We start from the raw sequence: 123,828 nt of genomic DNA on the forward strand, positions 1-123,828 counted from the left end.
GCCAGAAGGAGAAATCAGTGCAAAGCATGGTGGAACGTGGTGTGGAGAACATGTTTATTTTAAACGTCCATGGGATAAAGAACATCTAGCAAAAGCCTATTGCTAACAGACTTAGTAAAAGACTGAAGCTTTCCCCCGGAGATCAGAAACAAGATGAGGATGTCCAGCTGTCTGCCCTTGCCGCTCTTTCAGCAGCCTGGACTGACTCAGGCTGGTGCCAGGAGCCAGACTCTCCATCCAGATCTCCCATATGGATGCAGGGGCCCAAGTACTTCAGCCAGCACCCACTGCCATCCCAGGTGCATTAGCAGGAAGCTGGATTGGAAGCAGAGGAGCCAGGACTCAAACCGGCACTCTAATATGAAATGCCGGCATCACAGTGGCAGCTTAACCCACCGCACTGCAGCACCAGCCCCTTTTACCACCTCTCTAGGGTTGTCCTGGAGGCGCCAGCCAGGGAAATGAAGAAATAAGATGAAATAACAGGGGCCTTGCGGCGCCGGCACACCGGGTTCTAGTCCCGGTTGGGGCGCCGGACTCTATCCTGGTTGCCCCTCTTCCAGGCCAGCTCTCTGCTATGGCCTGGGAAGGCAGTGGAGGATGGCCCAAGTGCTTGGGCCCTGCACCCGCATGGGAGACCAGGAGAAGCACCTGGCTCCTGGCTTCGGATCAGCGAGATGCGCCATCCGCAGCGGCCATTGGAGGGTGAACCAACGGCAAAAAGGAAGACCTTTCTCTCTGTCTCTCTCTCTCACTATCCACTCTGCCTGTCAAAAAAAAAAAAAAAAAGAAATAACAGGGGCCAAAATAAATATTTTTTAATAAATTTTTTAAAAATTTATTCATTTTATTTGAAAGTCAGAGTTACACAAAGAGAGTGGAGGAAGAGAGAGAGAGAGAGAGAGATCTTCCATCTGATGGTTCACTTCCCAGGAGCTGCACTGATCTGAAGCCAGGAGCCAGGAGCCTCCTCTGAGTCTCCCACGCGGGTGCAGGGGCCCAAGGACTTGGGCCATCTTCTACTGCTTTCCCAGGCCAGAGCAGAGAGCTAGATCGGAAGAGGAGCAGCTGGGACTCGAACCGGCACCCATATGGGATGCCAGCGCTTCAGGCCAGGGTGTTAACCCACTCTGCCACAGCGCCGGCACTTTATTGATTTGTTTGTTTGTTTGTTTGTTTTTTAAGATTTATTTCAGAGGGCCCTGCACCCGCGTGGGAGACCCAGAGGAGGCTCCAGGCTCCTGGCTCCTGGCTCCTGGCTTCAGATCGGTGCAGCTCCAGCCATTGCGGCTAATTGGGGAGTGAACCAACATATGGAAGACCTTTCTCTCTGTCTCTCTCTCTGCCTCTCCTCTCTCTGTGTAACTCTGATTTTCAAATAAATAAATAAATCTTCAAAAACTGGTGGGGAGCCAGCATCATGGTGTAGCAGGTAAAGCCACTGCCTGCTGCACTGGCATCCTATATGGGCAATGGTTGGAGTCCCGGCTGCTCCACTCCCAATCTAGCTCCCTGCTAATGTGCCTGGAAAAGCAGTGGAAGATGGCCCAAGTCCTTGGGCCCCTGCACTCAAATGGGAGACCTGAAAGAAGCTCCTGGCTCCTGGCTTTGAATTAGCCCTGCTCAGGCCATTGCAGCCATTCAGGGAGTGAGCCAGTGGATGGAAGATTTCTCTGTGTCTCCTCCCCTCTCTCTTTCTCTGTAACTCCACCTTTCAAGTAAATAAGTAAATCTTTTTAAAAAAATAAATGTAACAAAAGATACACAGAATGGAAAGGAAGAAGTAACACTCTATGTTTACAGATAGTGTGGTCTTTTTTTCATTTTTTAAAATAATTTTAATTGTTAAAAAATTATTTATTTAGGGGGCTGGCGCTGTGGTGCAGCAGGTTGGGACCCTGGCCTAAGGCACCAGCATCTTATGTGGTCGCCGGTTCTAGTCCTGGCTGCTCCTCTTCCAATCCAGCTCTCTGCTTTGGCCTGGGAAAGCAGTGGAGGATGGCCCAGGTCCTTGGGCCCCTGCACTAGCGTGGGAGACCAGGAGGAGGCTCCTGGCTCCTGGCTTCAGATCGGCACAGCTCCAGCCATTGTGGCCATTTGGGGAGTGAACCAGCAGATAGAAGACCTCTCTCTCTACCTCTCTCTGTAACTCTTTCAAATAAATAAATAGGAAAAAATATTTATTTATTTATTTGAAGGGAGAGAGAAAGAAAAATTGTTCTTTCATCTACTGGTTTACTTGCCAAATGGCTGCAACAGCCAGAACTGGTCCAGGCTAAAGCCCAGAACTGCATCCTGGTTTCCCATGTGAATGGCAGGGCCCCAAATACTTGAGCCATCTTCTGCAGCTTTCCCAGGCACCTTAGCAGACAGCTGGACTGGAAGTGGAGCAGCCAGGACTTGACCCGGCCTTCTTAGGGGATGCCTGCATCACAGGCTGCAGCTAAGCTCACCGCACTGCAATGCCAGCCCCTGACATGGTCTTCTGTAGAGAAAATCCTAGGGAATCCACAAAAGAACCATTAAAAATAAGTTCTGCAAGGTTACTGAACATTCAGGATCCAAGATCAGTATAAAAAGTAATTGCACTTGTACACAATAGCAATAAACAATCTGAAAACGAAAGTAGGAAAATAACTGCAAGGGTGGGCACTGTGGCTCAGTGAGCTTAGCTGCCCCCTGGGATGCCTGCATCCTGTATCAGAGTGCCGGTGGAGTCTCAGCTACACTGCACTTCCAGTCCAGCTTTTGCTAATGCCCCTGGGAAGCAGCAGATGACTGCCCTAGAACTTGGGTTCCTGCCACCCCCTAGGAGACCTGGATGGAGCCCCCAGTTCCTGGCTGCTGCAGGCAGTTGGGGAGTGGAACCAAGAGATGGAAGACCTTTCTTTCTCTTTGTGTGTGTCTCTCTCTGTCACTTTGCCTTTCAAATAAATGAATCTTTAAAAAAAAAATTCCATGTACAATAAAACATGTAAATTCCATGGCCAAAAAAACCAAAAATACTTATGAATACATTTAACAAAAAAAGTACAATATTGTACACTAAAAATTATGAAGTACCCCTGAACAAAATTAAAGACCTAAATGAAAAGTCATCTGTGTTTATGGATTGGAGCTTAACAATAGTAAGATGACAATCCTCCCCAGATTGATCTATGGAGTCAGTGTAATCTCTATGAAAATCCTAGACATCTTTTTTGCAGAAATTGACATGGAAATGCAAGCCAGAAAAGCCAAATAATCCTGAGATGACTCACTCTTCCATACTTTCAAAACTCATGACTAATACTATAACAACAATGTTGGTGTGGTACTGCCATAAGGACAGACACACAGACGAATGGAATAGAGCACAGATTGATTGATTGATTTTATTTCCTTTTTTTTTTTTTAAGTTTCATTTTATTTATTTGAAAGACAGAGTTACAGAGAGAAGTAGAGACAGAGAGAGAGGTCCTCTGTCTGATGGTTTACCCCCCAGGTGGCCGCAACGGCCGGAGCTAAACTGATCCGAAGCCAGGAGCCAGGAGCCTCCTCCAGGTCCCCAGAGAGCTGGATCAGAAGAGGAGCAGCCAGGACCAGAACTAGCACCCATATGGGAAGCCGGCACTTCAGGCCAGGGCCCCAACCCGCTGTGCCACAGCTCTGGCCCCAATTGATTGACTTTCTAAAGGCCAAGACTATTCAATGGCAAAAAAAAAATCATCTTTTTAACAATTGATGGTGGAACAACTAAATATCCACATGCAAAGGAAGTTGGACCCATGCCTCATATACCATACACCAAAATTGATTCAAGGGGCCAGCACCATGGTGCAGTAGGTTAATCCTCTGCCTGTGGGGTCAGCATCCCATATGGATGCCAGTTCAAGTTCTGGCTACTCCACTTCCCATCCAGCTCTCTGCTATGGCCTGAGAAAGCAGTAGAAGATGGCCCAAGTGCTTGGGCCCCTGCACCCGCATGGGAGACCTGGAAAAAGCTATATGAAAGAGTTACAGAGAGAGGGAGAGACATAGAGATATATCTTTTTTAAAAAATAAATACTGCTATATACCACTGCATGGATGAAGCTTGAAAACTTATGCTAAGTGGAGAAAGAAAGTCACATATTGCATGATGCCTTTTATATGAAATATCCAAAATACGCAAAGAAGTTAGACTAGCAGATGCCAGCAGCCATTAGAGAGAGGCAAAATCAGGAATATTTGCCAAGGGGTATGAATTTCTTTTAGGGATGATGAAAATGCCCTGAAATTATTTTTTTTTTAATTTTTTTTTTTGACAGGCAGAGTGGACAGTGAGAGAGAGAGACAGAGAGAAAGGTCTTCCTTTGCCGTTGGTTCACCCTCCAATGGCCGCCGCGGCTGGCGCGCTGCGGCCGGCACACCGCACTGATCCGATGGCAGGAGCCAGGTGCTTCTCCCATGGGGTGCAGGGCCCAAGGACTTGGGCCATCCTCCACTGCACTCCCTGGCCACAGCAGAGAGCTGGCCTGGAAGAGGGGCAACCGGGATAGAATTGGTGCCCTGACCGCAAGGGCAGCACCCGCATGGAAGAAGGCTCCTGCCTTCGGATCAGCGAGATGCGCTGGCCGCAGCAGCCATTGGAGGGTGAACCAACGGCAAAAAGGAAGACCTTTCTCTCTGTCTCTCTCTCACTATCCACTCCGCCTGTCAAAAAGAAAAAAAACAAAACAAACAAACAAAAAAAAAACACAGCATGCACTCCTGAGGAAACCCCTGAGGAGGGGGCCGGGGCTGTGTGGTGCAGCGGGTTAAGCCATTTCATGGGATGTGTGCATCCCTTCCAGCCTGCTGGTTCAAGACAGCAGCTCCTCCGCTTCCAGTCCAGCTTCCTGCTGATGCACCTGGGAAGACAGCAGATGGTGACTCCCTGCCCCCACTACGGGAGTTTGGGGAGTGAACCAGTGGATGGGAGATTTCTCCATCTTCTCTGCTTTTCATAGAAATAAAATAAAGCCCCTGAGGATGATAAAGGAAAGAGGCAGAGGCTAGGTACAGAATGTAGCCTGACCCCTGAGGGACAGGCCCTGGCAGGTCCAGGATACAAGGGACAGTGTTGTCACTGGCTTGTCCAGCAGGCCAGCGGCTGTGAGGAGACAGGGATGTAGTGACTGCCACTCTACCCGGAAGTGCTGACCCGCGGAAGGAACACTCTGAATGCATGAACGAGTAATTCTAACTAGGGAATCAAGAAAGGCTTCAAGGCTGTAGTGCTCGTATCACACCCTGAAGGATGTGCAGGATTTTGACGGAGAGACTGGGGTGGGGACAGCAGGAGCACACAGTAACTGGACTGGAATGCACAGTACATCAGCTGGGAAACGTAATCAGGATCGAACGGTACAGCAGGGTGTTGATCCACTTCTGAATCTGTACACCGGCTCACTGGTAGCAACATGGGGAAATTTTTGGTAACAAAAACAGATGGGGAGTTGCTCAAGCAACGAAAGTAGGAGTGGAGAGAACGGACTGAACACAGAAATTAAAACCAGAGCAACGGGGCCAGAGTCGTGGAGTAGTGGCTGGGGCTGCCACTTGCGAAGCCGAAGCCAGCATCCCATATTGATGCCGGGTTGAGTCCTGGCTGCTCCACTTCTGATCCAACTCCCTGCTAGCGGCCTAGGAAAGCAGTGGAGGATAGTCCAATTGCTTGGGCCCCTGCACCCACGTGGGAGACCCAGACAAAGCTCCTGGTTCCTGGTTTCAGCCTGGCCCTCTGGGGAGTGGACCAGAAGATGGAAAATCTCTTTGTAACTTTCAAATAAATCTAAAATAAATAAAACCAAAGCAAGGCCCCCCAAAAATTCACCTTCTAACATCCACCAATTTATTTTTTAGATTTATTTATTTGAAAGATAGAATTACAGAGAGAGGTAGAGAGAGAGAGAGAGAGAGAGGTCTTCCATCCGATGGTTCACTCCCCAGATGGCCACAACAGCTAGTGCTGCACCAGGCCAAAGATAGAACCCAGGAGCTTTTTCTGGGTCTCCTACATGGGTGGCAGGGACCTAAGCATTTGGGCCATTTTCTGTTGTTTAAATGGAGCAGCTGGGACACAAACCCACACCCATAAATGCCCGCACGGCAGGAGGGGGCCTTATTGGCTAAGCAGCAACAGGGATCTTTTAGAGCTAGCCATTTAGTGCCCCCTGGTGGATTTTACCAGCATCGAGCCACTCCAGAGATCACTTGTTATTCTAGTTGTACCCTTAGGAAGATTGACCTCAAATGCTTAACCAATCACACCATAATACAATAAATACCAAGTGCTTAGCACTGCTAAGAGAATTCAGAATACAGCTTTAAAAGTGTGCTAAAGCTTCCTAGATAGTCAAGCCATTTCTTTAAGATTTTTGAATGAAATCACAAGCAGATCAGAGGCGGTCATGAGCAAAACACCCTGAACACTAGAAATGATGGCCAAGTATGCAGAGGGGAGGAGGCCAGCAGCATCCCTCATGAGTGCCTGGTTCAAGGACAAGTTCAGCTTCCAACTCGATTCCTGTCAATGTACACCCTGAGGTAGCAGATGATGGTCCAGGTACTTGGGTCCCCACCGCCTACATAAGAGAACTGGATTGAGTTCCCAGCTCCTGGCTTCAGCCTGGCCCAGTCCTGGTCTTTCAATTTTTCTTTCTTTTTTTTTTAATATTTACTTGAAAAGCAGAGTTACAGAGTGGCAGAGGGATAGAGTCTTCCACCTGCTGGTTCACTCCCCAGATGGCCACAACAGTTGGAGCTGTGCCAATCCAAAGGTAGGAGCTCTCTCCGGGTCTCCCACATGGGTGCAGGGACCCAAGCACTTGGACCATCTTCTACTGTTTTTCTGGGCCATAGTAGAGAGCTGGATTGGAAGTGGAGTGGCCAAGACTCAAACTGGCATCCATATGGGATACTAGCACTGCAGGCAGCGGCTTTACCCACTATACCATAGTGCAAGCCCTTCAAAGACTTTTTTTTAAAAAGTATGCAACGATGGGGCCAGTGCTGTGGTATAGTGGGCTAAGCCTCCTGCAGTGCAGACACCCCATATGGGCAAGGGTTCTAGTCCTGGCTGCTCCTTTTCCAAACCAGCTCTCTGCTACAGCCTGGGATAGCGGTGGAGGATGGCCTAAGTGTTTGGGCCCCTGCACCCAAGTGGGAGAGCCAGAGGAAGCCCCTAGATCCTGACTGGCACAGCTCTGGTCATTGTGGCCATTTGGCAAGTAAAGCAGTGGATGAAAAATCTGTAACTCTACCTCTCAAAAAAATATTAAAAAAAAAAAAAAAAAAAAAAGACTACTAAGATGGCCAAATTGTCAAGAAAACCTACAGATCCAAAAGCAACGAAAGCCAGTTGTGAGGTTGACATGGCACAGCAGGTTAAGCCCCTACCTGTGATGCCTGTTGCTCTACTCCCTGCTAATGCACCCGGGAAAGCAGCAGATGGTGGCCAAGTCCTCGGGCCCCTGCCATCTACATCTGAGACCTGGAAGAAACTCCTGCCTTCTGCCTGGCCCACCCCTGGAGTTGCAGCCATTTGAGGAGTGAACCAGCAGATCTTTCCCTCTGTAACTGCCTTTCAAACAAAACCTTAAAGCCAGTTGTGAGGCCATAATTAACACAATCCCCCAAAGGTAGTGTATTAGAAGTGGTCACTGCAAGGATGGACAGAATGCTGTTTCCAATCTTGTCAGCTGTTCAGGCTTTCCTATTTCTTGAGCACATCTAGATAAGCCAGAAAGGTTACCCAGATCCTAGTCTATCAATCTATAGCTGCTGACTAGAGATTGCATAGTTTACTTGCCCATAAATTTTATCAGGAGCACACACAGAAGCACCATAAGTTTATTCTAATCAGGCCATTATTTACTATGCAGAAAACCCATCATCCTCAACTAAACACATGTTCTTGCATGTTGTAACTGAACTCCTGCTCCTGAATTTACAAGTGGGAACTTACCCTCCCTAACAGCAGTACCTCCACAAAGTACAACTCAGCCATCTGCAAGCTAAGCCAATAGGAAGATAAATAATCTTTACACCTAAAATGCCAAACAATTTTTATTTTCAAAAACAACTTTATTCATGACACATATTAAAAAAAAATTCCCACCCCCTGGAAATGAGCTAAAAAAATAAACAAAATCCACCTCCCACCTCCCTGTTCCCACTTCCTCCCATTCCCTCCAAATAAAAGGGAAAAAAAGGCAAAGGAAAAAAACAAAACAAAACAAAAAAAAACAGAAAAACAAAAAAACACCCCAAAACCCCCCAAAACAAGGTAGTGCATTTCCCCAGGGGAGAGGGGAATTTACACTGGAGCCGCTGGGAGCGGAACGGAGATCTTCCGGCTACAGAAACCTGCAAAGAAAGACACTCAAAACAGAAAAAGAAACACAAAAGGAAACAAAACAGATCACCAGGCAATCTGCAGGGGCCGGGAGCCGGAAAAAGAAGGGTGGGGTGGGCGGCAGAGCTGGCAGGACAGGAGCAGGCAGGAGGGGACTGTGAGAGGCAGGAGGAGATGGAGGGAAGGTCACAAGCGGAACAGTTTGGTGTCCTTCCAGAGCCCTGGGTAAAAAGACCCTCCCACCACCCTTGCCCACCTACCCTTGAGCAGCCCCCAAGGGGGTGGAGTGGGGCAGGGAAACACGGGGAGCAGCTTGCGCAGTTGAGACGTGTCCATGGCGAATCCCCAGAGTGAATGAGCAGCCCCTGCCCCACTCCCTGGGCCTTCCCCTACTCCCCAAAGCAGGCCCCTCCTCAGCAGTTAGTTATAGGATTCTCCCCCCTTCCACAGTATATCTTTTTTTTTTTAAAAATATTTTTTTTTCCATCAAGGTCATCTTCTGTTTTTCTTTTTTTTTTTTTAATTCTTTTTTTTTTCCTTCTTTCCTCTTTTTTTCCTCTCTCTCCTCCTAATACACACTTTTTTTAGTAAGGGGAATACCATGATGTCGCTCTAGCCCGGCCCCTGGAAGAAAGAAGGAGAGTTAGGTGTTAACACGACCACTAGACAGCTCAGTGCAAGTCCCTCCCCACGGGCCCGTGCCCCAGTTACTGTGAGGGGAAGGGGGAAAGCAGCTTCCAGTGTCCTATAACTGACCCCATATCCCAGAGACAGTTCCACCTGGTGAAGGGGGAGGGGCAGGGGATTCAGAGTTCTCTGCCAGCAGTGGCAATGCAGAAGTGCATCTGAGATACAGAAGCTAGGACAGGAAAAGGACCTGCTGTTTATCCAGGTTCCAGTTCTCCAACAGCTCTTAACCCTAGGCCCTCACCAACAGATCCTCCCAAACTCCTAGGAGCAGATAATAGGTAGATCTTATGAAAAGCCAAGGTTATATCATATGCCTTACCTGCCTATTTAAACATTACGAGACAGAAAGTAAAGCAAAGCAACATGGGCACCACGCCAGGCCCCGAGAGAAAGTTAAAACTTCGGAGAGTGGCTCAGTTAGAGAGTAAATATCCCAAAATCCTCCGTGGCCATCAGGGAGGATCAAGAGCCTCTGATATTCTTCCAAGGGAGGTCCAAGCTTCAATCCCGCCCCTAATTGTGGGAAAAGTAGCAATCTCCTCACAGGGCTCTCACTGCCCTGAGGCCCTGTTCTTCTTGACTTTCTGTGCAAACATTTCACTGCCACCAACTCAGGAGAAAAAAGGGCTGGGAGAGGCAGCATCTCTCAGAACAGGTGGAGAGATGCAGCCCTTGTCACTCCCACTCCAGAAAAAGATGACGAGATTGGCCGCCTGGCCTGGCCTGCAACTACCTTCCTCACCCTGCACAGGCAGGAGACCAAGTCCCTGGAGACCAAGGGCAGGGGACGGGAGGGAGGTTCCTCAGATCAGGAGAGAAGGAAGCCTACAGGGCTCATGGGAGGCGGGGGAGAGGAGCAGCCCATCTATCCTGACCTGTAGATGCGACCCCGGGGCCTGCTGTTAAAACCACTGTAGAATCTAGAGCGGGAACTGTTGTAGTTGGTGGTCCTGGCACGGTAGCGGGCCCGTGGGAAACCCCGGTCTGTTGTGCTGATGCCTGGTCTGTTGGTTCGTTTTGGAATCACCTGAGAGTAAGGGATATGCAACAGAAAGCCTCAGAATCGATGTGGCGAGTTTACATAGAATGCCAATAGCAAGAGCAGGGGGCTTACCTTGATTTGTCTTCCTCTAAACAGGGACTCATCTAAGGCCAGGGAAGTTCTCACTGACTCTTTGTCTGAGAACTCTATATACGCAAACCTGAAAAAAGTGATGTCACTTTATTTTCTTCTCTAGGTTGCAAACAGCTCCTAGGTCAAACCCACCCTTCAGACATGCTTTGTTTGGGTACACTGTATTTACATTTGAAGTTATCTGTCAATTTTTAAATGGAAGATTTGAATCAAAATTTCCCAGCTACTCTTGGGAAATAGGCCAGATAAGGTCTGGATTTACATGTGGCGGTAACCAAGGAAAAGCTGCCCCTCCCCTTCTAGTTTTTGAGATCCCACCCACACGGGCCTTCCCCTTCATCTGTCTAGCCTCTGAAGGCATTTATGGGAACCCCCTGACACACCAACACTTGCGCCTACCTCAGAAATCAAAGGCCACCTGTTCTGGGGTAGGCATTGTGGCCCAGTAGGTTAAACACCACTTGGGATGCCAGCATCCCATACTGGAATGTTAGTTCAAGTCTTCGCTACTCCACTTCCAATCCAACTCCCTACTAATGCACCAGACAACGTCTCAGCAAATGATGGCTCAAGAACTTTAGTCCCTGCCACACATGTGGGAAACCCAGATGCAATTCCTTGATCCTAGCTTTGGCTTTACCCAGCTCCGGCCACTGCAGCCATTTGAGGAATGAACCAGCAGATGGCAGATGGATCAGTCTCTGTGTGTGTGTGTGTGTGTGTTCCTGTCACTGCCTTTCAAATAAACAAATGCATTTTTTTTAAAAAAAAGTCACAGAACATTTTCAAAAAACAATAAATTGTGCTTTATATTGAACAGTAAAATTTCTTGCTGTTGAGAGGGTCTCTTTTTCTCCACCTAAAGACTTATCTGAAAGGCAGAGTGAGACAGACAGCGCTTCCATCTGCTGGTTCACTCTCCAAATGACCACAACAGCCAAGGCTAAGTCAGGCCAAAGCCAGGAGCTTGAACGCCATTTGGGTTTCGCACATGGGTGGCAGCTGCCCAAGCACTTGGGCCATCTTCCATTGTCTTCCTAGGCCCCTGAGCAGGAAGCTGGATCGGAAGTGGAGCAGCCAGGATCGGAATGGACACTTCGATATGGGATGCTGGTGGTGTCACAAGCCGCAGCTACAACACTGACCTCTAATTGGCTTCTAAACTATGACAACCTCCTCTTCCCCCTACTTACCCTTTGGGATGGCCACTGAACTTGTCACAGAGTATCGTCACACGGTTGACTGAACCACAGCCATGAAAGTGAGCTTCCAGCTCTTCTGCGGTTGCACCATAGTCCACCTGAGGGAAGGGGGCACATTTCACAGGTACTGGGCAAACTCCTGTCTCCACAGGTACCCCACTCATACTGACCTCGGTCATCTATATACACCAAGGCACATTACGTCTGGTCCTGTAAGAAACTAATGCTTCTTCCTCCCAACCCCACGGCCTTTGCTGAAGGCTCCTTCCATTACCTTCTGCATCCTTCCCAATCTACTCCCACACCCCAGACCATCACTTATCCCAGAGATGTGCCTTTCCAGATTAAATGACTCCCCAAAGTAAGAACCATGCCCCATCTCCAACCAGAGTCCCAACGCATACATTGCCAACATAGATGGAACGGGCGTCAGCCTCCATCCTCTCCTCAATAGACATGATCACTGGGCCAGCTGTGAGGAAGAAAGTGACAAAGTCTAAACCGTGCGTCCTCACTGGTCTAACACATGCACTTCCCACCACCGGCACCACCACTAAGAAGCCCATCAGTGAAGACAAAGGTTTCGGTCTGTTTGGTTCCCTGCAGGTCTCACTATCTACCACACAGTAGGTGCGCATTAAAGATTTGACAAATTAAGAAATGAATACAACCTTAAGAATCTTAGATAACAGGAGAGGAGTCTCCCCACCAAGTCAAGTCCCTAGTGAACAGCTGCCGTTGAAATGCCTTGCACAGCAAGCAAATCAAATGGGCAGAGACTTGACTTTTCCATTGAAAAGCGGAAGACCCCTGCAGCTGAGCAGTTTCTGAGAGGGGCTAACTGAAAAGGTAGGTCTGAAGGTCAAATGCCAGCTGGAAACCTCCAGAAAGACAGGGGCAGACTAAGAACAAAGAACACCACATTTACAGTGAGGACAAAGGGAGGCACAGACTACCACCACCAAAACACAGGTTTCGTCTCCCAAAGGTCAAGAGAACACAATGGACTCTGACCGCAGCACCTGCCTACAAACTGCTCAGCCAGGCAGCTTCGGGGTCCCACGCCTCTGCAGCCGCGTTCTCCGTGCTCCCCACGACCCCTCCAACCCGGCGACCCCAGGCTGCACGTGCACGCGCCAGCTGACTCACCATTGCCTGGAGGTGGGCTCATATTCATCTGCTTCTCTACCTCGTTCTGCAGTTCTTTTAGCTTCTCCGCTTCCTCCTCCATCTCCCTGACTCGGGCTTTGATCGCTTCCAGCTCCTACAACGAGTGGGGAAGGTATGCAGAAGACCTTAAGGGGAATTACCGCAGGGGCTGTGCCGGCGCTCGCTCGGCGCGTGGCTTCAGCCGTACTCGGCCATTTCCTCTGCCTCACGCGAGGATCACGATGAAGAAAACCAAACTACCTTCTCTAGGAACACCAGGCACCCATGACGCCCGAATCGACCCGGCCCGGTCCTTTGACACGACCGAGGACCCGTCCCCGGGCCAGCCCCAGCCACGTTATTCCCCGCCCAACCCCACCCCCCGCCTGCCTCCCGCTCGCCGGAGCTCTGGGCCTCCCGCGATCCGGCCCGCCGGCCTGCTCGCTCGCCCTCCTTCCCTCACCGGGTCCTCAATGGCGCTGTCCCCCGGGTCACCCTCGACCAGTCCCGGCTCCTCCTCCTCCTCCTGGTTGCCGGGGGCTCCCGAGCCAGGCCCAGGGCCCGGAGTTCCCGGGGGTGCGCGGGGCCGGGGCGGCTCCTCTTCGGGCTCGGGCTCTGGCAGCAGCTCCCCAGGCTCCAGTTCCTCAGACTCCAGGCCGTTCCCGTAGTCCCCTGCGCCCCCCGGGGCCCCCTCCCCGGCCTCCCCACCGGCCCCGGGCACAAGATGGCGCCGCCGCCCCGGCCCGGAGCCCCGACCGCCCGCAGCCCCCGCTGCTGCTGCCGCCGCCGCCGCCGCCGCCATCGCCGCTCAGACTGGGGCCCGCCGCCCGGCGATTGGAGAACTGCGCCGGCCACGCCGAGGGTTCATTAGTCAAGCATCCTGCCCGTCACCACGAGCTAGGACTCCATTGGGGAAGATTACTTGACAATCAAATAAGACCCCACCTCCAAGGCGGGGCTCTGCGCCAAATCTTCAAATCTTGGTAGGAGAAATGTCTGTCAATCAACACACGTCCCACCTCCTCTGGAGTCCTTAGGTAACAATACCATCAAGCTGTGACGACATTCCTGCTTCTCCCCCGCCTACGGGCGGGCCCACGAAGTATAGGACGCTCTGTGATTGGCCCCTGGCTAGGCGACTGGAAAGGACCAATCTTTTAATCGCCTTACTGCATTGGCCCAGTCTCAGATACCGATTGACTCGCGAGATTCGAAGGGCAGACGCCCGTTCCGTGACAGATGAACCTTGCCCCGAAACGTATTGATGGGCTTTAAGCTAAGGAAACCCGGGGTCACGTGACTAATCTGGCCTTAGGGGGCCGCCATCTTGATACTGCTGGCCGGCTGATGAGCTGTTGGAAAGCTGGGGGCTGAAACGGCGGCGATTTCTGGAAACTGGTCTCCTGACCAGAAAAACGCCAGGAAGGATGTTGCTGCGGAAACGGAGGTTCTGAACAGAGCGCTCCACGAGGGAGCTGACTTTTGTCATTCATAGTATTAGCACCACTCTCCACCAGATGCCCAAAACCAGAAATTAGGGAAGAATTTTCACTCCACAGCTACAAGTCACGAGTAGTTCTTGCTTGACCCGTTTCTTCCCTTGCCTCAACTGTTAGCCCCGTTGCCTACCTTGCTCTCTTGGCTTCCAGGGTCGCTCCTCTGTTATCTGCACCGCCAGCACAGTGGTCTGGGTGTGTTGGCCAGATAGTCTCAAAAACTCTTAAGTGTTGCCTAAGGCAGCCCAGGACCTGACTCCTTTGTGAATGTTGTCTCCGCTTTCCTCATTCCAGTGCGTGTGCCTGCATCTAGTTTGCCTGCGTAACTGCAGTCTCTCTTCAGCCACGCTGCCAAGCTTTCCTTTCCCTGTCAAGACAAGCAGGCCTTCCTCACTGTGAGCCTACGGCTTTATGTTCTAATTATGATGTGAGACTCCTCTGTTGTCTGCACTGCCAGCACAGTGATCTGCCTGTGTTGGCCAGATAGTCTCAAAAACTCTTTAGCGTGGCCTAAGGCGGCCCAGGACCTAACTATGATGTGAACCCCTGCTGATGAGTCACTGGATCTTGTTTATCTTCGCACCTCCACCTTGTATGCTTAGCACATAGTGTCACATGGTGTGTTTGTTGACTGATAGATGCATTGATTGGATATCTTGTTATCACCATCTTCAGCACTTTCCACCCTCCAGCTCTCCTTCAGACCCTAAAGGAGTCCCCTCTCCAGGTTTCCACCACAACCGCTGCCCCCGTAACATAAATGAGACTTGGTCCTGGAAGGCACGACTGACAGCTGTGTTAGCGGCGACCCTACACATTTATTAAGAAAGGAATGGCAGTGCTAAACTTGCAAGAGAACATTTTTGTAGACACACCAAAGTAGGTTTGAGAGCCAGATTCACAGGAGCCCAACCAATAAGTAAAACAAGCACAGTTAAGGCAAAGGGATTTAAACAAGAGATCCTATTAACAAACCAGTCAAAGGTGCCTCATTATACCCAAGTCTTCCCATCTCTCCCACTTTATCTTGCAATTCCTTACCTCAGATACCGGGAAGCTGGAACAGAGTCATAGTTGAAAATTTTTTTCAGCAAATTCATAATCCATTTCAGCTTCAGTGATCTGGGAGAACTAAAGTTGAGTACTGAAAGCAAGCTCTAAATAATTCAGATCTGGGACTGGTATAGCAGATTAAAGTGTCTCCGGCAATGCCAACATCTTATGTATGTGCCAGTTCAAGTCCTGGATGCTCCACTACCAATCCAGCTCCCTACTAATGTGCCTGGGAAAGCAGCAGAGGATGGCCTAAGTGCTTGGACCCCTGCACTCACGTGGGAGACCCAGGTGGAGTTCCAGGTTCCTGGTTTCAGCCCAGCTCAGTCCTGGCTGTTGTGGCCATTTGAAGTGTGAACCAGCGGATAGAAGATGATTCTCTGTCTCTACCTCTCTCCCTGGAACTCTGTCTTTCAAATAAGAAAATCTTTTTTAAAAAAATAAAATAAATGATTCAGATCCCTGGAAGAAAGGTCTTCTATATGGATCCTAACTTAACTATATTTGAGTGTTTTGTTTGTAACTAATTTCATCAAGGCAATTCAAGGAAATGTGATTTTAAAAAATGTCTTTGAACCTGACTTTTGTTGAGCACTTGATTTTCTAACAGGCACTGTTCATTATATCTCACTGAATCTCATAAAACATGATCAAGTAATATTTACAACCATAACCTTTTTGAGGAAAGAAGAAAAGGGTTTAAAGAAGTAAAATAATTTGCCCAAGTCATCGAGCTAACTAGAAGTATGCAGGGAATTCAAGGGCAGTTGTCAAAGTTAGATCAAAATTAAGGTCTGCTTTAACACACCAAAATTACACAAATTATCTATATATGACACTGACTACTGGAATAAGACTAAATTCCAACAAGAGACAAAAGTTTAAGTGTCCTATATCCAAAGATCATAACCTATTGAAAGGTTTATAGTGTGATAAACATACAAAAATAACTTTTGTCAGGCCAAAGAAATAGAATGTAAAATTATATACAAAGTATAACTACAACTATGTACATCTGATTTTTAAAAAGAACAACTGGAGCATGGGGAGAAAAAAATAAAAATCAATGCAATCTATTTTATTTTTTGGTAATATATACCAAAAGCATTTAAAATGTTGGGATTCTTAACCCAATAATCCTATTTGTTATAATCCCTTCTAAATAATCTGTTCTAGATAAGTAAGGGGAGGGCCAGCGCTGTGTTGTAGCGGGTGAAGCTGCCTCCTGGGGTGCTGGTTGAGTCCTGGCTGCCCCACTTCCCATCCAGCTCTCTGCTATGATCTGGGAAAGCAGTAATAGATGGCCCAAGTCTTTGTGCCCCTGCACCCCATAAAGACCCAGAGGAAGCTCCTAGCTCCTGGCTTCAGATCCACACTGCTCCAGCTATTGCGGTCATCTGGGAAGTGAACCAGTAATTGGAAGACCTCTCTACCTCTACTTCTATCTTTGTGTAACTCTTTCAAATAAAAAAAAAAAAATCTTAAAAAAAAAAAAGTCTCCAACCCAGCTTCCTGCTAATGTGCCTGGGAAGACAGCAGAAGATGGCCCTGGGCCCCTGCCATCCATTTGGGAGACCTGGATCGAGTTTCTTGCTTCTGGCTTCAGTCTGTCCCAGCTCTGGCTGTTTGCATCCATTTGCAGAGAAACCAGCAGATGGAAGATTTACCTTACTCTGTTGCTCTGCCTTTCAAATAAACAACCAATTAAAAAAATAAAATAAAATAAAGTAATCTAAAAAGTGAATAGGGGCCGGCATTGTGGTACAGTGGGTTAACGCCCTGGCCTGAAGTGCTTGGCATCCCATATGGGCGCCGGTTTGAGACCAGGCTGCTCCACTTCTGATCCAGCTCTCTGCTATGGCCTGGGAAAGCAGTAATAGATGGCCCAAGTCCTTGGGCCCCTGCACCCTCGTGGGAGACCAGAGGAGGTTCCTGGCTCCTGGCTTCTGATCAGCGCAGCTCCGGCCATTGCAGCCAATTTGGGAGTGAACTATCAGATGGAAGACCTCTCTCTCTCTCTCTCTCTCTCTCTGCCTCTCCTCTCTCTGTGTAACGCTTTCTAATAAATAAATAAATCTTAAAAAAAAAAAAACTTAAAATATAAAAAGTGAATAAACATTTTTGTTAAAGATGTTTTTCAAAGTGAAAAAAATATAAACAAATGTACAAGTGAGCTTTCAAATTATGATACATGTGAAATTTTATGCAGTTATGCTTTCAAAATGTTTTAAAGGAAGAATGCTTGCAATATAATAGCAAGCATAATTGGTGGCATACAGAATTCTATATACAATATGACCATAAAATAAAAGCACGCATAAAACACTGGAAAGAAATATGCCAAGCTATTAACAGGAGTTCTTTCTGGGTAGTAGGATTATGGTTTTCTTCTCTACACTTATGTTAAAAAACCATTCCAGCTTTCAGACTTCCCTTAGCAGTCATGATTACTTTTATCAAAGAAGCAAACATGCTTAAAAGGATGTTTGAATGGTGTCTTATAAAGTCAGATCCTTTCTGTATATAAAGATAATTGAAAATTAATCTTGATGTGAATGGAATGGGAGAGGGAGCAGGAGATGGGAGGGGTGTGGGTGGGAAGGAAGTTATGGGGGGAAAAAAGCCATTGTAATCCATAAACTGTACTTTGGAAATTTATATTTACTAAATAAAAGTTAAAAAAATAAAGTCAGATCCTACTACATGGTAAAAGGCAGGGATATCATTTTAATTATATTTGTATTCTCTTATCACTCCATAAACACTAACTGAATGGTCTTTTTTTTTTTAAAAAGACTTATTTATTTATTTATTTGAAAGGCAGAGTTACAGAGGCAAGGCAGAGGCAGAGAGAGGTCTTCCATCCGCTGATTCACTCCCCAGTTGGCCAGAACAGCCAGAGCTGAGCTGATCCAAAGCCAGGAGCCTGGAGCTTCTTCCGGGCTTCCCACACAGGTGCAGGGACCCAAGAACTTGAGCCATCTTCTACTGTTTCCCAGGCCATAGCAGAGAGCTGGATCAGAACTGGAGCATCCAGGATTTGAACCGGTGCCCAAATGGGCTGCCAGTACTGCAGGTGGCGGTTTACCCAATATGCCACAGAGCCGGCCCTTGAATGGTCTTATTTAATATCTTGCCTACCTTGTAGACAATACAAAAGAGAAGATTTCTCCTCTGAGAACAAACTCTTTAAATCATTTCCTTGTCTACTTGAAAGGCAGGGCGACAGAGAGCACTTCCAGCAGCTGATCCACTTCCCAAATGCCCACAAGCAGTGAGGTCTGAGCCAGGCCCTAGTGAGGCCAAAGCTAGGAGCCTGGAACTATATCCAGGTCTCTCAAGCGGCTGGCAGGGACCCAAGTACTGAGCCATCATCTGTTGCCTCCCCGGGTTCATGAGCAGGAAGCTGATTCACCAGCAGAGCAGCCAGGCCCCCAGCTGTTACTCCCATATGTGATGTGGGTGTCCCTAGCAGTGACTTAACCCAGTGCACAACAACGGCACCTGAGAATGACTTTTGAAACAAATTGGTGTGGGATTGTCTGAGATTCACCATTACAAGTATAAACAGAGAACCATGAAGTTTGAGAAAAGCTGAAACTCATATGATACTGCACCCCAGAAGTGGGCAAAATACAAAGTTGAGAAAGGGGAAATTAAGCAGTAGAAATGTCTGAGGCACCTCCAGTTCTGTCCAGAGGGACATTTTCTCAGTAGACAACAGACATAGTTGGGGTCTTTAAAACTCCTGCTTTGCAATGTTTATAGACTACAATAATTCTCTGATCTAGATCTACACCATGTAACATGGTAGTCTTTGGTTATAAATGGCTGTTGGGCACTCAGGAGGAGAAAGAGAAAGTGAAATAATATATTAATAACTGTTTAGTATTAATTAAATTTTGAAATAGGAAGTTTTTTAATATAATGGGCTAAGTAAATTATTAACATTAATCTTGGAATGGGGGTTTAGTGATTAAGAATAGTTTCACCTGTGGCCCACATCAAGTGTCCAGGTTCAATTCCTGGCCCCTGACCCCAGCTTCCTGCCAGTGCAGAGTCTGGGAGGCAGCTGTGATGGTTCAGGTCGTTGGGTTCCTGCCCCTGATGTGCGAGATCTGGATTGAGTTTGCCAGGCCTAACCCCAACCACTGCAGGCATTTGGAGCGTGAACCAGCATATGAGCTTTCTCTTTCTGTTTCTGTCTCTCAACACAATTAAAAATAATATAGGATTAGTTTTCCCTGTTCTTTTTGCTTTTTTAATGGAGTTAACTAGGAAATGGAAAGCTTCATGGCGGCTTGCAGTATATTTCTGTTGGAGCCTTTTCTCTTTACTTACCTCAGTTTTGGAGCAGATCCCAATTATCTTCTACTGTAGCTCCCTCAGTCTGCCCTGGCATGGCAGTAGGGTAGCCATTTAAATGCAAAGGAGGCTCAGCTGGGTTGCTTCATTGCCAATCTGCTTGAGTAACTTTTTAAAAGCTTTATTCCTCAAAAACTTGTTTTAACAAATTGTACCAGAAATATGTATTCATGATCCAAAAAAATCAGAAGATATTGACAACAAAAAGAACAAAATCAAATCTCCCTTAAAATCTACCACCGAGAAACAATCACTGATGATACGTGAGCATACAGCATTCCTGAAATTTTGAATTGCAAATATAGAGAAAGGCACAGAGAAACATATATTTTAGCAAAATGGGCTTGAATTATTTTTTACAAAAATATCACTTTGTGACAATATTTTTCCTATTTTATTTTTCATAGTTTTACTCAAAAGTGACCCAAATGGGTGGATGTTGTGGCCCAGCAGGTTAAGATGCTGCTCGGGGTGGCTGCATCTCATATTGGAATGCCTGGGATCAAGCCCACCTCTGCCCCCCCTTTTGATCCAGCTTCCTGCTAATGTGCTTGGGAGGCAGCAGATCCTGACCCAAGTATTTGGGTCCCTGACATTCACATGAGAGACTGGGATGGAGCTCCTGCTCCTGGCTTTAGCTCAGAGGGTAAAGCCACCAACTAGGATGCCAGCATCTCATATGGATCAAGTCCTAGCTGCTCCTCTTCTGATCCAGCTCTCTCCTATGGCCTGGGAAGGCAGTGGATGATGGCCCAAGTGCTCAGGCCCCTGCACCAGCATGGGAGACCCAGAAGAAGCTCCTGGTTTCAGCCTGGTCCAGCACTGGCTATTGCAGCCATTTGGAGAATGAACCAGTGGATGGAAGACTTCTCTCTCTGAAACTCTACCTCTTAAATAATTTTTTAAAATTATTTTTAAAATAATTTAAATTAGGCTGGCGCCGCGGCTCACTAGGCTAATCCTCCGCCTTGCGGCGCCGGCACACCGGGTTCTAGTCCCGGTTGGGGCACCGATCCTGTCCAGGTTGCCCCTCTTCCAGGCCAGCTCTCTGCTGTGGCCAGGGAGTGCAGTGGAGGATGACCCAAGTGCTTGGGCCCTGCACCCCATGGGAGACCAGGAGAAGCACCTGGCTCCTGCCATCGGATCAGCGCGGTGCGCCGGCCGCAGCGCGCCAACCGCGGCGGCCATTGGAGGGTGAACCAACAGCAAAAAGGAAGACCTTTCTCTCTGTCTCTCTCTCTCACTGTCCACTCTGCCTGTAAAAATAATAATAATAATAATAATTTAAATTATTTTTAAATAATAATTTAAATAATTTTTTTAATTTTTAAATTTTCAAATTTTTAAAAAATCTTTTTAAAAGATTTATTGATTTATTTGAAAGTCAGAGTTACACATAGAGAGGAGAGGCAGAGAGAGGGGGGCCTTCCATCCACTGGTTCACTCCCCAATTGACCACAACGGCCAGAGTTGCGCTGATCTGAAGCCAGGAGCCAGAAGCCTCCTCCAGGTCTCCCACGCGGGTGCAGGGGCCCAAGGCCTTGGGCCATCTTCCATTGCTTTTCCCGGCAGAGAGGGATATGGGATGCCGGCGCTTCAGGCCAGGGTGTTAACCCACTGCACCACAGCGCTGGCCCCAATAAATAAATCTTTAAAAAATTAAAATAGGGGCTGGCACTGTGGCACAGAGGTAAAGCCACCACCTGCAGTGCCAGCATCCCATATGGGCGCTGGTTTGTGTCCCAGCTGCTCCACTTCCAATCCAACTCTCCGCTATGGCCTGGGAAAGCAGTGGAAGATGGCTCAAGGCCTTGGGCCCCTGCACCTACATGGGAAACCTGGAAGCAGTTCTTTGCTCCTGGCTTTGGATTGGCGCAGCTGCGGCTGTTGTGGCCAACTGGGGAGTGAACCAGTGGATAGAAGACTGCTCTCTTTCTGCCTCTCCTTCTCTCTCTGTGTAACTCTTTCAACTAAAATAAATACATCTTTAAAAAATTAAAATAAAACCTTTCCTGTGTCCATATCTAAGGCAGCCTTCAAGTTTTCAAAGGAGCTGTTATTAAGTAAAAACACAGGATACCTACAATCCATCCATTTGCTAGCAGTTCTAACTACCTGTTGCCCAACTTTCTCAAAAGTGCCATTTGGAGAAACAGCCTTGGTGCAGAATGGTCTGCGGGAAACAAAACCCCCTGTCCCATTAGACAGTAAAGTCCAGTCCCACGTTCACGCAGAGAGAGGAGCTCAGGGCAGCATATTTGAGTTACACGTGAAGCACCCCAAGGAACAGGCGAGGACCCTCAATCCCAGGGCGGTGCAGATCTCAGCCTCACCTTGTTATCTGGTGCTACGGAGGGGTCGCCCATCACACCACTCAGTGTCTTAGCAAAGCTGCCACACTCTGCGCCCCTCATGAGTAACAGACAGGCTCTTATAAAGCCCAAGAGCAGCGTGAATCTCACAGTGTTCTCACCTCTGCTTTTGCTGCCAAGCCCAGAGCTGAAACTATAGCCTTGCTTTAGTATCTGGGAATCCTACACATAGAAAGCTTTACAGTGCACTAATTTTCCTTTTCCTGTCATCAACTATTAACACTCCAATTTCCCCTCGACTGTCTGTTGTTTTTGTTTTTTTGTGTAGCACTGTAAGGTAATACAAATGTTTGCTGGAAATAAGCAAAAAGCAATCAATCATTAAATTAACCTTACTGTGGTGGAGATAAATGCCCATCATTCCTGAAGATCTTAACTCCTGCCCTCTAATTCCCCTTCCCTAGAAGTTCAGCAAACCACTCTCTGAAACGTGGCTTCCCGGGGCTGGCACTGTGGTGCCATAGGTTGAGCGTCCGCCTGCGGCACTGGCATCCCATGTGAGCACAGTTCGAGTCTCAGCTGTTCCACTTCCGATCCAGCTCTCCGCGTGGCCCGGGAGTGCAGTGGAGGATGGCCCAGTCCTTGGGCCCCTGCACCCGCATGGGAAACCTGGAAGAATCTCCTGGCTCCTGGCTTCGGATTGGTGCAGCTCCGGCCATTGTGGCCATTTGGGGAGTGAAACAGTGGATGATGGAAGACCTCTTTCTCTCTCTCTTTCTCTGTCTCTCCCTCTGTAACTCTGCCTCTCAAATAGATAAATAAATCTTTTAAAAAGAAATACATCTTCTCTGCAGATTTTTCTACAGGGAAGAATAGAAAGGCAATTATATTTCTAACAATGTAACACATAAACCCAAATATACTGATTTATTGTACTACATTGTAGAAAGACTAGCCATTCCCATTTGAAATTTAAAATTAGGATCACTATTCCTGTCAGACATGATTTGTATCTGGTCCTCAGAGTATACAGGGATGGATGGAATGTTCTTGGAGATTCCATCTTGGAGATTTAGCAGTTTGCATCCAAATGACTGGAGCCATTTCTTAGGCGACCAGGAAAGGCAGCAGAAGTCTGGAGTAGGCATCATGAGATCAGGGAAAACTGGTCATCCCCACACACATTTCTGAGGTTGAACCACAACTGGGGACTTGATTATTATCACACAAAGATTCTGGGTAGACTTTCTTTGTTTTGCTTTGTGCTTGTGGCAGGCCCGAAGCACCATCTATACGGACCCCACCCCCGAAGCATGCTTGGGTTGGGACAGACAGAGCTCTTGTCTGGGCATTTGGCCAGGGTAGGGGTGGGGTGAGGAGGATGGGGGCTCAACTCTGATTTGTTGCCTTTTTTTTTTTTTTTTTTTTTAATTTTCTCAACACTTTCCCAATTCTCAGTTACTCTAGTTCCTGCCCTTCCAGGGTCAGGAGGAGATGACTGGATTCAGGAATGTTCAGGCCCCAGGCTGTGTCGTTAGAAGTCACAAACCCTGTTCAGTCCTTTTCTCATTAAACTTCTGGGCTTTATTTATTTATTTTTTAATACGACCATTACATATTACACAAAAATAAAAGTCAAATGAACTTGGTATTTATAAATTATTAAATAAAAATACAGGAATATATCTTTATATTTATAGAGCTTTTTCTCTTCTTCTAAACTAACCAAATCTGTTCTCCTGCCGTCTGATGATTTAAAAAAGTAAAATAGTGTGTGTGTGCCCTAGAGTAAGTGGAGAGTGGGATCAGTCATCGCAGCACCCAGCGCCCTGCTCGCGTTCCTTCCCTGGTCTACGCAAAATCCCTATTTGTCCCTCCGGGCTCTGGAGAGCAAGAAAAACCCTCTTTACCTTTTTCATCTTTGAAAAAATGGCAATTACATTGATTTCCCTTATTAAAAAAAAAAAAAAAGAAATGGATTTAAAAATGGGGAGCCATACTCAGCCTTCTTGGCCAAGAGCGAATCCCAAGCAACGATATGGCTCTAGACGAGTCCCTGGTTTTCCCTGACAGAAGTCTCTGGGGTTCCCATTGCCCTCACGCTAGGATGGGCAGGACGGGTCAAAACTGCCTGCTGTGGCCCCACTCGGCCCCTGCTTCTGGGAATCCAGACCGAGCCCTTGGCCCTCTGAGGAAGCAGCCGCTCCGTCCACCTGCACGTGAGGGCCTCAGAGCAGGGCATTTTGGGTAACTTGACTGTGGTCCCTGCTGCTGCTGCTTGCTACAAGGCCCCCAGTGATGCGAAGGGGCTAGGCGTCCTGCAGTGGGGCAGGAGGGTCTTCCCCAAACCTGGGGGAGCACAGACTCTGATCTGGAACCCATGGTCTAGCCAGTGGTTTCCAACTTTTTTCTTTTCTTTCAGCAGCAAACCCCTTAATGCAAGTAAAATCTTACCCTGAACCCCGATATGTAAGACAGCTACAAGGGGAGCTGTTCTGTTTGAGGGCAAATTGCACAGCCTGCTCAGCCCCCCCACCTCCTTGCTCTCCTCCCGGACTCCTGAGGCAACCTCTAGGACACTTCAAGACTCTGCCAAGCAGTGTGAAAACCACCGGCCTAGTCTGTCCTGAGCAAGTCAGAGACCCCACCCCCACCCCACCCCACCCGCTCGCCACAGACCAGCTCTGAGCTTCTGGGACCAGCAGACTCACAACAGATCAAGTGGCACGTGCAGTCGACCACCTCCCCTAGAAATACCATTAAAAAGTGCAGCCCTCAAAATCAAAAGTCTGGAGTAAACACCTGAGGCCAATTTGGTCCCACATTCTAGCAGGTACAACTCTTTTGCCACATTCTGGGACCAAGTGAGACTCTCCAAGATGAGTCAACCGTGGTCTAGCTAAGCCCATCAGAGCTCAGGGTCACGGGCAGGGCTCTGATAACACTGTGTCTGAAGCCAGCATGGAGAGCAGCAATTCTAGCACCACCGAAAGCCCAGCAGTGAGGTCTGGCTCAGGGCATGCAGCTGGAGTGAATAGTTTCTTTCCCAAAAAGCCAAAAAATAAAAAACAAAAACAAAAAAACAAACAAACAAAAACCCCTATCATCTGAATCTGTTCCCGAGGACTGGGACGTCTGAAGTGAGCATCCTCAGATCTGAGCTGCAGACAAGTAACACCCATGCAAACAGCCTGGCTTCCAGGAAAACAAACGCTTCTCGGTCCTGGTGGCTGCCCTAGAACCCACACACCTGGCCCTGCTCAAGCAGCAGCCACAGAGCCCACCACACAGACAAGGCCAGTCACCGAGTCCCTGTCACCCTCAAACCCACGGGGTTCAGAGCTGGAATGGCCCCCTTGAGGCGTCAGCAGTCCTGGGGAGACACAGCATGGGACTCAGACTGTATTCCAGATCAGCGTTTCTGTCCAAATCCTCAGAAAGAAAAATCAGAGCCCCAATTTGGAGTTGAAATTTGGGTTTGGGGTCCCGGAGACAGGGACCACTACAGGCACTACTGTGTCCCAGAGAGAGGGGACAGTAGCGGGCAGGTCCAGCTACTGAAGCCCTCCCCTCCGCCAGGCTCCACAGCCTTGCCCTTTGCTCAGAGTCCAGTGCGATGCACAACCGAGGGGGATGATGAAAGAACAAGGCGGGCTGCAGAACTGCTCTTTCCTCCCCAGCCCGGCCAAGGACTTTCTGCAGAGACCAGTCAGAGCCCTCCCTCTGGATACAGTGTTTCTTCTCCCTTAGCCTTGAGACATCAGAACAAGAGGAGGGGGGAAAGGAGGACCCGGAGGAGGGACTGAGAATTGCTTCCCCTCCGCCTGCCCCTTTCTTGCAAGAGGGAATGTTTTCTTCTTGAAGAATCCCACCACCATCAGAGGACACAAGCAAGCCCAGCGTGCACATGCGCACACGTGCACATGCACACACATGTCCAAGCAGCCCGGGATCCCAGCCACCTCTACCGGACACCTGAGAACCCGAAGCTTCCATTCCAAAGGGATGTGCCTGCTATGTTCCCCAAATGCCACTCATCGGATGGAGACACAACTCCTTAGATGAGTCTACTTTGCTCAGGGCTGCAAGCCAAGCTCCAGGTACCTGCCAGTGTGCACACCTCTAGTATAATCCCTCCCAGCTCCCCTACCCTGGAATCACTCCATCTCCTGGCCCATGACCATCCCCAAACCTTCCCCCAGTCTCCAGCTCACTCTTCCACCTGCCCAGCCTCCTCAGCTCCCTCACGCACCATCCTGCCCCTGCCCATCCTACGTCGATCCATTCACCCCACTTCCTCCAAGGGTGTTTCTCGGTCCTGTTCCTGCTCTCTTGGCCCCCAGCCACACCTGGCCCCACCTGGCCCCAGACATTCTCATTTGCTAGCAAAAAAGGCCCCTACAGTTACCAGGGCCCCCAGTGCCACGGCCCCCGTCAGCACTGTCCTCACTGATGCCCAGGTCCCCTCCCGCAGACGCCGCGCCTCCTCCAGGGCCCGATCCCCGTACAGAGCTGTGAACTCCGCCTGTGGGAGAGAAGGGAAGTAGGAGAGAAAGAAGGAGAAAGGGGTGTCAGGAGAGGAAAGAGTAGAGAGAAAAAGAGAGGAAGGGTTCCAGTTCCATCCACTGGGAGCACTACCCCACACCCAGCTCCTCTCTGGCCAAAGCTCTGCCGACTGCAAGCCTCTCTGATCCACCCAAGAGCACCCCACCCCCACCCCCACCCCACTCCAGCCCAGCCCCGAGCGCCCGGCTCACTCGCCTTCGCTGCCTCGAGCAAACCCCCATCTTTTCCGTGGTGAAAAATTCTGCTTGGACCTGGCATCCTGTGCCAAAGCTTGCCTGACCGTCCGTCCCAGACCCTCCCCACCTCCCACGACGTGGGTTCGGGACCTGACACCTCCTCCCTGCAGGCACTCCTTGGGTACTGTACATTCCCTTCTCTGCTGGGGACCCAGAGCCACCCCTGCCCAGCGATTACTGCATAGCAGCCCTGGAGTGTAGAATTGTAATGTCCACTGTGAGGGCGTATCTCCGTCTGATCACACCCACCTGTGGAGACTCAGCCCCCATGCCTCCTTCCTGGCCCAGCTGCCCCAGCCTCCAGTTGGAGCCCCCATCTGCCCCCCGGGAGAACAGCTTTGCCAAGGAGTGTGCACAATAGCAATGGAGAAGCTCCTTACCCAGCCCCCGGTGCTGTGGATCCAGTCGGCCAGCTGCGTCTCCAGGTAGGTCACCATCCACTCCTGCACTTGTACCACCAGGGGCTCCATCTCCTTGTTGACGCTCTCAGCACACAGTGCAGCCCCAAAGGCAAAGAAGGCCACCACGCGGCCCCAGTTGGGACCCCTTTGGAAAAGTTCGTCACAGACCTGGGTGAAGCTCTGCTGGGCTGAGCCCGGGGTCACATGCAACTGAGCAGCCAGATCAGAGAAGTTTTGCCGGAAGCGGGTCTCGAACTCATCTCCGGCTGCCCGCATGGCTTGGTGCAGCGGGTTAGCTGCCGGGCCCTCTCCGGGGCCAGCCCCACAGACATAACCCTTCTGCCTCAGCTTGTAGCCTACAAAGTCGGCCACCAGAGCCCGTGTGTCTGGGGCTGAGGCTGGGGTCGCCATCCGGGCGGCTGTAAGAGGCAAGGATGAAAGACCGGCATGAATATCAGGAATATGTAGACAGAGGCTCAGAAGGGACATCTCAGGCCTGGCCAACTCAGTGAGACCAGGACGGGGACGAAGCAAATGCTCAGAGACCACTGGGGACGGGGGCGGGTAGGGAGAGACAAGAGCAAGGGGCATTAAGTCATGGTGCCGGGCCAGGGCTCCAGGGACTGCTGGCCAGTACATTCATAAGGGCCAAATTACACATAAAGCAAGTCCATCCGACTTTAAAAATACTTTAGATTCTTTTCATAAGACAACACCAGTTCTATGTCACCCCCCCAACATCACCCCCCAGCACACACACAGCCCGCCAGTACAGACCTTCCTGGCTAGGGTAAAGGGCTCAGGACCTCCCCAGAAGCAAGATGTGAGGATGTTGGCAGAGGCACAAGATGGGGAGGAAGGCAGGAGAGGCAAAGGGCTGCCCGGGACAGGGCACGGAAAGGGAAACTCACCCAGCCTGGATGGCAGCGCTTAGGACCCAGCACCGGTGGCAAGGAGCCCCCAGCTGGGGCCTTTCATCCTCCCAGCCAGCGTGGCGCCCTGGAAAGGGGAGGGGGAGATCAGAAGCCGGCAGGGAAGGCCAGGGACCGCGGTCTGGCCTGGGAAGGGCAGGTGCTGCAGCTCCTGGGACTGGGCCCCGGCCTCCAGCGCGCTCTACCAGCTGTGTGGCCGAATCCATGTTTAATGACTGTCCTCCCGGGAAACCCAGGGCCAAGGGCTTCCTGCCGACACCAGCTCCAGTCCTGGCTCCCCCCAGGGCAGCCCAAAGGCCCAGCTCCTCCCTTACCCCCACCCTCAGCCTGTCTCCAACCCCGCCCGCCTGCCTGCCAGGTTGGGGATCTCACGGGTCAGGCCGCGGCCGGGATCCGGGCCGTTTCCTGGTGCAGGAGCTGGGAGGGAGGGAGAGAGGGAGGAAGGGAGGGAAGGAAGGAGGGAGGAGAAAGGGGGGTGGCAGGAAGGAGGGCCCGGCGCCGGGTGATGATGGGGCCCAGAGATGCGTCCAGAGAGAGGGGCGGGGCCGGGACGCAGGCCTGGGAAGGGCCACAGCTAGGGAAGAGAGAGGGCCGCTGAAAGGCAGAAAGGGGCCGGACAGAGCAGGCACCGTGGGCCTAGCTGGGCTCCTGAGCCCCGTGAACTGCCCAATGCAGTGCCCTGCGCCTGGGGACATCGCAGAGCGAATCCAGCATTTGCAGAAGGTCTGTGCCGTTCCAGGTACTTGTGGAACTTTTCCAGCCTGCATTGTGTGCCTGGGAAGGAAGAGCAGCCCCCACCACGCTGGGAACTGCCTGGCTGCAGTGTGCCTCACCTTGGTGAGCTGGCAGACATCACGGGGACACCAGACCTTTCCCACTCCTCTCCAGCCCCACGACCTTGAACCAGTGCTCTTTGTGGGCTGGGGCTTCCGGGAGCCTGGACACGGATAGCCAGTGGTTCCTGCAGGTACTCTCTCTGCATCTTCTCCTTCTGTACTCCGATGGATTTTCTATCGGTTATTTTATTTTTTTACCCAACACATGATCTCACATTCTTCACTATGAGAAACATCACACAATAAAGAAGTACAGAGTATTAAAACACGAGTTCTCAACTATGTGAATATAGACACACGTACACCCACCGCACAACTCCACCTCTCTCCTTGCAGGCTGACAATGCTAAAAGGCATGTTTATCATTTGTGTGTGTGTGTGTGTGTTACACATGCCCATATGTGTATATAGAACCTGTAGCCATCTCACCAGAGCTAATTCACATAAGGGCACCATACACACCTTGACCCAGCCCTTCCTTGGTCTCCTTGGAGCTGACAATTCCTTAAACTCTTCTTGTGCTTGCTGAGAGCCCCGACCAAAGGCCAGAAAGAAGTAACTCAGTTCCTCTCTCTCTCTCTCTTTTTTTTTTTTTTTTTATCTTTTGACAGGCAGAGTGGACAGTGAGAGACAGAGAGAAAGGTCTTCCTTTGCCATTGGTTCACCCTCCAATGGCTGCCATGGCCAGCGCGCTACGGCCAGCAGGCTGCGGCCGGCGCACTGTGCTGATCCGAAGTCAGGAGCCAGCTGCTTCTGGTCTCCCATGCGGGTGCAGGGCCCAAGCACTTGGGCCATCCTCCACTGCCTTCCCGGGCCATAGCAGAGAGCTGGCCTGGAAAAGGGGCAACCGGGATAGAATCCAGCGCCCCAACCGGGACTAGAACCCGGTGTGCTGGCGCCACAGGCAGAGGATTAGCCTATTGAGCCATGGCGCCAGTCAGTTTCTCTCTTTTTTCTATTCCTTTTGCTTCTACTTCCAGTCCAAGCCTTGGTATTCGCATCTGCCTTTATGGTCACTAGAGAAGCAAATTTTTTTCTGTAGCCATAGTGATAACAACACATTTTGAGAACTTATTAGGTGCTAAGTGCTTTCCTTACATGTATAGCATTTTATCCTCACCCCAGTCCATATGCAGCTGCACGCCCAGTGTATGGGTAAGGAAACAGAGGCTTAGAGAGGTTAATTTGCCCAGAGCTGCCAACTGCTCTGCGAACCTGGTATTCAAGCTAATTCTGTCTGACCTGAAAGTCTGTCTGTGTTACTTTAAGATCACCTCTTCCCTTCAGGTTGCCAAGGTTCTCGTAGTCTGAATCCACAACCTTTCCGAGTGCACCCTCAGCTGCCGCCTCTGTTCCAGAGGCACAGCTTCTCTACTCCTTTACAGCTGTCTCTTTTCAACCACCCTCATTTCCTCTTTGCTCTTGGGCCAATCATTCTGGTAAGGTTGCCGCCTTCTTTAAAGAAAGACCTAGTCTAGGCTTTTATTTCAAACCTAGCTTTTTCCAAGAAATTTACTTGAACCAAAAAACCATTTTGTTATTTCAAGTAAATATCCTAAAAGATGCAAACATGTACATCTACTTCTTTTTTAAAAAAAGATTTTATTTATTTATTTGAAGGCAGAGTTACAGATAATGAGAGAGACAGAGAGAAAGGTCTTCCTTCCATTTGTTCACTCCCCAAATGGCCATTACGGCAGGAGCTGCACCGATCCGAAGCCAGGAGCCAGGTGCTTCCTCCAGGTCTCCCATGCGGGTGCAGGGCCCAAGCACTTGGGCCATCCTCCACTGCCTTCTCAGGCCACAGCAGAGAGCTGGACTGGAAGAGGAGCAACCAGGACTAAAACTGGCACCCATATGGGATGCTGGTGCCGCAGGCAGAGGATTAACCTAGTGCGCCACAGCGCCAGTCCCCTTCTTCTTCTTCTTCTTTTTTTTTTTTTTAATAAAGATTTATTTATTTACTTGGAAGTCAAAGAGAGAGAGAGAGAGAGGTCTTCCATCCTCTGGTTTACTCCCCAGTTGGCCACAATGGCCGGAGCTGCGCCGATTTGAAGCCAGGAGCCAGGAGCTTCTTCCAGGTCTCCCAAGTGGGTGCAGGGGCCCAAGGACCTTGGGTCATTCTCCACTGCTTTCCAAGGCTATAGCAGAGAGCTGGATCGGTAGAGGAGCAGCCAGGACTCAAACTGGCGCCCATATGGGATGCTGGCACTGCAGGTGGCGGCTTTACCCGCTACACCACAGTGCTGGCCCCAGAATTTATCTCTAATCTCCTTAAGAGCAGGAGCTGAATTTTATTCACTTTTGTGTCCTCATGACCCAATAGGCTCTTAGTAAATGTTGATGTAATGACTCAATCAATGTCTCTGGCCAGTTATTGAGCAGGTTCAACCAGACATTTGAAGATTACTGCAGCGGCTATTTAAGAAGAAACGACTGGTTTGGAATAAAAGTTCGGTGTGTATTTAGCAGCCGGGAGAACACAGCTGTGGGACCAATGCAACTTACACCAAAGATACTTACCTCAAGGATTGTCTCTCGCTACACCGCAGAGCTAAGAGATGGCACCTTAACCTGTGGACAAGGCAACAGGGTCTTTTTGGAAAACCTGAGAACCCAGCCTTGAACCTGATCCATTTTACTTCAATGACACATCTGTGTTACCAGAGAACATTTTAAACTGCTTGACTATAACATAAACTAACATATGATTTTGTAAGATATTTATTTATTTGATAAAGCAGAGCTACACAGAGGGAGAGGCAGAGAGACCTTGTATCTGCTGGTTCACTATCCAAATGGCCATAACTGTCGGGGCTGGGCCAAGAGCCCAAAGTCCCCTCCAGGTCTCCCATGTGAATGCAGGGGTCCACGCACTAGGCCATCTCCAATGCTTTCCCAGGTGCATTAGCAGGGAGCTGGATCAGGAGTGGAGCAGCCTGGACTGGAACCTGCACCCACTTTACCCACTACACCCCAACACCAGCCCCATAAACTAGCATATGATTATTTTATATGTAAGTTATGAGAATATGTTCATGATTTTTTACATATGTTTAAAATAAGAAAACTCAATGTCACTTTAAAGATAACTACTGGTTAAACAGCATTCCTGGTGTAAAAATGCAGGCAGGAGTGAAATGTACAATAATAAATGGGACAGTGTATGTTTGTTTTCAATTTAGTCACTTGTGACTTTATAATAATTTATCCCGCTGCTTTAACTTCTGAATTTCCATCTCTAAAGCTATCTATTTTAATACTCTGGAGATGTTAAATGTGATTATTGAATGTCTTTTAAAATATTTTTGTTTATTTGAGAGGTAGAGTTGCAGACAGAGAGGGAGAGACAGAGAGAGAGGTCTTGCATCCGCTGGTTCACTCCCTAAGTGGCCGCAAAGGCCAGAGCTGTGCCACTCCAAAGCCAGGAGCCAGGAGCTTCTTCTGGGTCTCCCACGTGGGTGCAGGAGCCCAAGCACTGGGGCCATCTTCCACTGCTTTCCCAGGCCATAGCAGAGAGCTGGATCAGAAGAGGAGCAGCTGGGATGCAAACTGGCGCCTATAAGGGATGCCAGTGCTACAGGCGGAAGCTTAGCCTACCTTGCCACAGCACTGGCCCTGATTATCAAATGTCTTAATCTCATATAACCAAGTGGCTAAGGGTGGACTTTAAAGCTGGACTTCTAGGCTGGTGCCATGGCTTAACAGCCTAATCCTCCGCCTTGCGGCGCCGGCACACCGGGTTCTAGTCCCGGTCAGGGCACCGGATTCTATCCTGGTTGCCCCTCTTCCAGGCCAGCTCTCTGTTATGGCCCGGGAAGGCAGTGGAGGATGGCCCAAGCCCTTGGGCCCTGCACCCCATGGGAGACCAGGAGAAGCACCTGGCTCCTGGCTTCAGATCAGCGCAATGCGCCGGCCGCAGCGGCCATTGGAGGGTGAACCAGCGGCAAAAAGGAAGACCTTTCTCTCTGTCTCTCTCTCTCACTTCCACTCTGCCTGTCAAAAAAAAAAAAAAAAAATTTAAAGCTGGACTTCTGAGGTCCTAATCCCAGCTCCCTAATTAATTACCCTCTTTCCCCCAATGCTCTCATGTGTAAAACAGGCATGTTACTCCTCTCTATTCCTGTGATGTTGGAATATTACATAAGTTAGTATTTATAAAAGAACAGCACATTGTCAGTGATGTGTAAGGTCAGAAAAAAGTGAACACAAAGCTGGCGCTGCGGCTCAATAGGCTAATCCTCCGCCTTGCGGCGCTGGCACACCAGGTTCTAGCCCCGGTAGGGGCTCCGGATTCTGTCCTGGTTGCCCCTCTTCCAGGCCAGCTCTCTGCTGTGGCCAGGGAGTGCAGTGGAGGATGGCCCAAGTGCTTGGGCCCTGCACCCCATGGGAGACCAGGAGAAGCACCTGGCTCCTGCCATCGGATCAGCACGGTGCGCTGGCAGCGCACCGGCCGCGGCAGCCATTGGAAGGTGAACCAACGGCAAAGGAAGACCTTTCTCTCTGTCTCTCTCTCACTGATCACTCTGCCTGTCAAAAAAAAAAAAAAAAGAAAAGAAAAAAGTGAACACATCTCTCTTTTTTTTTTATTTTAATGAATGTAGACAAAAATGAAAGAGGAAACTGTTGACTCTGTGCCCTCCTGGAAGCTTCCACCAGAACTGGAACCCTGCAACCTCCAGGGCAAGAAAGCTGTGTGTGTTCATTCATTCATTCATTTGAGGACCTGCCTCCTACTAAAGTGACCACCAATCAGGCCCAGCCCCTGCCCTCAAAGTGCTGACTTACCTGAGTAGAGAGCAGAACGCAACACACTTTTTTTTTTTTTTTTTTTCTACAGAGGACAAGCCTGAGGGCCAGCGAAGTGCCTTGCGCAAGGTCATTCGGCTAAATAGCACAGCACCTGGGCCTAGAGACCCGTCCTCCACAACGCTCGGCGAAGGCCGCTGTTCCCGGGAGGTGGTCGGCCTCCGACCCTCTGAAGCCCCGCTTGAAGGGACTCTATCTACCTTTCAGGATCGTTCTTCAGACTACTCGTCGCCAACCCCCTCCCAAACCTGGAGTTTGCGTTTAAGAAAAGGCAGCGGAGACCCCTAATGAAGTCACACACTGGGTATTTTGAAGCTTCACTTGAAAGAAAATGCAAGGTTAGTCGGTTCCTCCCCGCGTCCCCTCTTCCTGTGCCGGAGAAGTCGAGGACACTAAAAAAGAAGAAGGCTGGCGGCTTCACTCGGGGCTTAAAGGGTGGAGGGCCCGCCCCCTGGTGCGGCAGCGAAGACGATGCGGAGCCACCTGTCAGAGGGCTGCGGGCGGGGGCCAGGGCGGCGAGGGCCGCGGGACCGGGGTGCACGTCCGCGAGCGCAGGCTCAGAGCAGACGCTCGCGGGCGGCAGCATGGGATAGTGTAGGACCCTGGGAAGGAAAGGGGGTCACGCAGGCGGGGCAGAGCCACGCGAGGCGCAGAGCCCTGGAGGTGACATCAAGGAGAGGGCGCAACGGCGAAGGGCCACCGAGGCGTCCAGGGCGGGGATGCCATGTCCCGCGAGCGGCCGCCCCGCACCGACATTCCCCGCAACCTGAGCTTCATTGCCGCGCTGACCGAGCGAGCCTATTACCGCAGTCAACGGCCCAGCCTCGAGGAGGAGCCCGTGGAAGAGCAAGGCGAGAGCGGGACGCGGCTCGGGGCCCGATCCCGCGCTCACGCTCCAAGCCGGGGCCGCCGGGCCCGTTCGGCGCCCGCCGGAGGAAGCGGTGTCCGGGTGCCCCGCAGCTGTAGCCCCGACACCCGCAAGAGAGTGCGCTTTGCCGACGCGCTGGGGCTGGAGCTGGCTGCAGTGCGCCGCTTCCGCCCCGGAGAGCTGCCCCGGGTGCCCCGCCACGTGCAGGTCCAGCTGCAGAGGGACGCCCTCCGCCACTTCGCGCCGTGCCAGCCCCGCGCCCGCGGCCTCCAGGTAGGCGGCGAGGGCACGCCCCCTCCGCGGGACCTGCCCAGCCGGACGCTGCGGGGGCGCGGGAGCGGATTTGAACGGGAACTCACACCTCCATCCCCAGCCCTGGGTGTGCGCGCGCGCGCGCGCTCGTCTCTCGGGGGCAGCAGAGGGAGTGGCTCTCGGCGGCTCTGTGGGCTGGGCCCCCGCGGCCGGCCTCTGATTGGCGCACGGTCGCCGTAACCCCGCCCCTTCTCTCTCCTCCCTCTGTCCCCAGGAGGCGCGCGCGGCCCTGGATCCGGCCAGCGAGCCCGGCTTCGCCACCCGCTTGCAGGCGCAGCGCATCTGCCTGGAACGCGCCGAGGCGGGCCCGCTGGGCGTGGCCGGGAGCGCGCGCGTGCTGGACCTGGCCTACGAGAAGCGCGTGAGCGTGCGCTGGAGCGCCGACGGCTGGCGGAGCCAACGCGAGGCGCCCGCCGCCTACGCCGGCCCGGCCCCGCCCCCGCCGCGCGCGGACCGCTTCGCCTTCCGGCTCCCCGCGCCGCCCATTGGGGGCGCCCTGCTCTTCGCCCTGCGCTACCGAGTCACGGGTCTCGAGTTCTGGGACAACAACGGCGGCCGGGACTATGCTCTGCGGGGGCCTGAGCACCCGGGAAGTGGCGGAACCCCAGAGCTTCAGGGCTGGATCCACTTTATCTGATAGTGACCAGGCGCCCGCGGCCGACGGCAGAGAAAACCTAAGGCACCTGGGGGCGGGGGAGACCAAGATTGGCGGGGAGCGGTCCCGGAAAGCCGAGTGGGCGAGGGCGGAGGGGCGGGCTGGGTGGGAAGCGCTGCTGCAAGTGAGACGGAAGCAACCCAAGGCATGGGAGAAAAGGCCCCGCAGCGATTAGGAAAAGAGCAACAGAACGGGGGCGATGGTGGCGTTCTGTTCCGTGGGTGGGCACCGGCAGAGTGACCACGCCCGGGAGGCCCAGGCAGTCAGAGGCTAGGGACCTTCCTCGCGACGGAGGAGGTATTTGGTGCGAGGTCGCCCACCCAGGACGAAGTCATCTGAGTTGCCCGCTTGTTCCCTTTACCGCTGCTGCCACCCCAAGGACCCTCAGTGCTGCCCGTCCTAGCTTTAACTCCGCCAGAATTGCCTTGCTTAGTTCCGGGAACTTGGCCATTGCTTCCCCGTCTCTGCCATTGTGACAGGATTCCCCTGTCACCCCTGCCAGTACCTGGCTTCAGTCTCCACGGACTGGCTGGGGAGCGATGACAAGTGGTTGTCAGAGCTCCTTCGGCCTCCAGGCAGCTTTGAGGATTACCATGGAGGCAAAAGCAACGCCAAGCCCAATGTTGAGGCGCCTAAGGAGCTGGTACACTCAGGGGCTTCCAGAAAAACGCCAGCATAACCCTTCTGGGGTGCCTTCTCTTCACCTCTAAGCACTTTACAGACCGTGCCTAGGGAATCACTGTTCTGGCTTATTCTTTGTGCCTCAGAAGAAAAGGAAGTCACTGACCAGCCTATAACTTTGGGACCGTTGCTTCCCACTTTTGGGCTCCACTTTCCTCTCTGGGAAATTGGGTTCGGGTTAAGTCATCTCTTTAAGGTTCGACATCTTAATGATCCGTGCATGGCAGAGGGTGGACCGGAAGCCACATTCTGCAGCCTAGTGCTTCAGGTCAGAACACACAGCACCTCAGGCATCTCGTGGAAGCTGAGGATGGGCCTGGCAGTCTGTAGCAGAGCCCAGGAGGCGTCCCATAGCCAGCCTGCAGCCTCATGGGATCCAGAGCTCCTCCCAGCCTCCACTCATCTTCTGCTTTTTGCTTTTTTTTTTTTTTTTTTGCTTTTTGCTCTTGCTCTCACAGACTTCCAGCCGGGGTGCTCTGAGACTTTCCAGGAGGTGCAGCTGTGTTGGGGAAAATGATGCTTGGGAGCCCCAAAGATGAAAGGAACCAGTGTTGGGGCCTCTCTTAAGGATAAAAAAAGTATGGTTGTATAAGGAATGGAAAGCATCAAATCAAGAATCAGAGTAACTTGAAAATTCAGTGGCACCAGAAGGTGGCAGTCTGCTCCACACCCAACCACGGGACTGGGAAAGCCGTGTTGTTGTTTCTTTTTTTGTTTGTTTTAAATCCATTCCCATCCATACCTTAATTCTCTCCTCCTGGTTAACCTTAACAGGGGAGTCCTTCATTTGCTGGTTGCTGGTTTTCCTTTCTCTTACTCTCTTCTTAACCTCTACTTTTGTCCACCTTGCATTGTTCTTCTACCTTGCCATCACTTTTTTTTCTTTTAACAAAAATGGTGTTTCCTGTTTACCTTTGTGTTCTTTATTTCCGTTTGCCTACGCTTCACCCTTGTTGATCTCTGCTATTCCTTCTCCCTCCAGAAGGGGTGGGGAACCTACTTCCTTGTCTCCGAGACCATGGTTGAGCCACCTTCCTTCCTCAGGCTCCTTCTTGCCGGTCTTCTAGAAGGGAGAAGAGGGAAGAGAAGCAGTTGCTGATGCTAATGATGAACAAGGAATGCCTAGGTAACCAGCTCCCCACGCCCCTTTGTTGCTAATTTCTCAAAGGAAAATTTCTGGATCCCCTGTTCCTCATCACTAAGGGGAAGCATGCCCACATGGCCACACGTGCGTTCACAGTCGAGTGTGGGGCTTGTTACCAGGCCCTTCCTGTCCACAGTCTTCACCCTTCAAAGAAAGATGGCCGAAAGAGAGGACCCCCTGGGCCATTCCTAGAATAAATGCCTATTTAAACATAGTTCTTAGCTTGTGAAAAAAGAAGCAGAATTTGTGCGTCTTGTGGATCACCTTCAGGTCAAAGTTGCTGCAAAGTGAAGACAGAAACTGTACTGGAAGTCAGCAGGCAATGTGCTGTGTAGTCACCAGTGAAAACCCAAGGAAGGATAATAGAGGGAGATGTGGGTGCAGCTCAGCAGTGCGATAATTGCCTAACATGTGTGCGTCATTGTTAGGTGGTATTAACAGCAGTAATAGCTCACATTCTTGACTTTCTACTTAGCTGCTACAATCTGTTTTGCATGCTTGCTCAAAACGACCACGTCTGTGAGTTGAGCATTATCACTGTCCCTATTTTTAAAGATGAGGAAACAAGCTCAGAGACGCTCAGTAATATGGTCAAGATCACACAGCTAGCAAAGGGGAGAGCTAGAATTGTTAACCCTGGCGATCTCTAGCTGCTGTGTGCAGTCATGATGTTCTGTAATGCTCTATGTCATTTCTCTTTAGGAAAAGGCCACAGTTTCTGATTATGCTCTGCCTTCCCATCCTCTTGGTCTCCCAAACTGGCTTGGAAAAGGCAAAGCACCAAGGCTCCCAGGCTTCCTCTTCTTCCTGGTGCTTGCTACTGTTCCTGTGCCAGTCTCTTGGCCTTGCTGGATCAGCAAGGGATCTGCAAGAGAACTTGGAGACCTATTTAAACTCCAGCCTTTCCATATTTTGGGCATCTCTCCTGGCCGTAGCCAACCCTCCATAGCTGTTGATGTACCATCTCCTTCCTCTGTCCCCACTATCACTGAACAGGCTAATTCACTAAGATTTGCACTGTAAGGGTCCCCAGCTAGGACAATTGCTAGATGGTCTGTGCTTGGGCCTTCTCCGGGATCCCTGCTGTTCCTGAGTGGGCAAATGCATTCTCAGGCAGGAACCAAGGATAATTCTGTCCCCTAAGCTCTGTCTCTGTGAGAAGTACATGGTCCACTCAACCCCATCTCAGCTTTACCAAAGAACACCCCAGTCTTCTAATTCTTCAGTTAAGGAGCTGCCACAGGATGTGGGGATAAGCTGGGAGTTTCCCCTGTAGTTGGCCCATGAGCTGCCTTCTTACTACAAATCATGGGTGCCTCCCTTTTTGAAACAGGGACTTACCCAACTGTCAGTACCACCAAGCCTTGTAAGAGTGGGATGAAACTAGTATTTCTTGAGCATTTTCTGTTTGAGATTTCCTGGAGGGACTCCTACCCTGATGCCATTGGTGTGCACTCCTTTTCCAGGACATGAACACCGAGATGTCTCCAAGCCCTGGGCTTTTGCTAACCTTGGGTTGAACTGGTATAGCCGGGTCCCAAACCCCAGCATCTGCATGTCAACCAAGATGAGGCAGTTCACCTTACCCTTCCTGCACTGCTGTTTCCACAACTTCCCCACGTTACAGCCTCAGTAGGCAAAGCAGAGAGTCTATAGACAGGTGCAGCCAGTGGTTTCTCCCAGCTGGTTTGGCCTGACCTGACATGGGAAATGCTAGAGGTGTAGAGATCCAGTTAAGTGTTATGCATTAGGCATCATGGTGGAGACCTTCCTCTAAAGGCCGGTGACTTTAAACGTGAGCAATTTTGGGTATAACATGTTGGCCGTGGTCTGGAAAGTGCCATAAGAGAAAGCGTTACCATGGGCAGGGACTGGGCTCCTTGAGGCAACCCAGCAGGAACATGGTCACCCTTTGCTCCCATCCAGGCCCCAGATGTCTTCCTACACCTTCCTGTCCTATAGCCTGCCTCCTCTGCCTCTTCCTGTTTATGAATGTAGCGCATCATTTCTCTTCATAACAAGCCCGAATGCCTCAGTTTTCCAATCTGGACTTCAATGCCTTCTAATTCCTGGGTTTCTCTGGAGATCCTCTGGATCCTCACAGTTTGCATGGCATGGAATCAGAGACCTGGAAAGGCTTGTCATTAGGAATTACCTGGGCAGGCTCTGGTGCAGAGTGAAGACACAGGTGCAGGGGTGAGAAGTGACTCCATCAGGGTCAGAAAATTGTAGTGCAGCTCAAGACGGGCTCAAACCCAGGCTTCCTGATCACATCTCATCCCCAGGCTGAGCGGTCCCTGTACAGTCGGGCTCAAGCCTTCTCATGACAAAGGATGACATCAGACATATGTCATTTCCTGCTACTAGTTTCCATTCCCTTCCTCCTACAAACATAAAGAAAAACAAAAGGAACTGACATTTTTCTCTGTGATTCCAGTCTTGGCACTACTGGTGATGCTGCTGAAGAGCAATGGCCTTGCTAAAAAGACTGAGCAGCCCACCCATTGAGTAGCTGACCCGGGAAGCGCTGTGTGAACCCATGGAAAACCACTTTTCACCAGGTGCTGCCAGGGCCTCCCCAACTCCTTCACAGGGCAGCGCTGTGCCCTGGGCCCCAAACCCACTGCTACTCTTATGTGTCACTTGAACTTCCTCATGCAGCTGCCCTCCCTTCTGGATATACAACCTTATATTTGAAATAAAGTTGAAATATGAAAACAAATTACATCATAAAACACTCAGAAGTATTCTTTGTTTGGGGCTGAGGGTGGCAAGAAGTCCAGAGGCAAGATTCCCTTCCTAAACCCTCCTTTTTCTTTTTTTCTTTTTTTTTTTTTTCTTCTCACTTTTATTCCTTGAGAGACAGTCCCTGTCCATTAGTTCACTCCCCAAATCTCCGCAACAGACAAGGTTGGTGCAGGCTGAAGCCAGGAACTGAGAACCCAATCCCTGTCTCCCACATGGAGGGTGAGGACCTAGCTACTTGAGCCATCCACTGCTGTTTCCCACGGTGCTCATTAGCAAAGCCAGGACCTGAACCTAGCACTCCAGTATGGGATGTGGTCTTCCCAAGCAGCGTCGACCACTAAGGCAAATGCTAACCTGGTCATTTCCTAATAGTCCTGCTCCGGGGCTGCTGACATATTGCAGCAGGTTAATCTACTGCCTGGGATGCCAACATCCCATATGAGCACCAGTCTGAGTCCCGCCTACTCCACTTCTAATCCAGCTCCCTGCTAATACACCTGGGAAAGCAGCCAAAGATGGCCCAAGTGTTTGGGCCTGTGCCACCCCCATGGAAGACTTGGATGGAGTTCCAGATTCCTGTCTCTAGTCTGGGCCAGCCCAGGCCATTGAAGCCATTTGGAGAGTGAACCAGCAGATGGAAGATCTCTCTTTTTCTCTCTCTCTTTTTTTTTTTTTTCTCTTCTCTCTGTAACTCTGCCTTTCAAATAAATAAATCTTAAAAAGTCCTATTCCTGGCCGGCGCCGCGGCTCATTAGGCTAATCCTCTGCCTTGCGGCGCCGGCACACCGGGTTCTAGTCCCGGTCGGTCGGGGCACCGATCCTGTCCCGGTTGCCCCTCTTCCAGGCCAGCTCTCTGCTGTGGCCAGGGAGTGCAGTGGAGGATGGCCCAAGTGCTTGGGCCCTGCACCCCATGGGAGACCAGGAGAAGCACCTGGCTCCTGCCATCGGATCAGCGCGGTGCGCCGGCCGCAGCGCGCTACCGCGGCGGCCATTGGAGGGTGAACCAACGGCAAAAGGAAGACCTTTCTCTCTGTCTCTCTCTCACTATCCACTCTGCCTGTCAAAAAATTAAAAAAAAAAAAAAAAAGTCCTATTCCTGGCCGGCACCGTGGCTTAATAGGCCAATCCTCCGCCTTGCGGCGCCGGCACACCGGGTTCTAGTCCCGGTTGGGGCACCAGATTCTATCCCGGTTGCCCCTCTTCCAGGCCAGCTCTCTGCTATGGCCCGGGAAGGCAGTGGAGGATGACCCAAGTGCTTGGGCCCTGCACCTGCATGGGAGACCAGGATAAGCACCTGGCTCCTGGCTTCGGATCAGCACGGTGCCATTGGAGGGTGAACCAATGGCACAAAGGAAGACCTTCCTCTCTGTCTCTCTCTCTCACTATCCACTCTGCCTGCCTGTCCAAAAAAAAAAAAAAGTCCTATTCCTTTTCTGCTGGAGTCCTCTGGCTGTTCGGAAGTTGCATGGAAGAAGACAACGGGAGAGTGGGCAGCCATGGCTTAAGATGCCACAACAGGATTCCTCCACCCTTTTGGGTAGTGGGAACATAGTCAGGGCCTGGCTCTTCAGTTCCCTGGCACCCAGCACAGCTGTTGGTGTTGTTAAAGGAACAGCCTGGGAAAACTCCTGTTTCCGCTTTTCACAGGGACTCTTCTTCTTTTAGGGGGTCATCTCGTTACTTTCTGCTCTTGAGTAGTGGAAGGAAGAACAGTGCCCTTCCCTAATCAGGGGTTACCCTAAAACAAAGGGTAAGACAGCTAACGGAGGTGAAAGGAAGGCAAGACCTCTGTCAAATCCAGGATGGAGGGGCAGAAATAGATAATAAAGGGAGGAAGTCCTTGAAAGAGCAAGTTCTCACAGGATTGGCTCCCACATCACCTGAGTGATGAGAGAATCCAACTACCCACAAAGTAATGCGGTGACAGCATTCCTAAGAGGGAAGCCCCAAGCACGGAATGCCTGATAGCTCCCCGTCACATCATAAAGGCCGACCTGTGACGTCATTGCTGCCCAGACCGCCGCTCTTCAGTGTACCCTATGAGTGCTGAAGGGCAGGGTCAGTATGAGGAGCAAACACCCACGGAGAGGTAAGGCGGGGCTTTCCAGGGCTTCTCTCCACGGCTTCCTCCTGGAGTCAGAGCCCCAAGCCCTTCACAGACTCCTCACGTCTTCTGGAGTAGGTTTGAGCTCCTTCTGCCACAAACTCCTTCCGTGTTAACTTTCGCTCTCCCCACTCTATCTCCAAGCCTCAGTACTCGCAGGTCTGGGTAGTGGGGCACCTCACTGCCTGCGGCTCTGGTCTTTCTTAAGAGACAGGGCACGAGCACTGGAGCAGAGTTCCCCTGAGGAGGCAGAGACTCACCATGGCCATCTGGTAGTCCTAGGGCTGGAGCCACGCTTCTGGGTACCTGAAGTATGCAACTTTTGGAGCCCCTTTAAGAAAATTAAATAAAATCAGGATATTTTCAGAATGACAAATTACAATTTTTTAAAAAGCTGCCAACTATCTGCCTAAAATTATTCATATTTCCACTTTTTTTGCCACAGTCTTTGATAGCCTTTTCGTATAATGATTGTATGTTTTCTATGAGTCTTCTAACACGATCACTTTAGAATTGTTAATTTAAAAAAATTTTACCCCCATGCCTTGTGATACTTTCATAAATGTTTAGTTTTTTTGTCAAACTTGGTAAAACCCCTATAAAATTTTGGAGCTTTTCGAATTTGTAATGGCTAATGTCATATATTCTGAATTGATAGTATCAAGAATAATGGGAACTATAAATATTAGTTTGGGGGCAGGCATGTTTGTAGCACGGTGCTTAGGTTGCTGCTTGGGGGCATCTGCATCGTGTATCAGAGTGCTTGGTTCAAGTCCTGACTGTGCTTCCAACACAACTTCTCACTGATGCACACTCTGGGTAGCAGCAGTGGTGGTTCAGGTGCTTGGATCCTTGCCACCCACATGGCAAACCTGGATTGAGTTCTGTGCTCCTGGTCTCAGCTTGTCTCAGCCCTAGCTGTTGAGGTCATTTGGGAAGTGAACCAGCAGATAGATGATCTCTGCCTTTCAAATAAAAAATGGAAATAAACATACAGGCAGGCATTTGGCTCAGAAGTTAAGTCAGCAGCCGAGACACTCCTGTCTCGCATCAGAGTGCTTGTTTGGAGCCCCAGCTCCTCTAGGCTCCTCCACTCCTAATCCAGCTTCCTGCTAATGCACACTCTAGGAGGCAGCGGGTGATGGCTCAAGTCCTTGGTTGCCTGCCAGCCTAGATTGAGTTCTGGGCTCCCGGCTTTGGCCTAGCTCAGTCCTGGCTATTGCAGGCATTTCAGGAGGGTTCCAGCAGAGGGAAGATCTCTCTTTCTGACTTTCAAATAAAATGGCAGTAAATACACATTTTTAAAATATATAAGTAAGTTAATTTTTCAGGGCCGCCATACAAAAATAGCAGAGCCTGGGTGTGTGCTAAATTTGTTTTCTCAGTTCTGGAGACTAGAGGTCCAAGACAAGGGCACTGGCTGAGCTGACCGCATCCTAAGGCTTCTGTCCTTGATTGTGGAAGGCTGTCTGCTCATGGTCTTCCCTCCGCCTGTGCAGCCACAAGTCTGTGCCCAGATTTCCTCGTGGAAGGTCAGCAGTCATACTGTGTTAGGACCCACCCTAATTCATCCATCTCAGCTGAACTTAATCACCTCGAGAAACAACCTAACTCCACATGAAGCTATGTTCTGAGGTACTGGGGGACAGGATATTAACCCTAAGTTTGGGAGGGCACAGTTTAATCCATAACACTGTATCCACCTGGGGATAATTTATTCTATTCACAGAAGTAACTGCAAAACCCATCAAGTATACCTACTAACCCCAAAGTACACGTGATCCCTCCCCAGCTCCCTCAGCCAGTCTCCAAGTGCCCATCACTTCTCCGTGGACACCTGAGAAAGGGACATGTGATAGATGTCAAGTCAAGAAGGAGATACCAGTCAATTCCAGTTTGGGGTTTTTTTTTTTTTTTTTCCCAAGTTTTAGAAAAAACTGTGACGATGTTGGCGTGTTGCTGCAGCTCCTCCAGTGGCGGAGGTCTGTGACAGGGAGACACTGCACCTGCAGGGCCTCCAGCTGTAGGGCGAGCATCAGCCTTGCTAATGTCTGAGCCGTGCAAAACAGATGACAGGCATCGCGTTCTCCAGTGCTAGTCCCTGGAAGGGCTGGCAGGGGACTATCCTGCAAAACGTGGGACTCTCACCATCAGCCGAGGCCTCTCCCCCTCACCCTGGCCCACCCCAGTCCACTCCACATTCAACAGCAGTGAGGGACCTTTTTTTTCTGCCAAGAGCCATTTGGAAATATATATATATATATATATATATATATATATATATATATATATGACACCATTTGTGGGCCATGCAAAAGTAGCAACTTAAAAATTAGCCTGCTATCAGTTTGAATTTCCAGTCTCTACTGTGATTGCCTTGGCGGGGCCTGACCAAATGATGTTGTGGGCCGCACATGGCCCGTGGGCTGGACAGTCTCCTGTCTAGACCTACATGGAGTTCAACTCACATAGAGGGTTCAGCCTGTACTTTAGAACTAAGGCAGGGGAGTTTCTTCTATCCTCCTTGGAGTACCCCCCCCCATAAACTTGAATGCTACCCCTACCCCTGACTCTTGGGAGCGAGTGTCCTTCTCAGAAAGAGAGGTGATGGAGTCACCCACCTTTTGTAATTCCAAGCCCAGGATCAGCACTGCCCAGAGTGACTTAGCAAACCACAGGCTCATGGGCTTAGTTCCCACAGACAGCTCCTGCCTGGCCTCCCTTCCAGCCAAACAAGCTCGGATTCTTCCCAGTCAATCCAGTCTCCTTAGGTTGTGAGGGAACGACCCCTGCACTGGCCGCTGAGGGCTGCCCACACCTGAAATACCCCACTCTTCCCCCCTCACTGCAGACACACCAGTTCAGCACTGCCGCGGTCCTGACTGTGGACAAGCTCTGTCCACGCCACCAGCCTGGCTCACAGCCCGAGGCATGAAACGCTTCTAATCCTGAAGCCGAGTGGCTTTCGGTTGTTTACCGCTATCACGTTTTTGCCGGGCGTTAGTTTGAAGGGCGCGGGACTGGCTCTTAAAAGTTGAGGTCATGGCCAGCACCACGGCTCACTAGGCTAATCCTCCGCCTTGCTGCGCCGGCACACCAGGTTCTAGTCCCGGTCGGGGCACCGGATTCTGTCCCGGTTGCCCCTCTTCCAGGCCGGTGCCGCAGCTCACTAGGTTAATCCTCCGCCTTGCGGCGCCGGCACACAGGGTTCTAGTCCCGATCAGGGCGCCGGATTCTGTCCTGGTTGCCACTCTTCCAGGCCAGCTCTCCGCTGTGGCCAGGGAGTGCAGTGGAGGATGGCCCAAGTGCTTGGGTCCTGCACCCCATGGGAGACCAGGGGAAGCCCCTGGCTCCTGCCTTCGGATCAGCGCGGTGCGCCTGCCGCAGCGCGCCAACCGCGGCAGCCATTGGAGGGTGAACCAACGGCAAAAGGAAGATCCTTCTCTCTGTCTCTCTTTCTCACTGTCCACGCTGCCTGTCAAAAAAAAAAAAAAAAAAAAAGTTGAGGTCATGGCCGCCGCGGCTCACTAGGCTAATCCTCCGCCTGCGGCGAGGGCACCCAGGTTCTAGTCCCCGTCAGGGGCCGGTTCTGTCCTGGTTGCTCCTTTTCCAGTCCACCTCTCTGCTGTGGCCCAGGAAGGCAGTGGAGGATGGCCTAAGTCCTTGGGCCCTGCACCCACATGGGAGACCAGGAGAAGCACCTGGCTCCTGGCTTCGCATCAGCGCGGTGCGCCGGCCGCAGTGGCCATTGGAGGGTGAACCAACGGCAAAGGAAGACTTTTCTCTCTCTCTCTCTCCCTCCACTCTGCCTGTCAAAAGAAAAAAAAAAGTTGAGGTCGTTAGCAAATAAAAGAGGGGAAGGCGGCAGGGCCAGACGCATCCAGCAGGCTCAGCACTGAAGGAGGGGTATTTCTGATGTCTGGCAACCCTGAAAGAATCTAGACCTCAGGGTGCAGCAGGGAAGAAGGAACGGAGGAGACTGGTGGTTGGTTTCTTGGGATGCAGGGAGGTGGAGAGGTGAGGTGTGAGAATACAAGTCTGAAGTTATTACAAACTGTCATCGCGTAGAAGCTGTTAATTAAGTGACCTAAGTAGTCAAGAAGAGACTTAAAAATATATATGCAAGAGTCACTTTGGGAAGTATTCTCAAGTTTTAGAAGAGGGAGAATTCTAAACACACATTTTGGCCGCAAACTTCCGGCGGTGCAGGACAGGCATCCCAGCAAAGTTCGCTTTATCGTCATCTCTCTCTTGACAGCGAACGCCGGGATCCCCCAGAGAGGAGGCAGAGCCCTGCGTCCCCATTACCAGGGCGGGGAGGGGAGCCTGAGGCTCTGCGAGGCACCCGGCAGGCAGGTGCCCGCCCCGGCAGGTCGTCTTCGCGAACACCAGTCGAAGGTCCTAGACTTTCCGGGTGGCAAGACAGCTGGCGCGCCTCGACGAGCGCCCGGTCGCTGCAGGCGCTTCGTCACGGCGAGCGCGGCGGCGGCCGGGCCAGTGGCAGGCCAGAGAGCAGACGCTGCCAAGGTCTTGAAGGAGCGCTTCCTCCAGGAGGCGACTAATGCGGAGTTGTTGGCGGTCCCGACAGTTCAGCAAAGTGCTGCGCCTCTCCTTGGGGGATTTCGGGAGAAACATGGCTCGGGGTACTCGGAAGGTCCGGCGCCAATAGGTCGAGGGTACGGGGAGGTACCATTCGCGGCACCCTGGCCTCGGGGGACATCGTTCCTGCCCCACACACCCAATAGCTGACCCCTGCCGAGGCCCACGTAGCCAATAGCCGATTTGGGCCGAGACAGACGCAGCCAATGCATGGCCTAGTGCCTTCCGCCAGGGCCCGCCTTCCTGCGTCCACCAATCAGGGCTCGGGCCACCTTGGCACAGGCCCTGGACGCCCGCCCCACCCGTCCCCCCCGCATCCAACTCGCTGGAGCTGGGGTGGGCTAGACGGGCGCGCTCTCAGGGGCGGGGGGCATGCCGTCCGGGGCCCGGCCGTCCGCGCGGGTGGGCTCGGAGCAGGCCGCACCGGGCAGCTACCCCACTCCCACCCGGAGCCCCCCTGCCCTCTTTCCCCCCTTACCCCCGGCCCATGGTGCGAGGCTGGGAGCCGCCGCCCGGGCCGGACCTCGGTGAGTGATCCCCAGCCCCTTGGACTTCCCCTCCCAGCCCGTGTGCTGTCTCCGACCTCCAGAGCCCCGTGCCCGCGCTGGGGGAGGGCGAATTCTGGATTGGAAGTCGCCCCGTTCTCTCTCCTTTCTCCTCTGGACTTTTCGGTTCCCTGTTGTAACTGAGGGAGGGTGAGGGGGGTGTGTAGGGAGGAGGGGAAGGCTGGGTTGGGACGTCCTTGGCGAGGGGAGGATTTAGATTCGCCTGCCTCCTGGGGCTCATCGCCCAAGTGCAGCAACTTTTTGTTCTCTGACCCAGTTTGGAGCCTTCTAGACTGCCTGTGAAATGGAGGCTAGGAGGCACGTTTCCTTCCCAGCCCCCCCCCCCCATCCCCATGACTACCTCCTGGCGACCTCCCACACGCACAGAACCTGGCCGCACTTTGGGGGAGCAGTGGCCTGTGGGAATGAAAGGTTTTGACTCTCGTACCCAGCGGTAGTCGGAAAACCAACCAGGAAACCAAGCACCAGACTCCACGGAGGTTTCTGGTGTTGCGTCCTAGTCGGGGACGAATAAACTGAAAGAAAATTCAAGCTGAGACCTATTTGGTAACGTGGGCCCAGATCAGACCAGGAGAGCTTTTTTTTTTTTTTAATCGTCTATGATTAGGATAGGTAGAGAGCAACAATTGAGAAAGCCAGAGTTGGGGGCTTTAAAAATGATGCATACATAACTGAAACATAATTAAAAAGTACATTCATTTCACCAATCTTTTGGTGTAGTGCTGAGACTGTGTGTGTGTGAAAGTCTGGTGATTGACATTTCTAAGTTACTGCTCTCAAACCCGGCTGCACCTTGCAAACTTAAAAACTAGGGATGCTTGGGCCCCTGTCCAGACCAATTAAACCCGGCTGGGAAAGAGGCCGGCCTGGTTTTTCAGCTCCCAGGCAGTGCATGTGCAGTCTGAGAGGAGCTGCTCAATTTTTTTTTTTTTTTTTTTTTTTTTGACAGGCAGAGTGGATAGTGAGAGAGACAGAGAGGAAGGTCTTCCTTTGTGCCATTGGTTCACCCTCCAATGGCCGCTGCGGCCGGCGCACCACACTGATGCGAAGCCAGGAGCCAGGTGCTTCTCCTGGTCTCCCATGCAGGTGCAGGGCCCAAGCACTTGGGCCATCCTCCACTGCCTTCCCGGGCCATAGCAGAGAGCTGGCCTGGAAGAGGGGCAACCGGGATAGAATCCGGCGCCCCAACCGGGACTAGAACCCGGTGTACTGGCGCCACAAGGCGGAGGATTAGCCTGTTAAGCCACGGTGCCGGCCTGCTCAGACAATTTTTATCATCTATGATTTCCAGTTTTGGTTTCTGTAAAGTGAAGTGAGAGTTTAGACAGGTTGGAAGCATTCTGAGTGCAGAATCCTTTTGAGATTTTTGAAGTCCCATTTCCCACACTTTTACTGCTGTCTTGACCAGTACCACCAATTCAACAATTTTAGAAATGTGAATACTCCCCTTTGTATCATGTCTCTCCAGAGCATCTGTTTTCATGGGAACAATTTTCAGTGCAGTACTTTTTCATAGATTTGTGTCATGTTAAATTACATCATTATACAAAAAAACCATAAGCAGTTTTGGAATCACAATACTGGCCCAAGCACACAGGACAATGGAATGAAGCAGACAGTTATGGCATTGCACTGTGGGTATTGGTGGGTAACCCACCTGTAGGTCAGGTGAGCCAGATTCCTGGCCCAGTTGGGAGGACATGAGGCAGAGCTTCTTAATTTGACTCCTTAGCAATCAGAGGGGTATGCACAACTTTGGGGGCCCATAACTTACCTGACTCTGAGGTTCACGATCCAAAAATTAAGACATATATAAGCTAATTGTCACAAAGAGTCCTTAAAGCCATTCTAGCTGTCTCACCCAAACACCTCTCAGGCAGTCCTTCCAATCTTTAAATAAAGATTTAAGGACTTGAACAGGATCATATCTGGTCTCCCACTTCAGCCATCTCCTCCTTAGCCATAAGCCTACGCTCAAGCTGAAAGCTTACAGTCCCCTTTTTCCCAGGATTGTGTGAACACGGAAACGAATTTTAAGACAGCCCGTTTTCCTGCCACCTGCCCGGGATACGGAAAGTCCAAGGGGGAAGAAGATGTGATGTTCCTACTGACTAAAATTTTTATTAGTGACTTGAGGTAGCAGTGGCGTTTTTGGCATATTTCATAAAGATATGAACTTGCGGCCAGCATTGTAGCACAGCGGGTTAAGCTGCTGCTTATAAGGCCAGCATCCTGTATGGGAGCACCAGTTCAGGTCCCGGCTGTTCTTCAGATCCAGTTTCCTGATAACGTGCCTGGGAAAGCAGCGAAAGATGGCCCAGGTACTCGGGCCCCTGCCATACTATGGGAGAGCAGGATGGAGTTCCTGGCTTCTGGCTTTGGCCTGGCCCAGACCTGGCTGTTAACAGCCATTTAGAGAATGAATCAGCAGCTGCAGAATGTCTCTCTCTGTGCTCCCTTTCTTTCTCCTTGTTGCTCTGCCTTTCAAATAAATAAATCATTTTTTATTTATTTATTTTTTTTAAGATACAAACTTAATTATTATTCAGGATACTCAGCGCCACCACCCTGCCCTAGGCGTCCATCCTTCTCCAGCTTTCCACAAAACACTGCAGTGTCTTCACTGTGGTTTTGATTTACTGCAGGGTCTGCCCTACTTAGAATTCTCAGGAGCCACTTCCAGGGAAGTACCAGCCACCCCCTACCACTGTGTTTCAGGGAGTCTGCCCTAACGTGGGTTTCGTGTAAGTGAAAACTACATGTACACAGTCCAGCAAATTTGTTATTTGCATTGCTGCCCATGACGCTGACATCTCAAGCTGAGGCTGAGAATCTGAAGGCTGCCAAACCACATGAATAAAGCAAAATGTTTCCTTTGAGGCTTAGCACTGTATCTGTCTCCCATTCCCATCCGGCAGACTTTAACCTCCTACTGGACCGCTGTATTCCTTAGGCTACGTTTTCCACACATCTGAAATGTTACAGTGTTTTTCAGAGCAGAACACAAATAAGGTTAAGCAGATGTCAGGCGTTGCCATCATGTTCTCCAGCTTGGATCTGGTGGTGTTCCTGGTGGGTCACTATTTCTAAATGGTGGTTAGCACAGGGCCATGGAGACAGTGTTGCTGTGTCCACAGTGAGCCTGGCTGGCACTGAAGAGAAAGGGGGCCCTATCACGTTGGCAGTTCCCACCGCAATCAAAAAGGATCTAATTGTGGTTGCAATTCTCTGAAAGTAGTGGTTTTCGTACTTTCATAAAACAGCAAAGTGCACCCTGAAATTATATCCAAACCCCAAATTATAAAACCTGTTAAAGTCACAAATACCCAGGTTTTCTCCACTGCTAGCTAGAATTGGGGCTCTGTAAGAACATTGAAAATCGGGATTTGTTCTTTAAGATATATTTGAAATGCAGAATGACAAAGAGAAAGGGGAAGGAAGAGAGATATGTTCCGTCTGTAAATGTCTGTAACAGCTGGGGCTAGGTCAGGCTGACGCAGGGGGTCAGGGACTCCTGGGGAAGCGTGGAGTAGCTACGACTTGATACGGAATGCAGGAGAATCCAGTGGCAGCTTAACCAGCTGTATCCACTCCATGATTTTAATTATTTTTTTATATTTGTTTACTTATTTGAAAGGCAGAGTTACAGAAAGGGGGAGAGACAGATCTTCCACCTGCTGGTTCACTCCCCAGATGGCCACAACAGCTGAGGCTGGGCCAGGCTGAAGCCAGGAGCCTGGTAACTCCATCTGGATCTCCCACATGGATGACAGGGACCCAAACACTTGGGTCATCTTCCTCTGCCTTCCCAGGTGCATTAGCGTGGAGCAACTGGGACTCCAACTGTGGCTCACATGGGATGTTTGCATTTCAGGTGGCAGCACTGCCCTCTGCCCTAATTATGTTTTAATTTGAGACAGAGAAGTTTTTCACATCTATTGGTTCATTCCCCAAATGCCAGCAAAGGCCAGGACTGGGCCAGACCAAAGCAGGGAGCTGGAAACTCAATCCTGGTCTCCCATGTGGGTGGCAAGAATCTAATTACTAGAGCTATTGCCACTGTCCCCGCAGATCTGCACTAGCAGGAAGCTGGAGTCTTGAACCCAGGTACTCTGATAGGGGACGTGGGTGTCTTAACCACTAGGCTAAATGTCTGCCTCCCAAAATCATTTTAAAGGATTCTCTTTAAACATCTTTTTTATTTTGTTTTTTATTTGAATGGCAGAGAGACAAAGACAGATCTTCCATCCACTGGTTCATTCCCCCAAATGCCTGCAATAGTTAGAGGCTAGGCCTGGCTAAAGCCAGGAACAGGGAACTGAATCTGGGTTCCCACATGAGTGGTGGGGACCCAATTCTTGAACCATCACCTGCTGCCTCCCAGGGTGCACATTAGCAGAAGGCTAGAGAATTGGAAGCGGAGCTGGGACTCAAACCCAATCACTCCAACATGGGATGGGGCATCCCGACTGGTATCTTAACTGCTGTGCCGAGTGTCAGCCCCAGGATTCAGTCTTTCCCCGCACCTTCCAGGAAAACTACCTTACACAGGTGCATCCCTTGAAGCCCTCAAGTGATGACCAAAGCTTTACTGAGCCTTTACTTTGTTCTAGGCATAGAGTCAAGTGCATTTTTCATTTAGTCATAAACTTACCAGGTAGACGCTTTTTTTTCTGATGAGAAACTAAGGCTTAGAGAGGTTCAGTAACTTGCCCAAGAACAAGTAGCACTGTAGAAAGTGGCACAGCTACAGTTTATCTCAAATCTGCCCCCCCCCCCCATCTCCACCAGCTGCTTGGGGAAACACCTCACACATAGTAGGTGGTCTGTAAGAATATGTAACTGTTGATATACACGCTCTCCATTTTTGACATACAAGGAAACAGTTTCATTAAGTTCAATAGCTTTTCCTCAAGATCACAGAGCTGGTAGGAGGCTTGATTGAGATTCAGACTAGCAGGTCTGAATTCATATTTCTGCCTACCATGCCATGCTGCCTGTCTGTACCCTCTTAGGGCACTCTTCAGGCTCTGTTGCTGATAGGATCTGCATGACCTTCTGTTTGTTAGAGCTGCTTGTTAACAGGAAATGGTCACAATCGTTATAACGCTTCTGAGTTTTTTAAAGCAGCATATGGAGTCCCTGATGTCACAGGATTTTAAGTTATGGACTTGAAGATTTCCTCAGTTCATCATGTAGCATTTACAAATAGGAATCCTGCCCTGGCCTTACAGATCAGGTTGTTTATAAACAACAGACGGGGTTCCCCCTAAGGTAAAGGGTAACACGCCGAAAGGGTCTCTCATGCCTGCAGAGGGAACTGAGTTACATTTGTCAACAGGACAGTCTGGAAATAACTCGAGAGGTATTTCAGAAAAAGCCGCACAGTCAGGGGCTCTGCCCACCGTGCTGCTGCGGGGAGCTTGCAGGAGCTGGTTACAATTTCTAATGAGCCTGGCCTCCTGGTCTGGAGGAGAAAGCTGGACTGAAAAGATAAGAGCAGGAAGCCTTGGCCCTGTGTGGAGGGGGGGCTGTTAGTGTCTGAGGGAGCTCTCCCGGCTCCCTGGAGGGAGGCTGAGCTACTGGAAGAGACAAAGGCTGGGGGAGGGGATAACCTTTGTTCCGTGGCTGACTTGGGGGAGGAAAACATTCCCTCTCTACAAGACCTGAGCCAAGGGGAGTGAGCACCGTTTATGCCAAATCTCCGACCTCTATCTCTTATCCTACGGCAGGCTGGAAAGGAAGCAAGCCATTTGGTGTGGGCTTGGGTCCTAAAGGCTTGTCATTCCTCTCCTTGCAACAGCCCTATGCCAAGAAGGGGAAGTGAGAGGGGGCTGGGCAGAGGACAGTGCTGTCCTACCTCTAGAGAACCATCGGTGGATTCCCAACTCTCTCTCCGCATTCATACATTTTTAGGAGCTAAAGAGTTAGGGCCGGCTTGGAGATCCTGCTCCTTTTGCGTATGTGGCTCTCTCTTCGTTTGTGACTCTTGCTGCATAACAGTTGGGAGACTGCTTCCAGAGTTCTAATTAGAAAGATAAAGGCTCTAGGGGCCATTATCTGGCCTAGCAGTCAAGTCATGGCTTGGGGCACCCCACACCCCAAAACAGTGCCTGGGTTTGAATCCCAGCTCTGCTCCAGATTCCAACTTCCTGCACCCTGGGAGGCAGCAGGTGCTCAAGTTCTTGGGTTCCTGCCACACACGTGGTAAATCTGGATTGAATTTCTGACCCCTGGCTTCAACCTAGCACAGCCTTAGCCTTTGAGGAATAAACCAGTGGAAGGAAGCTCTCTTTCTGTCTCTTTGCCTCTCAAGTAATTAATAAAAATGTAACAGAAAAAAAAAATATATATTTTTTGACAGGCAGAGTGGATAGAGAGACAGAGAGAAAGGTCTTCCTTTTTGCTGTTGGTTCACCCTCCAGTGGCTGCTGCGGCCCGCGCATCTCGCTGATCCGAAGCCAGGAGCCAGGTGCTTCTCCCGGTCTCCCATGCGGGTGCAGGGCCCAAGGACTTGGGCCATCCTCCACTGCCTTCCCGGGCCATAGCATAGTCCCAACCGGGACTAGAACCCGGTGTGCTGGCGCCGCAAGGTGGAGGATTAGCTTGTTAAGCCACGGCGCCGGCCCACAAAGAATATTTTAAAGGCTCTAATGGAGTACATTTTCTTTCTTCTTTTTTTATTTTTCATTATTTTTTTGACAGGCAGAGTTGGACAGTGAGAGAGACAGAGAGAAAGGTCTCAATCCGTTGGTTCACCCCCAAATGGCTGCCATGGCCGGTGCGCTGCACCGATCCGAAGGCAGGAGCCAGGTGCTTCCTCCTGGTCTCCCATGCGGGTGCAGGGCCCCAGCACTTGGGCCATCCTCCACTGCCCTCCCGGGCCACAGCAGAGAGCTGGACTGGAAGAGGGGCAACCGGTACAGAACTGGCGCCCCAACCGGGACTAGAACCCGGAGTACCGGCGCTGCAGGCAGAGGATTAGCCTAGTGAGCAGCAGTGCTGGCCAAAACATCCCCTTTCTTTTTTTCTTTTTGACATGCAGAGTGGACAGAGAGAGAGACACAGAGAAAGGTCTTCCTGGCAGGCATGGCTCAATAGGCTAATCCTCTGCCTAGCGGCGCCGGCACACCAGGTTCTAGTCCCAGTCGGGGCACCGGATTCTGTCCCGGTTGCCCCTCTTCCAGGCCAGCTCTCTACTGTGGCCCGGGAGTGCAGTGTAGGATCGTCCAAGTGCTTGGGCCCTGCACCCGCATGGGAGACCGGGAGAAGCACCTGGCTCCTGCCATTGGATCAGCGCGATGCAGCGGCCATTGGAGGGTGAACCAACGGCAAAAGGAAGACCTTTCTCTCTCTGTCTCTCTCTCACTATCCACTCTGCCTGTCCAAAAAAAAAAAAAAAAAGATCAGACAAGATCAAGCATGCTCAGGGTAATATGGCCATGAAATTTTTTTTTTTTTAAGATTTATTTTATTTATTTGAGAGGCAGAGGTGGGGGCTAGGGGGAGGTCTTCCATCCTCTGGTTCACTCCCCAGGTGGCCACAATGGCCGGAGCTGTCCAGATCCGAAGCCAGGAGCCAGGAGCTTCTTCTGAGTCTCCCATGCAGGTGCAGGGGCCCAAGGACTTGGGCCATCTTCTACTGCTTTCCCAGGCCACAGCAGAGAGCTGGAACAGAAGTGGAGCAGCTGGGACTCGAACTGGTGCCCAAATGGGATGGCAGGCTGCTTTACCCGCTACACCACAGTGCTGGCCCCTAGACTTCCTTCTTAGCCTCTAAAGACAGATTTTCATTTTGGTGACAATACTCACTAGTCATGTGACTTGAGGTGGTTTCACTTCTATGGAGTTCAGTTGTCTTGGAAAATGGAAATAAACCAGAGCAGGCCCTGAAGACTGCAAGGTTGTGCAAATTAAATGAGAACGTGTTGCAGTGCTTTAAAAGCAACTCATGATACAGAGAGTTTGGTGGCCAGTGGTTTGGAAGAAATTGAGCCCCGTGTCCCAGTAAAGGAGCCCCAGTGACTGAGCTGTTTCTCTTCCTATTACAGCTTTCTCTGAAGGGCATACATCAGAAAGCACCATGCCTCCTAATAAGCAGGCCAGCAGTCTTAACAGCTCACCGGCGGGTCTCATCTGCCTCCCTCCGATCTCTGAGGAGCTACAGCTCGTATGGACCCAAGCAGCCCAGACCAGTGAGCTGGACAGCAATGAACACCTGCTGCAAACCTTCAGCTACTTTCCCTACCCCAGTCTGGCAGACATTGCCCTTCTCTGCCTACGTTATGGGCTGCAGATGGAGAAGGTCAAGACCTGGTTCATGGCCCAGCGCCTGCGCTGTGGCATTAGCTGGTCCTCTGAAGAAATAGAAGAGACTCGGGCCCGCGTGGTCTATCATCGGGACCAACTCCATTTCAAATCCCTTCTCTCTTTCACTCATCACGCAGGGCGGCCCCCAGAGGAGGTGCCTCCTTCCCCAATGCCACACCCGGAACAAGTCGGTCTTGGAATAGGTCCTTTGACTCCCAGTGTGCCCACTCAGGTGAAAGGACTGAAGGTCGAGCCTGAGGAGTCCTCTCAGATACCACCATTGCCACTAAGTCACCAGAAAGCAAAGGAGCCCTTGCCGACACCTGCCAGTGGAGCATTCCCACATCAATCTGATTTTTGGCAGGATCTTCAAAGCAGTAGCCTCTGTAAGGAGCAGGCAGGTAGGGGTCCTGAGCAGCCACGTGCTGTGGGTACTGCTTCCTGGAACCACTCCACAGGTGTCCACCAGCCACATGCTAGAGATAAGCCCCCACCGGTCTCATTACTCGCCAGTAGTTGTAAGGAGGAGTCAGCATCTAGGGTGACTCCTCCTCCTTCCTCTACCTCTTCTTCCTCTTACCAGGTACTGGCTAATGGAGCCACTGCCACCTCTAAACGCTTGCAGCCACTGGGCTGTGTCCCACAGTCACTGTCGCCCAGTGAACAGGCACTACCCCCACATCTGGAGGCAGCCTGGCCCCAAGGGCTAAGGCATAACTCAGTACCAGGTAGGGTTGGCCCCATGGAGTATCTCTCCCCAGATATGCAACGCCAGCGAAAGACTAAACGCAAAACCAAAGAGCAGCTGGCTATCCTCAAATCCTTTTTTTTACAGTGCCAATGGGCACGACGTGAGGATTACCATAAATTAGAACAGATCACTGGTTTACCTCGTCCTGAGATCATTCAGTGGTTTGGTGACACACGCTATGCCCTGAAGCATGGGCAACTAAAATGGTTTCGGGACAATGCAGTACCTGGTGCCCCTAGTTTCCAAGACCCGGCCAATCCTACACCACCACCATCGACCCGCTCTTTGAATGAATGGGCTGAGACACCACCTCTGCCGATCCCCCCACCCCCACCGGATATCCGACCCCTGGAGAGATACTGGGCAGCCCACCAACAGCTGCGGGAAAGTGATATCCCTCAACTGAGTCAGGCATCAAGGCTTAGCACCCAGCAGGTTCGGGACTGGTTTGACTCTCGATTACCTGAGCCAGCTGAGGTTGTAGTTTGTCTAGATGAAGACGAAGAGGAAGAGGAGGAAGAAGAATTGCCAGAAGATGGGGAGGAAGAGGAGGAGGAGGAAGATGACGAGGACAACGATGACGATGATGATGTGATCATACAGGACTGAGGGGGGAGGGGAGGATGGGGCTGGAGATTGGAGATGAACCAATTTAGTAACTGTTTAAACAAAGAAATCACCTCTTTTTAATTACTTTGTGGCAAAGAACTGAAAAGCTCTCTGTTCTTCAGGGTGGGTGAGGGGCATATAGTGAGGGTGGGCCAGGGAAGATGACCAGAGGACACAAAGGAAACCCAGGCCTCCAGCCTCACGGTAAAGACTACTAAGGATCTGGCCAAATGATGGGCTGGGGGCCGGCTCTTGCTTTCCTGTATCTGCTGTTTTTTTCCCTTAGTATACTACAGAGAGGCCTGACCCTGGCCCCACATCAGTAGGAGGGCTGCAAAGGAGGAGCAAGCAATCCTGATACAGTTGATTCCAGGGCATCCCCAGTCCCACCATTTCCCCTAGAATTCAAGGCCGCCTTGCATCCTGCTTTTCTCGGAGTACAAGTCCATGCGTCAGACAGCTAAGATTCTCAATATGTCCCAGTCTCATCACAAATAATTCCTCTTCCTCATGCCCACCTGACATTACCTTTCACCTGCCTCATCGGTGAAATCACACAGGTAGCGGAATGTTCTCATTTCCAACACTGGACCACTTTGCCTTGTACTTTTTATCTCTTTCCAAAATCCCCTCTCTGTTCTCTGTTTGTCTCAGGGTAAATCTTCCCCCACAGAGTTTGTGGAAAAGTTTAATAACAGTGGAGAATAATTTTGACTGGATATTTATTGAGGTGGGAGTTAGGAGAGAAGTCCTTTTAAAACAGAATCGTAAGGGTTGGAGGAGGGATGGTTTTTTCTAGTCAAAGGGTGTTCCATGGAAGTAGGTTCCAGGTTTGGTTTTACAAACCTGACACTACCTCCTGTCCAGCTTGACAGAGACTGGATTTTCATCTTTTTGCTATAGGGTCAGTTTTTGTCCAGAAAAGAGGCTTTTCCTTCTCTTTAAAAGGATCTGTCTTGGAGACAAAGGGACCATTGTTTTTCATGGAATTTATTATCGATGTTCTAGAATGGTTTTCATTGGTTGGTTCACATAAAAAGCAAATAACCATCTAAAAATAAGATTGGAAGCCCCTGATTGCTAGAATAATAAAAAGGCCAAACATAAAACTGTTTCTCTCTTTGCCACTTCTATGGTTTAGGAATTAATAGAACCAAATCCATTCATGTTTTTATATTTTGAAGGGGCAGGTGTACATATGAGGTGAACTGAATTTAATTAACGAGGTCAATTTAATAAAAAACTTTAAAAGGCAGCAGGTTAGCATCTATCACCAGGCAGACGCTGCTTCCCAGCCGCCAGGTGATAACGATGAGGATGTCTGAGGCTTCAGCAGTGACAGTCTTGGAGATGACTCCATGTGGCCGTTCCAGCATTCTAGAGCTTGTAACAATAGCGTTGCAATAGACAATAAGAAGGTATCCTTTTCATTTTATTATCTAAATGCTTGAGTAAGCTGAAACCCTGTCTCCAACTGCTACTTTGACAAAGGAAAATCAACACATTTAATAGTAAGTAGGCCTGGAAGAAACCCAGGTAAACAGAAAAGTGTAATCAGTGAGGACAAAGACCAGAGTTGTTACTTGTTAACACTGGCAGTGAAACAATGCATCCAAAGCTAAAAAATGAAACCCAGAAATGAAACATGGTTGATGAGTTTATTACCCCCACCCCCAGCTCAAGCATGATAGCAAGAATGTTTTTAACAACCTTAGTTGGAAGTTATAGAAAATGAAGGGAGCTACATTATGTCTTCTGGGAGTGATACAAAACTTTTCCTAAAGCCCTGGCCTTGCATAAAACCTGGCCACTTTCCCGGGAGGTAACACAGGGTGTATAGGGTACAGACAGAGAGAAAAGATGCAGAATGAAACCAGGAAACAAAGCGAGGGTCCATTATCCGAGGCCATCTCCCCTAGTGGGTACAGGATGCTCCAGTCCACCCTTCAGTAGTGCTGGCAGGCCAGATCTTGAAGATGCTCTATCTCGAAGTGCTCCATGCTTCATTCCCCCTGGCTAATCCCATCTGCCTCTGTTGGTATAGAGTCTTAGCAGGTAACAGGAAAGCAGACATAAGTGTTTATTGCAACAAAAGGGCAACTAAGTCCCTCTCAAATCATTATACAGAAGCCACCACTGTTGCTCCCCCATGGTTTTCTCTATTACATGATAGCTAACTTTTCCAAACTTAAGATTTGCTGTATTTCATTTGACAAAAGCTTTGTTGGTACTTATGAAACTCTCTGGAACATTTTCATAGCTTAGGATAATAAGGCTATTTAAAAAAAAACAACAACAACAACAACAACAAACTGTTTTGCAAGATCTGGAATGACTACCGCACCTAGGGATGATTACCATGGAGACGGAATTCTAATACCTTGGAGGAGGTGGCACTTTCTTTAATAACAATTCTTAAAAGCTTTTAATGGAAATTTAAAGAAAAGATACTGAAGTAGATTATTTCAACAAACTCATGTACCCATCACCCAGCTTCAACAATTAACTCATGGCCAATCATTTAATTTCGCATCCATAAATATTTCAGCATGTATGTACAGAACATAAAGGCTATTAAAAAAAAAAAAAAACAACTTTATCAGTGCCGGCGCTGTGGTGCAGTGGGTTAAAGCCCTGGTCTGCAGCGCCAGCATCCCATATGGGCGCTGGTTCGAGTCCTGGCTGCTCCACTTCTGATCCAGCTCTCTGCTATGGCCTGGGAAAGCGGTGGAAGATGGCCCAAGTGCTTGGGCCCCTGTACCCGCGTGGGAGACCTGGAAGAAGCTCCTGGCTCTTGGCTTTGGATCAGCTCAACTCTAGCCATTGCAGCCATTTGGAGAGTGAACCAGTAGATGGAAGACCTCTCTTTCTCTCCTCTCTGTGTCTACCTCTCTTTGTAACTGTCAAATAAATCTTTAAAAATAAATAAATAAAAACAAAAACATTATCATCATACCTAACAACCTCAATATTAGGAATGCTTTAATTAAATGTTTCAATTGATCACTCAATTTTCCTCAACTGTCTTACAGGGGTTTTAGTTTTGTTTTGCTCTTGGATTTTTACAGCTTGTTTCAATCAAGATACCATTAGGGGCCATGTATTTGTAGACAGTCTCCAGGTCTCTGACGTCTGTTTTAATTTAAGTCAATCCTTCCACTTACGAGGACCTTAGGGAGGGATGCTTCCTCCCCAGTGTTGCCTCTTAAAGCTTAGAACCTAACTGCTTGCATGAAAATAAGGGACATTTTGGAATACGGTGGCAACAGATATATCTACCTTAGTGCAAAAGAGCTATCCCTGGGGTTGCCAGGAGCTTGGAGTAGAATAAAGGGCCCACATATCCTCAAAACCCAAGTCACCAAGAGGCTGGAATGGACTTTCCACTTAACGGAGCTCCTTACCTCTCCTCATTATCAAGCTTGCTTCCTTTTTTTGCTTGGATCAGAACCATAGCCTCATAAAGCAATATTCTAGCTGTCTCTGAAGAACTTCACATGGTTTCTCCTAGTTCAAACATTACCTCCACTGAAAACATACATTCAGTTAGTACTTCAGGGTCAGTGGGCCCACACTTATTTCACCGTGGCCAAGGCCTCTCAGTTCAAAGCCTGTCACTACCATATGATTGAATTTAAAACTCCTCACTAGGAACATGCATGACAGTAGGATGTACTCTCTGAAATTGAGGCCATTCTGGAAACCTGTGAACATATGCTCACCACGCTGGCTACATCCTGCCACCCTGACAGGAGATCCGGATGAAGCACTTAGTGGGCAAGCAGAACCATGCACGTTTTTATACACAGACAAGTTAGGCTACCAGGCCTCACCTGCAGGGCTGGTAGCTGGAGACCAGGAAGACTGTCCTGTGTGGCTCTGCCCTCCCTGGGACCTGGTGAATGGAATGGAATGGTAAGAGGTAACTTGCTTGGGCACTACTCAGCAGTGTTAGTTATGGGTCAGGGTAACTAGGTAGTTCTTAACCGAAGAAACACTAAGAAGGGGAAAGACTATTAGCTAAGCAATGTAAGAGATGGATTATAAAGTCCATTCTCCTGTTAGGATGGGGCGCTGACAGAGGTCTGAGATTTAACTCTCAGTGGAAAGATGTAGGGAAAAATCTAAAGATCTGGATGGAGGATGGTGCCATGGCATAGCAGGTCAAGCTGCCACCTGCAGGTGCCAGCATCCCATATGGGCACCAGTTCAAGATCCGGCTGCTCCACTTCCGATCCAGCTCTCTGCTATGGCCTGGGAAAGTAGTAGAAGATGGCCCAGGTCCTTGGGCTCCTGCACCCACATGAGAGACCCAGAGGAAACTCCTGGCTCCTGGTCCTGGCTTCAGATCAGCACAGCTCTGGCCGTTGCGGCCATCTGGGGAGCAAACTAGCAGATGGAAGACTTTTCTCTGTAGCTCTGCCTTTCAAATAAATAAATCTTTTTTTTAAAAAGGCTATAAAAATAAATAAAGAATAAATAAAGATCTGGGTGAGCTGTGGAAGGTGGCAGCTGCTCATCAAGAGCACTGGCAGCAGAGGTCTTACAGTCCTAAGAACTGAGCTCCCAGCATGTTCAACATAGTGATCTCAGTAAAACAAATAAATAGAAAAAAAGCCAGCTTAATCCTGTCGGCTAACCTGGCTAAATAACCAGATTCAATGGGTGACAGGATGAGTGCTATTAAGGAAAGACCCAGAGCTTCCCCTCAGTGTGAAGGAAATGGGATGACTCTTTATTAAGGAACCAAACTGGAGACAGTACTCTTTGAGGGGTCAATCTCAACTTCCTGTCACCTTGAGAATCTTCATTCAATGGCTGAGGCCCCTCCTTTGAGAATATTATTTAACTTACCAGAACTGTTAGGAGTGAGGACTCTGAAGGGGCCCGAGTCCCCAGTTAGGGACGATCTGAAAGAAAAAATCCCCTGTCCAGAGGAGGCAGATGAAGGCCTGAAGAGCAGAAATAAGAGCATCAGCAAAGGACAGGAAAGGCCAGAGAGAAAAAGAAACCCCCTGCTAAGAATAAGATGAAATTACTCATATGCACAGTAGGCCCAGTGCCAGTCCCCCTTCTCTCTCATCAGTGGGGCAGACCAGCACGGAAGCACCCCGCAGGCAGCAGGCAGAACGTCCACAGGGACAAAGGGGACAGATCTCAGGAGAAGGAAGCACAGTATTACTCACCTGTAAGAAAGGCTGTGAGATGAAGCTGGGGAAGGGGTTTCTGAAAAGCATAAAAACGAGCTGGTGAGGCAGTCCTAGGCCTGAAGGGGAATGTCAGGTACACTGGGGCCAGGGCAAAAGCAGCGGGGACCAAAGACTTTGAGTACCTACGTCAGGCTTGGGGCTAACGGTAAGTGAAAAGGCTCACAAATCACTCAGCAGCCTCCTACAGGTGCTTTCCTTTCCCCCTCCATAAGTCTGTGAGTCCAGCAGCCTTGAGGAGCCCTAATGTATCTGCCTTGGTTTCCCCTCTAAGACTGACAACCAGAAAGAAGAGCTAAAGACAAAGCCATTAACTGGCTAACAAGTGATGCCAGGAAAAGCGGTGGAACAAAGGCCTCCAAAAATTCTCCTCCATTGTAAGAAATGAGAAAACTCATAAAAATGGTCAGAATCAACTTTTTCAGAACTCTGAAAATCAACTCAGGGCTTGCAGCAATCTGGAAATACTTATTTAGGAAAAAGAGCTGTTGGTTAAAAAAAAATTCTTCTTTCTCCTTCAGCTGCATGATAGCTTTGAAAACCAGCATGCTACACTCACGACAATCATGGAAAGTATAGTCGTCCCCAGAGTACTTTCAAAGCTCCACTCCTAGAGGACTGTCATTTGACTTGGCTAGTGGACCCCCTTGCAAGGGTGTCTGTCATTATTTGACTTGACTTCGAACTCAAATTTACTAAGACTTGGAGCAGGGGCCAAAGGTGTGGCTCAGTGGGTTAAAGCCCTCAACTGAGGCGCTGGCATCCCATATGGGCGCTGGTCCTAGTCCCGGCTGCTCCTCTTCCAATCCAGCTCTCTGCTGTGGCCTGGGATAGCAGTGGAAGATGGCCCAAGTCCTTGGGCCCTTGCACCCATGTGGGAGACCTGGAAAAAGCTCCTGGCTCCCAGCTTTGGATCAGTCCAGCTCCAGCTGAAGCAGCTATTTGGGAAGTGAACCAGTGGATGGAAGACCTTTCTCTCTCTCTATCTGCCTCTGCCTCTCTGTTACTCTGCCTTTCAAATAAATAAATAATTTTTTTTAAAAGTTCCAACACTGGAACAGGTGTTGTGGCCTGGCAGGTTAAGCCACCACTTGGGATGCCCATATCCCATATTAGAGTTCTAGTTCAAGTCCCAGCCAATCTGCTTCTGCCCCAACTTCCTGTTAATGTGCATGAGATGCAGCAGATGATGGCCCAAGTACTTGGGTTCCTGCCACCCATGTAGGAGCCCTGGATGGAGTTCCTGGCTTCAGCATGGTCCAGCATGGTCCATGGTTGCAGGCATTTGGAGAATGAACCAGTAGATGAAAGATCTTTCTCTATTACACTCTGCCTTTCAAATAAATAAAATAATTTTTTTAAAAAAGAAAATATTTCACACAAAGGAAGGCAGTAATGCAAGAAACTGAGGAACAAAAAAGATGTAAGACATAGGAAACAAATACCAAAATGGCAAAAGAAAGTATTTTCCTATCAGTAATGACATTAAATGTAAAAGGATAAAACTCTCCAACTGAAACAGAAACTAGGAGCGTGGGGTTGTGGTACAAGGGGTTAAGCTGCTGCCTGTGACACTGACATCCCATATGGGCCCTGGTTTGTGTCCTAGCTGCTCCACTTACAATCCAGCTCTCTCATGTGCCTGGAAAGCAGAGGAGGATGGACCAAGTGCTTAGGCCCCTGCACCCACATGGGAAACCCAGAGGGAGTTCCAGATTCCTGGCTTTGGCCTGGCCCAGATTCCTGGCTTTGGCCTGGCCCAGCCCCGGCCTCTGAGGGAGTATCCAGTGGATGGAAGATCTCCCTTCTCTCTGTAACTCTGCCTTTCAAATTAAAAAAAAAAAAAAAAATTTAAAAATGGTAATAACTAACTGTCCAACTATACACTATCAAAAGATTTGCTTTAGATTCAAAGATATTTATAGATTGAAAAGTAGAACCATGAAAAAATATATTCTATGCAAACAATGAACAAAAGAGAACTGGAATAGCTATACTAATGTTACACAAAACAGACTTTAAGACAAAACTGTTAGTGGAGGAAACAGTCTTTCAAGAATATGTAATACATTTATACCTAACAACAGAGTTGTTTAAAATACATGAAGTAAAACTTCATATCCTAAAGTACATGAGGTAAATAAAAACTGAAATCAATAATCTAACTTTCTTCTTTAAGGAAACAGAAAAAGAACAACTAAATCTAAATCATTCAGAATGAGGATAAATTAGAAATAAATAAATAACACAGAGAAAAAGACAAATAGAGAAAATAAACAAAACCAAAAGTTGGCTCAAGGCTGGCGTTGGGTGCAGCATGTTAAGCCCCAGCTTGCGATGAAGCTGGCATCCCGAATCAGAGCACCAGCTGGAGTCCTGGCTGTTCTGCCTCCCATCCAGCTTCCTGTTAAGGCACCTGGGAAGGCAGCAGACGATGGCCCAAGCACTGGGGTCCCTGCCACTCCTGCGGGAGACCAGGATGGAGCTCCTGGCTCCGGGCTTCAGCTTGTCCCAGACCTGGCTGTTGCAGCCATTTGATGAGTGAACCAGTGGATGGAAGATATATATATATCTCTCTCTCTCTTTCATGCTCTGACCTTCAATTAAATTTTAAATATCTTTAGAACATTCTTTGAAATGATTGGCCAAGAAAGAAAGGGGAAGGACTCACTTTATAAATATCAGGAATGAAAGAAGAAAAACTTCTACCAACCTGATGGAAATCAGTTGGCTAGAACATCTATATTTTTCAAAAGGGTGAACGTGGGAGAATTAAAGGGAGACTGGTGAATTTAAAAAATGAATTTCTGGGGCCAGTGTTGTGGTGTAGCAGATAAAGCCAGTGCCGTAGGGCGCTACTTCAGGTCCCAGCAGCTACACTTCCAATCCAGTTCCCTGCTAATGGCCTGGGAAAAGCAATGGAAAATGACCTAAGCACATGGGCTTCCTGTACCCATGTGGGATAACAGGATGGAGCTCCTGGCTTTGGCCTGGCTCAGCCCTGGCCATTGTGGCCACCAGGGGAATGAAACAGCAGATGGAAGTTTCTCTCTCTCTCTCTCTATCTCCTTCAAAATAAATAAATCTTAAAAAGATGAATTTTTGGCCGGCGCCGCGGCTCAATTGGCTAATCCTCCGCCTTGCGGCGCCGGCACACCAGGTTCTAGTCCCGGTCAGGGCACCGGATTCTGTCCCGGTTGCCCCTCTTCCAGGCCAGCTCTCTACTGTGGCCAGGGAATGCAGTATAGGATGGCCCAAGTGCTTGGGCCCTGCACCCCATGGGAGACCAGGAGAAGCACCTGGCTCCTGCCTTTGGATCAGCGCGGTGCGCCGGCCACAGCGCGCCGGCCACAGCGGCCATTGGAGGGTGAACCAACGGCAAAGGAAGACCTTTCTCTCTGTCTCTCTCTCTCACTGTCTACTCTGCCTGTCAAAAAAAAAAAAAGACGAATTTTTAATTTGCCTCTTGGGAAAGAAAGGAAAATTCTTCTGACAGTTTCTTTAGGGATTGGCTAATGCCCTTGAAACAGTAACAACAGTCAAAGTTCTAAGGGTATATGGACAAAAATTGAAGTGGCTAGAACCAGAATATTTCCTCACCAGAATATTTTTATGTACAATAGACAGTGAAGAAGCCAGACACCCTTCAGGCAGACAACCAGCATCCTTTTAAGCTTCCTTGTGCTGCCATCTTGTGGCAATTTTAAAAATCCAAGCCAATTGTTTGAAAAGTTCACCTTCATCGCTCAGCCAGGTTTTTTTTTTTTTTTTCCAAAGATTTATTTATTTACTTGAAAGTCAGAGTTACACACAGAGATAGGAGAGGCAGAGAGGGAGGGAGGGAGGGAGGGAGAGAGAAAGGTCCCCCATTCACTGGTTCACTCTCCAGATGGCCGCAATGGCCGGAGCTGTGCCAATCCGAAACCAGGAGCCTCCTCCAGGTCTTCCACGCGGGTGCAGGGGCCCAAGGAACTGGGCCATCTTCCACTGCTTTCCCAGGCCATAGTAGAGAGCTGGATGGGAAGTAGAGCAGCCAAGTCTTGAACCAGTGCCCATAGGGGATGCCAGCACTTCAGGCAGTGGCTTTACCTGTTACGTCACAGCGCTAGCCCCAAGTCAGTTTTTTTCCCCCAATGGTTTTCTATAGTTCAAAATTTTATTTTCCCCCTATATGTTTGAGAACAAAAATAGTATTTTAACATATTTTATTTATTTATTTATTTGAGAGGTAAAGTTACAGTGAAAGGGATAGAGAGAAAGGTCTTCCAGGGCCAGTGCTGTGGTGCAGTGGGTTAAAGCCATGGCCTGCAGCGCCAGCATCCCATATGGGCTCCAGTTCAAGTCCCGGCTGCTCCACTTCCGATCCAGCTCTCTGCTATGGCCTGAGAAGGCAGTAGAAGATGGCCCAAGTCCTTGGGCCCCTGAAACCACATGGGAGACCTGGAAGAAGCTCCTGGCTTCAGATCGGTGAAGCACCAGCTATTGTGGTTATTTGGGGAGTGAACCAGCAGATGGAAGACCTCCTTCTCTCTCTCTCTCTCTCTCTCTCTCTCTCTCTCTCTCTCTCTCTCTCCCTCCCTCCCTCCCTCCCTCCCTCCCTCCCTCCCTCTCTGTAACTCTCTGTTGGATCAGAAGATAAGCAGCTGGGACTCGAACAGACACACCACATGTGGAGGATTAACCTACTCTGCCACAGCACTGGCCCCTCAAAATAGCATTTCTTAAACTGTAGGGGTATGCACTGTGGTGTAAGCAGGTAAAGACGCCGCCAGTTATGCCAGCATCCCATATGGGCACCAGTTCAATTCCTGGCTGCTCCACTTCAAATCCAGTACCCTGTTGTTTGCCTGGTAAAAAAGCAAAATATAGCCCAAGATCTTGGGCCACTGCATCCATGTGGGAGGCCAGGAGGAAGCTCCTGGCTTCTGACTTTGTGGCCATTTGGGGAGTGAACCAGCAGATGGAAGATCTCCCTCTCTGTCTTTCCCTCTCTCTCTGTAACTCTGCTTTCCAATAAATAAATAAATAAATAAATAAATAAATAAATCTTTTTTTTTTAAAAGCAGACTTGTAATATATGTCTGGATACCTGGAATCACTGTCTAGAAAAAACCAAAGTGAAGAAGCATTATATTATGCATGAGAAACCAGCCCACTGGCCCCGCAGAGCATGACGACTTCTGCCACCTCTTCCCCCTCTCACCAGTGTAAGAGTCCCTGGGAGTGCTCCTTCCCTGCAGGCCTCTGCCCTGATGGACAAATAATAAATATCAATAGAGACACCCTGGTTCTCTGGCCTCCCTACTCCCTGCTACTTCTCTCCACCTACACATTAAAGCATACACTGTTCTCCCACAGAGGGCAGCCTCGTTCAAGAAGGATCCATGGTTTACTACTCCCACAAGGAACAGGACTGTCACTGTTCCTTCAGCCCTTGAACAAACCCACTCCTTCTTCCCCGACTCAGGCTCTGTCAGCATATGCAGCAGGTCTCCGTTGCCAGGAGACAAACTGGGTCTGGCATGCCTCAGATGATTTATGCCCAAACCAATAGAAACTTTACAGTCTTGACTTAAATTTTGCTTTCGGTCAGCACAGAACCCTCAAGCTGGACAGAAAAGGTGACTCGTACTTACTTGTCCTATGCTACCCAAGTCAGCCACTCTGTAAGGGATGGACTCCACTGAGGAAGATCGACTAGGTAAGGTGAGACAAAAACAAACTGCCGTTAACCATTTCCGTGGACCTGGTCTCCTCAGCCCCAGGCTGAGTCACTCCTATGGCTCTCTCTCATACTCCGACCTCTGCCAATAGTTCTAAGGCTTCTGTGGAGGCTTTCTACTCACCTGACCACTTGGCTACTATGATGGCAACTGGGTCGAGGAGTCACTGAAAGACAATGGGGTGCAGACTGAAAAGCTGCCATCAATGGGGTGTCCTCCTTGCCTCCCCATTCGGTTGGCACTCGTTATCTGGTTGTATGGTGTTTCCGCATCACATGTAATACTAGGAGGGGCGCGTTATGGTCTCCAAGGAGAGACCATCCTCCATGCGGGGAAAGGACATTTACCCACGGTTCCCTACCTGACTGTGTCGGGGAAGTAATGCCCACTGGCCGGGGTGTGGTCAACCTGTAAGGAGAGAGAGCGTGAGTCAGGCATTCCAATCTTGCTGAGCAGAAGTGCCACTTCAGAGCACCAATCAGACCATCATTTACAGGAATAATGGCTTCTCTGAGCACAAATCACTTGCTCTCATGTATTCCAGGCATCACTTCACATGGAGGCAGCATTTCCAAAGGAGACGCCTTTGCTCCCCAACTCCCTAAATGAAACCTGGTCTACTTCTCTACTGTTCATAATAGAGGTCATTCTTTTTAAAGACTTATTTTATTTGAAAGGCAGAGTGACAGAGAAAGAGGGAGAGACAGAGAAGAAAGGGCTCTTCCATCTGCTGGTTCACTTTCCAAAAGTCACAAATAGCCAGGGCTGGACAAGGCTGAAGTCAGGAGTCAGGAACCCCATCCAGGTCTCCCATGTGGGAGGCAGGAACACAAGTACTTGAGCCATCATCTGTTGCCTCTCAGGTGCACGAACAGGAAGCTGGATCAGAAGCAGAGTAGGCAGGACTTGAACCGGCACTCTGATTTGGGATGTAGGTATCTCAAGTGGTGGCTTAACCTGTAGCAGCTTGACCTGCTGCATTATAATGCCCAGCCCCATGACAGCTTTGAGGTACTCCTCCATTCTCTCTGTCAGTGCCATACCGAGGACTCGCAACTTTACATCTGCCCATCTATTCATGCATCCCTCCATCCTCTCATCCATCCATCTACAAGCATTCATTCAGTGTCTATTTGTCCTGTATCCCAAGATTACAAACAATAAGGTTTAGAATAAGAATTAGAGATCGCCACCTGCAGTGCCCACATCCCACATAGGTTCTGGTTCAAGTCCCAGCTGCTCCACTTCTGACCCAGCTCCCTGCTAATGTGCCTGGGAAAGCAACAGAGGATGACCCAATTCCCCATATGGGAGACCTGGAAGAGGCTCCTGGCTCTTGGCTTTGATCTGCCCCAGTCCTGGCCATTGCAGCCATTTGGGTAGTGAACCAGTGGATGGAAGATATTTGTCTCTGTAACTCTGCCTTTCAAATAAATGAAATAAAATCTTAAAAAAAAAAAAGAATTAGAATAAAGTTCCTCTCAGGACCAGTATTGTGATACAGCATAAAGTTAAGCCACCACTTGTAATACCAGCATCCCACGGGGTTCAAGTCCTGGCTGCTCTGCTTCCAATCCAGTTCCCTGCTAATGCACCTGGGAAAGCAGTGGAAGATGGCCCAAGTACTTGAGTCCCCACCACCCATGTGGAGGACCCAGAGGGAGTTCCAGGCTCCTGACTTCAAGCCAGACTAAACCTCAGTGGTTACGCCATTTGGGGAGTGAACCAGCAGATGGAAGATCTATTTCTCTCTCTGTCCCTCCCTGTCTGTCACTCTTTCGTATAAATACATACATCCTTTTTTTAAAAAAAGAAAAAGGTTCCTCTCTTTGAGAGACTCACATGCTAATGGGAGGGACCAAAAAGCAGAGCAATGTTTGGTATAATGAATGCGTAAAAAGGACAGAACTATGAAAGAACACTATTCTGTAACTTCTGTGTGTGTAGGGACCATGTTTTCTTTTTAAAAATCATTTACTTGGGGCCAGCGCTGTGGCACAGTGGGTTAACACCCTGGGGGCCAGCACTGTGGTACAGTGGGTTAACACCCTTGCCCAAGGCACTGGCATCCCATATGGGCGCAGGTTCAAGACCCAGCTGCTCCACTTCCGATCCAGCTCTCTGCTATGGCCTGGGAAAGCAGTAGAAGATGGCCCAAGTCCTTGGGCCCCTGCAGTCAGTGGGAGACCTAGAAGAGGCTACTGGCTTCGGATCAGCACAGCTCCAGCCATTGCGGCCAGTTGGGGAGTGAACCATCGGATGGAGGATCTTTCTCTCTCTCTCTCTTTCTCTCTCTCTCTCTCTGTGTGTGTGTGTGTGTGTGTAACTTTTTCAAATAATAAATAAATCTTTAAAAAAAGTTTAAAAATCATTTACTTTCATTTATTTGAAAGGAAGAGTGGGAAAGAGTGAGATCTTCCATCTCCTGGTTCACTCAAATGTCCATAATAGCTAGGGCTGGGCCAGGCCAAAGCCAGGAGCCCAGAACTTCATCCAGGTCTCCCAGTTGGGTAGTAGGGACCCAGGTGTTTGAGGCATCAGCTGCTGCCTCCCAGGCCTATTAGTGGGAAGCTGTATCTGGAATGGAAGTGGGACTATATCCCGGGTACTCCAGTACGGAACACGGGCATCCCCAGCAGCAGCTTGGCCCACTGTGCCATAACACCCGCCATGCCGTATCTTTTTTATTCCACCAATGCAGGACTGATATTAAAAAGAGTTAACAATTGGCAGGGCACAACTGTTATCACTGATTAGAAAAGACTGATGCTGTACACCCAGCACCTAACAGTCTCTGTTCAATAGCAGGCACTTACACATGCTTTGCAGAGAAAATGATGTGAGTTGAACTGTGAAGGACGAGTAGGCTTTCATAAAATGACATTCAAGAGTGAGCAGCAAAATCAAGATTTCACTTCACTTCTCAGCAAATAATTCTCAGAGAAGTATAAATCCATCCACCATTGCTTTCTATCTCAAAGCTCACAGAGCCAAGAGTCAAGAAAGAATGGGGCGAGGGGAGTGTCATGGTTCAGCAGGTTAAGTCACCACTTAGGATGCCCATATCCCATATCAGAATGCCTTGTTCAAGTCCTGGGTTCTTGGCACTTCTGATCCAGCTTCCTGCTAATGCGCCCAGGAAGCACTGGATGATGGCTCAAGTACTTGGGTTCCTGCCAGCCATGTGGGAGACCCAGAGGGAGCTCCTGGCTCCTGGCTCCTGATTTCAGCCGACACAGCCTTGGCTGTTGCAGGCATTTGGGGAGTTAACCAGGAGATGGCATAGTTCTCTCTTCTCTGTCTCCCCCTCTCCCTCCATCACTCTGCCTTTCAAAGAAGTAAATCTTTGGATATTTATTTTATTTATTTGAAAGTCAGAGTTACAGAGAGAGAAAGAGTGGTCTTCCATCCGCTGGTTCACTCCCCAAATGGCTGCAAAGATTGGAGCTGAGCTGATCCGAAGTCAGGAGCCAGGAGCTTCATCCGGGTCTCCTATGTGGGTGCAGGGACCCAAGGCCTTGGGCCATCTTCTGCTGCTTTCGAAAGCACATCAGCAGGAAGCTGGATTGGAAGTGGAGCAGCCAGGACTCAAACGGGCACCCATATTGGATGCCAGCACTGCAGGCTTAGTCTGCTGTGCCACAGTGCTGGCTCCAAAGTATATTTTTAAAAAGGTAGGGGAGAGAGGGAGGGAGAGAGAGAGAGAGAAACAGATGGGTGGGCATTTGACACAGTGGTTAAGACCCCAGCTGGGTTGCCTACATCTCCTATATCAAAGTACCTTGGTTCAAGAACTGGCTCAGCTTCTGATTCCAGCTTCTTACTAACGCGTACTCAAGGAGGCAGTAGGTGACGGCTCCAGTACTTGGGTCCCTGCCATTCAGGTGGGAGACCCAAACTGGCTCTAGGTTTTGGCCTGGCCCAGCCCCAGCTGTTGTAATCATTTGGGGTTTGAACCAGCAGATGGAAGATGCCTCCCTCTCTCTGTTTCTCTGTCTCTGTCTCTCTTCATTTTCTCTCTGTATATCTCTCTGCCTTTCAAATAAAATGAAAATAAATAAATAAATTTTTTTTTAAAAAAGAGAAAGAACAAAGGCCAGCATTGTGGTACATGGGTTATGCTGCTACTTGTGATGCCGGCATCCCAATGGGCGCCGATTTGAGTCCTGGCTCCTCCAATTCTGAATCAGCTCCCTGCTAATATGCCTGGAAAAGTAGTAGAAGATGGCCCAGCTACTTGGGTCCCTGAACCCACATAGAGACCTGGATGGATTTCCTGGCTCCTAGTTTTGGCTTGGCCCTGTCCCAGTTGTGGCCATTTGGGGAATAAACCAGCAGACAGAAGATCTTTCTGTCTGTCTCACCTCTCTCTGTAACTGTCTGTCAAATAAATAAATATTTTTTTAAAAAAATAAAAAGAAAGGGCTGGCATTGTAGTCTAGCAGGTAAAGCTGCCAACTGCAATGCTGGCATCCCATATGGGTATCAGTTCAAGTCCTGGCTGCTCCATTTCTGACCCAGCTCCCTGCTAATGCACCTGAGAAAGCAGTGGAGAGTGGTCCAAATGCTTGGGACCCTGTACTCACATGGGAGACCTAGAAGAAGCTCTTGGACCCTGGTTTCAGTCTGGCCCAGCCCTGGCCATTGCAGCCATTTGAGGAGTGAACCAGCAGATGAAAGATATCTGTCTGTCTCTCTCTGTAACTCTGACTTTCAAATAAATAAAATAACTCTTTTTTTAAGAAATGAAAAAAAAATAAATTTCAAGGGGCTGAGTAGTGTGGGAGCTGTTAAAACTAACCTGTTTCCTTGGTACCGACTTGGAGATTCCTGTAGGTAAAAAAATGGGAGTAAAGGAGGCTGCAGATCAAGGCTCCTATTGCTGGAGCTGTCTTACTTGTTAGATTACTAAGCTGCAGTGCCCCCTAGTTGTGGTTGCTGAGATTCCCAGTAGAAGAAAAAATGCAGTGCTTCCTTTGGAAATTATTAGTTTCAGGGAATAAAAATTTAGTTCCTCTTCATAAGAACCCATCAGGAATCACGTAGACCACTAATACATGTCTCTGGGGAGAGAAAGAAAAATGACGCAATCACAATGTGCTAGAATAGTTACAGGAGGGGATCAGTAGGAAATAGGATGTGAGGGAGAAGAAGGTCCTAGAGGTTTTGGGGCTCTCTGAAAAGAAATTTTAAATTGCAAGAGACGTCTCTTGTATCAGAGACCCTCCCAGCTGGCACGTCAGGACTCACTGATGTTTGAGGATGGGCTAAAAGGGTGCTACGCACTGATCCTCTCAACCCTCCACAGTCTTCTATGGCCCGTGCATTGACACCGCGTGCTTGTACAAATGTCAGTTTCTGTGTGTGCCATGATGTGAAAATGGTAAGTAAACACTACTCCATAGTCAGCTACATACAAGGGGGTCTTCAAAAAGTTCACAGAAAATGAATATTCTCTTTTAATTCCATTTCCCCGTGAACTTTTTTGTAGATGGGAACAGTAGGAGAGAAAACAATAGTAAGGAAACTCTGTTGGATTCACCTTTAGAAGGGCTAGATATTTCTTCAGCTCTCCATTCTCCTTTTTTAACATAGACAGCTCTCTAGGCAAAAGATGTCAACAATCAGCTCCAAGAGATCATGGGACAAAAAAAGTTATTATTATCACCCCCTACTTAATGCTGACTGAAGGATATTCCCAGCTATGCAAGGTATTTCTATCAAGAATGAGGTGACTTGGGGCCAGAGCCATGGCTCATTAGGTTAATCCTCTGCCCGCAGCGCCGGCATCCCATATGGGCCACCGGGTTCTAGTCCCGGTTGCTCCTCTTCCAGTGCAGCTCTCTTCTGTGGCCCGGAAAGGCAGTGGAGGATGGCCCAAGTGCTTGGGCCCCACACCCGCATGGGAGACCAGGAGAAAGCACCTGGCTCCTGGCTTCGGATCGGCACAGCTCCGGCCATGGCAGCCATTTGGGGAGTGAACCAACGGAAGGAAGACCTTTCTGTCTCTCTCTCTCACTGTCTGTAACTCTGTCAAATAAATAAATAAAAATCTTAAAAAAAAAAAAAAAGAATGAGATGACTCAGGAAGACAATGGTAAGGCTTTGATGGTGAGAACAATCAAGTGGACAAAATAAGTATGACGTCACAAGTTTGTATGACTTCACGACATTTACACAGCATTCCCTTTCCTTTGCACACCTACCCCTGGCCTGCTGATGCCTACAAATTTCCATCAAGAAGCTCATCTTTTTTAGCTTAAAATCTGCAGAACACCCTCCCAGAGGTAACATTTTCAGTGCTATCACTGTAAGTTAGTTATATCCGATTTCTCTGTGCAGCAGCTTTGGATGCAGGAAAATAACAGAGGACAGCTAAGAAGTAGGGGGGTCTCCGGAAGGAGAAAAAAGGAAACCAAAATGGAGTGGTTTTCAGACTCTGTAACCACAAGGAAATAAGGGCTATAGATTCTCTAAAAGGAAAAATAAAGCCTCCGGGAATGTGATGGGTCACCCACTTGTCCTGGCTGGCCATTGTTTGCTGTGCTTCTTGCATGGCTGCTTCCAACTTCGTGATTCTATGCTTTTGAAAGGCGATGAGGAGATCTGTTTGTTTCTTCTGGAAACTCCACACCTATTAAGGGAAAAAAAAATCCTTTGACAAACATTCCCACAACTCCTTCCTCTCACTTTTGGAAACAAAGGGCAATCCATGAACAGGAACAGCTCCCCTGAGTTGCTGTGGCTTTGGCATGTGGCTCCTCTCTCACACACTCCCACCAGGATGCCATCAGCCATGCTGTGATTTATCACTGTTCGTTTTCTTCTGGAACCTCTGGCCTAAATCATGACTCCCCGACACTAGAGTGCTCAGAACCAAGACAAGTGGAAGCTTTTCATTTCCAGGACACTGGCTTTCTTTTCTTTTCTTTTTTTATTTTATTTCATTTTTGACAGGCAGAGTGGACAGTGAGAGAGAGAGAGAGACAGAGAGAAAGGTCTTCCTTTTGCCATTGGTTCACCCTCCAATGGCCGCCGCGGCCAGCGCACCGCACTGATACGAAGGTAGAAGCCAGGTGCTTCTCCTGGTCTCCCATGGGGTGCAGGGCCCAAGTACTTGGGCCATCCTCCACTGCACTCCCTGGCCATAGCAGAGAGCTGGCCTGGAAGAGGGGCAACCGGGATAGAATCCGGTGCCCCGACCGGGACTAGAACCCGGTGTGCCGGCGCCACTAGGCGGAGGATTAGCCTGTTGAGCCACGGTGCCGGCCCTGGCTTTCTAATACCTTGCTTATTTATTTGAGAAGCAGAGACATAAAGAGATAAAGATCTCCTATCCATTGGTTCATTTCCCAAATGGCCACAACAGCTAGGAATGGGAAGACACTTGATGCAGGTCTCCCACGTGGTTGGCAAAAATCCAATTACCTGAGCCATCACCACTGCTTCCCAGGGTCTGCGTGAGCAGAAAGTGGGAGTCGGGAGCTAGAGCCAGACACTGAACCCTGATACTCTGATATGGGATGCAGGCATCTTAACTGCTAGCCCAAACGCCCACCCCAAAGTTTTCTAGTACGTGAATGAGAGTATCCTGATGTAATAGAGCAGCCCTTTATTTTTTTATTTTTATTTATTATTATTTTTTTTTGAATTGCTTTTTGTTTTTAGTAACCTCAGTTAACCATACTTTCTCTCAGTTGGTACTGTTAATACATTATTGGCTTCATCTGTTTACAGAGCCATCCCAAAGTACTGAATACAATAAAAGTGGCTGGAAAAAGTCCATAGGAACCTATAGGAGGACAGCTAAACACAGAACCAACAACGCTTTAGTTTTATGAGCAGCACATCATATATAACTGTGGATGACAAAAGACTTTAAGTCGCCATGTTCAAAATTATAAACTCATCAACCAACAAGAGGCACTTGCTTACTTCACAGTATTTTTGAAAGCACCTGTAGGATTTTACAAGTATTTAACCCTTTAGGCCTCTGGGGCTTTCTCATTAAGATAACTATCATGTCTAGTAACACAAGATCATTAGACTTTTTAATTCTCAAACATTTGTATTAATAGCATTTTCCATTATAGAAACTTAAAGTCTGGTACCACATCACATCTTGACAGTCCTTCTAAAATACTCCAAATAGACTGATTAGTTGGCGTCTCCATAAGATGAGAGACACAGGTCCTTCGATTTTTTCAGTTGGGCCCAAACTGGAAAAACCAAAGTCCAGGATTTACTGGAAATTTTAGGGTCCAGATTGTTTGAAACTTTGATTTTTTGAATGCCTGTCAAGAATGCCAAGAAGGCTCAAAATCCAAAATATCTGGTTGAAATAAGATTTCTTAAAATCATGACATAACATAGACCAAATTTGATCATTGTTACAAGGTGATTATTCAAATTTTTGAAAAAAGCACATATTTAAATAACCCATAGCTCTTAATAAAAATTCAGCTGTTTTTGAACAATTAGAATTTAACAGACATCAAGAGAACATAATAGATTACTTTAACACATTGCTTTAACAGAGCATCAGAGTTTAATTCTATGTCAAAGAGAAATTGAGCTTCCAGTGATCTTTTGCTGTGATGTTTCCTTCCTTTACCTTCTTTCATATTGGTGACCATGTTTCTGTGTTTCTGTGTGTAACACATCTTTAAGCATCTTTTGCAGGGCAGGATGAGTGGCAACAAATTCTTTCAGTTTCTGCTTGCTATGAAAAGTCTTAATTTCACCTTCATTCACAAATGAGAGCTTTGCAGGATATAGTATTCTGGGCTGGCAGTTTTTCTCTCTTAGTACCTGGGCTATGTCTCGCCATTCCCTTCTAGCTTGTAGGGTTTCTGATGATAAGTCTGCTGTGAGTCTAATTGGAGATCCTCTAAGAGTGATCTGACGTTTCTCTCTTGCACCTTTTAGGATCTTTTCTTTATGTTTCACTGTGGTGAGTTTGATTACAACATGTCGTGGTGAGGATCTCTTTTGGTCATGTTTATTAGGGGTTCTATAAGCTTCCTGTACTAAGATGCCTCTGTCCTTCTCCAAACCTGGGAAATTTTCTGCTAGTATCTCACTGAAAATGCCTTCTAATCCTTTCTCCCTCTCCATGCCTTCAGGAACTCCTAGAACCCGAATGTTGGGTTTTTTAATAGTATCCTGTAGATTCCCGACAATATTTTTTAGATTTCTAATTTCTTCTTCTTTTCTTTGGTTTGCCTGTTTCCTTTCCTGTTCTCTGTCTTCTAAGTCTGATATTCTCTCTTCTGCTTCGCCCATTCTGTTTTTAAGGCTCTCTAATGTGTTTGTCATTTGATCTATTGAACTCTTCATTTCATTATGATTTCTAGTCACTATCAGAGTTTCTTGTTCCACTAGTTGTTTCATTTCATATTGATTCCTCCTTAATATTTCACTTTCACGAGAGAGATTTTCTATCTTGTCCATGAAGGATTTCTGTAGTTCAAGAATTTGTTTTTGAGAACTTCTTAATGTTCTTATCAATTTTTTGAGATCCGCTTCTTGCATTTCTTCGATCTCATCATCTTCATAATCTTGAATTGGGGTGTCTTTTTCATTTGGGGGCGTCATAGTTTCTTCCTTGTTCTTGTTAGCTTGGTTTTTGCGTTTGTTGTTTGGCATGTTGGAGATATTTGGTTTCTTCACTGTGGTGTTTTTTCTTGTTACACTATGGCTCTATATTAAGTGGACTGTCTGCTTTCAGTGGAGCCTTAGAGGCTTGAGATGAGTGTGGACTGAGAGCTGTGTTTATTTTTATTTTTTAATTTTTTCCCATTCTTTTAAATTTAATAAATGTGAATTTACAAAGTGCAAATTTTGCATTGTTGTGGCTCCCCCCCCCAAACTCCCTCCCTCCCGCAGCCCTCCCATCTCCCACTCCCTCTCCCATCCCACCCTTCATCAAGTTTCATTTTCAATTATCTTTATATACAGAAGATCAACTTAGTATATACCAAGCAAAGATTTCAACAGACTGCACTCACACAACCGCACAAGATACAGAGTATTGTTCGACTAGTAGTGTTATCTTTAACTCTCATAGTAAAACACATTAAGGACAGAGATCCTACGTGGGGAGCATGTGCCCAGTGACTCCCGTTGTTGATTTAACAATTGGCACTCTTATTTATGACGTCAGTAATCACCTGAGGCTCTTGCCATGAGCTGTCCAGGCTATGGAAGCCCCTTGAGTTCACCAACTCTGAACTTGTTTAGTCAAGGCCGTGTCACAGTGGAGGTTCCTTCCTCCCTTCAGAGAAAGGCGCCTCCCTCCTTGATGGCCCGTTCTTTCGAGCAGCCCTTTAAACATACACTCTTGCATCCTGAGCAAGAAGAGTGATACCCAAAAAAACCTATCTTTCAAGCTCAGAATTGGTTAGTTTGTCTATTCATGGACCCAGCTTCCACATTCCTGGCTATTACAGAACACAGGTGACCAATTTACTTTCTCTAAGACACAGTCTTTTGCAGGTGACTTGTGCTTCTATAGTAAAGGACAAAGAGGTACAGACAGAAATGACCTATTCCTGAATTTTATTCTAGGTATGGGCACATAATTTTATCTTTTCTGTCACTTTACCAATCGCTACATTAATGTGACTATCATGGAATTGCTGAGCACGACCAGAAGTTAATATTTAGAAAGTATTTTAGCTTTGTCAGGCTCCACTTCTGAGCGCACAGCAGTATTTGTGTCTCATCTGTTTCCTCCCTGCTTACCCTGCAAACCTTTTGACTGGGATCCTTCCCTAGATCTCAGTATTCTTTTTGTAATTTTTTGGTTCTCATCTAATTTATAAGTTGCTTTTGCCCCACTATCAAATGTACTTACGAATGTATATATTCTTTAGGCACTTTCATTTCTACTTAAAAGCAACCTAAATTAATTCTATAGACAACAATTTATTGTAGTCTATTTTTCCAAGAAAAAGAGCTATTTTTAATAAAAATGAAACATGTTTATTTTAGAAAATTTGAACAGTCAAAAAACAGAAAAAGTCACTCAGAATCCCAGGTAGGGGGCAGTGCTGGGGAACAATAGCTACTATAAACAGATTAACAGCCAAGACACAGTATCCCAAACATCCTAATCCTACCCTTGGGATCCACGTGTTTACTATCAGATATCAAGTTCTAGGATGGACACCGTGGCATAGCAGGTTAAACTGCCACTTGGGATGCCTATATCCCATACTGGAGTATCTGTTTAAGTCCCAGCTACTCCACTAATTACTCCCTGCTAATGTGCCTGGGAAGCAGTGGATGATGGCCCAAGTATTTCAATTCTTGACACTCATATTGGAGACCTGGATGGAGTTCCTGGTTGCTGGCTTCAATCTGGCCCAGTCCTGGCTATTATGGCCATTTAGGAAGTGAACCAGCACATGGAAGATCTCTCTTTCTCTCTTTCTCTGTTTCCCTGGCTTTCAAATAAATACATCTTAAAAGAAAAGATAGCCCAAGTTCTCCCCTAGACTAGTAACACCTCCCAAAGGTCATGTGCATACAGGTCAGAGCCCACTGTGGAACTCCAGGGAAACTAGACTAGTGGTGGCGCTTTCAACTAAGCCTAATCAGGCCTACTTTGCCCACACCCCAAAACACTGAAACTCAAACTTCAGATCTGACCACCCCTAAAATAAGAAAGACCAATCTAGAAAATAACCACCAGGGCCGGCGCTGTGGCACAGTGGGTTAACGCCCTGGTCTGAAGCGCTGGCATCCCATATGGGTGCCAGTTTGAGACCCGGCTGCTCCACTTCCTGTCCAGCTCTCTGCTATGACCTGGGAAAGCAGTAGAAGATGGCCCAAGTCCTTGGGCCCCTGCACCCACGTGGGTGACCCAGAAGAAGCTTCTGGCTCCTGGCTTTGGATCGGTGCAGCTCCGGCCATTGCTGCCACTTGGGGAGTGAACCATCGGATGGAAGACCTCTCTCTCTCTCTCTCTCTCTCTCTCTCTCTCTCTCTCTGCCTCTCCTCTCTCTGTGTAACTCTTTCAAATAAATAAATAAATCTTTAAAAAAATAAAAAAGAAAATAACCACCAAAATGTGTTAGAGGGGAACAAGTGATTTCTGTCTGATGTGAGGGTTCAAAGGTTTAACCTATTTCAAATAAGTCCATTGGAGAAGGTTCTAAAACTTAACTCATTAATGTACCTCAGTATTTGAAAAATATCCCAATAGTTAGCAATCATTAAAATCCTTCAGCATCAGGAAAAGATTGGCTGATATTTTCCCAAAGAAAGATAAAAGATAAGTTTTGCTCACTTGCATTTTTAAGAGGGAGTAATTATTTTAATACAACAACTCAGAGTAGACGATAAAAGCTGTTCTGTTGATAACACTGAACATCATCTTGACAATGTAACGTGTTAAATAGTGTATACTGTATATGAAACCACCTACTGCTAGGTCCAGATTCTCTTCATTTATCTTCACACTAGGGCCAGATAAGAATATTGTCATCTTTAGGCTTTGGAGTCCTACTAATTTCAGAATTGAGTGCATGTACCAAGAGACAAAATTACAACAGATTTAAAGATCTTAACTGACTTTGAACAGTGGTTCCCCACCCCCTCATCTCCCCTAAGCACCTTATCCACAGTTTGACTTCTCCACAGTTTCAGGTACCCATATTCAACAGCAGCATGAAAATATCTCCAGATGGACTGTTGCAATACTATAGTGTTGTGGGTTTATTTTATTTTTAAGATTTATTTATTTGAAAGGCAGGGAACAGAGAGAGGGAGAGATCTTGCATCTGCAGCCTACAACATCCAGGGCTGGCAGCCTAACGCCAGGAGCCAGGAACTCCATAGGTCTTCTACATGAGTAGCAGAAGCCCAAGTACTTGGGCCATCACCCGCTGCCTCCCAGGCATGTTAGAAGGAAGCTGGGTTGGAACACCACTCTCGTATGGGATTTGGACATTGCGTGCAGCCACTTAACCCACTGTACCACAACCCCACACCCTTGCGCCATGTTTGAGAAACCCTTATTTACTTAATGATGGCCCCAAAGTGCAAGTGCTGAGATGCTGGCAATTCAGATGTGCCAATGAGAAGCTGTAAGTGCTTCCTTTGAGTGAAAAGGTAGAAGCTCTCAATAAGGAAAGAAAATGAATCAACTGTTGAGGTTGCTAAGAGCCACTGAAAAACAAAAAGAATCTTCCATGAGATTGTGAACAAGTTAAAAGAAAGTTGTGCTAGTTCTGCAGCTAGTGTGTTGCTACTCTGTGTTTAATTTATAAACTTTATCAAAGGCATGTATTATAGGAGAAAACAATATATTTGTTCGATATCATCCACAGTTTCAGAAATTCACTGGGGGGAGGGTCTCCAAAAGTATTCTTTATGAGGTACTGTATTTGTGGTTCTAGAATCAGGCAGTATCTCATTCTAAAACACAGAATGAGGCCGGCACTGTGGCTCAACAGGCTAATCCTCCGCCAAGCGGCGCTGGCACACCGGGTTCTAGTCCCGGTCAGGGCGCCGGATTCTGTCCCGGTTGCTCCTCTTCCAGGCCAGATCTCTGCTGTGGCCCAGGAAGGCAGTGGAGGATGGCCCAAGTGCTTGGGCCCTGCACCCCATGGGTGACCAGGAGAAGCACCTGGCTCCTGGCTTTGGATCAGCGCGGTGCGCCGGCCGCGGTGGCCATTGGAGAGTGAACCAACAGCAAAAAGGAAGACCTTTCTCTCTGTCTCTCTCTCTCACTATCCACTCTGCCTGTCAAAAAAAAAAAAAAAAAAAGAAAAAAAAAAAAGAAAACACAGAATGAATGTTCTGATGATATGAGCTGAGGAAGTTGGTTTTATAGGCAGAAAAAGGTGAAAGAAAAAAGAAAAAGAGAACAAAAGGCAGATTGGTCATTTCAAAGTTACTTTCCTAGTAAAGGTTAAAACACAGGAGACCTCCTTATCATGTCACCTACCAGTGGTCTGTTTAGGGATCTGGTGATTATCTCTTTCTCCTGATTTCTTGGAAGATCAGATAAACAGCTTAGTTTCAGCTTAGTGGCACAGAATTTCAGTATGAAAAACCCCATTTTGGATCACTCTGTCGGGCCTAGTGCAGGACCTTAGTCCAAACCAATGGCCTCCTATAAATTTTATTTAACGCATGGAACATACTTACTGAAGTATTTTAAAACTTCAGTTCTGAATTAGGTCCAAGAAGAGGTTGAAGAAATCCATGAAAGATACTGAGAGAGGCAAAGTAATGGGAGCAAAGGGAGAACTCAGAAGGTTACTATGATGAACCCTATGCCTCAGTCCATTTCTTGTTGCTCAAGCAAAATACCTGAAGCGGATACTTAAAGAGATTTTTGTAGCTCACAGGTTTGGACGCTGAAAGTCCTCTAGTGAAGGGCCCTTGGCCGAATCCCATGACAGGTGGCATCCAGGTGAGAATACATGTGAGGGGGGATCACATGGCAAAGCCAGAACAATTTGGGTTAGGCTTGCTGTTTTCAGAACCACCCACAATCACAGGAATTAACTGGGGACCCAGGAGAACTACACCGATCCCTTCTGGGCACAGCACCCCCAAAGACTTAATTATCTTGCATTAAGTCCCACCTCAAGGTCCCACCACCTCAACACTGCCACATTGAGGATCAGGCCTCACACACATGAACCTTTTGTGGGATCAACCACATTCAAACCATAGCTACCTAAGATATTTTGATCCAACAGCGGTTATTTTTATTTATTTATTTATTTTTTGACAGGCAGAGTGGACAGTGAGAGAGAGAGACAGAGAGAAAGGTCTTCCTTTTCCATTGGTTCACCCCCAATGGCCGCTGCGACCAGCGCACCACACTGATCCGAAGCCAGGAGCCAGGTGCTTCTCCTGGTCTCCCATGCGGGTGCAGGGCCCAAGGACATGGGCCATCTTCCACTACACTCCCGGGCCACAGCAGAGAGCTGGACTGGAAGAGGAGCAACTGGGACAGAATCCAGCGCCCCGACCAGGACTAGAACCCGGGGTGCCGGCGCCATAGGCAGAGGATTAGCCTATTGAGCCACGGCGCCGGCCCCAACACGGGTTATTAAAAACAAAAGGCTGGGACCAGCGCTGTGGCATAGCGGGCAAGGCCACTGCCTGCAGTCCTGGCATCCCATATGGATGCTGGTTCAAATCCCGGCTGCTCCACTTCCTGTCCATCTCTCTGCTATGGCCTAGAAAAACAACGAAGGATGGCCCAAATCCTTGGGCCCCTGTGCCTACATGGGAGACCCAGAAGAAGCTCCTGGCTCTTAACTTCAGATCGGCTCAGCTCCAGCTGCTGTGGCCATCTTGGAAGTGAACCAGCGGATGGAAGACCTCTCGACCTCTCCCTCTCTCCCTCTGCCTCTATGTAACTCTGCCTTACAAATAAAAATAAATCTTTAAAAAAACCACAAAAGGTTTTTGTCTGTTTATAAAAGTAAAATATGAGGGCAGGAATTTGGCACAGTGGTTAAGACACTGCTTAGGATGCCCATATCCAATATCAATGTACCAGGGTTCAAGTCCCAGTTCTGCTTTTGATTCCAGCTTCCTGCTAATGCATCCTGGGAGGCAGCAGGTGATGGCTCACGTACTTGGGTCCCTGCCACCCTTGCAGGGAAACCTGGATTGAGTTCCTAGCTCTTGGTTCTGGTCTGGCTCAGTCCTGGCTATTACAGGCATCTGGGGAGTGAACTGCTGGATGAAGATCTTTCTCTCTGTCTCTAATTTTGTCTCTCTGCCTTTCAAATAAATAAAAGCTAAAAATAAATAAATAAAAATAATACATGCTTTGGAAATATTACACTTATCCTTTTTGTACTAAATGACTTCTCTAATTTTTATTTTTAAATATCATAGTTTTTATTTAGTTTAAAATTTATTTTCGCATACAATTTTAAAGTTTTGAATATTTGTAAAGGAGTCACTACATTTTAGAAATTTACTTGAGCCAGTGTTGTGGCATGATGGGTTAAGCTACCATTTGTAATAACAGTATCCCATATCAGAGTGTTGGTTCAAGTCCTAGCTGCTCTGCTTCTGATCCAGCTTTCTGCTAATGTGTCTGGGAAAGTGGTGGGTCATGGTCCAAGTGCTTGCGTACCTGCCACCCATCTGGGAGACCCAGATAGAGCACCTGGCCCTGGGCTTCAGGCTGGTCTAGCACTAACTGTTGCAGGCATCTGCAGAGTGAGCCAGCAGATGCAAGATCTTTTCCTCTCTGTGTCACTCTGCCTTTTGAACAAATAAATAAATAATTTTTTTAAAGATTTATTTTTTGAAAGTCAGAGTTACAGAGAGAGAGAGAGAGAAAGAGAGAGAGAGAGAGGTCTTCCATCTGCGGGTTCACTCCACAATTGGCCACAACGGTCAGAGCTGAGCTGAGCTGATCTGAAGCCAGGAGCTTCTTCCGGGTCTCCCACATAGGTGCAGGGGCCTAAGGGCTTGGTCCATCTTCTGCTGCTTTCCCAGGCCATAGCAGAGAGCTGGATAGGAAGTGGAATAGCTGGGACTCGAACCAGTGCGCATATGGGATGCTGGCACTGCAGGCGGTAGCTTTACCTGCTATGCCACAGCGCCAGCCCCAATAAATAATTTTTCAAAAAAGAAACTTACTTGAAAGATTTTGATAATTTCCACATCTCCTTATGATACTCACTTATTAGTCTGACTTACCCATCTTTTGTGAAACTGATTCCTTCATTCCACAATATCTATAGGTTTTAAACTATAGCTCTATTGTTTACTAAAAGAAAAATTTCTCTTTAGAAGTATTCCAACTCTAGGCTGGCGCCGTGGCTTAACAGGCTAATCCTCCGCCTTGTGGCGCCGGCACACTGGGTTCTAGTCCCGGTCAGGGCGCCGGATTCTATCCCGGTTGCCCCTCTTCCAGGCCAGCTCTCTGCTATGGCCCGGGAAGGCAGTGGAGGATGGCCCAAGTGCTTGGGCCCTGTACCCGCATGGGAGACCAGGAGAAGCACCTGGCTCCTGGCTTCGGATCAGCGCGATGCGCTGGCCGCAGCGGCCATTGGAGGGTGAACCAACGGCAAAAAAGAAGACCTTTCTCTCTGTCTCTCTCTCTCACTATCCACTCTGTCTGTCCAAAAAAAAAAAAAAAAAAAGAAGTATTCCAACTCTTAAAAAGTAAAAAAGAAATTTACAGAATTAGAGTATCAGAAATTTGCAACTTCTAAATGAATTCATGGAGCTCTGCAAAGTTCATCAATGGCTACCAGCACATAAAATGAAAAACAGACCATTACATATACCTCTTGGTGGAATAAACACTGCTATGAAGTAGTACTGCCCCACCTTCCCCTAAGTCATCAAATGATGATGATTTTTATTTATTTATTTTTATTTGACAGGCAGAGTCAGACAGTGAGAGAGACAGAGAGAAAGATCTTCCTTCCACTGGTTCACCCCCCAAATGGCCGCCACGGCCGGCACTGCGCTGATCCGAAGCCAGGAGCCAGGTGTTTCCTCCTGGTCTCCCATGCAGGTGCAGGGACCCAAGCACTTGGGCCATCCTCCATTGCCTTCCCGGGCCACAGCAGAGAGCTGGACTGGAAGAGGAGCAACCGGGACAGAATCCGGCACCCCAACCGGGACTAGAACCCGGGGTGCCGGTGCCGCATGCAGAGGATTAGCCAAGTGAACAGCGGCCCCCAAATGATGATGATTAAGCTTAAATCTACCTACCAATTTATGGGAAGTAGAGGACAGAGGAGAATATTAAATGACTCCAAAGGTGTAACAAACCAAACTGACACTATGGGGGCCAGCACTGTGGTGCAGCAAGTAAAGCCACCACCTGCAGCGCCAGCATCCCTATGGGTGCTGGTTCGAGAACCGGTGGCTCCACTTCTATATAGCTCCCTATAATGTGCCTGGGAAGGCAGCAGAGGATGGCCCAAATGCCTATGCCCCTGCATCCATGTGGGAGACCCAGAAGAAGTCCCTGGCTCCTGGTTTCAGATGGGCCCAGCCCTGGCTGTTGCGGCCATTTGGGGAGTGAACCAATGAATGAAGATTTTCTCTCTCTCTAACTCTGCCTTTCAAATAAATAAATAAATAATTCTTTTTTAAGAAATCCAGACTATGAACAAATATATACCTTTTTTCCAAAAATAATTTTAAAAATGACAAGAAACATTTTTAACAGAAATTTAAGTGGCAGGCATTTGGCGCAGTAGATAACATGTAGCTTGGGATGCCCTCATCCCACGCTGAGTGCCTGGATTCAAGTCCTGGCTCTGCCCATCTTGTGGGGAGAATGGTGTCCCCAGCTGGGTTGAAATAAAATTCTTGCCTCCATGTGACATAAGAATTCAAAGCATAGACATAGATAAAATGCAAGAATGGGGGAATTTATTTAAAGAGATGGAGGGGGGGCAGCACTGTGATATAGCAGGTAAAGCTGCCACCTGCAGTGCTGGCATCCCATATGGGCGCCAGTTCACGTCCCGACTGCTCCATTTCCAATCCAGCTCTCTGCTATGGCCTGAGAAAGCAGTGGAAGATGGCCCAAGTGTTTGGGCCCTTGTACCCATGTGGGAGACCCAAAAGAAGCTCCTGGCTCTTTGCTTTGGATCAGTCCAGCTCCAGCCATTGCAGCAATTTGGAGAGTGAAACAGCAAATGGAAAACCTTTCTCTCTCTCTCTCTGCCTCTCTGTAACTCTGCCTTTCAAATAAATAAATAAATAAATAAGTCTTCAAAAAAGAGAGAGATTGATAGATAGAGTTCACATCCATATGTGAATGTAGACAGCCCCCTGAGGAGAACAAGCCCCTTCATCCACTCCTGAGTTTGTGTTTTTTGGTGGGCTTCTAGAGGGCTTCAAGATGGGGGCTAGCCAGAGAAACCAACCACTGAGTAGAGGTTTGGAACTTTCAGTTCCAACTTCTCTTTCCATTCCACATCCAGTTCAGTCACCAACTGCTAATCATTTAATTTATCATGCCCACCAAACAAAGGAGTTTAGAAAGTTTCTAAACTGGTGAACACATCAGGGGCTGGGAGGGAGGTGTACCTGGAGTGGGTATGGATGGTAGGTACCCACCCCCTACCCTGCCCTATGCACCTCTTCCACCTGGCTGTTCCCAAGCTGTTGTATTCTTTATAATAAACTAGTATTGTAACTAAAGTGCTTCCTTGAGTTCTGTGAGTCATCCTAACTAATTACCAAAGCTGGGGGGAGAGGCACAGAAACTTCTGAATCTGTAGTCAGCTGGGCTAGAATGTGGATTGCCTTGGTACCTTATTCAGGAATGGCATCCAAAATGGGAGCAGTTTGTGGGATTGAACCCTTAAACCTGTAGGGTTTGAGGATAACTCTAGGGGTTGAGTATCAGAATTGAATTAAACTGTTGGACACCTATCTGGTGTCAAGAGAACTGGTTGGTATCAGCAAATACCTCACAAGGGGCAAAGGACATAATAAATAGCATAAACATTATTCATCTTTCACTTTGCAAGTGTTTACTGAACATTCTGTATCAGGTACAGGAACTGGAAATGCCAAGATCCACAGTAAGGGGTCTGTACTCTGGTGGCTCATGACAGTATAGCAGGAGAGACCTGCTGCTCACGTGGGAGACCTGGAGGGAGTTCCAGCTTCCTGGCTTGGGCCTGGACCTGCCCCAGCCACCGCAGCCACTTGGGGAGTGAACCAGCAGATGGAAGCCTACTCTTTCTCCCTTGTACTCTTTCTGTGCCTCTGCCTTTCAAATAAATAATGTTTTTAAAAATAAAGAATAACCTATATGGTCTGTAAAAGAACTGAAAGGATTTAAATCTGTCTAATAGGTTAGGTAATAAATAACCCACTTAATAACTTGTGTTGGTACATGGGATATGAGGTAGCTGTTGTAGCTGAGGCTTGTGAGGTCAGGAAGAACTAGACCTATGTATCACCCTGAGGACATCTGAAACCACAGTGACAGGAAACTATCAAAGGTAGCTCCCCCCTCCCAAAGATTTATTTATTTATTTTCTAGAAAGTCAGAGACAGACAGAGAGAGACACACACAGAGACCTCTCATAAGCTGGCTCACTCCCCAAATGGCTACAACAGCCAAGACTGGCTTAGGCTGAATCCAGAAGTCAGGAACTCCATCTGGATCTTCTACATGAGTGGCAGGGGCCCAGGCACTTGGGATATCTCCTGCTACCTTCCCAGGTGCATTAGCAGGGGACTGGATTGGAAGCAGAGCAGCAGGTCTTGAACGGGATGCCAGTGCTGCAAGCAGCAACTTAACTACAATGCTGGCCCAACCCAGGGGTTTTGAAAAAGTTGTTTTAAGGGGACAGCATTGTGGCACAGTGGGTTGGGCTGCCGCTTGGGGCACCAGGATCCCATATGGGTGCTGGTTTGAGTGCCAGTTCCCCATGAATGCACCTGGGAAGGCAGTAGAAGATGGCCCAAGTGCCTGGGCCCCTGCCAGACATGAGAGACCTGGATGAAGCTCTAGGGTCTGGGCTTTGGCATGGCCCAGCCCTGGTCATTGAGGTCTTTTAGGGAGTGAACCAAGGGATGAAAAAATTCTCTCTCTCTCTCTCTCTCTTTCTCTCTCTGTAGCTCTTTCAAATAAATAAATAAATCTTAAAAAAAAAAAAAAAAGGCAAGCCGGTGCTGTGGCATAGCAGGTAAAGCTGTCGCCAACAGTGCCAGCATCCCACATGGGCACCAATTCTAGTCCCAGCTGCTCCACTTCCTATCCAGCTCTCTGCTATGGCCTGGGAAAGCAGCAGAAGGTGGCCCAAGCCCTTGGGCCCCTGCACCCGTGTGGGAGATCCAGAAGAGGCTCCTGGCTTTAGGTTGGTGCTGCTCTGGCCGTTGCAGCCAATTGGGGAGTGAGCCAGCGGTTGGAACATCTCTCTCTCTCTCTCTCTCTCTGTCTCTCCTTCTCTGTGTAACTCTTTCAATTAAAATAAATATTTTTTTTAAAAAATAATTAAAAAAAAAAAAAAGGCAATAGGAGGACTAAAGGGTAAGTTTTGGGTGTTCCAGGTGAGATGTTGCTTAGGATGCCGACATCTCATATTGGAGTGGTAGGTTCCAGTCCTGACTCCTCTGTTTCCAATCCAGCTTCCTGGCTCCTGGCTACAGCCTGGCTCAAGCCTAGGTGTTGCAGCAGTTGGGGAGTGATCTCATAAATGAAAGACCTTTTTCTATCTCTTCCTCTATCACTCTGTATTTCAAATAAATAAATTAAAAAAAAAAAACTTTTTAAAAAGCATCATTGGCCGGTGCCGTGGCTTAACAGGCTAATCCTCCGCCTTGCGGCGCCAGCACACCGGGTTCTAGTCCTGGTCGGGGTGCCGGATTCTATCCCGGTTGCCCCTCTTCCAGGCCAGCTCTCTGCTATGGCCCGGGAAGGCAGTGGAGGATGGCCCAAGTGCTTGGGCCCTGCACCCGCATGGAAGACCAGGAGAAGCACCTGGCTCCTGGCTTCGGATCAGTGAGATGCGCCGGCCACAGCGGCCATTGGAGGGTGAACCAACGGCAAAAAGGAAGACCTTTCTCTCTGTCTCTCTCTCTCTCTCACTATCCACTCTGCCTGTCAAAAAAAAAAAAAAAAAAAAAAAAAGCATCATTCACTATCTTGTTCAATTTTTTTAACCACAAATTTTTGTTTTTATGTATTTATTTATTTAAGATTTATTTATTTATTTGCAAGGCAGAGTTACAGAGAGGCAGAGCGAGAAACACACAGAGAGGTCTTCTATTCACTGGTTCACTCCCCAGAAGGCTGCAACAGCCAGAGCTGGGCCTATCTGAAGCCAGGAGCCAGGAGCTTCTTCCGGGTTTCCCACGTGGGTGCAGGGGCCCAAGCAATTGGGCCATGTTCCACTGCTTTCCCAGGCCATAACAGAGAGCTGGATCAGAAGTGGAGCAGCTGGGACTTGAACCAGTGCCCGTGTGGGATGCTGGCACTGCAGTCAGCGGCTTTACCCGCTATGCCACAGTGCTGGCCCCTCCAAATTCTTTTTCATTTTTTTAAGATTTATATATTTGCAAGGCAGAATTACAGACAGGCAGAGGCAGACAGAGAGAGAGAGAGAGAGGTCTTCCATCTACTGTTTTACTCCCCAGATAGCCGCAAAGGCTGGAGCTGCGCCGATCTGAAGCTAGGAGCCAGGAGCCTCTTCTGGGTCTCCCATGCAAGTGCAGGGGCCCAAGGACTTGGGCCATCTTCCACTGCTTTCCCAGGCCATAGCAGAGAGCTGGATCAGAAGTGGAGCAACCAGGACTCAATCGGCGCCCATAAGTGATACCAGCACTGCAGGTGGTGGCTTTACCCACTACACTACAATGCCAGCCCCAAGAGGGTGTCTTTTATTGTATGTAAAGTACATTTTAAGGGACAAGCACTGTGGCACAGTGAGTTAAGATGCTGCTTCAGACATCCACACACACTGGAGTGCCTGGGATTGAGTACTGCTTCAGCCTTCTGTTCATGTGCACGGTGCACTCTGGGAGGTAGCAGAGATTGGCTCAAGTACTTGAGCTCCTGTCACCCATGTGGGAGACCCTGATGGTGTTCCAGGCTCCTGGCTTCAGCCTGGCCTAGCTCTGGCTGTTGTAGGCATTTGTGGAGTGACCTAGCAAATGGAAGATGGATATCTGTTTGTCTTTCTCTCTTGCTCTCTGTCCCTTTGCCTTTCAAATAAAAAAATAAGTATACTTTTTTTTAAAAAGATTTATTTGTTTGAAAGTCAGACTTACAGAGAGAGGGAGGGACACAGAGCTCCACTGGTTCATTCTCCAGATGGCCACAACAGCCAGGATTGGGCAGCCAAAGCTGGGAGCCCAGGAGCTTCTTCTAGGTTCTCCTATGTGGGTGGCAGGGCCCCAAACACTTGGGCCATCTCCCACTGCTTTTCCCAGGCCATTAGTCAGAGAGCTGGATCAGAAGTGGAGTAGCTGGGACACAGACTGGCATCCATATATGGATGCCAGCATTGCAAGGGGCAGCCTTATCCACTATTCTGCAACACTGGCCCCATAAATAAACTTCAAAAAAGTATATTTCAATAAATCCATTTTTAAAAGTAAATGAGGTATTGTATACTTTCCTCTGAAAACAATTTAAAAACTACAAGCTTCTTTTTACATGATCTTTCATATAAAAGTTTTCCACATTACTCTTTAATAAAATATAGCTTTCAGAATGGTTTCACGAACATTACTTCAGTAGATCTTTACAAGAAGTAGGATGAGTGTCACTACTTCATATCACATATGAGAGAATTATAACTAGTTCAAAAAAGTCAAATTACAAACTGGCAGACGGGTTTGGTTTTGAGATTTCTATTCCAATTGCCACTTTATAAAATTTTATATGCATTGATGGAAAACCTCGGTAGGGAGGATTATTTTACTCATTTTTTCAAAAAGTATTTATTGAGGCAAGTGTTTAGCCTAGCTGGTTAAGATGTGATTTGGGGCACCTACATCCCATATCAGAGTGCCTCAGTTCAAGTCCTGCCTCTGCTCATGATTCCAGCCTCCTGCTAACGTGCACACCGGGAAGCAGAAGATGATGGCTCCAGTAATTGGGTTTCTGCCACCCACGTGGGATAAGTAGATCGCAGGCATCTGGGCAGTAAAATAGCAGATGGGAGAACTACCTCTCTCTCTCTCTCTCTCTCTCTCTCTCTCTCTCTCCCTTTCCCTCTCCCTCTCCCTCTCCCTCTCCCTCTCCCTCTCTCTCTCCTGACAGAGAATAAAGGGGACACTGAACTTAGATACAGTGGTTAGAGAAGGCTCCTCTGAGGTCACATGTAAGCTGAGATGTTACTGGAAATAAGAGATGGAAGTCATCCATGTCAATGATAACCAAAGCCACAGGGGTAGATGAGATTACGCATGAAGGTATACAAAGTAAGAAAAGCAAGCAGGGGGGCCAGTCCTCTAGTGTAGCAAGTAAGTCGCTGCCTGCAGTGCCAGCATCCCATATGGGCACCAGTTCAAGTCCCAGCTGTTCCACTTCCAATCGAGTTCTCTGCTATGGCCTGGGAAAGCAGTAGAAGATGGCTCAAGTCCTTGGGCTCCTGCACCTACGTGGGAGACCCTAAAGAAGCTCCTGGCTCCTGGATTCAGATCGGTGCAGCTGTGATAATCTGGGCAGCGAACCAGCAGATGGAAGACCTTTATCTCCCCGCCTCTCTGTAACTCTGCCTTACAAATAAATAAATAAATCTTAAAAAAAAAAAAAAGACAAGCAATCAGAATAAAACTCTGAGAAACATAAATACTTAAGAGATGGACAGAGGAAGAAGAGCCCAAGAAGAAAATTGAAGTTGATTATGATAGCCAAAGAAAGAAGGTTTCAAGGACAAGACAGTGGAATGTTCCTGAGAGACCAAATATGATAAGAACAAAAAACAAATTATCAGGGCTGGTGCTGTGGTGTAGTGGACTACACCTCCACTTGCTGCACTGGCATCCCATATGGGTATCAGTTTGTGTCCCAGCTGCTCCTCTTCTTCAATATTTTTTTTTTAAGATTTATTTATTTTATTTGAAAGGCAGAGTTAGAGAGAGGCAGAGGCAGAGGCAGAGAGAGAGAGAGAGAGAGATATCTTCCATCCTCTGGTTCACTCTCCAGATGGCCACAACAGTTGGAGTTACACCTATCCAAAGCCAGGAGCCAGGAGTGTCTTCAGGTTTTCCCACGCAGGTGCAGGAGCCCAAGGACTTGAGCCGTCCTCTACTGCTTTCCCAGACCATAGCCTGGGAAAGCTGTAGAAGATGGCCCAAGTGCTTGGGCCTCTGTACTCATGTGGGAGACCTAAATGAAGTTCTTGGCTCCTGCTTTCGGATCAGCCCAGATCCAGCCATTGCAGTCATCTGAGGAGTGAACCATTGGATGGAAGGTCTCTCTTTCCATCTGTAACTCTACCTCTCAAATAAATAATAAAATCTTAAAAAAAAAAAAACAAAAAACAAATTTCCATTGGATTTGATAACAGGAATGGTATTGATGTCCTTTGCAAGAGCAGTTATAGTGAGCCAGTCTGAAGCCAGACTGCAGGGGTTATAGAAAATCTTAGGCCAAGAAGTAGACCAAAGGGGCTGGTGCTGTGGCACAGCGGGTTAATGCCCTGGCCTGAAGTGCCGGCCTCCCATGTGGGCGCCGGTTCTAGTCCCAGCTGCTCCACTTCCAATCCAACTCTCTGCTATGGCCTGGGATAGCAGTAGAAGATGGCCCAAGTCCTTGGGCCCCTGCACCCACGTGGGAGACCCAGAGGAAGCTCCTGGCTCCTGGCTTCAGATCGGTGCAGCTCCGGCCATTGCGGCCAATTGGGGAGTGAACCATTGGATGGAGGACCTCTCTCTCTCTCTCTCTCTCTCCCTCTCTGCCTCTCCTCTCTGCCTTTCCTCTCTCTGTGTAGTTCTTTCAAATAAAAAAATAAAAAATAGATCAAGTGTAGAAAAATACCCACCAGTGCACTCCAATGTAGGTTTCTCTCTTGAGATTCTACTCAATGTGCTCTTCTGAGGATCAACAACAATGCTCACGCTGCTAATTCCAGGTCAGCAACAATCCTCCTGTTGCCAAATCCAATGAACCTTGCTTTGTCCTCATCTTGCTTCACTCTCAACAGGGTCTGACCTCCTGATTAGTTCTTCCTTCTTGAAACATTGTCCTTTCTCGGCTTCTGTGATAGCACACTCTGTTTTCACCCCACTGATTGCAGCTCTTTGCTAACTTCTCTTCCCCCCACCTAATTGCTAGATATTGTGATATCACCTACTCACAAAGCTTTAACTACTACCCATAGCCTGACAAATTCCACACTTATACTTCAAATCTTGACCAATGCCCTGAGCTCCAGAATGGTAAATCTGTCTGCCTTCATGACCTCTCCGCCTGGATTTCTAACAGGCATCTAAAACCCAGCGTGTTCAAAATGTTATTTGCCCTCAAAACAGTCTTTTTAGTCTTGCTTGGTAAAGGATGTAATCATTCTACTCAGTTGTTCAAGACAAAAAGCCAGGGCTCTTCCTTGAGTTCTCTCTTTTTCTCATCTCCCACATCCAAATCAAAAGAAAGTGCTACTAGTTCTTCCTGGAAAACATCTCTCAAATTTAACTACCTTGCTCCATTTCTACTGCCACTATTTTAACCAGGGCAATCCTGCTTAGATTTTTCCCATGGCCTCCTAACTATGCTCTCTGCTTCTTCTCTTAATCTCTCTATGGTTCATTCTCCACACAGCAGCCAGATTCTCCTATAAAATCAAATACCAGATAATGCTATTTCCTGTGTGAGACTCTTCAACAAATCTAAACTCCTTACCATGACCCACTAGCACCCTTATAATCAAGGTGTTTTGTTTTTTTTTTTCCTGATCTTACACTGAAAACTTTCCCTCTTAGCCAGTCTTAACATGCAGCCATTCACTTAACAAACATTTCTTATATACCTAATTTGGGCCAGATACCCAATTAGACATTGGATGGCGCAAAGATGATATCTGCTTTTTTTTTTTAAATTTTTTATTTATTTATTTATTTATTTATTTATTTATTTTTGACAGGCAGAGTGGACAGTGAGAGAGAGACAGGGAGAAAGGTCTTCCTTTACCATTGGTTCACCCTCCAAATGGCCGCTGTGGCCGGCGCGCTGTGGCCAGCACCACCACACCATGCTGATCCGAAGCCAAGAGCCAGGTGCTTCTCCTGGTCTCCCATGGGGTGCAGGGCCCAAGCACTTGGGCCATCCTCCTCTGCACTCCCGGGCCACAGCAGAGAACTGGACTGGAAGAGGGGCAACTGGGTCAGAATCTGGCGCCCCAACCGGGACTAGAACCTGGAGTACTGGTGCCGCAGGCGGAGGATTAGCCTATTGAGCCACAGCGCTGGCGATATCTGCTTTTGAAAGGTTCCTGGCTCAGTAAGAGAAACAGCCATATGAACAATAAATAAATCACTTTTCCAGAGTTAGTTATTTTGCAGTTAAAAGCAACATGGGATAGGAGTACAAAGAGCAAAGCAAAACTCTGCCTATGGGAATCGGAAGGCTATTACCAAAGAATTAACAATTACTGCCATACATTTGAAAGATGATTAGTAGTGGGTGTGGATGCAGTCTATATAACCCAGGAATAGAAGAAAGCTAGTAAGTCCAAATGGAGCTCTCCAACTCCTTATAAAAAAAACTGTAGGGGGGCCGGCGCTGTGGTACAGCGGGTTAACGCCCTGGCCTGCAGTGCCAGCGTCCCATATGGGCGCCGATTCTAATCCCAGCTGCTCCACTTTCGTTCTAGCTCTCTGCTGTAGCCTGGGAAAGCAGTGGAAGATGGCCCAAGTCCTTGGGCCCCTATACCCACATGGGAGACCTTGAGGAAGTTACTAGCTCCTGGCTTCGGATCGGCGTAGCTCCAGCTGCTACGGCCAATTGGGGAGTGAAGCATCGAATAGAAGACTTCTCACTCTCTCTCTCTCTCTCTGCCTCTCCTCTCTCTGTGTAACTCTTTCAAATAAATAAATAAATCTTAAAAAAAAAAAAAAAAAACCATAGGGGCCAGCACTGTGGCGTAGAGGGTAAGGCCTCCACCTGCATCCCCATAAGTATGCCAATTCGCATCCCGGCTGCTCTGCTTCTGATCCAGCTCTCTGCTATGGCCTGGGAAAACAACAGACGATGGCCCAAGTTCTTGGCCCCTGAACCTGTGTGGGAGATCTAGAAGAAGCTCCAGGTTTCAGATCAGCCCAGCTCTTGCCATTGCCATTTGGGGAGTAGACCAGCAAGTGAAGACTTCTCCCTCCCTCCTTCCCTCCTTCCCTCCCTTCTCTCTCTTTCTCTCTCTCTGTCGCTGACTCTCTGTAACTCTGCCTTTCAAATATATAAATAAATCTGGCCGGCGCCGCGGCTCACTAGGCTAATCCTCCGCCTTGCGGCGCCGGCACACCGGGTTCTAGTCCCGGTCGGGGCACCGATCCTGTCCCGGTTGCCCCTCTTCCAGGCCAGCTCTCTGCTGTGGCCAGGGAAGGCAGTGGAGGATGGCCCAAGTGCTTGGGCCCTGCACCCCATGGGAGACCAGGAGAAGCACCTGGCTCCTGCCATCGGATCAGCGCGGTGCGCCGGCCGCAGCGCGCCAACCGCGGCGGCCATTGGAGGGTGAACCAACGGCAAAAGGAAGACCTTTCTCTCTGTCTCTCTCTCTCACTGTCCACTCTGCCTGTCAAAAAACAAACAAACAAAAAACAAACAAAAAAAAACCAAAAAAAAACAAAAAAAACCCAAATATATAAATAAATCTTAAAAAAAATATCTAGAGGTGAGTAAATAATTCAAAGTGAGCAGCTTGATCAACTGTTGACATAAAATACAGAATTAAAATGCCCCTGTCAAGTCATTACAGAGATTAAGGATGAGGACTAGTTAAAGCACAAATAGATACTTAGAGTGACTTTCCGTTCATTCATTCATTCAACAATGCTTTGAGTGTCCACTACATATCAAGAACTATCTATAGGTGTGTGTGTGGTACAACAGTTAAGTTGCTATTTGGGATGCCTGTATTCCATATGAGTGTCTGTTCAACACCACTTTTTTTTTTTTTAGGATTTATTTATATATTTGAAACATAGAGTGACAGAGAGGGAAATAGATGAGAGACAGAGGAAAAGATAGAGAGATATCTTCTGTCCACTGGTTCACTCTCAAAATGGCCATAACAGCTAGTTCTGGGCCAGGCCAAAGCCAGGAAGCAGAAATTCCATCTGATCTCCCACATGCCTGGCAGGAGCTCAAGTTCTTGAGCCATCTTCTGCTACCTCCCAGGAGCATTAGAGCAAGCTAGATTGGAAGCAGAGTAGCAGTACTCATACTGGCATTCTGATACAGGATGCTGGCATCTCAAGCAGTGGCTTAATCTACTATGCTATATAATGTAGGCCCCTCAGAGTGCCTGCTTCGAGCCCTCAGCCAGCTTCCTGCTAATGCACATCTTGGGAGGCAGCATATAATGGCTCAAGTAGTTGGGTCGCTGCCAGCCATGTGGACTGGCTTCAGCCTGGCTCAGCCCCTGATGTTGTAGACATCTGGGGAGTGAGCCAGTGGATAGAAGACCTCTCTGTCCATCTCTCTGCCTTTCAAATAAAGTGAAAATAAATAAATAATTAAAAAAAGAATTACTCAAAAAGAACAACAGACAAAGCCATCCACATCTGTCTTCGTGGAGCTTATATGCCAGTGTAGGAGTCGAGATGATAAATATTTGAATGTTAGAGATATGATCTATGATGAAAAATAAGGCAGGCCAATGAGCAGAGAATGGTGGGTTACTGTCTGAGATAGGAAAAGCAATAAAGGTTTGTCTCAGGAAGTTTGTAGCAGATGCCTGAATGAAGCAATTGAGGTATTATTTGGATCTGTTATTTACCTTCACAGATTGGGAAAACACATTTTCAGACTTTGCTGACTTCATCAAACTGGCCCTCTACTAAAGTGATGATTAACTGACCCTTTCCATTTATTTTATCTTGATTATTTGACCATGTGTAATTGGCCCCATGATTAGGCAGGTTAGGATTCAGACTACATATAATTTCTCCAGTGATCATTAACCCTGGGCTTAGGTATTAACCAAAGGTCTGGTCTTTCTCTTGTTCGTGTGACCTTGCTTACATTACTCCTTGAGTCCCACCTGCTTTTTATCTCCTCATAATATTAAACATAGTATCTCAAATATGATGACCTGAACAGACAGCTAAAGACGGGATGCAGCCAAAGCCTTAATTCCCCTTGATCTACCTCCAGAGCCAGAACTAAGGGGTAATACAATGAAGAAAAATTAAATCTTCTATCTCCCAGCAAAAATAACTAAGCATAATCTTCACATTTAAGAAAGGCATGTAGGCCGGCACCGTGGCTTAACAGGCTAATCCTCTGCCTTGCGGCGCCGGCACATCAGGTTCTAGTCCCGGTCGGGGTGCCGGATTCTATCCCAGTTGCCCCTCTTCCAGGCCAGCTCTCTGCTATGGCCCGGGAAGGCAGTGGAGGGTGGCCCAAGTGCTTGGGCCCTGCACCCGCATGGGAGACCAGGAGAAGCACCTGGCTCCTGGCTTCGGATCAGCGAGATGCACCAGCCGCAGCGGCCATTAGAGGGTGAACCAATGGCAAAAAGGAAGACCTTCCTCTCTGTCTCTCTCACTATCCACTCTGCCTGTCAAAAAAAAAAAAAAAAAAAGAAAAGAAAAAAGAAAAGAAAAGAAAGGCATGTTTTTCTAAGAACAAGAAGAACACAGGGGCAGGTTTTGTGGTATCATGGATTAAGACACTGCTTAGGACACTCCCAACCCATATCGGAGTGCCTGGGATTGAGTCCTGCCTCCACTTCTGATCCAGCTTCCTGCTAACGTGCACCCTGGGAGGCAGCAGATGATGGCTCAAATGCTTGCGTCCCTGCCACCCACAAGGGAGACCCTGATGGAGTTCCTGACTCCTGGCTGTTGCAGGCACGTGGGGAGTGAACCCACAGACCAGCTCCTCTCTTTCTCTCTTCCTCTCTCTGCCTGTTGCTCTGCCTTCAAAAAATAAAAATAAATAAATACACACTTAAAAAAGGAAATAGGAGTACAGAAAGGAAACAGTAATAAAGTTTCAAGAAACATGCCAAGATAGGAACTCCATGAGGTGATAAAATAATCTTAGTGGAGGGGCCAGTGCTGTGGCTTAGTGGATAAAGCCACCACCTTCAGTGCTGGCATCCCATTTAGGTGCCAGTTCAAGTCCTGGCTGCTCCTCTTCCAATCCAGCTCTCTTTTAATGCTCTTGGGAAAGCAATGCAAGATGGCCCAGGTGCTTGGGTCCTTGCTCCCATGTGAGACTCAGAGGAACCTCCTGGCTCCTGGCTTTGGATTGGCCCAGCTCTGGACGTTGTGGCCATTTGGGGAATGAACCAGAGGATGGAAGTGTTCTCTCTGCGTCTCTCCCTCTCTATCTCTGTAACTCTGCCTCTCAAATAAATAAATAAATCTTTAAAAAAAAAATGTAGTCTAAACAGAACTTTTGACAAAGGAATAAAATGCAATCAGAATTTACAGGGAGAATCATTTTTTCTTTCTCATACCTGAGAGATGTGATTAAAATACTGCAAAGCTGTCTCCACAGGGCTTCTGAAGAACATTTTCTCCTGAGGTTTCAGCTAGGAAGACAGTAAAACACACAGTTGAGCATATCCACAATGGAACGAAATTAAACACTGATCCTTGAAGGAAATACAGTAATAATTTTATCTTTTTACAACTTCTATCTGCAAATTTCTTTTTAAAAAAATGATAATCTGGGGGTCGGCGCTGTGGCTCAGCGGGTTGATGCCCTGGCCTGCAGCGCTGGCATCCCATATGGGCGCCAGTACTAGTCCTAGCTGCTCCACTTCCTGTCTGGTTCTCTGCTGTGGCCTGGGAAAGCAGTGGAGGATAGCGCAGGTCCTTGGGCCCCTGCACCCATGTGGGAGACCCGGAGGAGGCTCCTGGCTCCCGGCTTCAGATTGGTGCAGCTCCGGCCATTGTGGCCAATTGGGGAGTGAGCCAACAGATGGAAGACCTCTCTCTCTATCTCTCTCTCTCTGCCTCTCCTCTCTGTGTAAATCTGACTTTCAAGTAAAATAAATAACTCTTTAAAAAAAATGATAATCTGTACTCTGTGGGTACTTTCTACAGGTCACTAATGGAATGTGACGGTTTGTGACAGGGAGAGAAAAACTTACATTATCAGAAAGAGCTAGATGCTTGCAGGCAGTTCCACAAACAGCACATTTTTCTAGAAGAAAAAGGGGAAAAAAGTTCGGTTTTCACAGAGATAAGATTAGATTTTCCTACAGTACATGATATCACTCAAGCAAGCTACCAAGGCGAGAAACACAGGATTCTTCCTGAGTTTAGAATGTCATTAATGCTATAAAAGAACATCAACTTAAGCTCTGTTCTCTAATCAGTATTTTCACACCAGGATGTCAAAGCAAGGCTTTCTCACCATCCCTCCGCTCATCTCCTTCTCTATTTTAAATTCCCAGCTTTCTTCTAACCCTCAGCAGGAGTACTAGGGTGCATTCATAAGGGTATCAGTGATGGTAATTCTAAGTTACTCTTTTTTTATCTTGTCTTCCTGACAGCAGGCCCACATTGGGAACTGTAAGAATCTCCCAGTCACTCCTGCCCTGTTGTCACTGCTAGTGGTCCTAGATTTCGCTTTGAAGTTCTCCTACTCTTATTCTCCAATTAACTCAACCTGAAAGAAGCAAAAATTAAAGTTCTTGCTCTTTCCTTGCAAGGTGAAATTTTAGTAGTGGTGCTGGTCACTAAGATAAATGCCATGTCAGGAGAAAACATCAAAAGTGGCATATGCTTCACAGAGACAAACCACTCCAAACGGAGCTGCTGTTACCAGAGTAAACAGCTTTGTTACACGAGCAGACAATTTAAAAGGGTCATGAGACTTACATGAACAAAAAAGCTTCTCCTGAGACTACCGAACCTCACTGTCCTTTCCTTGGAGACCACAGCTTTTTCCCACTCTGCCTTCCACTGTTCCCACATGAGCTAGCAAGTACATATCACTTTTGTTTAAGAAAAAACAAAACCACTACAGCTGTCTATCACCTATAGGCTAAAATTCAGGTTCATTATTAGCCTGGTGCATAGAGATTTCTATCACCTAGCACTGCCTTTCTCCAGTCATTTTTTACCTTATTTTTATACCCAACAATTCCAGTCTTTTTTTTTTTTTTTTTTTTTAAGGGAAAGGGTTTATTGGGGAAAACCCAGCAGATCAGAGGGAAGGGACGAAGAGGGAAAAAGAGAAAGAGAAAGAGGAGAGGAGAGAGGGGAGTAAGAGAGAGAGAGAAGAGGAGCAGAGAACACAGAGAGAGTGAGAGTGGGCAAGAGAGAGCGAGGAGAGAAGAGAGAGCGAAGAGAGAAGTCAAGAGAGAAGAACCAAGATCTTTTTTTTTCTTTTTCTCAACAATTCCAGTTATGTGTAGTTTAAAAAAAAAAGACTGACACCGTGGTTTTTATGATGTAATATATCTTTTTTTAAAGATTTATTTTATTTATTTGAAAGTCAGAGATACACAGAGAGAGATGGAGAGGCAGAGAGAGAGAGGTCTTCCATTCGCTGGTTCACTCCCCAATTGGCCACAATGGCGTGGATCCGAAGCCAGGAGCCAGGAGCTTCCTCCGGGTCTCCCATGTGGGTGCAGGGGCCCAAAGACTTGGGCTATCCTCCACTGCTTTCCCAGGCCATAGCAGAGAGCTGGATCAGAAGTAGAGCAGCCAGGACCAAAACTGGTGCCCATATGGGATGCCGGCACTGCAGGCAGTGGCTTTACCTGCTACGCCACAGCACCGGCCCGATATAATATATCTTTATACACACTGTTCTCTTAAACTAGAATGATCTTACTTGCCGTATTCACTTGGTAAACTCCAGTTTATTATTCAAAACCCTACTGAGATTAAAAGCACTCTACTTTAAATCCCTCTTCTGGGCATTTACATACCTTCTAACTATATCTGCATTAAAGAAAAACAATCAACCTTGAAATCAACACTGTCTTCTAAGATTTACTAGCTGTAAGAAGCTGGTCAAGGGGCCAGTACTGTGGTACAGTGGGTTAAAGCCGCCACCTGCAGTGCCAGCATCCCATATGGCACCGGTTCAAGTCCCAGCTGCTCCACTTCCGATCCAGCTCTCTGCTGTGGTGGCCTGGGAAAGCAAGCAGTAGAAGATGGCCCAAGTCCTTGGGCCCCTGCACCCACGGGGGACACCCAGAAGAAGCTCCTGGTTCCTGGCTTCTGATCAGCTCAGCTACGGCCATTGCGGTCATTTGGGGAGTGAACCCGCAGATGGAAGACCTCTCTCTCTCTCTGGTTCTACCTCTCTGTGTAACTCTGTCTTTCAAATAAAATAAAATAAATAAATAAGTAAATAAGGAAGGAAGGAAAGAAGGAAGAAACAGCATGTTTAAAAAAAAAAGCAGCTGGTCAAATCACCTATTCTCTTTAGATCAGTCTCTTCATTTCTAAAATGGTCCTACTAATAATTACCATCTGGGATTGTGGTGAGGAGTATGTAAAATTAGTACAAGAGAAAATGCTTTTTAAACTGCGAAGGCATCATCATTTCTAACCAAATTGATTTTATAGGCCATACCACTCCTCTTCAAATGGCTGATATCAACCAAATTTTCCCCAATTCCTATCTATTATTCCTTTTTTACCCTGATCAATCTTGATTCCTTGTGGTTTTCCAGGCTACAGTCTTCAAAACATTGACTAATATCTTTTGTTGTTCAAGTAATAGATCTGTTAAATCATTTGCTAAGTCATTTAGCACCATTATTTATTAATGGATTCCTCCAATTTCCAAAATCAAGTCTCAAAGTATACAGACCACCACTGGCCTACTGGCTTATTTTTATCTTAAGTCACACAAAGAAATGGGTCATCATTATATCTAGGCTAAAAACATTTTTGCCTGAATTTTAAAATAGTTAAGCCACTCACCCAGAGTCACACATGTTTTACAGAAAATATGGCCACAGCTGGTGACAAAGAAATGTGCCCCATCTTTTCGGAAACACTGGTTGCAATGAAACCAATCCATTCTAGAGCAGATAAAGAGAAAGAGTAAGAATAATCTGGGCTATAATATAATTATAGCTGTTCCAAAATCTATGTAACAATGTTTGCCTAGCTTCTGATAATGCATTAGGATGTATCATTGTAGGTATTCCAACTGACTGTAACAAATCCATATATCCATAAAGTGGGGAAAAAAATCTGCAGACTATGTTATACCATATATATATATATATATATATATACATATATATATGTAATATGAAAATGTAAAAAATTTTTTTAAAAAGGCCAGTGACCTGAGTGATGAGGATCTGTCTGTGTTTTGCCTTTATACTTTTTCTGTTGTCCATATTTTCTAGATTAATTCATGTACTAGCTTCTAACTAGAAAAAAAAAAAATCTTCAAAAATGAAAACAGCTCTTTTGTCTCGGCAGCCAATATGCCATCCAGACTGAGGAAGACCCAGAAACTGTGCAGCTACATGAGCCAAGGCATGGCCGCATCTGCAAACACCGGAAGCACCCAAGAGGCCGAGGTAATGCTGGCAACATGCATCACCACAGAATCAACTTTGATAAACATCACCCAGGGTACTTTGGGAAAGCTGGTATGAGGCATTACCACTTAAAGAGAAGCAGGCTTCTGCCGAACTGTCAACCTTGATAAGTTGTGGACGATGGTCAGTGAGCAGACACCGGTAAATGCTGCCAAGAACAAGACTGGAGCTGCTCCCATCATTGATGTGGTGCAGTCGGGCTATTACAAAGTTCTGGGAAAGGGAAAACTCCCAAAGCAGCCTGTCATCGTGAAGGCCAAATTCTTCAGCAGAAGAGCCAAGGAGAAGATTAAGGGCATGGGGAAGCCTGTGTCCTGGTAGCTTGAAGCCACACGGTTCATTAAATGCTAGCAAATGCTTTTCAAAAAAAAAAGAACCATTCATTTCTTTAAAAAAAAAATATTTATGGGCTGGCGCTGTGGTGTAGCAGATAAAGCCACCGCCTGCAATGTGGTACCACATGGGCACCAATTTGAGACTCGGCTGTTAAACTTCTGATCCAGCTCTCTGCTATGGCCTGGGAAAGCAGTAGAAGATGGCCCAAGTTCTTGGGCCCCTGTACCTATGTGGGAGACCTGGAAGAAGCTCCTGGTTCTGGATCGGCCCAGCTCTGGCTGTTGTGGCCATTTGTGGGGTGGGGGTGGGGGGGTGTGAAGCAGCAGATGGAAGATCTCTCTGCCTCTCTTTTTTTAAATATTTTTTTTTTATTAGACAGGCAGAGTTAGACAGAGAGAGACAGAGAGAGAGAGAGAGACAGAGACAAAGGTCTTCCTTCCATTGGTTCACCCCCCAAATGGCTGCCACGACCGGCGCTGTGCTGATCCAAAGCCAGGAGCAAGGCGCTCTTCCTGGTCTCCCATGTGGGTGCAAGACACAAGCACTTGGGCCATCCTCCACTGCCCTCCCAGGCCACAGCAGAGAGCTGGACCAGAAGAGGGGCAGCTGGGCTAGAACCCGGCATCCATATGGGATGCCAGCGCCACAGGTGGAGGATTAACCAAGTGAGCTACGGTGCCAGCCCCTATAACTGACTTTCAAATAAAGATAAATTAATCTTTTAAAAATACATTTATTTTTATTTATTTATTTGAAAGGCAGAGTTACAGAGAAAGAGGGAAAGACAGAGAGCTCTTTCATCATTTTTATTCCTCAAATAGCCACAACCTCTAGGGTTGGGCCAGGCCAATACCCAGGCACTTCATCCAGGTCTTCCACATGATTGACAAGGGCCCAAGCACTTGGGCCATCTTCCACCACTTTCCCACGCTTGTTAGCAGGGAGCAGCCAGGACTCAAACTAGCACCCAGATGGGATACCAGGATTGCAGTGGCAGCTTGCCACAATGCTGGCCCCTCATTTCTTGACCAGATATAAAAGATCACTTATTAGCCACTTGGGACACATTTTATCCAAAGAAAACAGGGTTGGTGATAGTAGTCATATATACTTTCCATTATACTCTACAGAAACTCAGAATCATAGATATGAAGGGGCTTGGAAAAATCACATAATGTTTTGTTCAGTTCTATTTTCCCAAAGATGTATCTAATGTTCACTGAAATTAAATAAGTTGTCCAAAGTTCCACCCTTAGTTAGTGGTTACTCTGGGACTGGAAACCAAGTCTCTTGATTTCTCTGTGCAAAGTTCTTGTTTCCATGTGAAACGACCTTTGTGTTATCCATGGTAATTTAATATAATTTGTTAAATACAAAGTAAATGTGACTTTGTTGAATTTTTTTTAAAATCGACATATCAAAAATACATAAAATTTAATCAGTTTATGCTTAATGAAATCATGTTTAACTTACCGAATATGCTATTTAAGAATATAATATAGTATAAAAAATATATAATATTTATTTACTTGATGTCCTTTAAAATTAAATTGAAAAAATAATCAAAACGGAAGGGGCTTTTTTCCCATAAAGTCTTCTCCCTTAAAAAAATGTTAAGTGGTTTAAGAACTAAGTGCTAAATGAATGGGAACTGATTTGCACCACAGTTTAACAATTTTGTCAAGTAAGTTAGGCAAGATTTACGTTGAAAACTTTCTGCACAAGCAGCCCAATGCAAGGGCCTTTCACAGTGCCACGAGCTGCAGATTTTGATCTGTTGCTCAAAGAACTACTTAAGAGGCTCCCCTATCTAATGCCCTGGTTTGCTGAGGGCAGCATCAGCAATTTAATCAAATAGGCAGGACAGGTGAATCCCATATAAGGCGGCCAATTAACAGGGTAAGCCGACTCCCTGAGGGCAAAATTGCCCCGTTTTTTGGGGGGTGGTGCGAGTTCAGCTATCTCAAATTTCCCAGAGATTCTTTTTCCAGCTCCCTTTCCTACCCGCTAGGTCGCTTTGATTCCATAAGACCTCAGATCTTACGGAAATCACCCACCTCTACTCACGAAGAGCTGGAAATGGCGGGAAATAAGTAGCCCGCCCGGAACCAGGAAGAGAGGAGACTGGGTGTGTCCGGCAGCGGCGTGCGTGCGGAGTGGGCGGGGTCTGAGGCATGCGTATGTGCGCGTGCGCAAGCGTGGGACGGGGCCGACAACGTGTTTTGGGCGGGAGAGGAGCCGGGAAGCTTATTACACCCCTGGGAAAGTTCGTATTATTTGAAGTTAGAGACAACTAGTTGGACGGAAGGTGGCTTTGGAGGTTAGTGTGTTTTCCTTACTTACACATAAGAACCATGTCTAAGGCCCCCTAATTGTCATTGATCTTGGCACCACCTGCTCTTGAGTGTGTGCAGTCTCGGAAAAGTGAATTTAAAAAAGTGAAAAAAAATCTTGCGGGCAATCAGGGGACCCGATCATTATCACACAACTGAACCACCTCAAGCTGTGTCGACTTTACTGAGAATCAAGCTGCAACGAATCCCACCAACCAACCTCCCTCCCTCCCTCCCTCCCTCCCTCCCTCCCTTCCTTCCTTCCTTCCTTCCTTCCTTTTCACAGAGTTACAGACAGAGGGATAGCGAAAGAAAGCGAGCTTCCGTCCGCTGGTTCACTCCTGGATGGTCATAATAGCCAGGGCTGGGCCAGGCAGAAGCCAATAGCTAAGGAGTTTCATCCAGATCTCCCCAGTGGGTGGCAGGGCCCCAAACGTCTTCTGCTGCCTTCCCAGGCACATTAGCAGAGAGCTGGATTAGAAGTGGAGCAGCAGGGACACCAACCAGCATGTGGCAAGCAGTGGCTTAACCCACTACGCCAACCCCTAAACATGGTTTCTGACAACAGGTGACTGGACATAAATTTGATGATGCTGCCGGCGCCGCGGCTCACTAGGCTAATCCTCCACCTTGCGGCGCCGGCACACCGGGTTCTAGTCCCAGTCAGGGCACCGATCCTGTCCCGGTTGCCCCTCTTCCAGGCCAGCTCTCTGCTGTGGCCAGGGAAGGCAGTGGAGGATGGCCCAAGTGCTTGGGCCCTGCACCCCATGGGAGACCAGGAGAAGCACCTGGCTCCTGGCTTTGGATCAGCGGGATGTGCCGGCCACAGTGGCCATTGGAGGGTGAACCAACGGCAAAAAGGAAGACCTTTCTCTCTGTCTCTCTCTCACTATCCACTCTGCCTGTCAAAAAAATTTTTAATTAATTAATTTAAAAAAATTTGATGATGCTGTTATCTGTTCTGTTATAAAGCAATGGTGCTTCATGGTGCTGAATGAGTCAGACAGGCAGGTCCAAGGTCCAAGTAGAGTGCAAGAGAGAGTTTTCATGAAAACCAAGTGTCCTCTCTGGGTCTGACAAAGAATAAGGAAATCGTACAAGGGTACCTGGGGAAGACTGTGTTCAGGGTGTCTGCTTCCTCTAATGACTCTCAGCATGTGCTGAGTCCCATCATGTGCTGCCTCCAGGGTGCATTAGTTGGAAGGGGAGAAGCTAGGACTTGAACTAGACTTTCCATTATGGACCACAGGTGTCCCAAGCCACAGCATAACCCACTGCATCATAACACTAACCTTTTCATATTGATGCCAATGGCATCTTCAACATCTTTGCTGTGGGTAACAGTATAGGAAAAGAGAACAAAATTGCCATGACTAATGACAAAAGCCATTAGAGCGATAAAAAGGGGGGTAGTAGGGCTGGTGCTGTGGCATAGCAGGAAAGGCCGCCACCTGTAGTGCTGGCATTTGTATGGGCGCCGGTTCAAGACCTGGCTGCTCCACTTCCAATCTAGCTCTCTGCTATGGCTTAGGAAAGCAGTAGAAGATGGCCCAAGTAGAAGATGGCCAAGTCTCCCCTACACCCACATGGGAGACCCAGAGGAAACTCCTGGCTCCTGGCTTTGGATGGGCGCAGCTCCAGCCATTACGGCCATCTGGGGAGTGAACCAGTGGATGGAAGACCTCTCTCTCTCTGCCTCTCCTTCCCTCTCTGTGTAACTCTAACTTTCAAATAAATAAATCAATCTTTTAAAAATGTACAGTTGGCCAGCGCCCTGGCTCACTAGGCTAATTCTCCGCCTGCAGTGCCTGCACCCCGGGTTCTAGTCCCAGCTGGGGCGCCGGATTCTGTCCCGGTTGCTTCCCTTCCAATCCAGCTCTCTGCTGTGGCCCGGGAGTGCAGTGGAGGATGGCCCAAGTGCTTGGGCCCTGCACCCGCATGGGAGACCAGGAGGAAGCACCTGGCTCCTAGCTTCAGATAAGGTGCAGCACGCTGGCCGCAACACGCCGGCTGTAGCGGCCACTTGTGGGGTGAACCAATGGAAAAAGGAAGACCTTTCTCTCTCCCTCTCTCACTGTCTAACTCTGCCTGTCCAAAAAAAAAAAAAAAAAAAAGTAGAGTTAGGCACATGCTCAATCGGACTTGCCCCTAACGGTAGAGTTAGAAACTTGTCAGGGGATTCCAATTCAATCCCATCAAGGTGGCATGTACCAGTGCCATCTCCATAGTCAGAGTGATCAGTTTCAGTTCATAATTGGTCATAATGATAGGATTAAGTGTCAAAGGGATCACATAAACAAGACTAGTGTCTGCTAATACTAACTGGTAGAATTAAAAAGGAGAGAACAATCCAACATGGGAAGTGGGATACACAGCAGACTCATAGAATGGCAGAGGTCCTAAACAGCACTCTGGCCTCAGATTCAGCCCTTAAGGCATTCAGATCTGGCTAAAAAGCCCATGAGAGTATTTCAGGCATGGAAAGCGAAGACACTGTGGCAAACAAACAAACAAAACAAAACAAAACAAAACCTAAATGAAAGATCTCTGTGAGTGAGATCACAGCAGAAAAAACGGGCCATCAAAGAAGGAGGTACCTTTCTCTGAAGAGAGGAGAGAACTTTCATTTTGACCATGGCCTTGTCTAAATAAGATCAGAGTTGGTGAACTCAAGAGGCTTCCATAGCCTTGGCAGCTCATGACAAGAGCCTCGGGTGATTATTGACGTCATAAATAAGAGTGTCAATTGTTAAATCAACAACAGGAATCACTGTGCACTTACACCCCATGTAGGATCTCTGTCCTTAATGTGTTGTATTATGTGAATTAACGGCATGACTAGTACTCAAACAGTACTTTATACTTTGTGTTTCTGTGTGGGTGCAAACTGTTAAAATCTTTACTTAGTATATACTAAATTGATCTTCTGTATATAAAGATAATTGAAAATGAATCTTGATGTGAATGGGATGGGAGAGAGAGTGGGAGATGGGATGGTTGTGGGTGGGAGGGAGGTTATGGGGGGGAAAAGCCGCTATAATCTAAAAGTTGTACTTTGGAAATTTATATTTATTAAATAAAAGTTAAAAAATAATAAATAAATAAATAAATAAATAAATAAAAGGGGGTAGTGAGAAGAGTGACATTGTCTTTTCAATTTTTAATATTTTACTACCTAGTTTAGTAAAAAGCAGGTGGAGTTGCATACTTGCTTCTGCTTAACACTGTTGCCATGTGCTCTTTTGATTGAAGTGTATAAGGAAGATCTGGACTTACCTAAATATGTCATTGGAAAAGAGTACTATTTTAATGGCCTTTTCAAATAATTGTGAACATTTTTCTTTGAGACTATGCTAGAATTCAGGATATGGGAGTTCAATAAGAGGTAATTGCATATGTGATCTGAAAACATATCAATGAATTTTTATACTGTTATATTAAATTAAATTGTATTATATTAAATCCACTGGGCTAGCTTGCACTTTAAATGGATCCTTTACCCACATGTAACATCATTCACATTTAAACCAGATTGGTCATTTGGGAAATATTGGTTCACTGAGTCATTGACACTTGTTTCATGCAATGTTAGATATACACTTCACCATACAATATTTTAAAATTTGTTAATATCACTGCTTGTCTCATCAGATAAATATTTTGAACATTGGGAAGCTATGAAGCTCACAGTCACAGACACAAGCTTTCCAGAATTCTGATTTTCATTGGAAAGCTTGAATTTTGTCATTAGCCAAAAATATTGTCACTTGTTTTCCTTGAAATGATAGGCTCACTTTGTTTATTTTTTAAAGAATTGTTTATTTATTTGAAAGAGTTACAAACAGGCAGAGAGAGAGAGAGACAGAGGGAGAGAGAGGTGTTCCATCTCTCTCTGGGGAGGTCATCACTCTCCAGATGACTGCAACAGCCAGAGCTGAGCTGATCCGAAGCCAGGAGCCAGGAGCTTCTTCCGGGTCTCCCACAAGGATGCAGCGGCCCAAGGACTTGGGTCATCTTCCACTGCTTTCCCAGGCCATAGCAGAGAGCTAGATTGGAATTGGAACAGCCAGGACTCGAACCAGCACCTGTATGGGATGCCAGCATTGCATGCAGGGGCTTTACCCACTACGCCACAGCGCCGGCCCCATCATTTTGTTTATTTTTAAGAAAATGTCTACCAAATGCCTGTCTGAATAGCCATAATTTGTTGTTGTTGTTCTAAGATTTATTTATTTGAAAGACAGAGTAACAGAGAGAGAGGGCGACACATACACGCACATGTACACACAGAGAGCAAGAGCGTTTCCATCCTTTGGTTCATTCTCAAAGTGGCTGCAACAGCCAGGGCTGGGCCAGACAGAAGCGAGAAGCCTGGAACTCCATTTAAGTCTCCATGTAGGTGGCAGAGACCCAAGTAGTTGGACCATCATCTGCTGCTGTCCCAAGATCATTAGCGGGAGCCAGATTGGAAATGGGACAATCAAGACTGGAACCAGCTCTCCAACATGGATCTTTTTACAGTGTCTATTATGTAATGCTTCTTAGAATCTTATAGTACAATCTGGGGAGTGAACCATCGGATGGAAGACCTCTCTCTCTCTCTCTCTCTCTCTCTCTCTCTCTGCCTCTCCTCTCTCTGTGTAACTCTGACTTTCAAACAAATAAATAAATCTTTAAAACATTTATGAAAAAAGGAATCTTGTAATACACATAAATATATGCAGCCAATTAAAAATATATAAATTATGGGGCCAGCGCTGTGGTGTGGTGGGTGAGGCTGCCACCTGCAGTGCTGGCATCCCGTGTGGGCACCAGTTCAGGCCCTGGCTGCTCCATTTCCAATCCAGCTCTCTGTTGTGGTCTGGAGGGCAATGGAGGGTGGGAGACCTGGATGAAGCTCCTGGCTCCTGGCTTCAGATTAACCCAGTTCTAGCCATTGTGGCCATTTGGGAAGTGAACCAGCAGATGGAAGACCTCTCTCTTTGCCCTTGTCTCTCTGTAACTCTGCCTTTCAATTTGTAGTCCTGTGGGGCTTCCCGCTGTGGTGTAGCAGGTAGAGCCACTGCCTGTGGTTCCAGCATCCCACATGGGCGCCGGTTTGAGTCCCAGCTGCTCTACTTCCAATTCAGCTCAATGCTATGGCCTGGAAAAGCAGTAGAAGATGGCCCAAGTCGTTGGGCCCCTGAACCCATGTGGGAGACCCAGAGAAAACTCCTGGCTTCAAATTGGTGCAGCTCTGGCAGTTGCAGCTGTCTGGAGAGTGAACCAGCAGATGAAAGACCTCTCTCTGTCTCTCTCTGCCTCTACCTCTCTGTATAACTCTGCCATTCAAATAAATAAATAGATCTTTAAGAAATAATAAAAATATATAAATTAGTGTAAGAAATTCTTGGATTGAGTGTGAGATGGACAGTTGAACCCTATCTGGATTATAGAGCGTTAGCAACTCGGGACTTGGAAATCCAGCTCGTAGCAGTATTCTCTACAGTAGATGCAAGAATTATACACGCCTTTTATCAAAGACTGGAGAGCCAAAAAGCTTTTCATCTCTCATGGAGGAAACTTCTGTGTCTAAATTTCCAAAAGGTTGATTTGCATAATACAGTGGTGTGTGCAGTGGACAAATAGCTGTTACTGCAAAAACTGAAATTTTCATTTTCCCTTTTTTCGTCTTTCCTTTCCTGCTCCACCTTCTAAAACTCCCCTAGTAGATAAACATCCTGCTGCAAGAGGGAAGGGAAAACCCTAACAGATCTGTCCTTGGAGAGTTTACCTTTGCCCCAGGAGGTGCTGCTCTCAGGGTTGCTGTATCCTCAGGTTGCCAGGCCATTGACTCCTTTTCCCCACCCGTCTCCTTCAGCTGTCCATCATTAATTAACCTGTTTCTTTGGTTGGAACTGGCAGTTCTGTCCCCTTCCTAGGATCTGCCCCTGCACTGTAGCTTGTTTCACAGAGCACCTCCCCCTTTCCCAAAGGTCTGCATTCTAGGGTGTGGGCCGAGTTCTTCTGTAAAGAGATGAACGTGATGCCGCAGTGCCCAACACTCAGAATATTTTTCTGACGAGACAAGCAATGATATTAGCAAAACCGAGGTTTTGTTGTTGTTGTTGTTGTTGTTGTTTGACAGGCAGAGTGGACAGTGAGAGACAGAGACAGAGAGAAAGGTCTTCCTTTGCCGTTGGATTACCCTCCAATGGCCACTGCGGCCGGTGTGCTGCGGCTGGCGCACCGCGCTGATCCGAAGGCAGGAGCCAGGTGCTTCTCCTGGCCTCCCATGGGGTGCAGGGCCCAAGCACTTGGGCCATCCTCCACTGCACTCCCAGGCCACAGCAGAGAGCTGGCTTGGAAGAGGGGCAACCGGGACAGAATCCAGTGCCCCAACTGGGACTAGAACCTGGAGTGCCGGCGCCGCAGGTGGAGGATTAGCCTATTGAGCTGCGGCGCCGGCCTAAAGATTTTATTTTATTTATTTGAAAGAGTTACAGATAGAGGTAGAGACAGAGAGAGAGAGAGAGAGGTCTTCCATCTGCTGGTTCACTTCTCAAATGGCCACAACTGCCAGAGCTGAGCCAATCCGAAGCCAGGAGCCAAGAGATTCTTCTGGGTTTCCCACGCAGGTGTACTTGGAACATCTCCCACTGCTTTCCCAGGCACATTAGTGTGGAGCTGGATAAGAAATGTAGCAGCCGGGACTTGAACTGGCACCTGTATGGGATGCTGGCATTGCAGGCCAGGGCTTTAACCCACTGTACCACAGCACTGGCCCAAGAAGACTTTTTTTTTTTTTTTTTTTTTTTTGACAGGCAGAGTGAACAGTGAGAGAGAGACAGAGAGAAATGTCTTCCTTTTGCAGTTGGTTCACCCTCCAATGGCCACCGCGGTAGGCGCGCTGCGGCCGGCGCACCGCGCTGATCCGATGTCAGGAGCCAGGTGCTTCTCCTGGTCTCCCATGGGGTGCAGGGCCCAAGCACTTGGGCCATCCTCCACTGCACTCCCGGGCCACAGCAGAGAGCTGGCCTGGGAGAGGGGCCACCAGGACAGAATCCGGTGCCCTGACTGGGACTAGAACCCGGTGTGCCGGCGCCGCAAGGTGGAGGATTAGCCTAGTGAGCCATGGCGCTGGCCCCAAGAAGACTCTTAAAGTGTCAACAAAGAAGGGCTGGTGCCGTGGCTTAACAGGCTAATCCTCCGCCTTGCGGTGCTGGCACACCGGGTTCTAGTCCTGGTTGGGGTGCCAGATTTTATCCCGGTTGCCCCTCTTCCAGGCCAGCTCTCTGCTATGGCCCAGGAAGGCAGTAGAGGATGGCCCAGGTCCTTGGGCCCTGCACCCGCATGGGAGACCAGGAGAAGCACCTGGCTCCTGGATGCGCTGGCCACAGCAGCCATTGGAAGGTGAACCAACAGCAAAAAGGAAGACCTTTCTCTCTGTCTCTCTCTCTCACTATCCACTCTGCCTGTCAAAAAAAAAAAAAAAAAAAGTGTCAAAAAAGAAGATAAAATACTTAGACAAAAAAATACACAAATGTGTATGAAGAAAAATTTTAAATATTACTGAAAGATAAAAGTCAAGTAAGTAGAAAGCATATCTTGTTTTTAGGAAGACTCAACTTATTTTTTTTAAATGTATTTATTTCAAAAAAAAGATGTATTTATTTATTTGATAGGCAGAGTTACAGACAGAGAGAAAGAGGTCTTCCATTCACTGGTTCATTCCCTCAATAGCCACAATGGCTGGAGTTGGGCCCATCTGAAGCCAGGAACCAGGTCTGCCATGTGGGTGCTTGGGCCATCTTCTTCTGCTTTCCCAAATTGTTAGCAGAGGGCTGGATCAGAAGAGGAACAGCCAGGACACAAACTGATGCACATAAGGAATGCTGTGCCACAGGCAGAGTCTTTTTTTTTTTTTTTTTTTTTTTTTTTTTTTAATTTGACAGAGTTAGAGAGTGTGAGAGAGAGAGAGAGAAAGGTCTTCCTTCCATTGGTTCACCCCCCAAATGGCCACTACCACCGGTGTACTGCGCCGATCCAAAGCCAGGAGCCAGGTGCTTCCTCCTGGTCTCCCATGCAGGTGCAGGGCCCAAGCACCTAGGCCATCCTCCACTGCCTTCCCGGGCCACAGCAGAGAGCTGGACTGGAAGAGGAGCAACGGGGACAGAATCTGGCGCCCATATGGGAGGAGCCAGCACTGCAGGAGGATTAACCAAGTGAGCCACAGCGCCAGCCCAGGCAGAGTCTTAACTTACTACGCTACAGTGCCAGCCCTGGAACATATTAAAATATCTCTAACCTCACTTTCTTTTTTTAAGGGAGAGGGGGAGACAGAGATCTTCCATCTACTGGTTCACTACCCAAATAGCCACAATGACCAGGGCTGGGCCAAGCCAAAGCCAGGAGCTTCATCCAGGTCTCCCACATGTGCAAGGGATCCGAGCACTTGGGCCATCTTCCACTGCTTTCCAAGGAGCAATAGCTGGGATCTGGATCAGAAGTGGAGCAGCCAGGACTCAAAACCAGTGCTCATATGGGATGCCAGTGTCATAGGTGGTACACCAATAATTCATTCAACAAAGACATCCTGAGTAATTGTCATGGACCAAGCACTGTTCTAGCCACAGGGATATAGCAAAGAAGATGATAAAAAAAGAGTCCACTATACCACAACAGTGTCCCCAACATTTCTCTTTTGCGTCTATCAGTATTTGGACAAAGGCACTGTGACTTCAGTCATACTGACCTCTTTGTTTTTCTTTTTTCTTTTTTTTTTTTTTAGCTTATTTATTTAAAAAGAGATTCCATATGCTGGTTTACTCCCCCAAAGGCCTGCACCAGCCAGGGCTGACCAGACTGAAGCCAGGAGCCCAGAAGACCATGTGAGTGGCAGGGATCCAAGTACTTGAGCCATCATCTGCTGCTTCCCAGAGTGTGCATTGGCAAGAAGCTGAATTGGAAGTGGAAGCAGGACTGGAACTCAAACACTCTGCTAGGGGGTCAGGCATCTCAAGTGGTGGCTTAACCAACACCGTGGCACAATGCTAACCCCAGTCACATTGAATTTAAATCATGTGCTCTCTCATGTATGCCTTTTTTGCAAGTGGTCTCCTTTGTTTGGTGTATTCTTCCTATTAACTTCGTTTGTCATTCCAGACTCAGCTTGGGAAGTACTTTCTCCAGCCTCCTTTTCTGACTGGGTGCTGCCAGAATATTCTCTGTCTGTCTCCATCATAGCTCTGGTTCCACCATGCTGTAGTGTTCACCTAATTCACTCTAACCAGACTGGAACTGCATTTTTGTTTTGGGATTACCAGGCTTTTCATAGTGTCTGATAACATAGCAGGTGTTCAGTAAATATTTGGTGAATGATGGAATAGAAAGAGAAATTATCAGGGAGACTCTTGCCCTACTTCCAAACCCACTTGAGCACACCACACAGGACTGTCTCAACAAGAGAAATGTAAGAGTATGAAAGGAGAAGATTGATGGTTAAAGTCTCCACCACTGGGTGCCATAGAAGAAACATTCAGCAACCAACGATTGCTATTCATTCAACAAATACATCCTGAGCAATTGTCATGGACCAAGCACTGTTCTAACCACAGGGGATATAGCAAAGAAGACAAAAAAAGAGTCCTGGCACTTGTGAGGTTTGCACTCTCCTGGGGCTCCAGTGAGGCGGTTTTATCGAGGCTCCCACTGTTCCCAAGGCATTGAGCTAATTGAGGATGGCAATGGTGTAAAAACACGTAAGAATCATCATCTATCCCTTCAAAAGGCCCCCATCTCATGGGGAGTCTGAATGTTTATGCTATTACACAGACTGCAAAGCAGAACGTGTGATCACTTCAGAATCATCAGATCACCCAGTCCACAGATACTATTGAGTTTCTGTGTTTTGTACCAGCTGTGCATGGTACCAGGGCTGTTGCCTTCGAGGCACTTCAAGTGCAGTGGGAGAGAAAGAATTTGTTTTTTATCTAGCAAATAAATATCTAACTATACAGTGTTATTGATTACTTTCATAGAAGACAGCATCAGGGAAGGCTCCCCTGAGAAGATACAGAAGGCTATGACAGCACAGAGAAAAGGGAGACTGGGTTCATAGGGGCAGGTTTCCCGAAGGAACAGAATTAGAATGACGCTGAAACAATGTGAAAATGTCAAGCTGCTGAGGCAGAGGGACACATCCGCCATGGCGTTACTATGGGAACACACAGAGTGGTCCAGTGTGGCCGAGGGCAGTGTGAGCAGGCCCTCAGGAGGGGGTGATGGGGAAGAAGATGCATGGGACAACACTGCAGAGGTGGATGGAAGCACCTGTACAGGGTTAGACTTTCGTTTCTGTTTTCTCTTGGAAAGTGCCTCCCTCCAGCCATTAGAATTCAAAACTCAGGGAATTTTGTGGGTAAAATGAAGATGGGCCATTGCATGAAGTTTCCACCAGAGGGTACCATAGGAGAAGGCGTACCTGAGAAATTATCCAGCACTTTCTCCATGCTAGGTGTAGTTTTTGAGAGTGATTAGGACGCTTACTCAGCCAACCTCAGGGACTTTGCTCTGTTTTGTGCAATGCGAGCCATCAGAGGCTTTTGGGCAGGACTGAACATGATCAACCTCAGGTTTTGTAAAACATAACTGGGAAGAGAATGAAAGGAAGGAGGTCACAGACAGTGAGTGGCCACTGCAGCAGGATGGGAGAGATTTTGTGTGTGTGTGTGTGTTGTTTTTTTTTTTTTTTTTTTTTGGACAGGCAGAGTTATAGAGAGAGACAGACCTGGTCTTGGTTCACCCCCCAAATGGCCGCTACAGCCGGCTCTGCGCCGATCCGAAGCCAGGAGCCAGGTGCGTCTTCCTGGTCTCCCATGCAGGTGCAGGAGCCCAAGCACTTGGGCCATCCTCCATTGCCTTCCCAGGCCACAGCAGAGAGCTGGACTGGAAGAGGAGCAATTGGAACTAGAACCTGGCGGCCGCAGGTGGAGGATTAACCAAGTGAGCCACGGAGTCGGCCCTAGGGAGGGATTTGAGTCATTGTGGAACAAGCCAGCAGCAGTGGCATAGGAGGAAGACAGCTGTGAGACAATTTTCAGAGATAGCACCAGCAGGACTTGGTGACCACTTGCACATAGGGCTGAAAACAGAAGAGAGGGAAGAAAAAAGATGAAGGTCTGTGGCCCAGGTGATGGAGAGTGTGATGCTGTGGCCACAGCTGGCAAATGGAGACCCAGATTGAAGAATAGCTGTGTCCGAGGAGCTGAGAGGAGTTTCGTGGGGTTTCTTTGCTTGCTTGTTTGCTTCTTTTTGTTTCAAATATTTTATGTATTTATGCTTATTAATCTGAAAGGCACATTTCCCAGATGCCTACAACAGCTGGGGCTGGGGCTAGGGCTGGTCTGTGCCAAAAGCAGGAGCCCGGAACTTAATTGGGGTCTTCCTTGTGGGTGACAGGGACCCAAGTACTTGGGCCATCACTTACTACCTCCCAGGGTGTGCATTGGCAGGAATACTGGGTCAGAATCTAAGGTGAGACTCAAATCCAGCAACTCCAGTACAGAATGTGAGTATGTTAGCTGCTGCACAAAATGCCTGCCCTAGGAGTTTGAGTTTGAACCCAGTGACTGGTATGTCCAAAGCTCTGGGCTGGATCCTATATCCACTGTCTCTCTCTCTCTCTCTCTCTCTCTTTTTTTTTTTTTTGACAGGCAGAGTGGACAGTGAGAGAGAGACAGAGAGAAAGGTCTTCCTTTTGCCGTTGGTTCACCCTCCAATGGCCGCCGCGGTAGGTGCGCTGCGGCCGGCGCACCGCACTGATCCGATGGCAGGAGCCAGGTACTTCTCCTGGTCTCCCATGGGGTGCAGGGCCCAAGCACTTGGGCCATCCTCCACTGCACTCCCGGGCCACAGCAGAGAGCTGGCCTGGAAGAGGGGCAACCGGGACAGGATCGGTGCCCCGACCGGGACTAGAACCCGGTGTGCCGGCGCCGCAAGGTGGAGGATTAGCCTAGTGAGCCGCGGCGCCGGCTTTTTTTTTTTAAGATTTATTTATTCTCCGGCGCCATGGCTCACTAGGCTAATCCTCCACCTGTGGCGCTAACACCCCGGGTACTGCGGTTAGGGCACCAGGTACTAGTCCCCGTTGCTCCTCTTCTAGTCCAGCTCCCTGCTGTGGCCCGGGAGGGCAGCGGAGGGTGGCCCAAGTACTTAGGTCCCTGCACCCGCATGGGAGACTGGGCGGAAGTACCCGGCTCCTGGCTTCGGATCGGCTCAGCGCAGGCCATAGCGGCCATTAGGGGAGTGAACCAACGGAAGGAAGCCCTTTCTGTCTCTCTCACTGTCTAACTCTGCCTGGAAAAAAAATATTTATTTATGTACTTGAGAGTCAGAAAGTCAGAATTACATAGAGAAGGAGAGGCAGAGAGAGAGAGAGAGAGGTCTTTCATCCGCTGGTTCACTCCCCAGTTGGCCACAACAGCTGGAGCTGTGCCAATCCGAAGCCAGGAGCCAGGAGCTTCTTCTGGGTCTTCCATGCAGGTGCAGGGCCCGTGGGTTTGGGCCATCTTCTACTGCTTTCCCAGGCCATAGCATAGAGCTGGATTGGAAGTGGAGTAGCTGGGACACAAACTGGCACCCATATGGGATGCTGGCACTGCAGGTGGTGGCTTTACCTGCTATACCACAGCGTTGGCCCCTGGATCCTGTATTCTTACTCTAATTTGTGTGCCACAGCACTTACATCTTCATTTTTAGCCAAGATCTTTCTTTTAGGCTACAGATCCATGTATCCAACTATTCACCACATGTCACCACCTTCATGTCCCATATTCAGTCATTCACAGATTTGATTTTTTAAAAATTTATTTGAGAGGGGCAGGCACTATAGCACAGCAGGTGAAGCCACCATCTGCAGTGCCAATATCCCATATGGGTGCTGATTCGAGGCCCAGCAGCTCCGCTTCTGATCCAGCTCCTTGTTAATGTGCCTGGGAAAGCAGCAGAGGATGGCCCAAGTGCTTGAGTCCCTGCACCCATGTGGGAAGCCCAGAAGAAACTCCTGGCTTCAGCCTGGCTCAATACTGGCCATTGCAGGGACAAACCAGGGGATCATCCAACAAGACTCTCTCATCCTGGAAGACTCTCTTTCTCTCTCTCTCTCTCTGCTTCTCCCTATCTCTATCTGTAACTCTGCATTTCAAATAAATGAGTAAATCATAAAAAGAAAAGAAACAACAACCTCATGGTTGGGTTGGCATGCGGCACAGCAGGTTAAGATGCAGCTTGCAACACTGACATCCCATTCAGAGTGCTGCTTCGAGTCCCAGCTACTCTGCTTTTGATCTAGCAGTCCTTCTAATGTGCCTGGGAAGGCAGTAGAAGATGGCCCAAGTTCTTGAACTCCTGTCATTCTGGGAGATCTGGATGGAATTCCTGGCCCCTGGTCTTGGTCATTTGGGGAGTGAATCCGCAGATGGAAGATCTCTGCCCCTCCCCCTCTGTTTCTCTGTTGCTCAGCCTTTCAAATAAATAAGTACATCTTTAAAAAAAGAGGAAGAGCTCTCAAGATACAATGAAAAGAGCAAATGCTGTGAAGTCAGTTAAAATCTAGAATCAAATTATATCAAATGATGGCTTTGCAATTGTGTCCTTGACAAGCCTCAGCCTCCAGACCCAATGTCTTTATTTGTAAAAGGAAACAACGCTTGCCTTGAAGGGTTGTCTGGGAGGTGAAATGGGACTAAAGCCCAAGTGTCTTGCTCCCGTAAGTGTCTGGCAGGTGGTGGTTGCTCAGTCAGTGTGGGTCCCTTCCACGGGCACTGCCTCTCCTTGAGCACTGGGAGAGCCTTGGTGCTGCCGGTGCGGGACTCAGCGTTTAAGCTGTGGGGATCTAGGTAGTGTCAGAAGATGGTATTGAGTTCCTGGGACTCTTGTACAGGGTAGGGGAGAATTTGTACTACATCGGATCCCTGAATAGAAATGAGATTGCAGTGAAGGGAGATAGTCACAGAACAATTGGCTCTACACCAGCAGTGGCAAGTGATAGGAATAAAGGAGATTAAAAGCTTAGGGTGGATAAGGAGACATGGGGAAGATGGGCGGGGAGCAAGGCACTTGTAATTCCAGTCGGTTTCTCTGATGGCCTACTTCATTCATTTGAAATCTTTCATGTTTCCTAAATGAATGCTCTTACGGCTTTACTTTTATCACAGAATAACTACTCTAGCTGCACCTCACCTGTACTCTAGGTGCAGTACTTTCATTGTCAGTTATCTAGTTGTTTCATGATTTCCATTGCTGTTATTATTTTCTGATTGCAAGTATGCTCTCTCTTTTTTAAGTGTTTGTATTTGAAAGGCAGAGTGAGAAGAGGCAGTGAAAGAATCACACACACACACACACACACAGAGAGAGAGAGAGAGAGAGAGAGAGGAGAGAGATCTTTCATTCTCTGGTTCACTCCCCAAATGCTCACAACATCCAAGGCTAAGCCATTTCAGAACCAGGATCCAGGAACTCCATCCAGGTCTCCCACTTGAGTGCCAGGAACCCAAATACTTGGGCATACTGCTTCCAGGATACATTAACAAGAATGCCAGACAGGAAGCCGAGAAGATGGGAAGTAGAGACACCGGGACTTGAACTGGTTCTCCAATATGGGATGCTGTGTACCAAGTGGCAGTTTAACCCAGTGCACTAATAATGCCGACCTGACTACTGTGATTATTTAACCAAGTTATTTAGTTCATTTTAAAGCCTTTCCAAATCTGCTTTTAAAATGTTTAAGTAGTCACTTTTATTGTTATTTTCAGGGCAGAGCTACAGAGAGAGACAGAAAGAGATCTTCTGTCTGCTGGGTCACTCCCCAAATGCCTACGACAGCCAGGGCTGGGCAAGGCTTGAACCAGGACCCCAAAACTCCACCATGGTCTCCCATGTGGGTTACAGGAACCCAACTATTTGAGTCACCATCCGCTGCTTCCCACACACATTAGCAGGAAACTGGATTGAAAGGGGTGGCAGGACTTGATCCCAGACATTCTGGTGCCACCCAAGGGACAACTTTACACACTGTGTCATAACACCTGCCCACCTCCTTAAGGCTTTTTAAAGCAAGATAGCGGGGCCCATGTTATGGATGGAGTTCCTGATTCCTGTGGTTTTGGCCTGGCCCAGCCCCAGTTGGAGAGTGAACCAGCAGTTGCTAAATCTCTTTCTGTCCCCTATCTCTATTGCTATATCTTTTTTTGTTTTAAAGATTTATTTATTTGGGGCCGATGCTGTGGCATAGAGTGTTAGTAAAATGGCATGGTCTTATCCACGGCGTGATCTTTGCTCTGGACACCCTCCTAGGTCCTGACCCCCACTACCATTGCTAGAAGCCAGGTGATCAAATGGCCCTACCACAGGTGTCAGCTCCACCCCCACCCTAGCAGGATTCCTTGTTCCTACTTCCCTGCTCCTTGATCTCTCTCTCTCTCTCTCAACTCCCCCCTCCCACCCACTTCTTCATTCCTTCCCTTCGGCCTATCGGATTTCCCCCATCAATAAATCCTTTCCCTTAACTCCAGCTTTTCGTGTGTTTTGTGGTGGCCTTACATAGAAAATAAAGCTACCACCTATAGTGCTGGCATCACATATGGGCGCTGGTTCAAGTCCCAGCTGCTCCACTTCCAATCCAGCTTTCTGCAAATGGGCCTGGGAAAGCAGCAAAAGATGGCCCAAGTATGTGGGCCCCTGCACCCATGTGGGAGACCTGGAAGAAGCTGCAGGTTCCTGGTTTCAGATAGGCCCAGCTCCTACCATTGCAGTCATTTGGGGAGTGAACCAGCAGATGGAAGACCTCTCTCTGTAACTCTGCCTTTCAAATAAATAATAAAATCTTATAAATAAATAAATAAAGGTGTTTATTTAAAAAATTATACCTTTACCCTCCCAATTGGTTCAATATATAATGAATATTGAATAAATAAGTATTTATTGGATGCTTTCAATATGCCAAGACTGTTCCAGGCATTATGGAGATAGTGGGGAAAAAACATGCAAATGTTTTTGTTGCTAGAGGCGACTGGAATAGGGATCCTTATCTTCCCATAAGGAAAGAATTTCAGACATGAGACAAAGATAGACAGTAAGCAAGGTGGTGATGTTTAATAAGAGAATATACCTGCTGGCCAGGTAGACAACTCTGCAAAGAACTGAGGGCCCAGGCTCTGCACTAAGACTGGAATTTTTATGGATATATGATCCTAGTGTTTCTTCTTCTTCCTCCCTCTTCTGGAATATTGCTGGGATGAGGGCTTTCCAGGTGTGGAATTTGTAAAATTCCTCCTGGGGCTTTATCAGCATGTGTCAGTGGACCTAATATCCCCCCTAGAGCAGGGCTGGAAAGATTCCCCTGAGGAATCCCCAAGGGAGGGCTGGGACGCTCTCACATTTGACTGTAAAAGCTAGCTGCTTCCAAGGTCTGCTGCTCCGTGTCTTGCCTTATTCAATGGCAGGAACTTGTTTTTCGTCGGGTCCCTCTCTCACACATAAACCAATGTCCACCTTCCTAGCTTACATTTTATTTGTTATTATGGAAAAATTTAAACATCCACAAAAGTAGAGAAGATAGTATTCTTGTATTACCCATCACCCAAATAATAAAAGCACAGTCAGCCTTTCACTGGTAATCTCTGCCTCCTTCCTTTCTCCCCTTACATTATTTTGAAACAAACTCAGGATGTCAGATTATTTCATCCGCAAACATTGGCATATGTCTTTAAGAGATAAATATTCTTTAACAAAAAACAAACAACCTCAACAATCTGGAGTTTACATTTTATTAAATGCAAATTACAGGAGGTCATTGTGATCAAATTCTTCCATGACATCCCAACAGACCTGGCTAAAACTCAAAATGGAGACAGTCACTGTAAAGTTTCAAGCTGAAACTAAGTTGTTTATTTATCTGGCCTTGTGAGAAATCAGGATTGGAGAGATAACAGCTAAATTCCCCAAACAGGGCCGACGCCCTGGCTCAACAGGCTAATCCTCCGCCTTGCAGCGCCGGCACACTGGGTTCTAGTCCCGGTCGGGGCGCCGGATTCTGTCCCAGTTGCCCCTCTTCCAGGCCAGCTCTCTGCTGTGGCCAGGGAGTGCAGTGGAGGATGGCCCAGGTCCTTGGGTCCTGCACCCCATGGGAAACCAGGATAAGCAACTGGCTCCTGCCTTTGGAACAGCGCGGTGCGCCGGCCGCAGCACACCAGCCACGGCGGCCATTGGAGGGTGAACCAACGGCAAAGGAAGACCTTTCTCTCTGTCTCTCACTGTCCACTCTGCTTGTCAAAAAGTAAAAAAAAAAAAAAAAATTCCCCAAACAGATCAGTTTCACTTGGTAAAATGAAGGTCCCTCAGCTTTAATCCTTACACAAAGAAGTAGTCAATCAGTTATTTTCCAGTTGTTCTGCCTGTCCTCCTCTCACAAGAAAAGTAACCGTGAAATGACCATTCTGCTTTAAAATGTGTGTGTATGTGTTTATCACTTCACAGATTTGTGGGTCACCTTGCGTAGGAGCCATGCGAATCTCTGAAGTGTCCCACTTCTGCACAAGCTGCCAAAGCAAGCGCCACCTTTAGTTTTTGTTCCTGCTTTCTTAGCCCTTTTATATCTATAAAACCAGCCTCCTCTGTGTGGTTCATTGGAACACTTCTACTTTATGGAACAAAGTATTACCCAATTGTAGAGTTAAAACTAAAGCCAATGAAGATCGTTAAAGTGAACTGTTGTAATTTTGCCCTTTGACAGTTTTAAGAGACACTTCTAGGAGAGACACACAAGGGACACCAAGGAAGCAAACAAAAACTGATGCTAGGTAATGATAGGTATTATTTTAAGAATGAGGTGCAAGATGGGTTTTCTCTGGGATAGTCAGAGAAGTCCCCTGGGAGGAGGGTGTGCATGAATGAGAGAACAAGGCACTCCCCAGTGACTTCTTCAGGAGCCGTGCACTAACTGAGGCTTCGGCCAGTGCTGAGCCTTGAGGCAGAGCTCACTGTCCAGGGAATAGTCAGAAGGCCTTTTGGATTGGAGGACTAAGTGAAAGGAAGAAGAAAAGAAGATAAAGGGGTCGCCAGGGACCATGACAAAGAAAGACGACTTCAGATTCAATTCTAGTTAGGTGTGATGGGCAGCC

General features: G+C 48.1%; 5 protein-coding genes, 1 long non-coding RNA gene and 1 pseudogene across 9 annotated transcripts; 4 read left to right on the plus strand and 3 right to left on the minus strand.

The window, feature by feature from the left end:
• Window positions 1-8,067: 8,067 nt before the first annotated feature.
• On the minus strand, window positions 8,068-13,352 carry PABPN1 (poly(A) binding protein nuclear 1). Of its 2 annotated transcripts, none has more exons than XM_062205426.1 (7): window positions 12,999-13,352; window positions 12,536-12,650; window positions 11,791-11,858; window positions 11,378-11,484; window positions 10,164-10,251; window positions 9,925-10,076; window positions 8,068-8,983 (listed from the first exon to the last, which is right to left on the minus strand). In XM_062205426.1, exons 1-7 carry the CDS (start codon window positions 13,335-13,337, stop codon window positions 8,944-8,946), a joined length of 909 nt encoding a protein of 302 aa, XP_062061410.1. In that variant the 5' UTR covers window positions 13,338-13,352; the 3' UTR covers window positions 8,068-8,943. The 2 variants fall into 2 exon arrangements, with proteins under 2 accessions (XP_062061410.1, XP_062061411.1); XM_062205427.1 differs by lacking the exon at window positions 12,999-13,352 and adding an exon at window positions 12,797-12,860.
• A 7,486-nt stretch (window positions 13,353-20,838) lies between these two features.
• Window positions 20,839-28,361, minus strand: BCL2L2 (BCL2 like 2). 2 transcript variants are annotated; one of them, XM_062205428.1, is made up of 4 exons: window positions 28,269-28,361; window positions 27,876-27,963; window positions 26,944-27,383; window positions 20,839-26,286 (listed from the first exon to the last, which is right to left on the minus strand). In XM_062205428.1, exons 3-4 carry the CDS (start codon window positions 27,373-27,375, stop codon window positions 26,137-26,139), a joined length of 582 nt encoding a protein of 193 aa, XP_062061412.1. In that variant the 5' UTR covers window positions 27,376-27,383; window positions 27,876-27,963; window positions 28,269-28,361; the 3' UTR covers window positions 20,839-26,136. The 2 variants fall into 2 exon arrangements, with proteins under 2 accessions (XP_062061412.1, XP_062061413.1); XM_062205429.1 differs by lacking the exon at window positions 28,269-28,361 and adding an exon at window positions 28,082-28,173.
• A 96-nt stretch (window positions 28,362-28,457) lies between these two features.
• Window positions 28,458-39,882, plus strand: LOC133769976 (uncharacterized). Of its 2 annotated transcripts, XR_009867297.1 has the most exons (5): window positions 28,458-28,863; window positions 33,573-33,610; window positions 33,749-33,879; window positions 37,040-37,183; window positions 39,639-39,882. It is a non-coding gene; the product is annotated as an uncharacterized LOC133769976 (long non-coding RNA). The 2 variants fall into 2 exon arrangements; XR_009867298.1 differs by lacking the exon at window positions 33,573-33,610.
• PPP1R3E (protein phosphatase 1 regulatory subunit 3E) lies at window positions 34,054-35,443 on the plus strand. The gene is made up of 2 exons (XM_062205430.1): window positions 34,054-34,682; window positions 34,936-35,443. Exons 1-2 carry the CDS (start codon window positions 34,266-34,268, stop codon window positions 35,356-35,358), a joined length of 840 nt encoding a protein of 279 aa, XP_062061414.1. The 5' UTR covers window positions 34,054-34,265; the 3' UTR covers window positions 35,359-35,443.
• A 7,102-nt stretch (window positions 39,883-46,984) lies between the features above and the next one.
• Window positions 46,985-59,786, plus strand: HOMEZ (homeobox and leucine zipper encoding). Its single transcript, XM_062205432.1, has 2 exons — window positions 46,985-47,179; window positions 55,270-59,786. The coding sequence occupies exons 1-2, from the start codon at window positions 47,140-47,142 to the stop codon at window positions 56,886-56,888; spliced, it is 1,659 nt and encodes a 552-aa protein (XP_062061416.1). The 5' UTR covers window positions 46,985-47,139; the 3' UTR covers window positions 56,889-59,786.
• Window positions 58,870-102,463, minus strand: RNF212B (ring finger protein 212B). Its single transcript, XM_062205433.1, has 15 exons — window positions 102,364-102,463; window positions 99,567-99,619; window positions 98,928-99,002; window positions 74,337-74,452; window positions 73,361-73,421; window positions 72,620-72,648; window positions 68,180-68,226; window positions 67,942-67,984; window positions 67,732-67,792; window positions 67,401-67,403; window positions 67,299-67,344; window positions 62,075-62,114; window positions 61,743-61,840; window positions 60,722-60,783; window positions 58,870-58,935 (listed from the first exon to the last, which is right to left on the minus strand). The coding sequence occupies exons 1-15, from the start codon at window positions 102,461-102,463 to the stop codon at window positions 58,870-58,872; spliced, it is 900 nt and encodes a 299-aa protein (XP_062061417.1).
• Window positions 102,464-102,881: 418 nt separating this feature from the next.
• On the plus strand, window positions 102,882-103,324 carry LOC133769447 (large ribosomal subunit protein uL15-like; annotated as a pseudogene).
• The last annotated feature ends 20,504 nt before the right edge of the window (window positions 103,325-123,828 follow it).

This window comes from Lepus europaeus, chromosome 11, assembly GCF_033115175.1.
Source record: "Lepus europaeus isolate LE1 chromosome 11, mLepTim1.pri, whole genome shotgun sequence".
NCBI classification, from domain to species: domain Eukaryota; kingdom Metazoa; phylum Chordata; class Mammalia; order Lagomorpha; family Leporidae; genus Lepus; species Lepus europaeus.

Excerpts from the sequence above, each read along its gene's own strand:
- PABPN1 (XM_062205426.1), bottom strand. The coding sequence starts at position 13,337 with ATGGCGGCGGCGGCGGCGGCGGCAGCAGCAGCGGGGGCTGCGGGCGGT. Across the intron at positions 11,859-12,535 it reads GAGCCCACCTCCAGGCAATG|CTGGCCCAGTGATCATGTCT; the intron begins GTGAGTCAGCTG and ends TCTTCCTCACAG. Across the intron at positions 10,077-10,163 it reads TTAGAGGAAGACAAATCAAG|GTGATTCCAAAACGAACCAA; the intron begins GTAAGCCCCCTG and ends CCTTACTCTCAG.
- BCL2L2 (XM_062205428.1), bottom strand. The coding sequence starts at position 27,375 with ATGGCGACCCCAGCCTCAGCCCCAGACACACGGGCTCTGGTGGCCGAC. Across the intron at positions 26,287-26,943 it reads TCCACAGCACCGGGGGCTGG|GCGGAGTTCACAGCTCTGTA; the intron begins GTAAGGAGCTTC and ends TCTCTCCCACAG.
- PPP1R3E (XM_062205430.1), top strand. The coding sequence starts at position 34,266 with ATGTCCCGCGAGCGGCCGCCCCGCACCGACATTCCCCGCAACCTGAGC. Across the intron at positions 34,683-34,935 it reads CCCGCGCCCGCGGCCTCCAG|GAGGCGCGCGCGGCCCTGGA; the intron begins GTAGGCGGCGAG and ends CTCTGTCCCCAG.
- HOMEZ (XM_062205432.1), top strand. The coding sequence starts at position 47,140 with ATGGTGCGAGGCTGGGAGCCGCCGCCCGGGCCGGACCTCG. Across the intron at positions 47,180-55,269 it reads GCCGCCCGGGCCGGACCTCG|CTTTCTCTGAAGGGCATACA; the intron begins GTGAGTGATCCC and ends TTCCTATTACAG.
- RNF212B (XM_062205433.1), bottom strand. The coding sequence starts at position 102,463 with ATGGATTGGTTTCATTGCAACCAGTGTTTCCGAAAAGATGGGGCACAT. Across the intron at positions 74,453-98,927 it reads ATTTTAATCACATCTCTCAG|GTGTGGAGTTTCCAGAAGAA; the intron begins GTATGAGAAAGA and ends TTCCCTTAATAG. Across the intron at positions 67,985-68,179 it reads TACTTCCCCGACACAGTCAG|TGACTCCTCGACCCAGTTGC; the intron begins GTAGGGAACCGT and ends ATTGTCTTTCAG.